Below are 143,468 nucleotides of genomic sequence, written 5' to 3'. Positions count from 1 at the left end.
CCAGAGAAATACTCTGTCTATCACCATAGCTACATATTTCCAATCATCTTCCACCTGCAAGAAAAAGAAAGAAAGAAGGATAAACTACATGTAACACGCAGTTGTGGGTTGATGCTGTGTGGTAGAGATGTCCCTTGTGCTTTTGAACATGATGAAGAAGGCAATACATACAGATCAGAATGTGGTGCTTGTATTTGCTGTCACTTTCAAGACTTTGGAGGGGGCTGATTTTCAAAGAGTAGATATGATCATAACATAAGATCTGGGCCCATTTCTGTGCCTCTCTCTGAACTATCTTCACGTTTTGCTCCTCTGGCCTCATCTGCCACTGTGTCACTCCAGTCAGACTTGGCTCATTTCAACAAATGGGGCAACTGGACTGAGGCAAAGCAAGGGCCTGGACTGTGTGAAGTGCGGTGTCACGTGTGCTCAGCACACTCTGGCTGCAGGCCATGGAGATCTCCTTACCTCTGCACCTAGATATGCACCTAGAAACATGTTCAATGCAGTTACTGCCTTCTAAACTGTACTGATGTATGTGGACCATTGCATCAACGGATGAACATTCACTCATATAATCAATTTAGTAAACACTCATAGTATTTACTAAATAATCTCTGTTAAGCATTTTCTCACCTTGTTTTCTTTTCCCAGTTTCTGGAAGTTTTCCTCCAAGAAGCTGCCACTATGCTTCTTGGGAAAGAAAATACAGCAAAAACTCCAGCTGCTGTAAATGTTTCCACCATTTTAAAGGGCTGTTATTCACACACTGCTTGTACATGGTATCACCCAGATGGATTTGACTGGCTGGCTGATGAAGCAGGAAGCAGCTTGCAGAAGAGTTTCCTCAGTGTCTGACTGAGAACAAACCCCATTTTTTCCTTTGCCCTAAAGAGAGGGACTGTTCTCAGATGAAAAAAAATCTGCTTTCAACCTCTAATACGTCTTGAAAAGTAAAAGACAGAGCTGATGATACACATGCCAGACTGAGAATGCAATTTCATGTCAAGGAGAGTTCTGCAAAATCCACGTCAGCAAAACTGGCAATGGAAGAGTTATGAGCTGTATAATCAAAGTGGCATGTTGCTGTGACTGCTTCATGCAAAACTTCTGCTTATCTGGTGTGCATCCAAGAAACTGGATGGACATGGTACATGGCCATGTTTTATGCAGCTGGAGTGACAGTGAGAGCTGGACAGAAATGTTGGGGTCAAGCAAGACATCAGGGCACAGGCTCAGCTCCCTTCTCATCTCTGTACTGAAAGACGTCTGCCTTTTGTTTGGGGTCTGACACATAATGCCAGATCATCCTATGCACTTCAGTCACCAGTCTTAACAGTAGCTCTGCGTTCAAAGTTAGATACATGTTTTATCATGAAAAATTGTCCACTACATTTTTTTTAAAAAAAGGGAGATGTAATTTTTGGATGGCAGAAAAGCTACCTGAATTTGTGCTGATCTCAGCAAATTATTCTGATAGAAAGAGGAATACCAATGCTTTCCTCACAAAATATTTGCATTTTTCAAGATAAAAACAGCAGCCTTTCATATCGAAATGGATTTTGCCATCATATAGCATCTAACAACTCAAATCTAAAAGGAAACATTTCATGACTGGTTAAGGTAAATCATAGAATCATAAAGGTTGGAAGGAACTTCCGGAGATCATCTAGTCCAACCCCTCTGCTCAAGCAGGGTCACCTAGAGCATGTTAACGTTTCATTAGGTTTGGAATTCTTTTTTAAAACATCCTGGTGTGTCTTAAAATTTTTATTTTTTGCAAGACATAGGTGTCCAACAACCTTTGTTGGAGCTGTTTTTAGTTGCATGTGTTTACACCTGAGGACCTCACCCCTGAGTTCTTAAAATACCAACATGCATCATTTTCTATAACAGTAATCCTTGTTAGGATGAAATATTTATAACTTCAGACAAGCAAGTCCGTAAGTCCAAATGCCATTTTTCATTTTTAAAACTCCTTCTGTCTGTCTTCAATCTGTCTTTATTAATCTATTTTCTGGTTTTATTCAGCTGTCTTTCCCCAAACTCAGTTTTTCTTTCAAAATATGGTTGCCGCGGCTACCTGAATCACTGCTGATCAATGTTCATTTACCTCATACCTCATGGCCTCCACAAGCAGATCCTCCTCTCCTCCCCCAAGAAAGGTCATCCTCATGTCTAATCTAAAACTCTCTTGCTGCTTAAATTATCCACTGGGAATAGATGAAGAACAGACAAGCTTACTTTTCTTGTTCTACCCCCAAATGGATGATTTATCTCCTCCCTTCCTGCAGGAAACTTTGACCCATCTGCAGGTCTCACAATTCTCTTCTCCAGCAATTCCAGTTCCTTTGGGCTGCTCTCCTAAGCCTTGTTTTTCAGCCCTCACTTGCTGTCCTCTTGTGTGTGGCCCTGTGCCCAGCTGGCTTTGTGTGGCCCAGTCAGGTGTACACCTCCTTACCTCTTTGGTTTCATTTTGAGACTTCATGTTCTCTGCAATGAACTGAATGCTGCTAATGACATCTTTCACTTCTGGGGAGTAGTCCACATGCTCTGCTGTCCATTTCAGTGACTGGTGGCTTAGTTGCTTGCTTTTGATGGTATTGAGTTCTGCTGCTCTATCACAGTGACCGCATCGCTGCTCCTTCTGTGATTTGGCATCTCTGTGTTTGCTGTGCTTTGACTTGCCTGACTTATTGGTTGATCCTTTCTTGCTCTTTGTAGATGTGTGTTTTTTCTGCTGTTCTAGAGGCCTCTGCATGAGTAGGACTTTTGGGAGCAGGCTAAGAAAGACAGTTTTTACCCATTTGGGCATTGTGTGTGTGGTTGGGGTTCTGTAATGTATATTCAGGACAAACACTGTGATGACAATTGACAGAGTCACAAATATCATGGTGAACAGCAAATATTCACCTACGAGAGGAATTACTAAAGAGGTAGATGGGATTGTTTCTGTGATCACCAGTAAAAACACAGTCAAAGAAAGTAGCACAGAGATACAAAGAGTCACTTTCTCACCACAGTCAGATGGCAGGTAAAAAACTAACACAGTTAGGAATGAGATGAAGAGACAGGGAATGATTAGATTTATGGTGTAAAACATTGGCAGCCTTCGGATATAAAAGGAGTATGTTATATCTGTGTAGATCTCTTCACAGCAGTTATATTTGATGTCATGTTTGTAGCCAGAAGCATCAACTATTTCCCATTCACTATTTTCCCAAAAGTCATTCATATCAACTTTGGAGCCAATGATCAGAAGATCAATTTTGGCTTTGTCATAGGTCCATGAACCAAATTTCAATGAACAGTTCTGATGATCAAATGGGAAAAAGGTGATATCCATAGGACAGGAGCTTTTAAAAATAGCTGGTGGGGTCCAGGTGATCATTCCATCATAGCGAAGGAGGGCTTTGGTCTTGCCTTCAACTTGAAAATCTCCCACAGCACTGGAAAGAAAAAGGAGGTAAAGAAATGAAAATTACCATGAAAGTAAAACAGTATCTTCCAGGGACACTGCATCTCTTTTCTAAGAGAAAGTGTAAAATGGAAAAGTATTCATCATACTTGTTGTACAAGACAATATCTGGCTTCCAAATTTTATCTGCTGGTACCCGAACGAATTCAATGCCGTCATATTCTTTGGGATCCCATTGCAATTTGTAGTCATTCCAAATCTGAAAATAGAATGAATAAGGATTATAAACCTATTGTAATCAGCAAATATCTGCCTCTCAGATCTGCCTGGATAATGACAAGGTATAACAGAGACTGAAATCAAAGCATGTAGAAGAAGGGGAAAATAGCCCAAAGGACAACAGGCATTGGAGAAAAACAGGGGATGCACGAGTTTTGCTCACATTGGTTTGCTACCTCCTCTTTTGTAGGATCAATATCTAGGATATTGATTGCTGAGATGATGAGACTTCTCCTTGTCTTGCTGCAGCAGTGCAGACCCTAACCTGTGCAAGGTTACTTCCCCAGTTAAAACAGTAAACATGGGCCTCACTGCTGTTGGTATCAGAGTGGATCTTGAAGGCTAAGGGAGACCAGCGTCTGAATCAAAAAGGGACTATATATGCACATTGTAACAAGCAGTGTCTGCCAGGGGACATTAATACCTCATACTACTAGTATAGGCACAGTGAATTGCCAAGTTAGGGAAGCCAGGGATGTCCCACAGATCTCTTGCATTGCTGTCTAGTGCCCTATCTGCAGTGGCCTATCACACAGCCCACGCTGAGGATCCTGTGAGCATAGCAGCTTTTGCAGAAAGCTTTGTGTGGACCACAAACAGGGCCTGAAGCAAGCTGATTTTGGTGGAAGATGGCTTTTTTCTCTCAGCAATTTAGATTCTCTAAGGCTCTTTGTCTATGCATGACTACTAAAACCGTCAGGAGAAAAGGAGGTATGTTTCTTTTGCTAATAAATATTTTAACTGGAAACATAAATTGGAGATGATATGGGACTGCAGAGCTGTATATTTAATCATTCCTTAACAGGTACATTCAGCTAAGTGAAATTTATTGGATAAACAGATGATAATGGAGTTGGAAGAGAATGCACTGCACAGGAGAGATGAGTTGCACTTTCTTACTTCTCAGAAATAAGATCACATAATGAAAAAGACTTTTTCAAACCGAGCTTTGGTTAATGGAGATTCTTCTCCTTATATGTATTTTTAAAACCCTTGCTACTAAACAAGCACTTATTCTGTAGATTTAACTTTCAAGGTAGCATACATTTCCCTGTATCTATGCAAAATGCATAAGAAATGCAAGTCACTTACATGTCTCAGCCACAAATTGGTTTCCATAATCTGATTAACTTCATCCTAGAAGCAAACACAAACATAGAATCGTAGAATCATTACAGAACTGGTAAGGTGGGAAGGGACCTCTGGAGATCATCTAGTCCAACCCTCAAACGAGAGGCCCACACCGGGATCGAATCTGCAACCTTGGCATTATTAGCACCACACACATCTTCACTCCATAAATCTGTTATAGTATCCTGAGATAGACACAGATTTATTCTGATAGAAGTAGAAACCAATATTCCATATTAGCATACATGAGCTTTTTCTGGTCTGTGAATCTCAGGTGATTATAGGCTATTTTTAGGGTGCTTGTAAAATATTACTAGGCAAAACAAAGCTATTTCCAGAAGGCTTATATTTTCTGCATGGTAGTTTGCAGCTCTACAGATATTTTTGAGCGGCCATGACCCGCAGATATCTGACATACCAAGAGTATGCCAGAGGCCTGAACAGATGAAGACAAAGCATATGATTAGTCTGACAAGTGTGAGTGGAACAAGGTTCTTCTTGCAGCTATGTTTTGTGGGATCCTGTTTCCAAAATGTCCTGCTTACTTAGCACAGTATTGGCTGAACTTAAGGAAAATGGCATCCATAGGGCAGTATTCTTTCTTTTATATGCAAGCCCCTGGAGCTTATATGCATTGAACCAGCAATAAAGTAGATAGCTGTAGAACTGGCACCTTCTTTTTACAGTCAGTGATGAATCAGAAAGGTGCTACATGATGCACAAAAATAAATGATCAGTCCTGTTCTAATGTGCCTTCAGCCTAGAATAATTTGCAAAGAATCAGATTACATACATTCATGAATGCAGGCTTACATTCACAGTATCTGTGAGAACTTTCCTTCAGAAAATCAAGCTAGTTTATTTATCATTTTCCTTTTCATCCCAAGGCAGTTCCACAGGCCATTATGTAAGATTGAAGTAAATTCTAGAAATCTGCCAAGTTAGCTCTAGAAACAAAATACTTTAATAAACTCATTCTAACAGCTGAGAGGTCAAAGCCCTATCTCTACCATGAGGACCTACAATGCTTTTGTTTAAACTTTCAAATAATTCAACTCCCCAGCTGCTCTTGAATCTTGCTCCATTCTTTTTGTCTGTTGCTTTATTATGGTCCCAGGAAGATCCCTGGGAACTGAAATTCAGGTTCTGTTCTGCCGATAATTCAACTTCATTGAGCAAACTGTAACCTGGTGCATTCAGACCAGATTTTGCTTCTTCCACAGTCCCTCTACACTATCCCAGTAAGTTTCCCACCTTACACAAACTCACCCTTCTATATATACATCCCACAACACATAATAGCTATTCCCAGTTCAGCGTCTAAAAACACCACCTCACAGGTTGCAACATAGCTCTTACCTTACTCTGAACCAAATAACTGAACTAAACATGCAAAGAAATAATTTTATGTCTCAGGGTCACTCGGGAAATTACACTAGCCCCAAGGGAGAACTAGGCTACATGCTTCGTAATGTGGACACAAGCAGACGGCTCTGGAGTGGGCTAACTCTGTGGAGAATGGGCATGAGTGTTTGGCATTGCTGCTGTGGGGGCTGGAGGTTGCTCTCTGAAATAGAGAGATTTGACACTAGAGAGAGAAAATGAATCAGTACAGTTTGAACTACTTATTTGAACACCGAAGGGACTTGGCTTACAGACAAAATTGCAAAGGACTCAACACATACAAATGGACACACATGATGATGTGAGCTACCAGATTTGCAGGTGCAATCACCGCAGTCTGCTGTTTTAGCAGTTTATATGTGTATGCATGCTTGAAATCTCTTCCCACTCCCATATCTCAACAGCCTTTTGTAATGAGTCTTACCACATTTGTAAGCTGGGTAATGGCCACTTCAAAATGCACTGTGACAGGATCAGATACATTTTCCACTGGCCTGATGAACTGGTTGTAGTGGGAGAAGAGTTTATGAAATAGTCGTTCTTCTGATTCACAGGCTGTGACAGCTGTGTTGATAAAAATAAATGAGAAGAGCTACTTCAAAGTAAGGAAGAGGGAAATAAGATGCTGCATAATGTGCTATTCCATGATATATTTCTTGTCCTGCACTTTTGACTGAATACCAAGACCCAGCAGCAGAAAGAGAAGAAGACTGATAGTATATTGCCTGTCAAAAGCATTCTCCTGAAGGACTTTGTGCACTGCTCCCTGACTCCTCAAAGTTGAAGGTAATGGCCTGAACATAAATGTCCCCTGAGCTGGACAGAAGCCACCATTTGGCATACTTCGGTGTCAGACCAAAGCAGAACAAGGTCTGGTGACTGGAAGATGAGGCTAGGCAAATTCTGAGCAGAAGCAAGGTAAGCATTTTCAGCCAAAACAGTAGAAGGACAACCTATCTGGAAATGAACTCACTTTTGGGTGCATTTACTTTAAAAGTCAGAGTTTATGAAAAACATAAATTCTTACTCAGAAATTAAAATCTTAAGGCTGCAATTACTGCATTGAAATCTATGGCAGAAAGTGTGATTTGGTAGTCATAATGATTTCTCCTAGCCTTAAAAACTATAGGTGCATTTTATCCTCAGGTTTGCTATTTTAACTCTTGAGAGCAGTTTCTGCTCAGAAGAATGTTTTTTTTTGTTAAGGTCTACGAGAAAAAGGAGTGGAAATGTTACAATTTCTCACAAAATAGCATGGATTTCTGACATTGCAAGCTGTTCTTAGGGAATAAGCAGGTCATAGCTGTAACTCTCAGTGCAGGACAGGCTGTGTGGCTCAGTAAGGGTAAGCTGTACAACAGGCACTGAGCTGCCTTGCAGCAGTCTCAAGAAGAATGCTCTGAATCCATTATATACAACCCACATCTGAAATAGTTATTTCACAGTGCTAAAGGCTAAAAACTTTGATTTTAAAAGGAAAAGTTAGATTGTATGGTCTCTGGTGACATCAGCTTAGAAAAATATCTTTCTTAGCGACTTTGCTATTTCAACCCACTACCATAATTCAGCACTTGAGAGTCAAAATACTTCATAAGGCAAAGATTTAGAACTTGCTTCTCATATTGAGCACAGCTATCTTGTCAAGGATGCATGATGCAACCAAGGATATTATTGACGTGAGTGATAAAAAATTACTGTTTCAGATATGTTGTCATGATGTTTTGCATTAGTCCCAAGCTATACTAGAATACTTTAGGAAAGCAATCACAGTCGGCCTTGATGACAGCAAATACATCAAGCACAGATGGGGCTTGGGTTAGATAGTTTCTGGTATGGCACAAGACATACATTTGTATTTGGCATTTCCTCCAGCGATCACTGTGGCCTGAGATTGAACAGATGTCCTATATGGAGATGCTCTGTTTCAGCATACAGCACTGATTTCATGCATAGGCCACACTTTCTCTATCTTTAAAAATGACATTACTGCCTTTAAGATGATACAGGTCATGCTCAGATTCCAGGGATTTTCACAATTAAAAGCTGAAATGTTGGTAATTGGTGACTTTCATTTATGGAATGAAAATGCCAGTAGTCTTTCCCTTACTTGATGTTTTATTTCATCCCTTTAACAACACCTAGAGAAGATACATTACTGTTACTGCCTGTAGAGTTTGGACACTTGTACATTGTGTATTGCGCCATTCAAAAAGGAAATGTAGCTTCCTTTTCAGACCTCTCTATCACAGCCGTAGCACTGTGACTAGAAGAACCCTACTGTGGGGACAGGAGGAAAGCCAGTGAATCTAAAATCATGTTTCATTTGAAATATTCCTATTGGCTTCTTAATGGACACATTCTAAAATAAAGCAATCTTTGGAAATAGGCACATTTTCAGGCCTTTCATTTTTATACTTCATTTACATTTTCTCATTTTATTTGTGCTGCTCTAAGACAATGCCTAATACCCTGCTAACAAAAGCACAATAATTCATGAATGTGAGTCTTGGGCATCAGCAGAGGTGTAGTGACTTATAGCAGAAATGCTATTGAAACTCAGTGAGTCTTGTACTTCGAAATTACTCTGGAGCATTTTATAATAAATCACAAACAACAATGAATAAAATATATTGAATTCTCACTTCTGAAAGTGTGAGTACATAACATGCACATCCTTAGCCTGCATTATTCAAGCAATGTCAAAATTCAAGCATCTAGCAATATTAGCAGAGCTCCATTTTGTTTTCCATTCTGCAGTAAAAGCAGTTCCTCAAATAGTTAAGTCACTGAAATAAACAGTTTTATTATGTGTGAAAATAAGCGTTGCTTTAACTCCCTTAAAATACTGCTAAAATATTACAGGTTTCAAGACATAAATGGCTGGTAGAAAGTTTACACTGAATTCATTCCAGCAAAACAGAAGCACAGAGAGTGACTAGAAGGTATTTTAGAGATGAGTATCAAAGACAGCCTACCTTTAATCAAGGGTGTGAACACAAATGCCCACACATAGAAAGCAGGGTAACGCCAACACTGCCACCTCTCAGGATGCATTGCCAGAAGCAGAACAAACCTTCGTTTTGAGGAAAGAGGTTTGGAAAAGCCCAGAAACAGAAGGCAAGAAGACACAGACGCCCCTTGGATTGTAAGTGGGTGGTACAAAGATTTCAGTTTTGCATTTGCAGCAAACTCTGCAGTCTGCTGAGCACAGCAAAGCCTTGCAGAGTTGCTCCTGCTATCACCAGGCAAGCAGAGCTTACGATGTGAAGAGAGAAAGGAGTTGAGCAGCATCCGATCAGGTGACTTTTCACATTTCCAGTCACCCGCACCTTTGCCTCTGGGGGAATGTATGAGCATGCAGGAGAGATGGAAGGCGAGCCACAGGCAGCTGCATTCGTGGAGTGGGGAGGCATCCCTCCACCCACTGTCTAAAGAATAGTCACTCAAAAGCAGCTGCTTTAGCTATTGCTCGGTGTGATTTCTTCACAGATCCCACCTGAGTGAGTCTGTCAGAATATACAAGGATGAAACAACCTCAGTTTCTTGGCTGAGGACCAGTTCTGCCGCAGGAGAAATGGATGCTATGTGGCTTTAACACCTCTACCAGAAACTCTTTGAAATAGAAAGAGTATCATGTGCTAGAATTGCTTGACAATTTTCTAGGTGGATAACTCTAAGGTAAATAGACTTATTATTGCCATCTGACAGGAATACCTAAGTGTGCTAAGTTCCTTCCTGACAGACAAGTCAGCTCAAAACATCAGTTTTCCTGTGATTTTTTTTCTGTGGTATCATCCATGTGCTGGTATGTTACTGGTGTGGAAATAGAGCAGTAAATTGAAGGAAAAACATTAAGTGCTGTCAGAGAAGTAGCTAATAGACCAGATTCACTGGGATATAACACTGCTCTTTATCATAGAAGTTAAAAAAAAGGGAGGGGGTTCAAATCCTGTAAAGATTAATTTGTTTGTTCCTTAAATATTCAGTACAGGTTTCTTTGCAACAGGAATGCCTGAAGAGAATCTGCAGGCAAAAGGTTTGAGAAAGTGAGTGGTCTGTTTAACTGGGGAGGGGTAGATGGGGCCAGAGATGACTTGGTGCCCTCCAGCCCCTCTGAAAGCTCCAGCAGGGAATCTCCTTTATGTGTGCTCAACCCAGCATGAATATGTCAGAGTGACTGGATGGATGATTCGATCAAAACAGAAATACTGCTGATTTCCAGGCAATTACATTGTAAAAGTGTAGAGAGAAAAGAAAAGCTATAAAAAAAGAGGATGCTATTCACACTGCAGAGTGCAAAAGCAAGGACTTTCAAGATGAGAAAGTTGTTTCTCTTCTACACAGGTTGCTAAAATAGGAGTAGGAGGGAAGGGCTCCGAATAGAAGAAAGAGACTGAGGAATGAGTTATCTGCAAAGAGATGATATCTGAAGTGGATGAAGTCACCAAGGGCAAGACTGAGGGAAGAAAAGGCAGTCTTGGATGGGCACTACTCTAGAGCTCACTGGAGCTGGCACAGCTATTGCTGCTGACTGAGGGGACCTTAGGCTGAGCCACACTTCTGCAAGGAGCTGAGAAAACAAAAATCAAATCCACAGGAGTGTGCACTGGCCAAAGCAACAAAATAGTGTGGATGTGAGTAAATGAGAGGCCACAGGACACAGCTAGGAGGTTTTTCCAAGATGAAGTTGGATACAAACTCTCCTTCCAAATGGTTTTGTTTTAAGATGAAAATGTGAATGTTTCCATGATGATCTTTTCCTCCAAATTTCATTTTGCTAACATTCTCCAAGAAAATAAAAAGTAAAAAAAAAAAAAAAAAAAAAAAAAAAGTTTTGCTTTGCTTTGCTTTGAGTTTCTCTGGTTTTCCCAAATTGAAATGGTTGTTAGAATGAAGTTACCATTCTACATCCATAACCTGGCACTTCCTTTATCTTACTCATTGAAGCCAATATTTCCTCCCTAAATTTATGCTACCTAAGGTGCAACAGAAGTATGCAGCCACAAAGCATTACAGGATGCCTGTGACTTGCTGTAGTGCATCATGGCATACATGCTGCTATGAGAGACCAGTGCACGTACCAGGACTAGGTACAGTAACACAGGCAAATATAGTCTGAAAAAAAAAATTGACCCCAAATTAAAATGCTTTGAAGTGTTCCAGACTTTTTGTTCCGGTGAACAAACTGACAGGCCAGGGAATCTGGTCTGAGTGTGTTTCCTCTCTCAAAAGATAGAGGAAAGTAATGGCAGACCAGCTGACAAGGTGATCCTTACTGCCATACTTGAGGAAAGTAGCTGTGTTTGGTGGTGGAGGGAAGAGACCAGGGAAGCAGGCTGAGCTAGGAGGCAGTATTCATCCTTCAGTGAGCAGATGAGAGGAGGCAAAGTGCCTGTCCTGCCTCTGGGACCCTGTGGGAGCTGGCGCTGCCTGTGGAGAAGGCTTGAGAGGAAGGAGTTCAAACTGGGCCATGGTAAGCAGCTGGTGAGGCATCCAGATGGAGAGGCCAGGGAGACCAGCTCAGCTCCTGCCTTCCCTGCCAGGGAAGCCAGCTGGGAGCAGAGAAGGAAGTGTGTGAATTACTGCTGCCAGGGAAAGTATTTAACTGAATCTAACATAAACCAGCCAAAAGTGGGTGTCAATACGCCAGGCCCCAACAGCAAAAGCAGACAGTCTTTTACACTGCCTTTGCCTTCCCTGTGTGGAAGCAGAGTTTGAGTTAGTCCCTTTATACGTGCTTCAAGAACATATTGACTCAGAGCAAAATATCTAGTCTCTTTTCTTCAGGTGGGATGGCTTAGCTAACAGAGGACATGCAACTTGTAGGGGTGCACGCTATCCGCCTGCTGTAAAGGTTTCTAGCACAAAAGTACTGTGGGGGACGAGCCACCTCTCACTGTATTCTTGTTCACAGCAACCCATATGCTCACTCACTTGCTGTGGTGATGCTGAGATAGCTGTGAAGAAGATGGCAGGGACTTCAGCTGCACTGCTTGGCACACTGTTGCTTATCACTATTGCAAGCAGACAGCTTCTGAGAAAGCAGTATTGCTCCTGGGAACTATCACACTGGTTAGAGATCACTTCTATGCAGGTGTTCACATATAGCACTGCTCTGGGCCTAGGACACATTGCTAATGAAAACACTGCTAGCAAAAGGAAAACATAACTATTTTTCCTTTGTGTTGAAAGTGTCTTTCTAATTATACTGTTTTACAGATGGTTTGGTAGTCCAGTATGGACTATCTGTTCATTAGCTGAAATTAGAGAAGGGGAAAAGATAAAGAGGTAAATGTCACAGACAGGGAAGAAATTTCTCAGGCTGGGAGACATTGTGACTTTAACACTCCAGCACTGTCCCAGACCCATGTCATTCCTCAGTGCTGTAGGCTCTGCCAGCTCCCTTGCACACACTTTTTCCCCCTCCCTCTTTTTTTAATCTTGCATCTGTTTGTGTTCAAAACACTCTCCAGCTTCCAAAGAACCCTCCCTTTCCAACCCACTGCTCTCCTCCCAACATTTTGACTTTTGCCTTTCTTTTATATTCTTTCACTTTTACCTTTTCTTCCTTTTGTTTTTTTTTTCCTCCTATTTTTTCTATCTGCCCATATTCATGCCTCTTCTCCTCTGGTGGAGAAAACATCAAGGCAGAAAGAGACAATGTGAAAGAGAGGGGAGGGAGAGGAGAGTGGTACATTTTCTACACCTACTGTTATTCCATTTTGTTCCTGTTCCTTGTTCTTATTCTTTTCTTCCCCTTTTCATGCCTCCTACAACATTTTTCTTTCCAGTCATCCCTGCTTTTCCTTTTTTCCCGATACCTGACATTGCTCTGTCACTCTCAGTCACCTCTTCTTTTCTTCCTCCATTAATCCAATATGATGTTATTCTGCTTCATACCCTGAGACCAACTCCACCTCTACTTGCCGCAGCTCTGTGTCCCATCACTGAAAAGTACAGCAGAGAGCACAAATATACATCTGTTCTCCCAGAGGCCTAGGCAGCCTCTGCAATGTATACACAGAGATACACATACATATACCCTCACTCTCTCATGGCTCTGGGTGTATTGACCTCTTCCCTATATGTGTGCACATGTGCAGAGCCTCGCACCACCACCAATTTGTAATCTGGCATACCTTCACTGTGAATGCTTAACAGAAACCCTGCAGGAGGTATCAGCCTGCTAAATCCTGTATTCTTCAGAGAGCCTGTGTAATTTCCTACAGCTGCACAGAGAGACTGCTGACAGCAGTATTTCTCCACTCCTCTTTGTATTCTTCCTCTGTGGAGTGACAGGCATGGGGCTGGAGAGGAACACAGCTTTTTCCAGGACTTTGGAGAACAAAGTATAACATAGGTGCCCGCTCTGGGCTTTTCCATGCTCTGCTTGCCTTGTCTGTGCAGATTACAGTCTCAGTAAGGCAGAAGGTTTCTATCATTCTGTGTTAATACAGTGCCAAGCACAACCAGGATCCTCTGTTTTGTGCAACTCTTGAGCATCACTACAACAAACGAGGCTAATAAAGCATTTGTCAAACAAGAACAGTAAGAGTTCAGTTTTCATTGTCTCATTGTCAGACATCCAACCATCATGCAAGCACTTCCAGGTCATCGTCTCTTGCTCATACGTAACCATGGTCCAACTTGTCAAATCTCACACTCTCAGCTGCGCATTTACACAGCCAGTTCTACTCCTGCACTCCCCTGCAGTGAAGCCTGGATCTCACCCATGTATAACCCCTCGGCTGTGTTCTCTGTCCTCATATGTCAGCAGCATTTGCTCTCTAATATGTTAGCCATCGGTCAGTGACTTCTAGTGTGCAGGAGGTATGGAGCACGAATGAGGTTACTGTGTGAGGACAAAGCTTATGGGGGGTACTGTATGTTTCAAGATCACACATATTGGAGCACTGGAGATTTTAAATGGTGAGTGGGAGGTGGAAAGCGGCCATGTAGCTAACATTGATCAGGGCATTTTCTCATATTGAGCATGTAATTTTTTCACTTCACCAATTTGCTCTGTGATACAGTCCTTCCTTCCTGCTTCATGTGTTTTAAAGGGGCTGAATGATAGTGCTTCTCTCAGCTTCCCCGTTTTCCTGACTTTAATGCAAAATAAACCAGGCAGTCATGACACTAAATAGAAGAGTACATCATTAATGAGGATGCTTACTTCCGTGGTGCTGCCTGCTAAGTGTGTAGTACCCAGAACTATCTTTTTTAAGCCAAAGTATCACTGACGGCAACATCCACAGAACACCTTCCACTGCACATGTGGAATCTAATAGCATCACTCTTTTTAGTTTCACTGACCCCCAACTTGGATTTACACTACTTGTTGACTGATGGAGGTTTATATAAACTGGTGAAACTTAATCCATTTCATGGAAATAAAACCAAAAACCTCCATCTTTGTTTGGCTTTCATAGCATTCTCAAAGAAAAAAGATCCTAGGAATGTGTTTTTGAAAAATAATTTTTCTTTTCAGCAATATAAATATTTTCCTCTAGTGTAAATACACTTTTACATGAGAGTTTTGGATGTTTCTGTACCTTCTTTTGACCTCTTTGCCATATGACCATTTTTCTTTAATCCCATAATGAAAATCAAGACATATTTTTAAGCAGTGCTGAAGACACATGATGGAAATAAATCACCTGACAATCACAATAGAAAGCTGTGCGTTATTTATACACCTAGTTGTGAAAACACCAATAACGTAAAGGCCATGCAGTCTTGGGGAGCTCTCTGAACCCACCTAATTTTACACTGACATTTGCAATGTCTGCACGGATGCTAATACCGACAACATTTAAGACATATAGCATTTCATACGTAGGAAAAAAAGCAAGTAGGAGTTTAAGTGGAGTCTCTGAAAGGGGTGCTATGATGTGCAGACATAGCAGATTGCTGGATTCAGAGAGTTTAATGGGCTTTCCTAATACCTTATTCCTGTACTGAAGATAGCAGGTTTAAAAGCAATAATGTTAGAGAAAATATGATAGCAATGAGCATGATGAGTGGAAAGGGTAGGTGTCCTGGAATGAATGGCAAAGGGAGATACTGTGCAGGAGATGGGAATATGACTGCAGTGAATACTCCCAGTTTGGAGGTCTGAACTTTCCCAGCCTGGAGAGATAAACGGAAAGGAAAATATTAAAGGGGAATGAAGCTTAGAAACAGGGAAGATTATGATAGCCCTAAAAAGGAATTAACAGGGGATAAATTGGCTATGCTTGTGTCTGGACATAAACCAGATTACTGGAGCACAGGCTGCTCAAAATTACAGTATAGCTGCCCAGCTTTGGACCACTGCATGGAGCAGGTAGCTCATATACCATGTGCATGGAGCCACTCAGAGCAAGCACACCAAACGTTTGCTGATCTGACAAGTCATGAATACAATCACACCCTGACTAAGATTGAAAACCTACCAAAAGTTTTTGCAAATTTATGTCTATATTCCAAAGGAAATACTAAGATCTATGGGAAACTTTGTGGCTGGAACATAACCACCCCCCGCCCCGAGAGTCTACTAAAAATGACTTACTAGTAAAAATTGCAAAATGATCACAATTATTACCAGGGAAATGAGCTGCTCAGCAAGCTGGAGGACAGGATGACTGAAGAAACACCTTTTCTTGTGCACTTGCGACTTGCTTCCAAACCTCTCATACCTCAACAGTTTAACCACGCCTCATGTCCCCTTTGAGACCTGTAGCGGGTATAAAGCAGCATGTGTGGAAGCTAGGCAGGAGCTATGTGTATGTTGATTAGCGGACCAACATATTTGTGCTGACTGGCCATCTGATTGCTTTCCAATGAGAAATAAAAAGATGATATGCCTGCTCTTCCTTTCAGTGGAAAATGTGAAAATCTTATTTGTATTCTCCCTTTTCTGTAGCTTCCAATTCACTTCAAATTTCCAGAAACCTAATTATCTGTAAAAATTATTATAAACTGGCCTTTGGAGGAGTCAGCAATCAGTCTGAAAAAGTGTGTGGCATCACAAATGTTGTTTCAGTAGGAACCTGGACTGAACTAATGAACAAATTTTCTAACCCTGCTTTAACAACATAGATAAAAAAATCAAAATTTAAAACAGGAAAGAAGTAAAATGCAGTATCTTTTCCCCAAATATGGAGTAAGAAGACAATCAAAGGCTTGAGCAAGCAGGAGAGAGAGAAGGAGGGAGAGAGAGAGATGAAGGACAAATCCTCTCAATATCGAAGAATCTCCAGGAAACTTCCTGCCCACCACAAAACCCAGGTGCAATAGAGATAAGAAAGACTTGCCTACAAGGTGAGAAACATTGTATCCATTCATGTCTCATTAAACATCAGAGTACATCTGGGATAGAAACCTCAAAAATGCACAGCATCTAGGCGAAGCAGTGTGACATTCTTCTGAGACTAATCTTCTGTCAGAGGACAAAAACTGAACAGATGATAACTGAGGAAAAGCTTTGTCAGGCTTGACACATAGGGAACAACCTTAAATCTCACTGATGTTGAAGGAAAGGCTCAACAATCTAACATTAAAAAGTTCTATTTCTATCTGAATTACTGTTTTAACTATATTGCCTTAACAAATAAGGCAATTTCCATGGCAAAAATCCAAGGCAAAAATCCATGGAAGAGCATTGAAATCACTAACTGTCTACATGTTCATAAAAAATCATAGAATAATGGAAGGGACTTTCTGAACATCATCTAGTTCAACCTGTTCTTCAAAACAGGTCCAATAGGTCATCTCTACTTGATTACAGTATTTTTTTGGTGTGTTATAGCAAGCAGAGGGTGGTCAGGCTTCCTCAAGTCCCAGCCCTGCAAAGGATCTAGAACAACCAGTCTGAAGAGACGCATGGTTAGGCACTTTGTCAGATTCCCCAAATGCTTGTGTGTTATGTTTTTCTCAGAGGAGCTAGAGACCAAAAACTTTTCTGTAGAGTGAATTTGTCAATTTAAGCCACAAAGGCAGAAGGTCTTAATAGAAGGAACACCGACACATTGAAGGTAGCCCTTGTAAGTTGACTGATGGATTGTTGTTGGGATAAAGCATTAATTGCTCACCTTATTTAAAAGGGAGCTTAGTGAAATAGCCAAAACTAAATTCTGCATGTGACGTTAAAGACTGACGTTAAAAATGTAGTCTGAAAAACATGCCAATGAAGCTACCTTACATAGATAATGCAGCAGTTTGTGTAACATTTTTGTAGCTGGAGCATGCATTTCCAAAGGTGCAATTGCTGTTTTCCTGGGTCATCTCCATGTGGAATTGCTGTAAAGAGAAAGGAGACCTGTTCAGCTGTAACTCCATGTCAGAGCTGTGAAGGACACTTCCCAGCTCTTTCAGACATATAGTCAAATTACGCCATCATCTTACCACCCAAGTCAGGTTATCCAGGCGAACAGCATTGGCAGATTGCTTAATAGCATGAGGCCTTTGTGCCTGTCTGGAGCTCTTTCAGTGCCTTGTGCCTTTCTGGTGACTTGTGCTGGCACAAGATCATGCCCGTACTGTATGTGTGCATGTGCAGGTATGCCTTCAAATGGGAACACTAATTTAAACAACTTTATTAGTTGAAATATTTGCAGTTTGATTTTGAATAACCTGCAGATCCGTGCAATTCTATATAAGGAATTTCTAAGTATAGCTAGGGGATTCTCAAAAGACCAGAACTACACTACACTAGGTTTTTTTACTTTTTTGATTTGGAAAATTATTCTCTTACTTGTGTCCTCTCTCCACATCCAGCTGATGGCTTTCTGATTGGTGGGAAAAAGCTATTTAACATCATTTTCCTGTTTTGCAATGGGTTATTATTTTAAATTTTTCCTCGTATCAGACAGATGACACTTAGATTGCTTACACTTGGAAAAGGGACAGGAACACACAGATACTCTTAGCGTGACTGCCCTAATGCTCAGCCTGTGTGGTGCAGCTAGGCCAAGAAAGATTTTACTGGGGCTGAACATGGGTTTTGCTCTGATTAGAGCTTGTCTCCTGCCTTGCTGGAGACCCATAATATCCTCACCATGGAATAACAAAAGTTGTAATGAAAATCTTTTGGTCTGAGAGAACCTATTATTTCTGTTTCCACTCATTTTCCCAACCTTGCAAAGCCAGTGGGCAGTGAAAACACAGTCCTGTAATTGCAGGGACTGACAAAGATTTCAAGGAAAAAAGATTAACTTTGCATGAGATTTGTGCAAACATACTGAGAGATGACCCATCTTCAAAGGGACAAGGTGTAGGAGAACAAATATCTCATTGGCTGTGCTAAACAGCTGGAGAGTCAAAACACAGAGCAGCAGAGGAGTCAGCAAAATCAATCAAGAAAATGTGGACTCCAGAGAACTAAACAAAAGAGAATACCTTCTTTGCAATCAGGTAGATTCAAAATCATCATTTCCCCTGAAACTAAGCTCCTATTTCTGTTTTGCCTCAGATTTCACTGGGAACTGGTCACTAGGAAAATCAGTCTCACAACTCTATGTCAAAAGGTAAAGACACAATACTGTCAGATATTTTGCAGTAAAATGAATGAGCAGAAATATATTCCAACAGGTCTAAATAGTCTAGGGATGTTAGAAACCCATGTGGACAAAAATGCTGGGTAGATATTCTTCTTTGGACTGTATATTACTCTATCAAAGGTTTGCAGATACGGAATAGCACTGAGGACAGACTCTTGGCACACAATGAAATTCATTAAATGTGCTTAGATTTCCCCTCAGCTGAGCATTTTGAATTCTTCTCATGGAACAATTTTCTCCTCCAGACACAACTGAGGCAAGCTTCTGGCAAGTTTCTTCCTGTTTGAAGGAGAAAATGTCTATCACAGTGCTTAAACAATTTGCCCTGAGTTAGTGCCACAGAGCTTAAACTTGGATTGTGCCTCTATTACTTAGCAGTGTTTGATTTAAATAGCATACAGCTAGTTTTCAAAGTCACTTCCACAGTTTATCAGAAAACTATGTACATTTTTACAAGATATTTCAACCTTTTTTTGCTAAAAACTCAAAATACAAAAAGGAGGTGTTCACCCAAACCTAAGCTCCCTGGAAAGGTGAAAAGGGACATCCTATGACTCTACTGACACACAGCAGCATGAAGGGAGTAAGAAGTTAAGCAACATTTTTGAAGAAGTCTCATTGTGATACACTACAGACAAAATATTTTTATTTTCACCTGATTTATATGAATGGGTGGACAGAACACTCATTTGTCCCCAGAAAACAGTGCTACCCTTTTGCAAACTGTTATCACTTATCCCAAAATCTAGACTTGATCTGAAAAATTCACTCTAGTAATTAAAAATTACTGTCCCTCAAACAAAGTACACTGAGACAGGCAATTATGGGACTAAAAGAATATAAATCAATCACCAGCTGAAGAGGGGCAAAGAATCAAGACACTTCTATCATAAGAGTGACCAGAGCTCCTAACAATAGCCTTGAAACATGTTGTGACTTTGCGATGTCTAAGTTATGATTTTTTAACCTTTGAGGCTTGTTTAAGTTTGCACCCTCAAGGAGAGCACTTCAAAGCTGCCAGAGGAAAACAGCTGCCCATTCTCATTTAAATGGATGACAAATTAAGATCTGGCTGTTTCAGTAATTCAGAAACAAAACTCCCCTCTGCTCTGTGAAGAGTAATCCTAGTAAGAAAAGAGTAATTTTGCAACTGGAAGCACAGATTGGTGCATTCTCATGAAAAAAAAAATGTGGCAGGACCTTGCCTTTGGTAGGTTAGTGGACTTGCCCGTATCTCTTATAGACATCTTCTTGCAAGGGAGGCACATGGGCTGTCAGAGATGGACAGACTTTCTCATCTTTATGTGGAAGTGCTTTACTTTTGTTAAATAACTGTCTGACAGTTACAGAGACATGAAAGATAATTCTGTACACTTCATTTAATACATGATTTTGTGAATGTTACGAATTCAGACATTTCTAGGACAGGCTGAGCAGTCAATACCTCTTGCGCCTCTGGTCAAAAAGTGTAAGGAGAAAGCCTGATATCATTATGGTCAAAACCCATTTTGTCTGTTGTTTTTGGAAGAACATCTAGAAGGCAGAGACGAGAGCAGCAACCTCATAGTAAGCATTTTGAACAAGAGAGAGAGGAAGTGGAAAAAATAATTACAAAACATCATCTGCTTTAGTAATACAAGTATCACCACTGTCTATTAAGTGAGCAAGGCAATGTCTGAAGGGGACAAGATTCAAGTCTTGTGCATAGGCTTGGGATTAGACAAGAGTGTTTGGCAATCAGTTTCCATGCCACAGTATTTGTGACTTGATCTTTAAGCAGACTGAATATATTCCTATCTTTGCTTCAGGCAAAAGCGAACAAACTGCTTAACAAGACATTAATTCCACTTAGCTTTAGCTATCAAAAAACAAGGTTTCTTTTTTAAGACTTTCTCTGTCATCAGTGGAGAATGATGGGCAGTCCCAGAGCATGACTTAGAATGGGGACCTCTCAGAGCCTGATGCTGCAGGGACTGGCTTAGAAACCTACTTTCTGACCAGTTTAAATTAAATTAAATCCTTTGCCTCCCCTTGTCTCATCCAGTACACCAGGATAACAATGCTTTGTCTCTTGGATATTCTTAGACTCTGAGATTGGCATAGGACTGTCTGTTTCTGTATGTCTGTATTACCAGATGCCCCCTAAAGTTTGCAGTGTAGGCAGTAACAAGGAAAACACCTGAACAATAATTAGGGTAGACTGTTTCATAAGTGATGGAAAGAATTTTCTTCTGTTTAAGGAGGTAACATTGGGTGACAGAAGTGACGAAAAGTATGACAGTTCCTTAGCAGACCTCTTGAGGGAGCAGAGCACGCCCTACATTAGTTTTCTGTGCCATATACCTTAAGGCATTGTAATACTGTGTATATACACTGTTTGAACTCATGGCTCATCCACATGAAGATGCAATGAAGCAGAAAATGGTGCAAAGCATTTAACATGTTTACATGTTAAACATTTAATAGTAATAGCGCAAAAACTCTTGGAGTTGCTTTCTGGCAAACTAGGAGCATATTACTAGGAGTGTTTAAATCATCCTGCATTACCATCCGCATGGACAGAAAGGAAGACATGTAGATCTGCAGTCAAATTCCAGACCAATACATGTGTTGAACAGGAATTTGCAGAGCAGGCCAGGTAGAGTGTGACTGTCATTCATATATGCTACAGAAGATGTAACACAAAAGTGATTAAGTTTATTTATTTATTTATTTATTTTTTGCAAAGACACCTCATTTTCCTCAGCCACCTCCACAGCAATTTAAAAATTCTCAAGTATCTCAAAGTGTGATTTTCAAAATGACTTCTCTTAAAAATAAAATTATTAACTTTGGGATGAGAAAATTTTAAAATTTAAAACCAGCCTGATACACATCCCTGGATTTTACTCCCACGATGGACTGTACTCACCAAATACTTGGTTACCTGTTACAAAAAAAGCTGTTGAAGAGATTGATCAATTCCCTTGCACCATTTTTTTGTAACCCTTTCGCCTTTAATCCATTAATTTCAATGACACTGAAGAAATTATCATCAGCATGGATGAAGTTTGCAAAACTTCAGAGAAACCAGAACACGTGGTTTAGAAAGTATAGATTCTAGTGCCATTCTCCTGGACATGTCTCTCCCCTGACCTCAATCATTCTTTAACAAACATTAGTCAAATAGTAGCTGTGAAGAAGAAAAGGAAATTTGGAAGCAGCAAATATGCCTCACTTAAAAACACCTAATCAAAGAAAAAATATCAACTGTCATCTCTTTAAGGAGATCTGTTTGCACACAGTAACCTCTGAATGACAAATATTGGTAAGTGCCTCCCTTGAGAAGGGGAGTAGTTATCTGTGTGTTTGACCATATGCATGCCTACAGACTTCTAGTAATCATGGTAATAGGTTGTTAAGACTGTAAGAGTGCAAGCCGTATACGAAACTGATGTTCTGTGCTGATCTGAATCCGCTCATGATCCCGTCCTGTGCAGATTAGGTTGCAACCCAGAGTGTAAAGGTGCATAAATATGCCCATACTTCTGCGTATCATTAATGTCTGTTTAGCGCCTAAGGCAGTTTTAAACCTTGGAGGAAAGTAGTTGTGCTCCAGTTTGAGCAGGTAAGTTGAACTGGGCAAAAGAATTCACATGGTCTATTCAGGAAACATCTGCAAGCTCCTGAAGCTCGAGGACCTTGGGTTCAGTTTTAATATAACCTTAGATCTAAAAAATCAGAAGTTTTAACCTGTATCATTGAACAGAAGTATTCTGTTCTTTGAAGAGAAGTACTCAATTTGAACACACCCATTCCACCACCGTACAATTGGGAAAACCTTGCTTGATAATCTTCCCAATCAATTATCTACCCACAAGTATTACATGCATACTCTCCATTGAGCAGATAACCCATGAGAATGGGCCATGACAAATTTTCCAGGAACACAACAACATGGTCCTCAAGTCCCTCCTGCCTCAGCCTAAGTATCACTATGCATACATATGCACATGCACTATCCTTTGAAACAGCAATGGAATGGAAAGGTTATTGCAAATCATTGCCTTTAATTTATTGCCTGATTTGGAAACGGCTGGTGTACAACAATGAATACAGGTAAATTTAGGAAGATTCAAGGTCTATTGACTGGAGAAGTTGGAGCTGCAGAAGAAGGGAAGTGCCTGAAAATTGCATGAGAATTCAAGAGAGACCTTTGGGGAGCAGACTGGAGGAAAAAAAGCAAGTAGGAGTTTAAGTGGAGTCTCTGAAAGGGGTGCTATGATGTGCAGACATAGCAGATTGCTGGATTCAGAGAGTTTAATGGGCTTTCCTAATACCTTATTCCTGTACTGAAGATAGCAGGTTTAAAAGCAATAATGTTAGAGAAAATATGATAGCAATGAGCATGATGAGTGGAAAGGGTAGGTGTCCTGGAATGAATGGCAAAGGGAGATACTGTGCAGGAGATGGGAATATGACTGCAGTGAATACTCCCAGTTTGGAGGTCTGAACTTTCCCAGCCTGGAGAGATAAACGGAAAGGAAAATATTAAAGGGGAATGAAGCTTAGAAACAGGGAAGATTATGATAGCCCTAAAAAGGAATTAACAGGGGATAAATTGGCTATGCTTGTGTCTGGACATAAACCAGATTACTGGAGCACAGGCTGCTCAAAATTACAGTATAGCTGCCCAGCTTTGGACCACTGCATGGAGCAGGTAGCTCATATACCATGTGCATGGAGCCACTCAGAGCAAGCACACCAAACGTTTGCTGATCTGACAAGTCATGAATACAATCACACCCTGACTAAGATTGAAAACCTACCAAAAGTTTTTGCAAATTTATGTCTATATTCCAAAGGAAATACTAAGATCTATGGGAAACTTTGTGGCTGGAACATAACCACCCCCCGCCCCGAGAGTCTACTAAAAATGACTTACTAGTAAAAATTGCAAAATGATCACAATTATTACCAGGGAAATGAGCTGCTCAGCAAGCTGGAGGACAGGATGACTGAAGAAACACCTTTTCTTGTGCACTTGCGACTTGCTTCCAAACCTCTCATACCTCAACAGTTTAACCACGCCTCATGTCCCCTTTGAGACCTGTAGCGGGTATAAAGCAGCATGTGTGGAAGCTAGGCAGGAGCTATGTGTATGTTGATTAGCGGACCAACATATTTGTGCTGACTGGCCATCTGATTATTAGCTTTGGGATGAGAAAATTTTAAAATTTAAAACCAGCCTGATACACATCCCTGGATTTTACTCCCACGATGGACTGTACTCACCAAATACTTGGTTACCTGTTACAAAAAAAGCTGTTGAAGAGATTGATCAATTCCCTTGCACCATTTTTTTTGTAACCCTTTCGCCTTTAATCCATTAATTTCAATGACACTGAAGAAATTATCATCAGCATGGGTGAAGTTTGCAAAACTTCGGAGAAACCAGAACACGTGGTTTAGAAAGTATAGATTCTAGTGCCATTCTCCTGGACATGTCTCTCCCCTGACCTCAATCATTCTTTAACAAACATTAGTCAAATAGTAGCTGTGAAGAAGAAAAGGAAATTTGGAAGCAGCAAATATGCCTCACTTAAAAACACCTAATCAAAGAAAAAATATCAACTGTCATCTCTTTAAGGAGATCTGTTTGCACACAGTAACCTCTGAATGACTGGAGGGGCACAGGAGTTTCAAAAATGATTAGAGATTATCATCTGTAACAGTCCTGGATGGGGGACAGCACAGGCTTGTTTCCATTTTGCAAAGCAGTGCATCTGCAGAGTGGCCTAGCAGTTAAAGTTGGTGACAGCTCTTCCTTCCTCATCTGCTCTTGTAGTATCAGATAATGCCCAAACACTTAAGAGTGTAGAAAGGCTTCTTACAACTTTCTTTGGTGCACTGTTAAGTCCACATTATGACAGCACAAGTATTTGTTATCCACTAGTCCACTTCAGAGGGTAAGCAACAGCTACTGCTACTACATGATGGGACAACAGTGTAAATACAACTATGAAAATACTGCAAGTCCTGCACCGCTGAGGAGATGCCTCTGAAGTACAGCTGCTCTTCTAATCCGCTAGCATTAAGCCTTGCAAAGCAAAGTAATACAAAGTAAAACAAATTAATAAACCATTAGGAGAAGCATTTCCAGTTGCTCTTCTGAACTTAATCCCTTCAGCTTCTAAATAGCACTTAAGGGTCTGTTACTGTGCTCTGTTGTGCAGTCGTAACTAAAATAGAAAGGCTGCAAAGCTGCTGGGAAGATACTGATAGACAGCTCTGCAAATTGTTCCAGCTGAACCATAAAACTGTCAAATAAATGATACATGTTAGTTGTGATGGCCCTATGCCTCCCAGAAATAAAGTGGATCCTTAATGGAAGACTTTGGTAAGTTATTAAGTATTAATCAGGCCTTACACAATATGTATATAAAAAGGATTAGGTTTGTTGTAGCAAGGGTAGAAGGAAAGCCAGCACATTTATTTTTGAACTTTGGTTTCTTGACTGATTATCAGCGATACAGACCTGCAGCTGAGAGAATATTTGACAGCAGAAAATATCTTTGTTTTGAAAGGAGTAATGGCACAACATCCTCAAGTTTCCTTCAGCAGTCTTCACAAGCACAGTACTGGGAAAGTATTTTTGTTCTCGATTATTTATATGGTTTTACCTGGAAGAACTTTTGAGGGGTTCCATCGTGAGCTCATGCAATGGTTGCAGGAGTTCTAATACGGAAATTAAGGCTCCACTTGGTGCCAAATGGCAAACTGCTTTGTAATGTGTATATAGTTTTGATTGCACACAGTCAGGTTGACCTATTTAGATACACTGAGCCAAGGAAAACTTTTCTAAGGACTCAGACATCAGTCATTCTGATTTTTCTGGAGGACTTTATGATTTATTACTCTTATTGCCTTTACCTTTCTGCAGCCCATGCAAAACAGCGAGTACAGTCCATGCCATGTGGAATAAGAAAGTGTAACTCTTGTATCTTTTCATTTTTTAGGTAGGCTTCCATATTTGTATTAACTAATACTTTGATCGGCATCCAGCCAAAACTGAGAGTTTAAAGAAACATCACTGATACTAATTCAACCATCATTACAGGTTTCTGAAACTTGTTGACAGACTGAATGCAGACAATATTCCTTCTGATTCACAACAAATCACATTTGTTGGCTTCTGTTTAACAAACGGAATGATTAACAAAGGGTTAAGTGACCCATGAATAACAGATATACAAATAAACAAATATTTCCTCCAGGAACAGTTCCAAAACTGAAGCAAGTCTTACAGTGACTGGGAGCAACTGAGAACTGTAACCATTGAGGAAGAATATGCTGTTGCCCAACTACAAGTGATGGATGGAGGGCAATTCAGTGCTGTGAAAGGTCTACTGAGTCAAGTTTTTTAGATAGCAGTATGCAGGAGATCAGATCACAGGATTAGGTTCATTCCTACTAGCTTCATTCTTTTTGTCTTAAGGTATTCTGACTCATGGAGAAGAAAGGTAGGATTTGCTAGCCCAGTTGTAATAGATCTGCCATCCTTTTCTGTACAGATCAACTGCACTTAAAGCACCAGTGAGCCGTAGGCAGTATGGCTCCTTCCTACAACTGGACCAAAGACTTCCGAGGGAGCACAGGCCATGCAGCTTCTCTGTCTGCTGCATTGTAATCAGAATTACTCTGTTTTCTAGCCCAAGGCCTTCAGCGGTGGGCATCTTGTCAGGGCTCCTCCTAGCCCTTACACTGGCATGCTTCCTTTCTCTTCCAGCTTGGTAGGGATGTTTTCTTCCCAGTATTCAGAAGAAGGTACATACCTCCTGACAGTGACATCCTCCTAAAGTCAGACAGCTCTGTGTCTTCTTTGGGATCTTCAAATTTTTTTATTTCCAAAACTATAGGAGATGGAGAGCTGCATTTTCTCTTTTCCAGCTCTAAAGCTACTCAGAGTGGCCATTAAAGAGGCTTTCTGAATGACTACAGAGCAAGTTTCACTAAGCATGAGCTGAACAGAAAGTGGAAAAAAAGAAAAGACTAGCACCCATCCCACTTACAGCTCCATCTCTGTGACACTCATCAGAGACAGTTTCTGAAAATACCATGTTGGCAAGAAGGCTTTCCAGAAAACAGTCATGTCTGATATGGGAGAGAGCCATCTACACATGTTTACAAGCTATCCGAGATGTACTACACCATCACGGATTTGGAAAAGCACCTTGTAGCTGCTTCTAGTAAAGGAGAGCAAGGGTACAATATAGGAGCTGACACTGAGTGTGCTCTCTCTCCCAAGAAAGCCCTGTTAATGCTGTTAAGTTTGCAATGAAGGGGAAAAATTTTTCCTTCTGCACCACACACACAGAAGTGTATTAATTACACTTCCAATGTGGCAGCTCCTTTTGCATGTCCCTGTCACACACAGTTGTGCCTGCCCACTGTGCTGACATCTATTCTAGGCACAATGGCAGTAGAAATGACCTTCCTGACTTTCCCTCAGAGAGCTGAAGGATAAACCTGCCCTTGCCCTTTCCTCCACGCTGTGTCGCCCTTTCTCCGGGCAAGAGGGGGAACATGCTCTACCCACAGGTAAATGCATGCAAACAGCCTTCACCACAAGGCCTAAAAGCCATGGAAGAGAACTGATTGGTGTGAGGTACCGCACAAATAGAAGGCAAGTTTTGCCCTGAAGAGCTGATGTGGCCCAAGGGGAAACTGAGGTGATAAGGTGGTGGTACAAAGGATGCAAGGTACCATACTATCCTCAGGTAGTTCAGCACAGTGCTATAACCAAAGTATTAACAGATGTATGGAAAGTGACTGCTACGCAGCATTAGTGCCACTCTTTCCTGTATCTGCACAATACTCTGTTATAAACCATATATTACTATGGACAAGAGGAAACAGCTTGTAAATAAAACTCAGAATTTATTATTACTCTAGTTAAAGTCTTCACTGTCTAATTAGAATACAATTAGCTACTATTAGTTCAGTCGTAGTAACACCAACATCCAGAAAATAAGGTTAAGACTGATACCTAATACCTACCTCTTTTCTCCAGCCTTATGTTTAGCATTAGCATGCCTGTTTCATTCTGAGTCCTAAGTCTAATGCATAAGTCCTCCCTAAACTGAAAGTAGATATCATACTGAGTCTTTGGTATGCTAATTTCTTTGCCGAGGGGAGGTCAGTGATGGTTGTAGTGTGGTTGCCTGTGCTTTGCTTGAGGCTATTTTGTATGTTTTCTTAAGAAAATTTGCTTTGTTTTCCCAGCTAAACTTTAAAACTTGGACACATGGTAGCTCTTCCCTTGAAGAAAATAGTCTCAATCCAGAACTTTACAACCACCAGTAAAATCTTTCTAATTTATCTCCCTTCAGAGTTAAATGGAGGAGTATATGCTAACATCAAACCCAACACCACAATTCCCCTGAAAAGGTAGGTTATAGTGGAAAAGGAGGAACATCACACATACACAGTGATTCTCCCCAATTACAAAGCTTCAGTGCTGCCAGTTTGCCCAGTGATAAGGAGGTATGCAACAACTGTCTGCACTGGCAGACCTTTTTCCAGTGCCCAGAGTGCACTAATAGGCCTTAATAGGACTGTTCCAACAGAACTATCCTCACCTGCCCACAGGCCCAGCAGCTCCATTTCAGCTCAGTGCTAGGGTCATCAGTCCCTGCCCATACTATGCCACAAACTACCAGTCTCTAGCTCAGCCACAGCCATGCCTGTGCCTGATCATGGACCCTGTTCATCTGGACCTTGACCTGCAGAGTGACTTCCTGGCTTGTCCTTGGACCTACCTTGTCCTTGAACTTGTCTGATGATCTAGGCTCTGGGCTGACCCTGGCTGCCACCCTCTTGGACTGTCTGGCTTGCATCACTCAGGGTGGTGGGATGGTGAGGGCTCTGCCCGGTCATCTGTTACCCAACCCAGGGAGCAGCTGGTCCTTGCTGTGCCCTGACACATTTCTTCATGGATGGTATTCAAAATGATAAGCTGAAACAGTTTAGGCAATAGTTACCCGACACCAAACACTCTTTCCCACTGCTAAGGGAAGCTAAAACTAGCTCAGGCCAAGAAAAGCCCAAGTAAGCCCTTAGACAATGCACCATCAGGTTAATATAAAGTCTTTGGCCTTAGGAAGACAGGAATAATATGTACTGCTAAGTCACAGCAAAGCAACCCTCTGTTCAAGTTGAACTAAGACCAGAAGTGCTGCATTTCAGTGCATATGCATAGGAAGGTGGGCTGGAAGATTTTATCTGGATGGTAAAATCGATGTCCTTGGAAAAAAAGTCTAGGTGTTTATTGAGCAGCTCTGGCTAGACATGCTTGGGGGAAAGCCAGGAGTGAATGAGACATATCATTAATGCACAGAGATACCACCTTCTATCCTTCAATGTATACAGCTTGAGGATGTTACAAATATGTGTGCGCATGGTCTCTAGCATTGCAAGCAGCCCCATGATACTGATTAAATCTGTTGTATTCTGCAGAGGTGATAATGAGACTGCCTACTCACAGCTTATTTACTTAAGCTGTGTTTTGAATTCAACAGGTAAACTTAAGAATCAAGGAAACGCATTATGAAGAGCAAAGAAGTATTTTTATTACTCTGACTCAGGCTGTTCAGATCCACTCAAACTAATGCCATCTCACATCAACTGATCTCACCACTGTGTAGTGGCTGTGCCTTAGTTATGAAGTCCAGAAAGTCTGCTGCAGCTCCACAGAGATGCCGTGGAGATACAAGAGTCAGAGTGCAATTTCATGCTGGGTCTCCTCCAACCTAATCAAGGAAGGTTGACCCAAGGTTGGTCTTGTTCTCCTCTCCCATCTTTGTCCCGTGGCTTTCTCCACACCAGACTACCGGGTGCCAGAACCATGTGCTACCATGTCACTGTGGCTTGGCAGCCCAAAAGAAAACTAACCTTTCCCCCAAAAGAGTTGTCCCACAACTGACCAAGCCATTTGAACTATCTCCTCCTTCAGCTGTATTGCTGCCAAGACCAGCACGTGGGAAGAAGAGTTGGACTAGCCCTTTTGGCAGGAACCCCTATTAGACTGGATCAGTGTGACATGAAACTCCAGACTCTTCAGCTCAGTCCACATACCCAAAGACCAGCTGCTACCATGCGGGAATGTGAAGTAATCCAAGAAGCAGAGGCTGTCATAAACCCTGGGAAGCTAGAGGCTTAGTTTCTCACGATAAAATAGAACTTATTCCTTATGAAAAATCTCCACAGACATCTGCGCTATTTCCTGTGCATTTCCTCCCAGGACAGTATGCTTCATCCTCTGCATGATTTCCACGTGTGAGGTTCAATATTTTGTAGGAAAACACTGTTGTTCCTGCCATCTGGTATGATTAGATGGTTATGTGACAAAGCAGTTCAGGTGTTTGCAGGGATTCACTTTTAAGCCAAGTTTATATTTTGATTAAGGGCTCAAGAAAGCCAAAGGTACTTGGACTGCAGCGACCAAAAAATTTGCTGTGTCCTAGTTTCCTCCGTGGTGCTCAGGTGCCTCCTGCTGGAGAAAGAAAATGCAGCATGAAGAATTACTCGTCCCTTGCAAAGGAACCTGATCCGAATCCGTTCCCAAAATCCATCCACAGGAACACTGCATGGAGAGCAGCCGGAGCCCAGTAGTTTGCACACGAAATGGCCTCAACAGTCAGTGTTGCTGCATACGCCTAACTGCGCTTCCTAGGCAGCCTCCTTTTGGCTTTCCTAGAAAAGCAGCGCCTTCTTGGGTCCTACAAACATAACTAGGATCCATGAAAGGTGATTCACGCAGGCACACAAGCTTCTCAGTCTGAGCTCAGAGAGTGGCTTCCTAACGACTGTTTCACTGGAAAGGGTAGACAAAAACTGAGGAAAAGCTCAGGCAGCTCAGCTTCTGTTTCATGGGCTTATTGGAGAAGAAAAAAATGAAATCCAGCTAAAAGTTGTACTGCCTACCTCTCCACTCTGAAGTGCTCTCCACTCTGAAGTAATACAAAACCTCAGATGCAAAAGTTAGGACCTAACTTGCTACAGACTCTGGAAGGCTGTCAGTCACAGGCTTAGGAGATTAACTGGAGAAGAAAGAAGCTTAGTTTCCTGGGGAGGGAGGAAAATACAAGAGAAACTCCAACTCATCCCTGCCAGAGGAGAAAATTTTGCCTGAGTGCTCAAAAGCAAAGAGGGTTTCCCAGGGTAGGTAGTGAATGCTGTATGTGCTCCAGGTGTGTGTGTGCATACATGACATGGTCAGCCTGTGGGACTTGAAGTCCAAGTGGTGTGCCTAAGGCCAAGGACAAATTCCCTAGCAGTGCTGGCCTGAACCCATTCCAGCAGATGTGCCTTCTGGGCAAGCAGATCTGTGGCTGTAGAAAAGAGGCTAGTGAGACCAAGAAGGTTCCTGCGGAGGAATAGAGGCAGTGAAGAGATGCACTAGTTTGTGCAGCAGTTCACACAGAAAGGGAACGAAGAAGGTGTCTTCTCCACTCATAGTAGAAGTACACACACTTCCTCAGATATGGTTGAGCTGAGCGCATTCCCCAGTAGCTGCTGGAGTTGTTGTGTCAGCTGTATCAAAAGCTTCTACCCAAACAGACTTGTGAACAGTGGATGCAGCTCTGCATATCTCAGGTTTCAGGGAGTGCCTGGGTCTTCTCTGTGAGCCTGGGGCTTACAGTCAACTTTTCTGCGGAAGGTGTGTTGGTGTTGATGAGCTGTGTTGCCAGGTAAAGGAGTTACAGGAGAAAGTAAGCAGGTAGCACAGCATCCGAGAAGACGAGTGGGAAATAGGTAGGATATTCTCAGCGACTCTACAATTTCAAGAAGCTCAACTCCCCAATTCTCAGCGACTCTACAATTTCAAGAAGCTCAACCCCCCACAGCTGTGGAGATGCGGATGGGCTCTGTGCCATTACAGTATGACAGTAAGTCATAACTGTAGATGATGAAGGCTGGAAACTGGTCACTTCTTGTATGAAGAGAAAGGCTCTTGCTCCTCCCGAAAATTTGCACTTGATGAACAGGTTCAGTGCCCTCCAAACTGAGGATGAGCTGGGCATCACTTCAAGAGAAGCAACTGGGCTGACGGACCCTATGCCACACAGGAACACCTGGAAGAACTGGGGAGCAATTGTGGGTGACTCCCTCCTGCAGGAGACAGTAGTACCTATCTGCTGACCTGACTTCTTGTCTAGAAATTGAATCTGAGATGTCATGGAAAGACTGCCAAGGCTTGCCCACTCGTCCAACTATTACCCCTTGCTGCTCTTCTACATGGGCATCAGCAATACACAGGCCAACTAGGAAAGTATTAAACAGGATTTCAGAGCTCTAGGGATGGTCACCTGGGCCCAAGTAGTTTTCTCCTCAATCTTGTCAGTGAGGGGGAAGGATGGGAAGAAGAGGAGACAGATACTCCAAGTAGGTAACTGTGTTGCTGGTGTCAGCACAGGGTTTTGGTTTCTATGACCATGGGACCCTGTTCGAAGATTGACAAATAATTAGGAGAGATAGGATCCACCTAACCAAACAACGCACAAGTGTCTTTGCCAACGGGCTGGCCTACCTGTTAAGGAGGGCTTTAAATTAGGAAAGACAGGGGAAGGGTGAGTTATAGAGACCATGCAGTTAGGAAAACAGGGCTCAAATGGGGATACCTAGAGCAGTTGCGTGCATCTAAGGATGTACCTACAAGACAAGATGGGAATCCTCTTACACCCCTCCTGGGAAATCAGTATGCTAAAGTAAATCTCTGATGTGCCTGAAGTGCCTGTACAAAATGCATGCAGCATGAAGAATAAGCAGGAAGAATTAAGAGATCTGGGCAAGGCTATGATCTCATTGCAATTATAGAGACATGGTGGGATAGGTCACATGACTGCTACTGTGGATGGCTACAGTCTCTTTAGGACAGATAAGCCAGGAAGGTGAAGTGGGGGAGTCACCCTTTAAGTGAGAGAGCAACTGAAATATATGGAGCTCTGCCTGGACTGGATGATGATTGGCTCAAGAACTTACGATCAAGGATTAAAGGGCAGGCTAACATGGGTGACACTGTTGTGAGTGTCCACTACAGGCCACCTGATCAGGAAGTCAGTGAGGCCTTCTACAGTCAGCTGAATGTAGTCTCACAATCCCAGGCCCTGGTTCTCATGGGGCACTTTAACCATCCTGAATGTTAAAAGGCAAAAATTTTCCATGTGCAGCTGAGAAAGTCAGGTGAAAGAAAGACACTGTGCTCCATCAGGATGCCCAGCACCTTCTGGCATTTCATAAACTTCTTCAAGCGCAAGATGTATGAGGAACTGGCCTGCTTTAGTGGAAGAGACAGATCTCCTCAGGCAGGCCTGCCGCCGACCCTGACGACAGACCCGGCCGCCGCGGCCACTCCCTGCTCCACGCCCGCCGCGCCGCGAAACTCTCGCTGGGCACCGGGGACCGCGGCCCGCCGTTAGCCCAGCGCGAGGCGGCGACGCGGCAGGGCCGCGAGGCCGGGTGCTCCTCAGCCGTTAGGGGCGGGCAGCCGTTACGGAGCCGTTGGGAGCGGGAGCCACTGGCAGTGGGCAGCCGCTGGGCGCGGGCAGCCGCTGGGAGCGGGCAGCCGTTAGGGGCGGGCAGCCGCTGGGCGCCGGCAGCCGCTGGGGGCGGGCAGCCGTTAGGGGCGGGCAGCCGCTGGGGGCGGGCAGCCGCTAGGGGCGGGCAGCCGCTGGGCGCGGGCAGCCGCTGGGGGCGGGCAGCCGTTAGGGGCGGGCAGCCGCTGGGGGCGGGCAGCCGTTAGGGGCGGGCAGCCGTTAGGGGCGGGCAGCCGCTGGGGCCGGGCAGCCGCTGGGGGCGGGCAGCCGTTAGGGGCGGGCAGCCGCTAGGGGCGGGTAGCCGTTAGGGGCGGGTAGCCGTTAGGGCCGGGCAGCCGCTGGGGCCGGGCACCCGCTGGGGGCGGGCAGCCGCTGGGGGCGGGCAGCCGTTAGGGGCGGGCAACCGCTGGGCGCGGGCAGCCGCTGGGCGCGGGCAGCCGCTGGGGGCGGGCAGCCGTTAGGGGCGGGCAGCCGCTGGGGCCGGGCAGCCGTTACGGGCGGGCAGCCGCTGGGTGCGGGCAGCCGTTAGGGGCGGGCAGCCGCTGGGGGCGGGCAGCCGCTGGGGGCGGGCAGCCGTTAGGGGCGGGCAGCCGCTGGGGCCGGGCAGCCGCTGGGGCCGGGCAGCCGTTAGGGGCGGGCAGCCGCTAGGGGCGGGCAGCCGTTAGGGGCGGGCAGCCGTTAGGGGCGGGCAGCCGCTGGGGCCGGGCAGCCGCTGGGGGCGGGCAGCCGCTGGGGGCGGGCAGCCGTTGGGGGCGGGCAACCGCTGGGGGCGGGCAGCCGCTGGGGGCGGGCAGCCGCTAGGGGCGGGCAGCCGTTAGGGGCGGGCAGGCGCTAGGGGCGGGCAGCCGTTAGGGGCGGGCAGGCGTTGGGGCCGGGCAGCCGCTGGGTGCAGGCAGGCGTTGGGGCCGGGCAGCCGTTAGGGGCGGGCAGCCGCTGGGGCCGGGCAGCCGCTGGGGGCCGGGCAGCCGTTAGGGGCGGGCAGCCGTTAGGGGCGGGCAGCCGCTGGGGGCGGGCAGTCGCTCTGGGTGAGGAGCGGCCTAGGGCGCACGTCGTTTGCTGCGGCCCGTAGGGCGGGCGCCTCCTGTCGCGCGTGTGCCACGTTAGTAGCGGGCGCTGGCGGCGGTGGCCGCGGTTTCCCTTCCCCCTTCCGCTGCGCTACCCGTTCCGGCATGGGGCCGCTGGTCTGGCTCTGCCTGCAGGTTGGCGCCGGCTCCGCAGCATTTGTGGTGAACGTGGATATCCGGCGAGCCGAGCGGCCCCTGCGGCACTTTTGGAGGAGCACTGGCTTTTGGTAAGCGTGCACAGCCTTCGCAGGGAAGGGGCACTGGCTTGCGCCCGGCTGTAGGCCCTGTAACGTTGATGAGAAGCAGTCAGGACTAGGGTGACTTACTCCAGGCCTTTTGAGTCAGAGGAACCCAAGTGTATTACCTCCCTCACTTTCTGGAGGAGCCCGGGCTTTGCTGGGCCTGTTGCTGTGGGAGCAGAGGATATGGCTGCTTGCCATTTGCTGTTCAGCCTGCTGTTGTGTGTTGCATAGCTGCAGCTGCAAGTGGAATGTGAGCAGTGAAGTAAGTTAAGCAAAATGGGTCATAAGACAGGTGCTACTTGACATCCACTCTCTACCTTGTTCCTTTCTTTGAACATACAAAGTTTTTTCTCCCTTCTCAGAATGGCACATAGATACTCAAATCGTACTCCTCTTCATTATCAGTGTTTCCATTATCACAGTCCCTAAATAGTTCCAAGGAGAATCTGTCTTAGTTCTAGGAGTTTATTCTTCTTCCAAGACCACTGTATTTTCCTTCTTTTCATGCACCATCTTCCTTATCAGGCTGTTGAGTCCAATTGATCGAGGTTAGGGTAGCAGGAGTCATGAGTGACCCCCAGCTCTAACGTACCTTCCCTGGTAGAGCCTTACTTCCTGGAGAGAGCTCTGTCTAACCCAGTTGAGCTGAGTGAGGTTGAATAGTCCTCTAGTTCTTTGAGCTATTTCAAGGTTTCTAGCAAGCTCAGGAGCAAGAGACTTACATTTCTCAGATGTACTGTCTTAAACTAAGTTAAACCTAATGACCTTCACTTAGGTTAACTTTATGTAAACCAAGTATCAGTTGTAGGATAAGGGGTGGAAGTAGCAGCATGTGCTCTGGACATTGTGCTTTTTTTGTGTAATACATAAAGGAAATGTGAGACAAAACTTGATTTTTTTTTCCATTGGTGATTCTCAAGCTCTAGAGTCACAGCTCCCTTGAAGGATCATAGTGGAACAGAACTGGTTTAACAAGCAGTTAGTTGTTAAACCTTTCTGCCTCACAGTGTCAGACAGCTGGACAGATGTGCAGTTCAGAGTTATACAACAGAGAGTTAGTTTAGTGGGGTCCTTTTTGGAGGTGGAATGAACACAGAAAGGAGAAGAAGATGACGATACGACTTTTCTCTAGGATAGTTACAGTGTCAGCACAGAGCTCCAGAAGATCTGCCATTAGCAGCACCAATGTCTACTACCAGTGGCAGTAGCTGACCAGCCAAGTTTGGGAATCCCTCTTGCAGAGCATACTTTCAGCTCTAGTAGAAAGTAAAGAATAAAGGTTATTGCTGAAAAGCTAAAACTTGAACTCATATGACCTATCTGTTAGCATGGAGGCAGTAGCAAATTTGGATCTTTATCTGATCCAAGCATCAGAGTAGACAGATCACAGTAGGCAAAGCATAAGCTATACCAGTTGTTCACTTAGACAGTTAATATACTGTGTGCTTGTAGTTCAGAGCACAGAAGCTTTTCTTGAACTGTAAAGTACATATAGCAGCTTTTTTCTGGATATTATTTTATTGTTACAATGTTGTTTTAACTTTCTTTTCATGAAAAAGCTTGACTGCTTAGAATTTGCACATGGTCAACAGGCTTAACGAGAGTCCCTAAGAGTACCCAAGCCCAGTGAACTGAGAACAGTTCTAAGTTTTTAACATGTGGGATGGGGAGGAGATATACCTTCATGTGGCACCTATTTCTTTTGGAGGATAAAAGCATCAGGAATTTGCTCTAACGTTACGTTAATTTTGATGGAATAAGTAGACACCAAAGTCATGTTAACATGACTGTTGCCATACAGCTTTGGGAAGCATCAAGCATAGAAACCTCAAACTACTTACTAATATGCTCCCTCATGCTTAGGGGAGAAAAATGTATGGCAGAAGAGTGTGCAAGCGCTGAGAATCTAATATTACCTCCAACAGCTTCCACAGCAGAGGAAGCTGTGGTTGATGTTATTATCAAAATCCATATTTTGATGGGTTGTCTTACTACAGTCCTGGGAAAATCTGACTTTCACTGCAAAGCCCAAAAGGCGCTGAGGTTTGTTTATCATTAGTACCTCAGAGACAAGATGACTGTTATTGTCTAATGTCCTCAAGCTACCTCTACCTGAGCTTGCTGTCTAAGGAACTGTGATCACTTACTGTACTTTCCTTTGAGTGTAGTAAAGAGATGTGCCCAAGTCATGTTGCACTTTGCCAAAACCATGTGAATAAGCACTTAGCTTCAAATAACCCACAGCTCCATTGTGCTTTCATCACATGTTAGACAGTGCTCCTCGTGCCAGGGAGGATCTTGCCATACCCTAACCACAGACTTAGCACAGAGAGTGCTGGATACCAAATGGAGCTGATAACTGCTCTTGCAGCTAATGTTTTCTTTATGTCCCTCTTTCCCAAAGCCCTCCTTTACCTCATAGCCGAGCGGATTTGTTTGACCTGAGCAAAGACCAAGAGATGAATCTTGCCTACATTTCTTCTGTTCCACATGGTGGCATTGAACAAGTTCGAATTCACTGGTTACTGGAACTAGTTGGTGTCAGGTAAGCAAACACTTCAAGTGAAAATCTCCTAGAAAAATAGTTGTGACCCGTTGAAAAAATCATCAGGTGGTCACTTTGATAGTTCTGTCAGCATAATTGCAAGCTGAGCATATGTGTTTTTCCCTGGAAGTGAGGTAAGTACCTCTAGGACTGCAGGAAGGAAGTCAATTTGAGGCACGTATGAGGTTAAGACAGAGAAGGCTAAATTTGAGAAAGACAGGGCTAACTTGCTTACATTACATTGTAACTGCAGCCTAAAGGGCAGTTTAGGGTTTAATTTGATCTGCAAAAACCTGTGGGTAGACTGGTCAAGTTTTGCCGAGACTATTTTAGATTGTACTCCGTAGTATTTCCACCTCTCCCCTGCTTCCATGCCCAGCCCTCTTGAGTCACAGTTGTAACATCATCTCCAGAAAGGCCTCAGGCTAGCAGAACTGAATCTCATTGACCAATACATGTTTTAGATGCTAATTCAGGTTTTTCAACTTGGTACCTTTTTTTCTAAATTACTCCTTGGCACAACATTGGAAAGCGAAACCTAGAGGCGTCTCCACCCCTTAAGCAAAAAAGGTGTTCTGTTTTGCTAACAGTGCATCTACGACAACTGCTGTAGAGAGCTGTCAGCTGGGCTACAAGCAGCAGTCACTGAGGCTGTTTTCAGAACTGAAACCAGAATTATCACTGCCATTCCTTCAAGTCTAGCAGAGTGAGAGAGTAACCCCAGCAGCTACTCGGTACTGAAAAGTACTGCTGAGATGATCTCAGGAAAAGCCAGACTTTGAGAGATCAGTTTCTCATTTGGGTGTCCACAGCCTGACTACCTCCATGTGTGCCTAGAGCTCTGTCCAGTGGTAAGTCTGGTTCAGTATTCAGGCAAATGTGTCATGCCCTCTTTTGATGGCTAGTGGATGAATCTCTGGAGAAAGCTAAGAACAGGGGAGAATAGAGTACTACACATAACTTCAACAAAGTTTTTACCAAACTATTTAAGATGGCAATGTTGCCCCAAACAAAACTTCTCATCAGTCATGTTAAGAGGTGTGTGCTCTGCTAACCAGTGCCATTCTAAGAGCAGGGCTAAAGAATCAAAAATGTGTCTTACTTTTCTGTCTCTTAATTTAGGAAATAATGTATATCAAAATAAATTAAAAAATAAAACAATCAAAGATTCAAACTGACTGTCCTTACTGAGAGGTCCAAGTGAAATTATTACCTCTAACTTCCTTCCACTTAACTTTGGAGTTTCTTTTTATATCCTGATCCTACCTGTGCCTTCCCTCAACGTGGCAGGTAATGACAACTAAAACTAGGTGACTTTAGTTAACACCAGCCTGTTACCATTACCAGACTAGGATTTACATAGTTAATAGCATTTTTAGTTCCAGGGAAAAACATGGCAGACATTAGGCGAACAAGGTTGAAATTCCGTGGCTTTCAAGCCCTTTTTAATCCAGTTGGAATACAGTCATGCCAAGGTGGCCAATTGAGGGCAGATGGAAGGTATGGGAAACACAAAAGATACCTAGAACAGGAGTGATTAGTTCGTGAGGAAAGACAAACTGAAAAAAAAAGAAAGTTATAATATCTCTTAAGATCAGCCTGCCTCAGACTGTAGCTGAGGTTATATTTTTTCCTTCTTCCATATTTACAGCCACATGTTATTGCTGCCTCTGCTGTCCCAGGCACAGTAAGATGTGAATTTACTAGTTGTGAATTTGGGGTACCGATGAGGTGAAGGAGGGTTCAAACCACAGAAAAGGAATGTAAGCAGAGGAGTAGTAGATCTCAGGGTATGCTTTAGGAGTAGGAGAGGTTTTCTTCCTGACCGTAGGATTATATGGGTGGGTTGGGAAGGAGATGCTGCACACTGCCACTTTTCCCTTTTGCATACCCTCTCACTACTGAGTGTGTCTTCATATTTTAACTTCTTTCTAGGGCAGCAAGCCCATCTCCTCTCTTCTTCTCTGCTCTAAATATTCCTATTATTTTACCCAACCATGAAAGGACACCGCAGGACAGGACATTTTCAAAGAATTGCTAATTTTATTTTTCAACCAAAAGCTCACATTTGTGTCCAGCTCCTATAACACAAGAACATTCACATTTATGAAGGGAATCAAAGAAGTCTTTCCTGGTTTGGAAAGTTGCCAAGTTGTTATTTACCAGTACCAAAAAGTATAGATACTTTGGCAGCTCTGGGCAACACATTCTGGCCATCCTGCATTAGCCAAGGGGGGAGCTAGAGTTACAGATACCAGCTCTCTGCAGAGCTCCATGGGACCCACGCTTCCCCCAGATTGTGAGCCTTCCTCTATTCCTATGTTGCAATACTAAAAGTTGCTGAATATGCAATCTGTGTGAGGCACTACTATGGACAAGTCCATGGACCATCTACATGATGGTGATAATGCTTCCTATCAGATAATTTAACAGATAATTTAAATCCAACATTAGTATCAACTCAGTTGGAATTACAGTCCATCTCTAGCTTCTCTCCAGGTCATGGTACCTAATTCCTGCTGGTACAACAGGAGAGAAGAGAATCAACAGTTTCCAACATTTTCAGTCTGCATACTGAATCTTGGTATAATGTAGTGTAGCAAGCAAAAACCTACCAGTAAAAGATTACTTAGTTACCTTTTCCAGACTCCTTAGAAATCATTTACAGCTTCCCAGCATCCCTACATTATAGCACTGAAAGCCATTTCCCTGCTGTGTTTAACATTGTCCAACATAACTTCTTTGTGAGCTATCTCTGTCAATGAAACTGGAATATAGTTCACATGGTCTCATCTGGTCTTCCACCAGAAGTTTTAAAGCTCATTCCCCCTATTATGCATACCAGAATTTCTTCGCTTAGCTGTCCTTTGGCCATTTTTTTTGCAATAAATGGGATGAAAAAGAGCCTTCTGACTTTATTCCTCAGCATGCTGAATCAGAGAAGCAGAAAGCTGCAAGGGACGCTTTTCTTTTCTTTTTCTTCAGAGACTGCTGACCAGTGTTGGAACTCTAACTTCCTCTTTCTAAGTAAGGATACACCTTCCATTGGGACCTCTTTTCCTCTTCTGCTGTGAGATTCATCTTGTAGTTATGAGTGGTTTTTTGCACTTTTCCTTTATGATCTAGATTAGAACCTTGGCCAATAAAGATAAAGGAAGTTTAGATTGGCAGGAGGTGTGTTCTTTTCTATTGAAAGTGTGTTATGGCTTGCTGTGCCACAACAGCCAAAGCATGACTGTACTGATAGCTTGTCTGGCAATAACTCCTGTAGCCCCTGCCAGGGCCTAGCATGAGGAAGTGGTTTATCAGAGGGATTCCCTGATCTAAGAAAGGTTGCAAACAAAGACAGACAGAAATCAACACTGGGTCCCTTGGGCTCTGCACATTTGCTTGTGTGACAGAAATAAGCTAATCATAACAAGGCAGCAGTTTAAAGGATAATGTAATTAAATTGTTTTATGGCAAGAAAACGCTGCTACTAGTCAATCCTGTAATCTCTTGACAGATGTTTCTGTCAGGTTTTACTGTTCTGGCAGTAGTGACTGTGGAGCTGACATGCTTTTGCATAATGAAAGTATGAGAAACTCAGGATCGAATTGTTTGACTAAAACTGTGCTACTCTCCATCCCCGTCAAGAGATTTTTTTTTGTCTTATGAGAATGCACTGTTCTTTTAATGAAGTATTCGTTCCTGAGAAACAGACAAGCTTTGGAGCACCTGGAGAACCTCAGTTACAGTGTTCTTCACTGAGTGACCTGAGAAGTTGAAATAAGCAAGTCTCGTGAGGCCTTGCTTGGCCCAATGTTTTATTCAAACAGCACAGGAGAGAAATGGCTTCAGCGTACGTGGAACCCAGTTATAGAGTCTGCTAAGTATAATGAAGACAGCTGTGACAGGTCTTCCATCCCCCTTACTGTGTGTGAACCAGCCATAAAGAAGGAGGGAAGGGTAGCAGCTGTACTGACTTTGATGGAGATAATTATTGGGTATGAGAAGGGATATTCTACTAAAGCCAGGTGCCAGAATATAGAGTACCAGATGTGTTTTAATCAAAGTTTAGGCCCATACTTTTTTTATAAAGAGAGTATATAATGACACATTGTGATTTGGAGGTATCATTTGACACAATACAACATGAACACCTATTAAATTAGAATAAAAAATAATCTAGCCCTGGAAAACACAAGTTAGTGGCTATCAAATCAAAGAATAACATAAGGGGGTGTTGGCAGGGGAAACCTGTAGTACAAGGAATAGTGGGATGTTTTCAGCATATGGGGATCCATGGCTTACAAAGCATTGCCCCATTCATCAGCCCAGATATGCTACTGTAAAACTTCATTAGCATTACACCAGAATAGGTCAGCCTGGCAGTCCTGCTCTGTCACTCCTCTTCCACTCAGTTCACAGGTTTGCTTTCCCACCTTCTCTTCTCCTGTTTTCTTTTGCTAACCCAGTGCCCAGGCAAGCAATTATAGAACAAACATGCTGTGCGTCATCACAATTCTAGGGTCTTTGGCTGATCATCCTTATGTGTCCTTGAATTAGGTTTGTATCTGCTCAATAAGGGCAACTCATTTTGACAGGACTGTGTAGCAGTCAGAGTGAAAGTGTGACTGCCAGTCAAAGCATTTATGAATAGTTTAGGCTGCCTCAATAATCACGACAAAATTGTGTGTTAGGGTCATGTTTCTTCCTGCGTTAGTAAGGGTATCAAAACCTTCAGCCATAACAACACAGGTGACTTCAGGGGTATTTTTGGACACAATGTTTTTGAGAGGAATGTGTGGTGGATCATAGTTTCTTCTCCAATGGCAGGTTGTGTCATTAAGCTATTGCAATTAAGGTGAAGAGGAAAGACATGTTACATCCCACAATATTTTATACACACCTGTGTGCAAATTTTGAGTTGTTTTCAGGAGCCTATCTGGGAGAACGGAAGGGCAAGGGCCTTGCAAACCGGAGCTTAAAGCATAATGAGGCCAAGATGCTAAACACATTGCCTTTTCTTGAAGAGGGCTCATGCCTCTTAACAGCTAATAAACCCCTGGGGGAAGCAGCTGGTATTGGGCAGACTTGCTAGCACAACAGTCTCATGATGTGTATGTTTGGTCACATATGACTGTGGTCCAAAGAGGAAGTCAGTCCCAAACTGCCCTATACTATATCACATGCATTTTAAGCTGGAAGTGCAGATAATATTCCAACCTGTTCCAGGCTGGTACTGGACTGCACCTGGCTGTTCTGTGTGGCACCTGGCAAACTGCAGAACTCTTCAGGAAGAATAACTTGTAGGCCCTTTGCTGTACTAAGCCAACAGTGTGTGATAATTTTAATTATTGCAAACTGCCACTTCTCATCTGTCACTTGTGTAGCATAGTAGCAGGAACAAACACAAGACTAAACACCAGAGCAGTCTGCTGGAAGGTTTAGGTCTCTTGCAAACTGCACAGCATTGTGTATGCTGTAGAACAGCAATTCCTGCATGCTTCCAAAATCTTTTCCAAAGTAACCACCTCTTTGCAAAGAGTCTATTACTGAGGGGTTGCAGCAAGCCAGGAGAACAGAAATGTTTAGCTCCTTGTAGTCTTTCAGGATTTCCTTCAGGGTATTAACTCCAGTGGTGTCCAAAAATGAGATGGAAGAACAATCTATAACAATGGCTTGGAAATCAATTTGCTTAGGTACTAGTTGCACAGTGGTTTCTCTCATGCCCAGTCCATTAGCAGTTGTGTGATCTCCCTTTTTCACTTGCTGCTGTTCCTTCTCATATTTCTTTCTTTTAGCAGCTTCTAGGTTAGGATCTAAGTCAGTCAATCTGTACAGAGACTTCAGGAAATAGTTTCTATTTGCATAGTAAAGTGGTGCTTCAAAACGGAATATTTTGACCTTTGGAACAGAAGAAAGATTTTTGTATTCGAAGTCATCCTCATAAAAGCTGGTATTCTGAATCTGACCAAGCAGGGTTGACCGTGGCCGCTGTGTCCGAACAATGATACATAGCATAGAGAAAATAATACCAACCAAAAGCCCTATTTCTGTGCTAATCAAGGCAGATGCAGACATAGTAACGACCCAAACCAGTGTATCCACCTTGCTTACATAGTATCGCACTGGCACATCTCGGAACTTCCTCAGGGCTCCTCGGAGGCTAACAATAATGATACAGGCCAGGACACACTTCTGCAAGGAATAGAAGAGAGGTGCCAGGAAGAGCAGCACCAGCAAAACCACCATTGCGCTAATCACTCCAGAGACTTGAGTCTGGCAGCCTGTAGATGTTTTGACAAGTGTTTTTGCCAGAGCTGCACTGGTTGCAAAAGAATGGAAGAAAGAAGGAATGATGTTGCAGAATCCCACAGCAAACATTTCCTGATTGGCTCGAATGGTGTAAGCGTATTTCTTTGCACACATTTCAGAAAGGGATACAGTGAAGGCAAAGCTTATTATGGCAAGTGGCAAAGCATCTACAGCGACTCTGAGCATTAAGTCAAAGCGCGGTACCTTGGGGGGAATAAATCCTGTTGGAATAGCTCCGGAAACACTGGACGCATACACTTCATTCAGGTTCCCGTAATGTGACACCAGTGTTGCCACAACAATAACTACCAGCTCTGTGGGAAGGGGAAATTTCAGCTTATGCTTATACCGATCTCCCACTTCCTTGGCAGTGACGAGCACCACAATACAAATGGCACTCGTGATGACGTCACAAAGGTTAGCCTGGGAAACGTTCTGGAGGATATTAATCCACGTAGTTACAAGCATTCCGTGCCCTTGGCTACGTGGGATTTTTATTCCAATCAGATATTTCACTTGAGCTGTTAAAATAGTTAAAGAAGCACCAGTTGCAAAGCCATCTAGCATAGACTCAGACAGGTACATAGATACAAAACCTAGGCGAAAGATTCCCATCAGAACCTGGGGAGAGAGAGAAAAAAAAGATGAGCTTTAAATTTGTGCTGCCATAATTGAGTACAGATGGGAGAGAACTAGCTGTAGGCAGGTAGCCTGCCTATTTGAATCTTAAAACAGCAAGTATCTTACGATGTTTCTGGTCCGCTTTTTTAAAAAAGCGCATTCCTTTTACTGTTGTGGGATACTGCAAACAAAAAAGATGTAAATGAGTTTAAAATGGGGTCAGATCAAGTGCTGTAACTCCAGCATTGGTGCAAAGTAATTCCACTGAAGTGACTTGTGTGAGTTTTACTGCTTGGATGAAGAGCCAGTAGAAGCCAAAAGTGCTTCTGCTGTATCAAAACAAAATTCACTTTTTCCTGTCTCTGAATGATTAAAAGTTACAATTATGGCCATTACTTTGTAAACAGAACTTCTGTAAGGACAGCTAAGATCTCTACTGTAGTGGCATTGCTATATTAAATTGTTTTTACTTTTAACTTTGTGAGTGGAAGGAAGAGTGGAACACAGGCAGCTTTTATGGCATGCCTAAGATCAGAAGTGGCAAACTTTCCCCATATCTTGACAAATTGATCCTTTTTCCTTTGATGACTTTGGGAAATTTAGCTTCATGTTGATATTTTGTTGCTTATACACATGACCTGAAATTTCTTCTTATTTAAATCAAGATATGCAGTGCCTTCTTAATTCATAAATATACAATTAAAGGGTGAATATGTTCATAGTATTTCTTACGTGTGTGTTTGACATCCTTGTGAAAGGCAGCAAGTTGATAAGTTTCAAAGAGTTTTGTACAGCCACTGTCTGAAAGGTAGCTTAGTCATCTTCCTATCTTGTCCTTTTTGCTTCTGATTTACCTCTGTCTAGCAATTTGATGGAATACAGTACCCAGTAACAGAACACTGAGCAGCATATTCTGAACCGATATAGAGAAAGGTGAACAGACCTGCATCTTTTTCAAAGTGTTTAGGGAAACAGAATTATTTCTTCAGTCTTAAAGTACACAAGTACCTGGGAATTTCTGCCATGGTGAAATCTGAATCAGACCCATTATCCCATGAAGGCAGCAAGGCCAAGAGGTAATGCAGAATCAAAACAATATTATCAGTGTTGCAGAAAACTCTTGGTTTGCCTGTGCTTGCTAATAAAACTATCAGGCTCATGCTTTTTCTGAGTTGTCTACAGAATTAGGATTCCTGAAGAAAACAGTACAGTGACATAAGTGAAATAACAGTGCTTTAACAATAAGCATTGTTATTCCTGTATGAAGGGGGAATCTTAGCAATGCAGGGAAGCTTTATGGATTTCATACCTTTCCTCTGGATGTCAGCAACCACTTACCTGATATACTCCAGCTACAAATGTCAAGGCTGTAGCAATACTGATAGCGTAGCATTCTTTCCCACACTCAACAGTTGTTCCACCAATAGTGAGATTGAAGGTGGTTGTGTTAGATTGGCTGTCGTTCCAAAGGGAGCTGTCACCCAAGGCTGGTGGGGCATCATCATTCAAGTCAAACCCAGCCAAGAGAAGCTCTCGGTCCACAACTTGTCCTACCATTAAGCTTATCAAGCTGAAAATGCCAACTGAGACATGACGGGATGTACCCATTAAGAAATAAATGATGTTGGCAAAGAATGATGTGTAGAGACTGTAAATGGGCTTTAGACCTGCCAACAATGAGTATGCGATTGCTTGGGGCACCAGAATGATCCCAATCACTAGCCCAGACATGATGTCCCCCCAGATATACTCTTTGCACTGGTACTTGGGAAGCCATCGTAAAACAGGAAAGAAGTCAATGACAAAATTCTTCACTTTCCTTGGGGTGCAGGAACAGCTCTTCCTTAGGTTGGCTAACATGATCTGTTTCCTGTTAATCTTGATGCGAGTCTTTCTCTCCATAAGAAAGCAGGAAGAAGCGCTGCTTTCCAGCGTGGTAGCCTCCAGTGGTCTTTCCATTGTGCCAGTGTTTACTTCATGCATCGGTTCCTGCAGTGTGAAGGAAATGCTATTAGGTTGCAATTTGTCAAGTTTTTCTTAGAATGGATATTTAATGCTAGAAGTTTGTCACCTGACTGTGTTTTTACTGAGGTATCATCCCAATGGGAACAACAGCACAGGCCTCTGGTGATGAACCACATAACACTAAGAAATAAATCTGTATGCTGAGCTCTTTCCTGCAGACATTTAAGAATGCATTCAACTGAATACAATTTGTTCTTCAAAGGAAAAGTGGAGCTAGACTGGTCATAGCTACAAACAGGTAATTCCATCAGCAGTTCTGAATGCTGCAACATCGAGATCTCTGTCATCAAAGGCAGTACTTGACAGTGTGAAATAAACATACAGTGAAGGGTAGGTTGTGGTCTTCCTGTTAGCGCATTTGTGGAAGTCTTCAGTGTGGAAGACACATGTGGTATAGTGATCTGTCACTGCACATTTCCTCAGCGTACAAGAGAGGGCTTCTGATAGAAGTTCTTGGAGACCAGTGATTTGGTATCTTGCAAAAGTTTGTGCACAAACCATTGATGGACCTTCAGAAATTGTCTGATGTTATTAATTGCTGCATAACATGAACCCATTGCACTGTAGATCATTTGATGTGGAACTCTATTAATTACTAAGCATTTCTTCACAAACATCAGTTGAGCAAACTAAGGACAATGTTACCATCTCTGAAGAGTGGCACATGATAGTAAATTAAGGAAAAACAGTAGTTTCCTTAGCTTAGCCCTCCAAGCAGTAAAATACAAGTAATTTTGTGAACAGCAGAACTAACAAAGCCTTGTTTTCTATGGGTCTTCTCCATATCAATTTTCTGATACCTAAAGGATGGGAAAGTTTGTTGTCTCTTAATATAAGTACTCTATCAACCTAACTGTCTTTACCAAGTTCAGATCTCTACATTTTTTTTGCATTACAAATTAAGTTGAAATTAGCTTAGTGCATTCATCAGTAATTTGGGTGTAGGAAGGTACATGACTGAGAGGCAAAACAGTATCACATAAAGGTGCCCTACCTTAAAAGGACAGTTTAAAAATAAAAATTGGAGCAGCAAAGTAGAAAATGTCAAAGAATATGCCAGCTTCAGGTTTGTCTTCAGGTTTGCAATGGAAGGAAATAGAAGAGACTGCCAAAAATGAATGCCGAAGTGTGAATACTGAGAAATAAGAAATGCCTCATACTGACTTCATATTTCAGTAAGGGTCACTGCAATCCTAGAGATGACATGCTAATGCCAGTGCTAAAGGCCATGACCTGTAATTAAGAAAGCTACAAATACCAAAACTTTTTTAATATTTAAAACTCTGTTAAACAAATAAATATTTGTCTGCGGTTAGTTGAATGAAAAGCTTTTTCTGATCTTCCTGAGTCTGATTTCAGAATTATCTGAGCACCTCAAGGTGTGGATTGGTGCTGAGTGAGTTTTTAAAAACACCTACTCAGGTTAGTGTCTGAATCTTGCAAGAATCAGGTATTTTCCAGTATTATTCCTGACAAAGAGACTTCCCGCCCAAGTGCACCTCTGTTTTTTTCAACTCATTCAACCAATCTGCTAAAAAAATATTCTCTCTCCCTACAAATCTTGCTTCTCTTATGCCTCTAGACTTCTAGGTACAACATCATTACTAAAAATATATCAATTAACTTGTCCAGGTACAGAGCAGACACGTCTTTATTATAATAAAGTGGAAACCAACTAGGTTCTGCAGAGATGAAAACAGAAATACATTTGTAATAATACAGATCTCTGTATTGTGAAGACTGAAACTAACATATTTCCAGATTTGGTCCGTATTCAGAATCTTTGCTGGCACAGCTATGAAGCAAATGTAAAACTAATAGCCAATATACCCAATAACCAGTAGAGCTACTACCAGCAAAATTGTAACTTTGGTTCTTGGTGTGTTCTTTTGTGGTACAAGATACATCTGTATTAACACAGCAGAACAGTTTACCTGAATAGCTATTGCAACCAAGTGTTTCGATGCCAGGTGTAGCACTATAATATAATAGCAAAGCTTGTGCTAGGTCCCCAATTGAAGGTGTTTTTTTTTTTTTTTTTTTACTGATTCTTTGTCTCGAGAAAGAAGCCATACCCTTCATTTCCTTCAAACTTGAATTCACTCACTGGCACAGCATTTTCTGATGTATTTAATAATTCAACAATTAACAGCAAGTTTACTCTCTAGTGCCAGAATCATCATTCCCTGTGTAATTTCATACTTTTTTTGTTGTTGAAAGTAGTTTGATTTGTTAGTGTTTGGTAACATCTGAGTAAAGTATAGAAGTCTGAGCTGAGGAAGTACAGTGGGTTTTTACATCTGATTGAAAGTATATCAATAACTAAAAGAATACATTACCAGTTGCCTGTAAGCTGTTGCTCTGTAACAATCCTAATAAAGAGTAGCTCATTTTAAAGTCTTTTCTATCTGTCCTGCTTATCAAGGGAAAATTTACAAAGATTTTACAAATACCTGTAGACAGCAGGATTGAAAACAATAACAAGACGATACACAGCTATAGCTAGTATAAAAGTCAGCAACAAATTCTCAGGTATTGTTGTAAGTAATAACCTTAAGTGTTACAGGTAGCTAGTTCATAACTTGGTAAAAGGCAGAAAAGAGATCGTTTTGGAGATGTATAGACCATTTTTCCATTCTGAAAATGATCTGAGTAGTAGTCAGAATATGTTTTAAAAAATCAGTAGATTTCTATCCATCCTGTTTACATTATGTAGTTTTTAACTCACCCTGTATATTTTTTTTTATGTTTTAGAGTAAAGCTTAGGTCAGTCATAAAAGACAATGAATCACAATTTTAATGTAATTATCTAGAAATATTGATGACTTTTTTATCTGAATTGTCAAACTTAAATTTGGACTGAGTGTTTATACTAGGCAAGATTTGCTGAGACTGCAAATAGGTTGGGACTAATATTTGTTAGAAGGCAAAGATGAGAGAAAAGACAGAAGAAATTACAGAAACAGGAGGAATACTTAAAAGCGTATGATTAAAGTTTACCGAATACTGAATACTAGGAACTACAATGAAAACACTTACTTTTGAGATACATAAAGTAGTATTTTCCATCTTACCTACATTAGTTTGGAAAATGAGAATTTTGTACTCGAAGACAGCAAGTCTTATTCAAATGCCACCTACTTCTTGCAGCCAAGTGAATTCAGGCAGCCAAGAAATAAATACAGTGGCCTTATTTTACATACTTACAAACTAGTGGGCAGTTCAATATCCAATGGGTGCTTTTGATAGGCTACATAGAAAAGATTGTATTCACATCTGCATATTTGACTTAGATATTTGATTGCATAGTTGCTGTCTTCCTCTTTCTAAGCTCACACTATTTACTTATAAATGCTGTATTTACAAAAAAGAAAAAAAATCATTAGAATCAGTAATAAATGGATATATAAAGCCTATACAACTACCTGACAGATGTTAATAGGTTTTGGTACTCACAGTTAATGTAATGTTTTTTTTCTGGGACTCTGCTAAGAGATTTGTGTACAGATGATAATTTAGTAATATATCCAGGCTGTCTGCCTTGCTGGATAGTCATAAGGGTAGCTGTTTTTAAAAGGCAACAAAAGCTTTTAACTTACAGAAAAGCTAGTTTGCTACAGCAAAAATCTGTTAAGCATTTTTGAGGCATGTTAGCAAAAGTTCAAGAAACAGGTACTAATGGAAATGTGCTTAAGCCAAAACACAGCCGAGTGCTGGCTTGAAGTCATTACTTTCAAATTTCTTTTCTCCTGAAAAGATTCCTTCCTGCATATAATTTTAAGAATGCTATATAAAATGAACATACTACCTGTAAAATACCCAGCTCTAAAAGTAGATATTTTTGGTTTCCATTTGTGGCAGGCACTGTTAACGTTTAGAGCTTAATTGTGGCTTTCAGAATATAATAAAGCCTCACCAAATAATAGAAGGGGGTGTTATTTGCAACAAAACAACTATATAACCCAGGAATTCTCAGACTGTGTTGCCTGTAGCTTAGTAATAACTTAGCTGCCTCACCAGCAGTACAAAAAAGAAAATAGGATGCCACTTTATCTGCATGATATTTGTACTACCCAGCAAAGACCTCTTGCTGCCTCCAAAGATAGGAGCATGAGGGGCGAGTCTATCTGTTCATATATACGTGAGCATACTTAGGCCTGCTGATTCTGACACTGAGACACATTACTGTCCTTCTATGGTGATAATACTCAAGCGATATTAGGGAACCTCAGATGTCAATAAATAGGTTTCTCTTCTCCTCCAAACTGGTACATTTTCACCTGTGCACGTACTAAGTAGTGTATGGGAACAGGAACAACCCACAAGCCAGCAGGCTCCTGCTCCATTCTCCTGAACTTCACAGAGCACAGTATTTGTTTTTTATTCTAGTGAAGATTTTCTATTACTTACTGAAGAAGCTGTTCCTTACATGGCTGTGCAACTAAAGTGGTATATAGTATAGAATACATCTATTTATTGTATTTGACTTTGGTGTTAGATCATTATACACTGTTTAATATCAATGAAAGTTATTTAAATACATGCATATACATATACAGATATATTGTCCATATCATTACAATGAGAAGCAGTCTGTGTTATTTGTAATTGTATTTTGATGTTTGCGGTCTGTAAGGTTAAGCTTTTTCAAATTGTCCATGACCATATAGGCAAAAAGCTGTGTTTTGTTTTATCTTTTAAACACAAATTTTACTGCAGCCAGTGAATTCTCAAATCTGCCACTTTAAAGAAGGCTCTGAAATATCATGAGACTTAGCGATACTGTTTTTGCCTGAGCTTTTAATCACTTGTTATTTCAGGTTAATGCAGGGACTCAGTTTATCTTGTGGAACAGAGAAACAAAGCAGAGAAGAACCATTCAGGCCAAACAGCCTGTCTACTTTCCAGCTGGCCTCAGTCCTGCCTTTCTTCCTGTCTTTTCATCCCAGCAGTAAATTAACAAAAAAAGTCTCCACATGGGAGCAAACATTCATCACACCATATTCAGCAGGATTTCTCTTGGCAGATTTCTTGACAGGCAGTCCCTGCTGGGACACATACAACATTCTGGCTGGCTGCAAAGTTGAGGGACATCCCTAGACTGTTCTGGTGCATCTTCTTGTCTCTGTCTTCTGATCTTCTACCTCACAAAATAATCCCTGAAATTCTGGAAAGCCTAACAAGGTGAAAGGAGGGTGAAACTGATTCTCTGTCATAAGATCACTGAACAGCAATTCAGGAGAGAAATCAGTGTATCATGGCTCTATACCAGCATCTTTCCTGCTGATACAGTGATTGCAAGTAGAAGGTAGGAAAGAAACCTTTTACACAGTCTGAGTTTTCTCTGGGTTGGAGACAACAAGAAATCAGTCATCAAGTAATGTGGGTGGAGCAGGCACTGTATTTATGATCTGAAATTTCATTGTATTTTTGTTGCATAAAGCACAAAAAACAGTAACATCAGTTTAGCTAAGCACTTTATTTAAAATATTTCATGTGTTTATCTAACTGTTCATGATAATCATTTTTCATAACAGTCATTTTTACATAACATAACATTTTTCCTAACATTTTCTACCTGTAAGAACCCACACCATGGTTCCTAATGGTTAGGACTACATTAATGTTCTGGTTTTGAGCAGTGACACAATTTTGAAAAAAAAAAATCCCTAGTTAGCCTCATTTACTCTGTAGACGTTCAGTGTACAGAAGAGTGCTATGCATGCAAACTAGACTTTTTTTCAGAGGAAAATACCGAGAAGCACTGGGTATTGCTGGGTATCTGTTCCAGTGCACTTTGACCCTTAATTGGGCTTAAAAGCCTGAACTAGGAATTGGTTCTGTGAACAGATTTGAACAGATGTGGTGAGGACATTTAGTCCAGTGGACCAGACTAAGTTTAATCTGAAATAAAATCGCCTGACTTGCATATAGTACAGATGTCTGGGCTTCAGGACCTACAGCTTTGATTTATTTATCTGCTTGTATTGTGAAGAATTACTTGGAAGTGTAGGCATAGCCCATGAGGTTGAGAAAGGATCAGATAACAGAATAAGTTAAATGAATCCTTCAGTCTTGCATCAGCTATTGTGTTTTCAGCTTCAGAGTACCAGAATCTAAATGTCCTTAGGACCAGATTGAAGCAAGGTACCAGCAACCAAAAACATTTATCTAAATATTGACCTAGCAAACATTCAGGCTATAGGCAGAGAATAGAATATTATTGACATTACAATGTTTTTTAGGAAAGTCATGTGAAATTTGATGGGCTTGGTTTATTTTTTATTATATCTGGGCAAAATCTCGTGGGTTCAAAGCATTTTTCTTTGGAATTTCAAGATTATTTTAATCTGAAAGTCAAGAGTGGAAAAAAAATTACAAATTATATGTCCATATAAAGCAGTAAAAACAAGTTAATGTAAGTACTCTACAAACTTAACACTGTTCATGCTACGGAGTTATTCTGAGAGTTGAACAATCCTTTATAGTTCTGAGTTTCTGATTAAAGCCTCCCATTGACAACTTTAATTGCCAGCTATTAATGTAATTTAGGATTTCCAAGACATGATGGGCTCTTTTTCAATGCATTCACCAGTAACTGTGATTAAACTCATATTTACTCAAAGAATTCTCAGTCCAGGGTCCCTCTGAGTAAGACTGCTTCTGCCATGAGGCAAACCCAGAGATGGTGAGCAGCCCAGAAGAGAACTCAGAGTCCACCAGCAGCTGTTGTTACAGTTGGTGCATCAGATTATCCTTGGAAATGATCAAGCGTCTGCTTATATTTACACTAGTTCTCTAGGAATTACTTTGTTCAGGGTTTCCAGAACATACTGATCAAAATTTTGTCTTGCATTTGAAGACAAGACTGTCTTATTCTTCTGGTCAGTCCTACGGCATGACCACCAAAAGGATTTTTTCTGTGGGATCAGAGAATGTTCTTTAAGATCAGACTCTTGGCCTTTGGAGAAGTAGCTGGTTGTCCAAAATGAAAGTTTATTTTCAAAAAAATCTTTCAAGACAGCATTTCAAGAACTCAGCTATCAATCACAAAGCTAAACAGTAAGATCTGTTTTCTGTGCTTTTGCTACAGGTTTGTTAACGTGGCTGTTTAGCCAGCTTAAGTTGTACAGAAAAACAAGTTGTATTTCATTCTTACGCCTTTTCTTAATGTTTTCCCTGCTCGCTTGTTTTTATCATAAGCAATCAGGATGATATCTTTGGAAACTCTCTTTCATATTTAACCACTAAGAAAGTACTCATTTTTAATTTTAATGCAATACTTTGAGATCCAGATAAGCTTCATATATGCCATTTTTATAAGTACAGAGGACAAGAAGCCAGATGCCTGATCTTGAACTTTATATTGTATTTGGCAGGGAAGATTACTTACATACCGGCTGCAGCTCACTATATTTTACAAAACTCTGACCAGTATCTGCATTATCAACAATATTTATGAAGCAGAGACTAGTAGTGCAACATAACAAGCAACAGCAGTCTGTAAGGTAATAGAAAAGAGACAGTTTTGCAACTTCAAAAACAGACAAAAAACAAATAAAGCTTGAGTTTGAATATGGGGAGGAGTAATTCTCTTACCTGTACAGCTTTTTGACAGAATGTTCAGCTCTGTGACTGCAGTTCTTGCACACTGGTATGAATGAAAGTCTTCGGTAAGGCTTTGCTCTATTTGCATAAAGGATAATTATTAACTATGTAATCTTCAGTGGAAGAATAGGAAGTAAAGGGATCTTGAGCTTGCTGCTTGGTATGTTGTTGTCACTTGTACTTCTCTGAAAATTTAGATATATATATATATGGCACTTACTAAGAAATTGAGTATAAATAATAGGTAAGATTATTAATTAACTAGCACTCACCCAAAAAATATGCTGAGTTCAGGCTAGTGCATCTCTGACCTTTGAAGTTACTTCTCATTTCAGATTTTTTCTGCTGTATGCATCCTCATATAGCATTAGCTTTTAATTTTGCATATTCAATGTACAAGAACAGAACCCGAATCTTTCCTGAGATTAGTGCATTTTGCAAGCTGGAATAAGTGCTCTTTTCTGTTCTACACAAAGGATGGGACTGCTAGAGGTCATAGTTCATGCCGATTCGTTCAGATCACAAGATCTCGGTCTCTTCCTTGTAAATTGGAGACTGTAAAATGTAGGCAGGAGATCAGTGGGACAAAGACTATCTTTCTGTTCAGTGTTTGCAAAGTGTGTAAATGACCAAGTACCCTGTCTATTACCTTGGCTTCTGGGTGATGCAGGCTTATCCAAATGACAAATAATCACCAACTGCTAAGATGATAAATAATATTTAATGTTACTACACAGTGTAGTTGAACAAATTGGACAAATCCTGTGGGCCAGGACCCACAGGAACTACAATCATTTTCTAATTTTGCAATGGCTTTGTTAAATATTGTGGGGCCACTGACTTTTCAGTATTCTTACCAGTAAAATTTTGTTGGCCTACAAAATAAAGGATTTGGAAGTGTGTATGTTTTTCAGCCATGGAAGAACGTGAGTATTTCATGCAGTGAGAATCTCAGATGAGAAATGCAAGGCCCAAAAGGGTTATGTTGCCAGACAACAGAAGGAGCCTCTTTCCATGCCAGGAGAGGGAGTGTTTGTAGGGGTAAAATGCACAGGCACATCTGTAGAGGGCAAAGTCCAACATCATCTTTTCACAGATTTACATGATGATTGAGGTCAGAAGGGACCCTGAGAGATCACCTAGTCCGCTCCCCTCCTCATGCAAGGTCACCTAGAGCTTCTTGCCCTAGGCTGTATCCAGATGGCTTTTGAATATCTCCAAGGATGAAAGCTCCACAACCTCTCTGGGCAACCTGTGCCAGTGCTCAGTCACCCTCACGGTAAAACAGTGTTTTCTTATATTCTGACGGAAGTTCCTGGTTTTAGTTTGTACCCACTGCCTTTTGTCCTGTCACTGAAAAGCTCCTTTTCCACAGAACTGCTTCCCGACCATACTAGTGCATGGGATTATTCCTCTCCAGGAGCAGGATTCTGCGCTTCCCCTTATTGAACTTCATGAGGTTCCTCTTGGCCCGTTCCTTTAACCTCTTGAGGTCCTTCTGCTGAGGGTATACTCTATCGCGTCATCCAGATCATCAATAAGTTGAACAGTATTGGATCCGCTATTGACACCTAGGGTACAAGGCTAGTAACTGGCCTCCTACTGGACTTTGTACCACTGATCACAATCCTCTGAGCTCTGCCATTCAGCCAGACTGAAAACAGTCCACCTCACTGTTTGCTCCTCTAGCCTGTCATTGGCTTATCTAGAAGGATGTGAGACAATGTCAAAAACCTTACTGAAGTTAGGGCAGATGACATCCACTGCTCTCCCCTCATCTACTCAGCCAGTTGTTCCATCAGATAAGGGTATCAGGTTGGTAAAGCAGGATTTCCCCTTTGTGAGTTGATGCTGACTACTTACATTCACCTTTTTGTCCTTTGTGTGCCTGGAAATGGTACCCAGGATTAGCTGCCCCATCAAATTATCATTTATGTAACTTTATTATTCCTGCTCGGGAAGAAAAAAATCTTAAAAAAGAAAGGAAAAAAAACCCATGAAAATAACACAAAGGAAAAATAAACCCCAAAGATAAAGGTTAAACAGAAAGTGAAGCACATTTTATCTTTTATGGCATTCTCATCGCAAAAGTTTCCTTTAGGTTTGAATAAGCCTTCTCTTTTCACTTTGCTGTAGAAAGTCCTGCGAAGAATGACTTGGACAAGCAACAGTCAAGATCTGTCCCTTTACTGTTACCCAAGTAGCTCTTAAAAAGAATTGTACACATAATAGGGACACACTAGTGCATCTACATGATGAATTTTGTATGCCTAAGACTGGAAGAGGAGTATGTCTCTTTGGAGCTGTGCATCGTGAAAAAGAAAGTGTCTTTTTTACTTCTATTCATTTTTCTTCAGGTGTTGTTTTCTCTCTTGAAGATAAAGCCATGTAAAGCAAAGTGTCTGTCAGCTTTATCCTTCCATCCATCTTATTACCTACTCCTCAAAACCAAAAGCCATCGTCTCTAATGACCTCTAAAATGTTGCATGCTATCTGCTTCAGGAGTAAAGTGAATTTGCCTGGTTCTCCTTTACAGTCTGTTTCTGTTAGGATTGTATTTGCAATCGTAGTTGCAAAGTATTTGGGTTCTGCCCCTCACTTAACATTTTTTTTGAGAGAGACATCTCTGCATTTCTCTCCAACACTACTTTTCCAAATCTCTGTCTCTAATGAGTACTAAAGAATGTTCAGCTTATCATTTGACCCTGATCATACAGAATCAGTTGTAATTTTATAACTGTTTTACTTCAAGCCATCATAAAAAATTACATTCTGAAAATTTAAAAGAAAAAAATTTGAAATTTTGAAATATTTAGGCATTATTTACAATGACACTACCTAGTCATGGAATAGAAGAAATGGAAATCAGGTATCTCTGGACAGGATAATTCCAAATGAGAAGAAAAGGACGAAATAAAGCAGTTTTTAATTCTGTCTCTGGGATTTGCAAAAGTAATCCAATTTTGAAGTAACTACATTTTATGATAAACAAGATTTACTTAACATACAGAAGTACTAACAACAGAAGATTCAGCAGAGCTTTAATAGTATAGATACTGGTTCACCTCCATAGTTGAAGGTATTGATCAAAGCTTCAGTCCAACAATAATTTTTGAATGGGCAGATCCTAGCATTCTGAATTCCACTGACACTAAGAAAACAAGATTGAGTTCTGAAAAGCCTTTCCGTTTCAAATGCTTTATTTTGTATTTGAGAAACAATTGTAATGAGCTGAAATGACTGAAAGATGTGCTACAAACACATTAGTAATTCTGACCATTAATCACTACTTGAGTGTTCACAGATTGTTTTCTTTTGTATGGCTTCCTGTTTATACTTATTTTCAGATGCCTTATATTAATTGGGTTAAGAACCATAAAAGGTTAAAATCCAAATCTACCTGAGGGCACTTGTAAAGTCAATGTTGTAAAGAGAAAATGTATTTGGTTTTGTTTTCAAATTAATTTGAGGATTTCAAGAGCTTTCAGAACGATTCACAGTATTAATATATACAATTCATATAAGGTAACACATTTACGTACTTAAAAATCATAGTGCACTGTAAAATTAGTCATACGGGGAAGGTTAAAAGTGCTTGTTTGTTGGGCTACAATCAATAACATCAAATCTTAAAAAGCACATAGTGCAAATGAAATAGGCTTGTTCTTCATTGCTCATAATTTTTGAAGTCCGTAAATGCAGTAATTTATAGAAAACACCTAAGTTTAACACCGGCGTCAATTAAAATCCCCTTAAACCTCAAACTTGTGGCAGTGTACCTTTATACCACAGTCACCGTGTGCTACACCTCATAAAACAAAGTCATTTGATTTGCAGAGGATAATTTATGTAAATGTAATACTAAATATTCCAGTTTGTCCTTCTAATTGTATTATGGAGCAGTTTTATTTTTTCTTTCATAAGGATTGCAAAGCAGCTCCCATCTTACTTTAGCTTAGTTTTTATAAAAGCTGAAATGGCTACCTCAGACAGAAAATGCCTGGTGGTACTACATTTTTTCTCTATGGAACAGAGACCAGAGAATTCTATTTCTGCCATTCTTTGTGGTTCTTCAGGTAGTTTCCTACTTGGCCAGTTTATCTACTGATTGCGTGGTCAGTCAGGACAGTGTTAGGGCAGCAGAACTCATTCAGTTCCCTCATCTTTGAATTGATTTCCTCATGTGGATGTCTTGTGCAGCTGAGTGAGTACAGCCAGAACCACCTTCTAGCTTTGTCTGTTTGCTGACCTGCAGAATAGTTTATACTTGTCAGGCAAAACTGTTCACCAAACTCACTAATGCTTCAAGGACAGCTGCTGAGAAGGAGGACTCGGTATACTGCATGGTCACATCACTCCAGGATGAATGAGGAAACTGTAAACAGCAGCTGTCACCTATACACCAACAGGACCATCACAGGAATGAATACTGTGAAATGCTTAAGGAAGCTACTTAAAACCAGAAAGGCAGAGAGGAAGACTTCCCACTGCACTATGATGAATTAGTGTTATTTTTCTGATTTTTTACCACTTTTACTAACTTAGAATTGTTGATTTGGAAGGAAATGAAATGTTTAGACTGATGTCTAGACTGAATGGGTGATTCTCAGAGAATGGGGACTATTTCTCTAAAGAAAATTGGGCTTTGTAAGTCACAGCATAAAATAACTATTCTAGTATTTCGTAAAACAAGAGCATGTTCAAATGTCAATCCAGAACAGACTGTGTTTTGCACACAGGTGCAAACAAAGTAACTTATATGTTAGTCTATACATAGAATCTGAAGTATCACTAATTCTGTCGATTTTTATGTCTAAAGAGAACAAGTAGCTAGCGTCAGCACTGAGTGGTAGAATTATGAACACTTGCAAAGTGGCTGGAACTGTAGGCACTATGTAAAGAACTCCAGTGGTGATCTAACACCAGAATCAAAGCTAAGAACAAGGATGCATTAAATGCAGCACTGAACCATCCAAAGCCAGGACAGATTTGACTCCATCATCATTCAAGTATAAAACCATTAGGCATTATCTTCAGACTGTGATTAATGTGAAAAATGTTCTCTTCACAGTTTCAGGGCAAAGTATCTAGTACAACATATTCAAACTTGGCCTAGACATCATTGAGAATGGCTGCTGAAGTTTGGAGAATGTGTCACAAGAAATATGGGAGCACAAAAAATACGCATCAACTGTAGTTCTTTTGTCAATGTTCTCTAGTGCTTTCATAGCCAAAGTTTTGTTATACCAGTGCACTACCAATGCAGAACTGGAGATAAAAAGGTAAAGGGAACAGTATCTTTTAAAAATAGGTGGCTATTTCAAGTGCTTTACTGAACCATCTTAGTTATAGAAAGCAATGGCCACCCACAATTATATAATAGAAGTTCAGTCCAAAACAACCTATAGGAAGGCCTTCTACAACTCCTAGCTTCTGCTCCCTCCTTCCACTCATAAGCAGCTCTTTCCCCCCAATATTTCAGGATGTTTTTTAGCTCTTGCAACAGCAGAAGAAAAGCCACAAAGTCTATAGTATGACCAAAGAAGAGAAAGTAAAACCAATACTTAAAATTCTTCCAATAGTACTGAATTTGTTAAGTGAAGATCCATAACCTTTCCTCCATGGCCTTGCCAGCATCACCAGGGAAAGCACTCTGATGTGTTTTTCCAGCATTTTTAAAATCACTTATATGTTCACTTAGTATCCCTTCTCTAGGTGTGGCAGATTTCCAGTGCAGCTGAAAATGGTGTACGTGTGGGAGGAGAAAGATTTGCGATTGACACTTTTTTAAAACATATCTTCTGCAGTCCCTGCTGACAGAAGAAACCGAAATCTGGCAAGTTCAGTGCAAACATACATATTCAAAACTGAGTAAGACCAACTTTTACTAGTCATTCCTCCTTTTCTCACTACAAATATAAAACCAGTTTAGTAGCATTTGCAAAGGCACACAGTAGCTGCAATAGTCTCACAACAGTAGCACAGTTCCTCAGGAGCACAGCTTTCTACAGAGTAGATTACAAATTCTGTTGTAATGTAGATTGGGTCTATCCAATTATATTACTCCATTGGTATTTACAGTCAGATAACATAAAAAATTGTAATACTGGAGAAGATCTTTGTCCTACACAGTGTAATTACAGGTAAGAGATAAGGTTAAAATCATTAAAGTACAGATTCTGTTTTCTGACTTGTGCAAGTTGCTCCAGGGACCAGTAATCTCTGCCTTTTTACTCATCCTTACTTTAGTTTCAATAGAGCCTGTTTTATGTGGAGATCAAATAGAAGTGCAGTCCCTGCACTTGGCAATTCCATGAATTTTGTATATTTGCTTCATTTAGACAAATGTCACTGAGTTTAATCAGGATTAGGATAGGCAATATGTGGAACTGTCCTACATAGTGTTGAGCTGTCTACAGTAGTTAATGTAGCCATGCCCTTTGGAAAAGGATTTTTGTGAAAATACAGTATGGATGGGGCTTGGCTGATAAATTTTATGACTAAGAATTTACATAACTTCACATGTTGTGGAACGTAAAATGGCAGAGCTTGTCTTCCTGTCGGCTTTCCTCTCTAAAACAAATGATCTGTAGTCTTGATGGCACTCTGTTCCATTCCCAGAATTGATGTCCTAAGTAACAACTGTCAAGAGTCGATCTTAATGACTGAAAATTCCTTACAGTGATTTTCATCCCATGAAAATCAGCCTACAAACTTTCCCAACACTCAGCTCCTTTGGAAGAATGAAATCTCACCTAAGTGAAAAATGTTTCGCAGAGCGGAGCATCTACAATTTACTTGTAGAGTGTGTAGGGATGAGAGGGCTCATAGTAGTCAGTTAGTGGCTTTGTCACATGGTCACCTTTCCTTTTGTCATTTTCAACACTAAACAGACAAAACTGTGGAGCCAAAGTGTGCTTATTGAATAGGTTACGAAGAACATTACTACTAATGCTCTTAAATCTTAGAGTTAAATTTGCTATAGTAAGGACAGTTTCTCAGGAATGTTTCCTCCACCTATTCCTTGCATTAATGGACACTCCTGACTGAAAACTCAGAGCCTATTACTGCGTGCAGAAAAATTAAAGCACTGTTTACTGACCATAAGTTGAATTTCCATGTTTCCTAAGTACAGAACATAATTAATTTTTATAATGAAAAGGAAGATATTTTCCATACCAGGAGATGTTGTTTGGGAGAGAGGAAGAAAAAAGAAAAAAAGGCTAAACATTAACCAAGGTAAAGCATGGAGTGGAAGAGTTTTCATTATCAAATTTAATAATATATTGGTAGCCTCCTTTGTAATGCCAAGAACAGGTTTAGAATGAAATTATCAGTTAGTCTGTGGAGAGCTACAGGTTCATAACTCATTCAAAACTGTCCATAAATGCAGTAGATTACTTTTATCTCCTTCATCTTAATAGATCTTGCCATTTTTATGTTGAAAAGCCAAGCGGTAACATTGGACTGCCATTTAAAGACTTGCTTTTTCTGGATTGGGTTATAGCATGCATTCATCAGTTCTGAAGTATTCAGAAACCATTCATCACAAAAATTTTGAAGGATTAAGAGCTGGCAGTGCTTGACATATTCTCTGTGCATTTTTGTCATCGTAAGTCATCAAACATGAGTATATTAGGGAATAAACTCACTATCAGCTAGTGAAGACTTGTTCTCTTTTTCATTTTGCATATCAGGAGTATATTCAAAAAAGACATACTATTGAGATGACTGCCTTTGGGCAGACAAGAATTGTCATAGAAAAACATTGCTGAAAGCATAGCTATTGTGCAAATAGATGAGGAAGCAGCTGGACTTAATCATTGTGAGCTATCGCCACTTCAACTAGACATTAGAGAATGCACAAACTGAGAAAGCTAGCTGTAAATTTTCACACCTTCATTATTTAGCTTCATGTTCTTGGTTTTCATAGACTGTTTTTTAATTGTCGAATTAGAGGCTCCTCACTACACATCTCATCAAGTGGAAATAGGTTATAAGAACATTATGGTGGAAAAGTTGAAAAATTTCACAATATTTCAGACCTAGTTATAGCATATGAGTGAAACCTATGAGCAACCTGGGTGCTTGTGAGATACGCAGAGCATACTTAGTAGAACACTGTTGAATTCAGCTCTTGACAACAACACTTTCCAAGGGGGAGCAACCATTCAAACTCCTAGAGGTATGACAGTAAATAAGATATGTCCTACACTATACTGTGATTCATATACTTTTGGACCATATTGTCACATAAAGCTAACAGGCAAAATAATAAAAGAAGCCTAAGCAGAAAATAAAGCTGTGAAACTGAGGAAGTAACAGTAGCAGTTGTGAAATGAGACCAGAAGATAATGTCAGTTGAGTACATGGGAGACTCCTTACAATAAAGAGGAAATATTAGGCTGAGTGCTTGAGTTAGGATTCTGGATGCATACAGAAAACAGTTCAACTGCCATTTTGAAGGAAAAGTTTGGTGACAGCTTTCCTTGGCAGTGCCAAAAGGAGTTTGACTCAAACTAGTTTTAGCGTTTGGTCATCGTTCTTTGTGCATCTACTCACCTTTTAATCTTCATTATGGATTTAGTCTCCCCACCCTCTCTCTTGAGAATGTTTCCTTGCTGATGACATTATTTTTAAATGTCATCAGCAAGGACCACATAAAACCACAGTTAACATTATACTTGCAGTCATGTGTTGCGCAGGTACAAATCACCTCCATAAACCAAACCCAATCAGAAAGAAAGGTCAGATATAGCAACCAAGCTTTCATACAGTAACTGAACCTAGTTTTTAAAGTACCTTTAAATTTGTATTGAAGAACCGGTCAAAAAACATTTCCTGCTGCTGGATTCTAATTATTGTTATTTGATTACATCCTTTCATAAATGAATGTAGACAAAACAGATCTCATTATCAGTATTTAAAACATCCATGCTTAGATGGTCTGACTGGATAAATTCACATGTCTGGAGATGACAGATTATAAAATGCCTTACACTGTTGCCTGTATTGTTATACTTTCATAGCCTGTTCCCCTTTCACATCTTGAATTTGTTTAAATTTTGGGAAAGAGATGGGGGAAAGAGACACAGGAGTCTTACAGTATTTTCCTGGCAAGCTAACTCACCTCTGCACAGGGAGCTGCTGATGCTTTGTCTGCCTCTCTCTCTTCCCCTCACACACAGCACGCACATTGCTGAAGGAAGGACTGAGACTGTGCTCACAGAAGCAGGCTGAGTAAGAAGTGGTAAATCATAGGCCACGATTTCTAGCAGCTTGAGAACGTTCATTGCTCGCGTTTGTGTGCATGTCAGATTTAGCCATATTGCAACAATGATACTGTGAATTGGTTTGCAAGGTAAAAGTTAAATAATGCTGATTTTAAAGAGGAAAGAAGCTAGCTAAAATGCTATATAAATCAAAATCAGTTCTGTTCTTTATGTATTCAAAAGAAAAAAAAGATTCAGCTGAATGCACAGCCTTCTGGAAACAGTGGAGGAAATACTGCTTTCCATTAAATAATAGAGGTTATGTTTTGCATGTACAAAAACAATTTGTTCCTAAACCACAAAGATTCATACCCCTCCTTTGTTATGTGCATGTATCATGCTGGTTGGTTGTGTGGATGTATTAACTATGACAAGCTGTGACATCAGCAAGGGCTGGATGCTGCCTGGCTGTGCAGTTTTGTACTGTATCCTCCCCTTATTGCTGAGCTGACTCACTCACTCTACAGGGAAGCCTAATTATGCATAGCACAGGCCTCACTCTGCTCCCAGAGAGCTGCATAGCATGGGCTAAACCTTTGGCATTTTGCCTGTACGGGAGCTGTACTAGTCTGCGTGTGAAACAGGCAGACTTTTGATCCCTGCTTAGATAAATGATACAGTTGGGAAGCAAATGCAGATAAGCATTATTGCTAATAAAAGTGGAAGTGATGAAATAACTTTTTGCAGTGGTGGATGCAGTACTCTTTGGCTTTGCAGCTGTGAAAAAAAAACTCAGAGTGAGGAGCTAATTTGGTCTGCAGAGTCTACCTGAAAATCATAGGCTATGTTTTTCCTGTAAAGCATGAAGAGATAAAATTTAACAACCTACAGAAAGCTCCATCTGTCTCTTCAGGTTATCATGGGCATTTTGGGACATAGAAATTTCAGAGAAGAAGACAGATTTACTGTAGCTAAAATGATCATAAGATGCAGAAGCAAGTAGAGCAAGAACATAGTACAAGCAGATCTCATATGAATGAATGCCATGCTGTCAGCTTCCACTGAGTTCAGAAGGCAGAGAGGTGTTTATTAATAAACCACAAGGTTGGTGATTTCATAGTTATTCATTAATCATCTTATGCTTGAACCTTCAGTACCAGTTTAGTAGTTTTTTTGGTTGATGTTGAGGAAACTTGAAGGAATAACTGCTGAGAAAGCAGCCTCTGGAAAGGTGAATGCTAATGATACATTCTGCCCTTCATATACTGTGAGAAATAAGTTTTAGAACCTGCTTTTAAGGTCAGGAGTTTTTTTCTAAATACTCAGCAGAATAAGGTGCTCATGTAGACAACTGGTGGTTTTGGAGCAAAGTCTTTGCAACAGCCTGAACTTTAAACTGGCTTCAGTTCATTCCTCATACCTACCAAAAGTCAAGTAAAAAAACAAGTAGGATCCTTCTGTGTGGTAAGAGGGACTTGGAAAGCAATGTGTTGCTATCTTGGAAAAGATAAACCTGCTAACATATCCTATCCAGAGCTCTTGACTTTCACCTTGAAGATATTGAACCCCAAAGCTCACGTGCCACATGCCCACTTCCACAACTTGGTCCTGTGGCCGAAGAAAAAAAGACAGTTACTTCTGAAAAGTTATTTCTGGAGAATATGGTGACAGTAGATCAAACTGGCATAGCTTATCAGTGCTTACATCTTTCCAAAGAACAACCTCCGGAAACAGTTTTCTGTTCAACTGCAAAGAGAGAGAGTCAGCTTTGAACACTGAGTCCTCTCCAGGTTAGAAGGACACCTTTTTCAGCTTGGCTCATAATAAATGTCTCACCTGTTCTGGAGTCTCTAAAATAGCATCAGGGACACTAGTAAAGCAGTGAGCAGTTCCCTGGGACACTGTATCTAAGGATGGTCCACACAGTGATGACCTCCAGCAACAACTGTTTGCCCTTGAGAGGGAGCATTTACTTACACATATTTATAGTCATTAAAACAACAGTGACTGTGCTACCCAGGCAAAGACTATCAGTATATGTGCTGGCAGGATGGCCAAGGGAGTGGATGCTTACATGAACTAGATTATCAGGCAGGACAAAGATGGTCTGGTACACAGCTACACATCCCCATCAAACTAACACTGGCATGTAATATGGTCATTATCTCAGCTGACAACACAGCAGAGTGCCTGCTATTCCAGACTGTACTGCAGCTAACCCTTCTACTTATCTCTGAGTAAAACTGTAACAGAAAGCATCCTATGGGGTAAAGATTTTTTTGGAGTAGCTCCCTTATGGAGTTTGCCTTTCAATTCTTAGGTCAGCCACTACCCCGCTGAAAAGTTTTGCTTACTGCAAAGGTGTTATTTGCACCTCACCATTGCCAACACCTTGTGCAAGTTTTCTATCTCTATTTTTTGGCTGCATTTGCCACTGGTCCTGCAGTATTTCCTAGCAGAAGCTCCTCACAGAGATATAAGCAGGCTCTGCTTTTTTAGGACTGGTTGCAGCAAGTCACTACCACCCATCTACCAGAAGAGAGGTTGCAGGCAGGCAATAGACAGATCTGGCCCAGTTGCTACTGCTGTTCTTAGACGCTGGTGACAGTGAGCTGAATTATCGGTCATCAATCAGCTTCAGAGAGACTTGGACAGGCTGGAGAGATGGGCAGAGAGAAACCTAATGAGGTTCAATGGGGCAAGTGCAGAGTTCTGCACTTCGGGTGGAATAACTCTGCACCAGTACAGGCTGGGGTCTGACCTGCTAGAAAACAGCTCTGCAGAGAAGGACCTGGGAGTGGGGATGGACAGCAAGTTGACTAGGAGCCAGCAATGTGCCCTTGTGGCCAGGAAGGCCAGTGGTATCCTGGGGTGCATTGGGAAGAGTATTGCCAGCAGGTCAAGGGAGATGATTTCTACTCAGCTCTGATCCCTCTACTCAGCTCTGGTGAGACCACACCTCAAGTACTGCATCCAGTTGTGGGCTCCTCAGTACAAGAGAGACATGGAGCTACTGGAAAGAGTCCAGCGTAGGGCTACGAAGATGATCAGGAGGCTGGAGCACCTGCCCCATGTGGAATGGCTGCGAGAGCTGGGCCTGTTCAGCCTGGGGAGGAGAGGACTGAGGGGGGATCTTATCAATGTGTACAAGTACCTGAAGGGAGGGTGTCAAGGGGATGGGGCTGAACTCTTTTCAGTAGTGCCATGCGAAAGGACAAGAGGCAATGGGCAAAAACTGAACCACAGGAAGTTCTACCTGAATGTGAGGGGGAATTTCTTCCCTGTGAGAGTGACAGACCCCTGGACCAGGTTGCCCAAAGAGGTTGTGGAGTCTCCTTCTCTGGAGATATTCAAAACTCACTTGGATGCAACCCTGTCTAACATGCTCTAGGTGACACAGCTTTAGCGTGGAGTCTGGACAAGATGATCTCCAGAGGTCCCTTCCAACCTTACCCTTTCTGTGATTGTGTGATTCTGATGTGTGTGGTAATTGCATCCAACAGCAAAGCAAAGAGGGGTAATACCAGCTGAGTGAGAATGAAAGGATAAGAAAGGCACTGTTCTCATATACATACATACATACGTGTGCATGTATGTGTGAATGTGTGTGTGTGTTTATTTGCTGGTGATATCAATAGTAGGCCAGATAAAACTTGCTTTAACAAAATTCCTCTAGTGATAGTCATGCCACATAGCACCTTTGGATTCCTAAAGAGGGACTGACCTACCCACATGGGATCAGCCTCAAGGTTTCCTATTCCCGGGAATATTGTTCAAATTATGACAAGAAAAGTTGATAAAGTTTGCTTGAAGCGTTATCAGAGATTCAATACTTGACTGAAGATTACTGGGAAAGGAACATTCCCTACCTATGTTTTCTTGCTTTCTTATTTATAGATAAGATACTTGGTCCAATGTCTGTGAGTGTATTTGCTTTCCTGAACTTACCATTATATCCCTGGACCGGATCAACTCAGGTCAGAAAAGAAGCAGCAAATGCAACCTGTTGAGCATGGTAGGAGCTATAACTACCATCTGGGAGCAGAATCCAGTTATGCTAAATCGAGCATATCTGGCTGTGATGTAGGGTGTTGACAACCAAAGCTAACTCACACCTTCCATCCCAAGGGACTTAGGTTAGTGAATGAGTTTAAACTGAAGGTGTCATAAAAATGTAATCCAGTCTGGTGATCTCACTGCATGTTGTCTCAGAGGCTACTCTCCTTCCCTATGGTGTTCACCACACAACTCTCTCCCCTCAGAAGATAGCATGTGCAAAATGTGTTTGGACCTGGGACTATGGCAGACTAAGGCTGGAAGGACACTTCACCAGCACACAGCTGTCCCTGGAGTATACCAGCTTTCAGGCCTGGGGCTTGCTAGGGCATTGTTACTCGAATGCCTGTAAGTATGGTTCAGCATATTTGCTTGTTATGACTAAAGAAGAAGAAGGCCTTATCTGGCAAGTCTTGCAGACTGAGGAACTTTTCAAAGGCAGGCACAGAAGGAGTTATCAGAACAGTAGTTGCTGCTCCATGTCAGAAAGACTCAACAGAAAACAATGAACAACCAGAGCTTAGCAAGCATTGAACTGAAATGACATGGACTCAGATTCTGCCTGCTCATGGCAGGCAGTGGCAGCCCGTGGCCACAATTTAAGAGCAAAGATACCAGAAATGAATCAGGCAAAAAAAAGAAGGTAAAAGACTATAAAAGTCTGTGAGCTTGCTACCAAGGACCTAGTCACAGGTAGATGATACTGCACAAACAGGTTGTAGGTCAGATGTACAAAGCTGTTTTGAACAACTTTGACTGTGTCAAGTCAGTTTGTCCTGGGTCACTGATTTACCATGTTACACAGCTGTAACAATTTTGATTTCATTATCAGTCCATTTGGTCATCAGTTTGGTCAAATGTTTAATATTACTCCTTAAGGCAGCCTGACAGCTGAGCCAAGTTTTCACCATGGAGAATATTTGGAAATAATAGCAGCCGATAATGTTATTGCTATGTCTCACACATGGCAGTCAGTTTCCAACACCTCATATCTAGTAGTCATATACAGGTCTTATAAAACGCAAAAACTAAGCATCAATTTTACACACGTAGAGTAGCATGAGTAAGAATAAGGTCAAGATGTTAAAGCAGACAGTCATATCATTCAAATAGTCAGCTTGTTAAGTCAGGAGCTTACTGCCTAATCCATTTGCAAGCAAGAAAAGGTTCTCATAAAATGGCAGATCAGCCAAAAGACGTAAGAAGTGCCTCTATTTTTGCATACATAACACAGCACCTAGAATCCCATTACTTCTGTCATGGTTAGCAATGGTGTTTTGTTTTAGGTGTTTTACTTAAAAGGACACTGGAAGAAAAATGGAGATACGCTGGAATCCTAAGTATACATGCATAGGATAGAGCTTTATTTAGTTATATTTTTACATAATACTGTATAGACCTTAAACTAGAGTCAGGAAGACACTTGTTGCTTTGCTATTATTTGAACAGCATTATTAAGTTTTTACAAGACAGTAAAGTTAATGATTCTTATGCTCACTGACTGTAAGTGCTTATGTAAGCAAATATTTCAATAGAACACAGGGTATAACTCAAAATAGAGTTAATGGATCTCAGGGAGCAGAACTACATTTTGCAGCAAAATATCTTTGAACTTTGGAATGGGACTGTCAAACTTTTTAAATCTCTAAGTGAGAAAAAAAAATTCCAAATAGCCATTCTTTAATTCAGGAGTAATTTGTAAAATGTTGTTATGGCCATGAAAGTAAATGAATATCTTTCTGCTATCTGCTTCTTTCACAGCTCCATAATTTGTTTTTGGCAGGAACAGTAAGCCAATCAGTGGATGCAGACACGACAATTTCTACTGTGGTGATAGAATGTATTTTAAAAGAGAAAAGACAACTTTAGATTTTTGGTGAAAGACCGTGGCCACATTGGGACTGTTGTATGCTTGGTTACATCACAGATGGAGTTAGTACGGTAGATACGGCTTAGCTTATTTTTGTTTTGCCTGTCCTGTTTTCCTCTGAGTTTGCTAGTTAGTAATGTGCATCAGTAGACAGCAGTCAGAGATGCTGACAGCAGTTTGTCCTCTTCAGATGGCATAGTTTTCTCTATTCTTTTTCACTAGGCAATTCTATCAACTCAGCTTATTTCTCTTCAGGATTATTATTAGAAATTCTTAACTGAAACACTCACCTGGCAAGAAAGCACAGAGGAAGAGCCTCTTCCTTCAGTCTAAAAGGGTTGGAGTCCTCCTCCCCTACTCAGAGCAGACAGAGAAACAAGTTGTGAATCTCAGTACAGAACCAGGCCATGATTTAAGAGATCCTCTGTTTGCTACTCTACTCCCACTCCTACCTAAGTGCCCAGTTTGTCTTACTAACACTGATAACAGTCCCTATACTTAACTGTCTCTCCCACTTCCATCACACGTAGGTCATTACATCTGCAGCTGATTTATACAGCTTTCCACAGAAGCAGAGCAGGCAAGACAGAAGTGGCAGAGCCCGGGCTGAACTGTACAAGAGTTATTAAATTCGGCACTGTGGCAAGGCTGGAGAGAGCAGCTTTGACATGCACTGGCAAGACCAGGAACCCTCCTAAATGACAAGGGCTGGGCCTGACCTCAAAGGTGCTTACAAAGCCTTTTGCTCAGGGCATACTGAGGACAGAAACTGGATACCAGGCTAAGGCTTATGCTAAATGGCAGTCGATTACACTACCAGAATATTGTCAATAAAAGTTTATTTTTAATTCCTATTTGGCACTTCATACTGATCAGACATCTCCCACCCTGTCAGCCTACAGGTTCAAAAGTTAAGGGAAAAACACATTGATCAACACATAACATTTTATATGTTTCATTTGGATAACAGCAAGAAAGTCTTTCAGGAATTTAAAATATTGCTTCAAGTGTAGCATACATAGATTGCAAATCCCAGTTTTTGGCCCCTGCACAGAAGAACTCTACTGTTCACCTGTTGGTGCGTTCCCAGAATTTTACTATGGTCTTGCAAAATTCACTGACATGAAGGAAATACTTCATGGAACTACTCTTAAGTTTTTAATCCCAAGAGTTCAAACCTGGCAGAAATGGTGCAGGCTTTAAATACAGATACAAATTGGAAATACAAGTTATTGCAGCCTGAGATCTAGAGAGCCACAGAAGAGATAGTCAGCAAATGCTAACACTGAAGTAAAAATTACAGTCAATTCAACATACGAATAAATTCAGTGCTTCCTGAGAAAGAGAGGTATTTCTCAGTTGGTACTAAACCTGTAAGTAGTACTGCTAAGAAAACTATATTGTGTTACAAACTAAAGATTATTAAGAAGGACTGCATATGAGCTAAGGTGGAGGCCAGCTGACCTAGCAGTAGCTTATCAAATGGAACCCAAAATAGCAAGATAGCAAATGAAAATATGGGTGAATTTCACTTCAAAAAAGTTAGTGATCTTCACACCCTGCTGAGAACTTCACTGTTCAGCTTCGTTATAATGCTTCTGTTCCTGTTTCTGGGAGAGGAATACAGCATGGGCTGGGCAAGAGAAGAAACCTGCACTGTGAACAAAGAAAGGAAATTTGTATCCAGTCTCAAGAATCCTACATGTAAATTTTGAGAGCCAAGAAATTGCAATCATCTGACCCATTATCTACAACCAAGTGCTGCCTTTGCTACAATATTTATGTTTGTATTTTCTATTACCTTTGTACTTCAGAGTGACAAATGGAAAACTTCACTACAATTTTACTGCCTTGGATAACCTTATGGATCACCTCTGGGAGAATAAACTAATTCCAGGTAGGGGCAGCTACCTGTCTCCACAGCTTGGTTTGTATCTGTTTGCCCATATTGTGCGATTATCAGCCAATTCTTAGTGAGCATTGCCAACGATAACTGATCAAAATTCAGGGTTTTTTTTTTTTTACTTGCATTTACCTTCTGTAAATGTAAATACTAACTCTGCAAAAAACACCGTTGGAACAATTAAGGCAACATCCTCCTATTGCTTTTATATCACTTTAAAAACTAGTCTGAGATACATGAATTGTGAAATGAGTTCTCCTGAAGAGGAGAAAACTGTGTACCGAGGAAGGGGCTAGAGAAGCGGATCTTTGAGGTGTAGCTTCCCTTTCTGCAAACATGCAAAATCTGAAGTTCCACTTCAACCTTGAAGTTATGATTTAAGTTTTACTTTGGATAATGTCATTGATAAGAACCAAGAGTAAGCAACCTCAGATCTGAAGTATGCCTGTGGAAAACATGTAGGAACAGGAAAGAAACCCTATTTAAGGGATGCTACGTCATTATCTGTTCCTCTTTATTGACCAGTTAGTGTTAGATAATAGAATAAACTCTGAGTTAATCAAAAGGAAATACCATTCACAAAAAAAAAAAAAAGAAAAGAAAAAGAAACTAATCTTTTGTATCTATTTTAGGATTTGAGTTGATGGGAAGTCCATCAGGGTATTTTATAGATTTTGAAGATAAAGACCAGGTGGTAAGGTGGAGGAACTTGATTAGACTGCTGGCCAGGAGATATATAGGTAAGTTCCCCTCAAAAATAAAAAACAAAAATGAACTACCTGACAGTTTAGGGTATTATAATCCCAACTTCTGACTATCTCCTAAAGTTCTTTGGATTGCAATCAATAACAAAACACTGGATTTCAGAACAGAAGACTCATGTCAGAACAACCAGCTGGTGGAGCAGTAGCCCCCTTTCTGGTGACCCAAGAGCAGCACCCTGAACAAGTAATGTGTTCTGGACACCACACTTGGCCTGCTTCTGAGGACTGAGTTCCAGCTTCTTCATGTGGTTGTGGCCATAAGCTGCTGGTTCGCCCTAGGGCATGGTAAATTGAATCCTGCTCTCATGACAGATTCAACTATCTCCCAACCACAGAGAAGCCTGAACCTGAGTATCCCACAAGTTAGATGAGTGCTCTGACCACAAGTCTATAATCCACATCATCCTAATCTCTAATTTTTTGGGTAGATCCTTTCATCTTTTTCAAATATTGCTGTATTTGATCCAAAATGAAAAATCATTTCAAAATTAACAAAATCATATTTCCCTGATTATTAAAAATAAACAGTATTTACACCCCATTGTAGCTCTGGCTGCTAAACCTCACATGGAATACAAGACTGATAGAAATTGTTTGTGCATAAACTGAAGCTCATTACTAAATGAAGCCTCTTATATAGATAGATACGGATTGGAACATGTTTCTAAATGGAATTTTGAAACTTGGAATGAACCAGATCACCATGACTTTGATAACGTGTCTATGACAGTGAAAGGTAAGTCTGTTTTGTAGCACTTACTACTCTAATAATATGAGAGCTGGGGTGAAACAGGGAGGGAGTAAAGATACTAGCAAAGAAATGAGATAGATAAGAAATGTTAAGGTGTATTTAGTATGCTTTACTCAGGTCATGCTACTGACTGTAATAGGCACATTTTCCCTGCTTGGGGAGATTAGTATAAATACGGGGATAGCAGAAAAGGGAAAACAGAACAGAAGTTATGTTAATAAGACCTTGTTCATTATTTGGATATAAAATTGTGTTATGGCGTAGGAGGGCAATGGTGGAGTTGGAGGAAAACTGTTTATTGGTTGATGCATCCTTTAGGAACCTATTCTCACAAGGTCTTTGGAGGAACAACCTGAATGAAGCTGAGATTTTGACATTTCGTGTCATCAGTGCATGGAAAAGAGTAGTTCCAGCTTCTGAGGTTCATTGAGTATGTTTCCTAACAATGAATGCATAATAGAAAGAATTATAACATCTCCCCTTAGTTTTATATCAAGATTCTGTTTTGAGTAATCATCTTTGATACATGCATCTGCTTGCACTTCAGGATTTCTCAACTATTATGATGCTTGCTCAGAAGGATTAAGAGCAGCCAGTCCTCTGCTGAAATTTGGCGGGCCAGGAGACTCCTTCCACCCCTTCCCCAAGTCACCCATATGCTGGAGTCTTCTATATCACTGCTACAATGGAACCAACTTCTTCACAGGAGAGACTGGCATAAGGCTGGACTACATCTCTCTACATAAAAAAGTCAGTCCAAGAATTCAGTTTGAAGGAAGTTATTTCGTAATCAGTTCAGTGTCAAATTTGACTTTATTCTAATTTCTGAAGGTGACTGTCAGATGAGTGTCTTGCTTGTAGCAGGAAGAATAGCTACCTATTCTAAAGAATGTTTGAAAATGTTCAATTGAAAATTTTCAACTCGAAGCAAATTTGCTTGTGCCTTATTCCCAGGTGGAAACAACTCCTCTATTTCTTTTGCATTTTATCTTCTAGAATGAGCTCTTCCAAACAGCACACACCATAGTGGATTAGGTAAATTCTGTCTCATCCTCTGTTCTTCAGAAATACCAAGGACATGTTTTCAGAGAATACTGTACATTTGCCACTATTTTCTCACTTTCACTAAGCAGATATAAAATATTGTTGCAGGGCAGTGGGAATTCTCTCTACATATTGCAACAAGAAGTGGAAGCAGTTGAGCAAATTCAGAAGTTGTTTCCAAATTTTGCTTCTGTTCCCATATACAATGATGAAGCAGATCCAATGGTTGGATGGTCAATTCCACAGTTGTGGCGAGCTGATGTGACCTATGCAGCTATGGTGGTAAAGGTAACTCAGTTCACTGACAGTCTTGTCACCGTATGGTCTCCTGAAGCACTAGTGCAGTTGCAAAAGTAGACTTACAGTCAGTTTTTAAATGGCTAGTCAGAAAAATAGAGTCAGAAAGAACCTATACAAACTACTGTTTTCCCTGAATACTCTGTTCTCAGTAGCTTTATTTAGTTTGCCTTAATTTTTCTCACCTTCCCTTTAAAAAACCCCGAGAACTAGCCTTCCACGTGTTGCAGAATGTATGAGAAATTGTGTACAGTCTTCTAGTTAGATCCAACTGATAAGACTATACACACAATCTTCCCACCATACATACTCCTATTACCTCGTTTCTGTTGGACATTAGATCCTCTCACCTCACTAAGAGACATAGGAAATAATTAGTCTACTGAGCTGTCAGCACAGGGTTATTCTTTGGCTTTGAATAACGACTCTGTACCTGATCTTGTTATTACTGCCAATGGTCTTACTACTGTCAGTGATCTTAATCAGAAAAGCAGAAGGAAAGGAGAATGCACAGCATTGCCACCCTTACAGGAATTGTAGCCTGGCCTCAGAGCAAGCTAAGTGTTTGTGCCCACATAGGGGCAGCCCCACTGCATTCCTGTTGGCTTGTGATCCACTATACAGCATCTTGAGTCCAATCTCTCCTATAGAAAGCACGAATGCCCAACCTTGGAAGCATCACCCAGAAACAGGATACAACTCCAGTGGCTCCAGTAGAGACAGAGGCTCCCAGCTCCTATAGCCTTCATAGAGAAGGAGGCTCCTCCTAAGCAGCAAGTCGCTGACTACATTGCGGGTGGTTTGCTGAGAACAAATAGCAGTGAGTAGATAGTGTATAATGAGGTGGTGATATGAAGGGAGAAAAAAAACGACATCCAATAGAAAATTAACATTTGGGTAGGTAACAAGTGGAGCCCTGTGTTGTCAAGTACACGTACTTCAGGACCATAATTGTGAGATCTCTTCTGCTGTCAGATTTCTGATGATCTGTTTCACTCTGATACTTAGGCACAGTTTGGAAAGCAGAGAGCTTAGGAGTGCTAAAATTTTGCCAGCAAACAGCACTGTTGTCACTGAAATATTGAGAAAAAGCTAGTTCCACATTAGCACCAAGTGGGTAAAATTACTTGTTGAGGAACAGAATTCTCTCTAACGAACAGAATCCAAGACCAGCTGCCAGAGGGAAGATAATGTAATGAGTACAAAGTAACTGCAGAACTGGAGAGCCACTCAAATTTAAGTTATTATGATTACCTAGTAAATCCAGATTACTAACCTTATATTCAAGCCAGAGGAATATTACTTGTAGGGCAGTAGCTAAGGAAATATATTAATAATTTATAATTATTAGTTATAAATTATAATTTATAACTAGTCATGAAATAGTCATTTCAGAGGCTTTTGGGGGGCTAAATTGTGTGTGGATTTAAAAATTTTCAGTGACTTATTTACAAACCATCATTAAATAATTAGTTTCTGTAAAAGCTATGAGAAACAGTGTTCTTTCTTCAGACTTTTCTAAATGACAGTATGACAGCTTTTTTCAATATGATACAAAGTTTTGAAAAGAAGACATCATGCATTTGTTGACTTTCCTCCAGTGTAGAGTTCCGTCTTTTCTATGATTTTGCAGGTAATCATCCAGCATCAAAACCTGCTCATTTCCAAACTTAACAACACCATCAATTATACTTTACTGAGTAATGACAATGCCTTCCTGAGCTACTACCCCCATTACTTCACACAGCGGACTCTTACAGCACGGTTTCAGATGAACAATACGAAGCCAGCACATGTCCAGATGGTGCGGAAACCAGTACTGACTGTCATGGGCTTGCTGGCACTGCTAGGTATGGTAACCACTGATTAAAAAGCACATCAATAATCTCACCTATCTGCAAGCTTCATGTCTGAGAGATATTATTTCATCTGTATCACCCAATAAAAGCTAAATTTCCCCTACCCTCTGTTTACTTGGTGTGAATGTTAAGGAAATGAACTTTCCATTTCCTCTGAGAAATTAATAGCTCAGGAGATCTTCCTGACAGTCTGTCATCCCCTTAATTAACCCTACTACCTTGTTCATACTCCCTCTATGCCAACCATTCATTTTTTGTGGATTGTTACTTGCTGCAGTTGTCTTTAAGGCTGCAGATGTCTTAAGAGACCCTCATACCTGGAAGACCTATCCAGCGTATTAAAGCCTTATTTCACTGTTGCATGCTTAGAATCTGCTTAATGAACAGTTAAGCAAAAGAATTGCAGTAGTATGTGGGTGCTCTGCAGCTGTAAAAACCACCACCAAGCCTGACTGATGCTATCCCTGGTAAAATAATCTAAAGCACAGTTCAGCCTACAACTCACCCCTTGTTTTTTGCTCTTTCCTATATCAAAAATGCAGTGGTGCTTACAGAGTTATTGGGTTTCTTAAAGGAGAAAAACAGATTTTTGCGGAAGTAAACAGCAGTGAAGGCGAAAGCACAGAGAACAGCGCAATTGGTGTCCTGGCATCTCTGCACATGCCAGCTGAGCTGCAGCCCTCTGACAGTTGGCAAGCTACTCTACTAATATATTTAAGTGAAGATAACAGGACTTCACCCAACATCAGTACTGTCATTGTGAATGCCACCCACTTCCCCAAACTTGAAGGTAAGAAAGCACCATGTAGGCAGCTCATATCATTGATCCTTAGGAGATACCATGCTGAAGCATTTCTACAGATCTGCATTTCATGGCAAGAGTGGGACTTGCATTTGCTAACTATAACTCTCAGTCCTTTGAGCTCCCCTGAGATGATTACACAGTTGTCAAAGAGATATATGCAACACCTATGAATATATAAGGTAGTTTCTATTCTGGATATGGAAGTAATATGAGCTGAAAAATATGAGTTACAGACATTTTTAAGAGTGCTAGCCCTGGGCTTGTGACTAGAAGCCAGGTTCTGAAGTCCTGAAATCATTTTTGAGAAGGTAGACTTCAACATTTTCTGCTAAATTTATTCTAGTTAGTCTTTAGATCTAAGTGAAGGGTTTACTCTCTTTTGTTTGTGTTCCCAAAGAGCTGGTCTATGTGACATACTGTCTGGACAACAACCAAACCAATCCCTACCTGATATGGAAAAAACTAGGAAGCCCTGACTTTCCTTCCCCAGAACAGTTCCAGAAAATAAGGGATGCTGAGGTATGACCATGTGTTTCATTGAGATATTGTAATGGGTAAACTACCTGTGAATTGGTAGCTACAGCTAAGCAGATAAGATATCAGGTATTCAGGATTTACTTAATCTACAATCATGCACATTTTAGATATATGTGTGAAAATGGACTTGCAGCCACTCAGAGAAATGAAGCTTACAGTCAACTGGTACCTTTACATTTGTGTTATATAAATGTAGAGCATCAGCTTCTTCACTATTTGCTACCCTTGGCAAAGTGACTGGCCTACCCTCAGCTAAGGAGGCAGAGTTGCTCTGGAGCAAGGTCTACTTATGCTGTGAAATTTCCAAGAGCTTTGACACTGTTTCTGCTCATCACCCCTAACAAGACACCTGACCCTGTGTGAGTTAAGGCCCGGTCAGATTGACTCAGCAGAGAGTGAAAAGAAACTCCTTCTATAACGGAGCACTAATAGCTCCTCAAGATAGAAACTACTTAGAGCAAGTTCAGGGTCTTGGCTTCTCTTCCTGGCCTCTTTCAGGGTCTCTTAGGGAGGCTTGCTGTTTTGCCTCATCCTTACCAATTCTGAGTATACATGAGCAGGGACAGAACAGTAAGTTCTCAGATTTCTGCTCTTACTGAGAAAACTTATGACCAGACTGCTTCCTAACAGGATATATGTGCAGCCTGTCACTTCTGCTCCTTCTCCCATAGTTTCCCTATGCATTGAGGCCCACAGGTTAAAGTAAAGGAGACCACATTTACCCCTTCTGGGCCCACAGATCATAATTGCCTTCTGACTTGGGTGTGTAGTACTATATTTTCTCTTCCCAGTTACCTTAACCGACTATTTGCAAAGGCCTGTGGGATCCTATAGGATCTTACTTCTACGATGCAGCAGCAAGTTTTTAGAACCTCTTAGCCATCTTGTGATACCTTATTTTCTTAGACCAGCTGAGTATCTGTTCTTGTAATTAGGAATAACATTCACTGTATGTTGTAAATCCACAGCGAAGATATAGGAGAGGGGTTTGTAAAAAACACTAGTTGAAAACTATGCCTGGGAGGCTACTAGAAGTGGTAGTCTGATTATTTAAAAACATGATTCCCCTATGGCAATCCCACATAGTATCTGTGGTCTACCCAATCTGTAGGATAGAAAAACTGCATGTTCCCTGAAAGGCTGGAAGACAGGCTAGATAGATAGAAAACAGTCTCCCTGACTAGAGTATGTTTGTAATTTTTAGCCACTTATCAGCATGTGTTTACAGCAGTAATAGAAATTTACAACCCAAAGTAAATATGTAGTTACTTTACGTTGATCTAGCAGTTAGGCATTAATAGCTGTAATGATAGTGAAAGATTATTCATAAGGCTTCTGTTTGGCTCCACAGGATCCAGTGGCAACAGGTCCATTTCCATTTCCTGAAGGCGGCATCCTGACCCTGAAACAGGATTTCCCGGTTCCTTCAGTCTTTCTTATCCACATCTGTGCAAGACCTCATTCTGTTCCTGATCAAGTATGTACTGTGTTTTACCATGAGAGATACCAAATTAGAAATTGCATCCACAGTACTTCTTTAAATCTTACTAAGAAGTAGACTAGCATTTGGGCCTACAATCTGTTAAAGTACAATGACTTAGTAACTAAACAGTCTTCTCTCCTTAGAAAAGAAGGCACTCCAAGGCATAATTCAAGATAAAACATTTCACAGAAAGTGGTTGGAATTATCACTGAAATAAATCTAAGCTTACCAATAACAGTAAAATAATAATAACGTAGTTATGAAAATGCAGTATCTTTCTTTTCCCCTAAATCATGTCACAGAATCAGAATCATAGAATCAGTAAGGTTGGAAGGGACCTCTGGAGATCATCTAGTCCAACCCCCCTGCTCAAGCAGAGTCACCCAGAGCATGTTAGACAGGTTTGCATCCCGGCAGGCTTTGAATGTCATGTACTATCAGGCTTCACAACAATTCTCATTGGAAATTTGTAGCTAAAATCATGACTGTCATGGATTAGACATCTGATCTATATTTATTGTTTAATCTTGGCTGAGAAGTGGGTTCATAATGGCACCCAGAGCCCTGAAGTTCCTCAGCAAGTGATCAGGTGGTTGAGAGTACTGGACACCTTGAAGACTTGGGCTACAAAGCCACAGGGCTAGGAATCTTGTTTTTTTCCCCTCCTCTCAAAGGAATGAATCAAAAAAAAAAGTTAAAGGCAGGATGAGCGTAGAACATCTGACCTGGCTGGTTTGTACAGCTTTCTTACAGGGGCAATTGTCTTTGGGCAGGTGACTGGTGTTCGTTTGATCCCGCTCACCAAGGGGCAGATTATTGTGTTCTGGGACGATGGCTGTGTGAATTCAAGGTAAGAATGTTTCAAAGTAAAATGGATATAACCAATTCACCAGCACATGATTCTCTATGTTGCCATCAGTTCTATAAAGTGAAATGATCATTAATTAATAATTACTAATTCCCTGAGAGATGCTACACTGCTTTTGTTTGGCAAGGTGAACTGTAGGATCCACATGCAATACCCGTGGAGAACAATCCTAACTAATTTGCTGTCTGAACAAGAGAATCAGCCAGTGGCTGATAAGCACCCAATGGCATTTGGAGGGCCTTGTTTCCTGCAGAGCAGACAGGAAAATCCACAATAAAAGTGTAGGCCAATCTTCTGTGGAGTTGTGGGCTGGAAGAGAAAACTACCAATTCCTTGTTTCCACAATCTATACTAGACTAGAAACCTTCTATGGACAGTGAGTGGCTGTCCATTATACATCCAGACTGCACTCCAGAAAGCACTGGCTTCATTCTTTTTTCAAGCCAAACTCCCTTAAGTCTGGTCAGCTTTGATAACCCTTGATATGAGAATAAAATATGTTTATCAGTTTCAAATGTGCCATATACACAGCATTAGCAAGTCAGTCTGGGTGCTCTTCTGTGGGCTATTGGAGCTGTGGAATCTGCTCATACTGATAATATATACTAACCCATAATTAGCAGGAGCAAGACAACACCAACTCGTATTTGGTGGAAATGAGTCTTCTAAAAATTTCCCTACTTCTGTCCTTCTTCGTTAAAATGGCCTTGAGATAAGGATCTGATCCTTCAGTGCGTTATCAGCTGTAATTACTAGCCTGTCTGGTTTCTCTTCTAGATGTATAAAGACATTTGAAGTGGAATTCTCACCAGATGGAAAAGCATACCAGCGAATTAATGCCAAAGACACAATATTCACTCTCTGGGTCTACAGCCCAGGTAAGGCCACAGCGCATGTATTTGGTGATCTGTGATGTTACTACTTGCAGTCATGATAGTATGAAGCTTCATTTAATGACGACTGAAAATACATACCTTGCTGAGTGGTATACATTCCCATTACAAATGATAGTGTGACCCTTCCTTTAGGATCCTATCTTTTAGGACCAGATTCTCAGTGAAAGCCTTTTCTCAAGTATGGGCATTTATTGACAGTAGTCATGAGGGCTTTGTTAGGAGTATACTGTGAGTAAATTGCTTACTAGAAACCAAAATTACCCAGCCATGGGTCTGGTAAGCTCCCTGAGAGGCCAAGAATTTTCTCTATCTCTGTCTTTAGCCTCACATTTCTTACATAGATTCGTGCAAAAATTAGAACAAAAAAATTGTTCCACCTTTTACTATACTAAGTCAGACACACAGTAAACAGCACTTGTTCTGTCAGCAAGTGCTGCTTATGTTTTGTAGACTTACTTGGAAGATACAAACCTGACCCGCAGATGCTTTCTGATAGGGCTTGTACCATACCCATTCCACTCAAACAAAGCAGAGACTGTCTCGGATACAAGGACTGCTTAGTTCACTCAGTTTCTACTGGGGCAACTTAAGAGAGAAGGTTTATCAGGACAGTTGTTACCAGCTGTACTTCATAATAGATAGTAAGAAGCTATTCTTTATTTATGTGTGAGGGGCCTGCTTTCTCTTCCTTACTCTAGATTTGATCATTGCAGCAGAGGAGGCCAGAAGTCAGTATGACGCATTCCTGCCTCTTTCACAATAGCTGTGTCCCTCAGCAGGACAGTTCTGCCAGCTAACTTCATGGAGAGTCAGACTGGTCCTTGCTTGCAACTTTTACTTCTGCAGCAGTAGAACAAGTCTGGACAGTCCACATAGCCTAGTGTATGCCCTCTGCTGCCATCTCCATTGGTGGGAGTGACACAGAGGTCCCAGACCAACAGCTGTGGGAATGACTTAGTCTGGCATCCTGGGACAGAAGGGACTGCAAAATGGACAACATGGACAAAAATATCTGACACTGCTGCTACAGATGACTGACGGAGCTTGCAAAACTGGCATTGTGCTAATTTTCCTGCTCTTAGTTCTAGACTCACAGCAGCGAAGACTGAAGTTTAGACTCAGTCCTACAGATACTGGTCATGACTTAGCCTAAATGTGAGACAAATACTTTTCTTACTCTCCTTTTGGGGTAGGGAGAGAGGAGTAAGCTACCTTGTAACGCTTATTTTTGCATAACTGTCCTGTTAACTGCCCAAGGACATGCAGTCGACCTACAGTAAGTGTGATGTCACATCCCTTTCATAGAGGAGTTGGCTGTTTTTCACTTACTGTGTTCTGAGCTGCTCAGTAAGCCCACACTTCTGCTCTCCTCTTGGTCATCCATCCCCATTTCCATACCTTTTGACTGGATTGCAGCTTGCCAAATTCAAGCTACTAAGGCTCTCTCCTATAAGAACAGGAGAACAGTTTGTCCTGGCTGTCTGAATACCTAACCAAGGATGGATCCATATCTTTGGTACAAATCAGCTTTCTAACTAGCTTTGACTAGCTGCCTAGGTTTTAGGTGTTTCACTTTAAAGGAATGTGAGTTTCATCTTTGTCACCAGGCAAAGCTTCCCTTAAAGTCTGTGGCTGTATCTCTTCAAGTATAGCCTCAGTGCAATAGAAACACATATTGATGAATAAGGATGAAAGAAGCTGAGGATGTTTTCTTTTTTGTTTTGTTTTGTTTTGTGATGTAAGTGGTCTAATTCACGCTATCGCTCAGTCCAAGAAGTGTTACTGAATCAGGCACTGATCAGAGCTGTATGAAACAGAGTATATGAACCTTGCCTCAAAGTGATACTTACTAATGAGCAATTCAGAGACAATTTTGCCAGAAATGCAACTCACCTTAACCTGAATAAAGCTTAGGATTTAGTAGTGGGCACACGATAATGTTCAGAGTCATTATTGCAATGTAAAGGCTGCGCAGAAAAGCAAAGACTGTAAGTCATGGCTAAGGCAGGTCCCTGAGTTTAGAACTCGTTATCCTACAGTATTTCAAATTTGCAGAATGTACCAGATTTAATTGTTTGTTTCAATGAGAAAGGAGAAAAGAAAGCTTAAAAAAATCCCATATCTCAACAGCCTTTATTGCTAGGTGCTTTTGCCTTACTCATTATTTCTAGCCTTATTTTTTAAGAAGAAAACCATGAAATATGCAAACACATACAAAAAACAAAGCAGTAGATAAGAAAACTCATATTTGTATTGTTTGTGAGGTGTAGGTCTATGATAGTGAAGACTGCCTTCTTGGACCAGGAGCAAGCATGAAAACCAGTAAAGCTGTAGAACAGCAACTTACATACCTTTGGATAGGGTTGTCTCTTGAGTTGAGCAGAGAGTTTTCAGTCAGCATGCTCCTTGTTCTGTTCTTTTGTTGTCCTGTCCACACATAACCTGTTCCAAATACATAATAAAAGCCAGATATTCAAGTGAGTCAGAAAAAAGGGAAGCAGTTGTTATTGGTCAGAGAAGTTGCGATAGCCCTGTTCCAAAGGGACTGCTGGGAAAGCAGTCATGTAACTGAACTCCAAAATCGTAATAAGGAGAGAGGAGGTCCTTGATGCAAAAAGAGAAGGGCTAGCACTTGGTTCTGAGAAAGTTATAACCATTTATAGATAGACAGGTAGGACACACTTACTTAGGGTGCAGAACTGATTTCACCACTTCCTCAGTCTGTTCCTCAAACCTTTGTTTTTTAAGACCAGCGCCTGCTCCACATCCTCCAAGCACCACTGATGTCAGCCTTTTGAAATGACCATGTCTAACCTTCTCATTTGCAGGATGCTCAGTCTCCGGCTTTTACAGAGTGCGTGCCATTGACTACTGGGGGAAGGCAGGCCTGCCCTCTCTTCCTGTGGAATATGTTGAAACTTTCAAGTGAATCTGAAAAGTGGTGCCTGGCTTGGTGGCTGGGTGGTGTATGCTCCCTGCAGATGACAACTCCCCAGAAAAATAAACTCCTCCCAAGCTGAGGAGGGAGTACAGAAGGGACCTGATGAAGCAAGTAGGAATACAAGTTAGAAGCAACTACACTATTAACTCTTCAGAACTCAAAGGCAACATTATAAACCAGCCATATCCAACAATGCAACTGGTAATATCGTAAAAGGCTGCTAAAGGACTAGGATTTGGTTTGGTATTTAGGAATTATGGGAATAAATAGTTATTATTTCCTATATCACACTTAGCTAATGCCAGGAACAGCCAAATATGTATGAAAGCAACAAAATGCAATTGGATGGCAGCAAAGGAACCAGGAGGACATGTAAGAGACAGCATTGCCTGCCCTCAGCATCCAGGCTGACTGTCATAATGGGGTGATGGAAAACTGCATGACCACAGGACAGACACATCCAGAGCTTGAAGAGTCCCCACACATCCCCAGCTACACCACAGGTTATTCACATGTGCTCTACTGGGTTATTTGAGAGCACTTGTCCTGTCTCCAGAGATAAGAGGTTCTTTGCTTACTTATACAGAGATTTCTACACAGCCACTTTTGCATATGAGGCTGTTACTTGCATGCCAGAACTATTCCCATCACACAAGCAAAGGAAGGAGTAGCAGCTCATCCTCAAAGGGAGAAGTTCACACAGAAAGCTCTGGCTTTAAGATTCACTTGCCTGTCCTGCTCTCTGCTTTAGCCTAAGTCTTCTGCTTGCAGCGTTGTGATTTTTGTGTTGGTACAGGTCCCTTAACTGCTTCTTCATTGTGGTGAAGCCACTAGCCTTAAAAGCCCCTCTTTCTCTCCACTGTGCTCACCTAGCCTGGCTTTCTGCAGTCTTTAGAGCTGGCATCTCCCTCCCCAGCAGACCTTTTTTCTGGAGTCTCACACTGAAACAGTAAGTGAGATGAGACAGGGCTTTGGGTGGCCAGGAGAAAGTTAAAATGGTAGTTGGAGCCTTTTATGTTTTCATGCTATAGCAGGGCATGCTTTTGTATGCCGTGTATGTAACAGAGGGCTGCTACTGATTGTCAGTTAGGAAACTAACCAAGAACAGTTTGACCTTCTGTGTTTTGCAAAGCATGTTCACAAGCGTGTTATTGCCTGCGATAATGGGGTACCTCACTGGATGTCCATGCAAATGCCAATCACTTTATGTAACAAAAAGTGCCCTGAAGTTGCAGGGACGTTTTTTTTACTCTCCCTTTTTCACAACTAGAGCACTTTGAACTCTGCCTTTAAAATGCTTGTACAGGGAAGGATAATGCCAGTGAAAACAGCTGGAATGTTTTCTGTTAGAGGAACAGCTTTGTCACACAAACAACTCCCCTACTGCTCTCCTTGCTGACATCGACTGCTTCACCAGCATAACAACAAAGCTTGTACATTTGGTGAAACATTCAGATCTCAGACAGAAAATCAAGTTTGCACAGCAGAAGAGATCTAAACCACCTCAAATGGCCTCACTTTTACAGCATGGAAAAGACACATATGTAAAAAGTCAGTATATATCAGAAAAGGCTTGTTATCTCCTTACCTTCTTTTTCATGTGCTTATGTTGAAAGTTGACTGTGAAAGATCCATGTTGTCTCAGAATTCAGATAAAACATTTTATCTCTTACTAATTTTTGAGTAAGAAGCCTGTGCAGCATCCTAATCTATCAGTTTCTCACCCATAGAAGCTTGTGGTGGTGCAGAACAGAAAAGGGAGATTTGAGGTAACTCAATTCATTAGTTTCCCAGGTACAAAAAAAGAGTTAATGAAAATTTCCACTTGGAAGGAGAGAGCAGTAAATTAGACTAAAATACATCTCAAAGCTGTTATAATTATCTCTAAGTGAGGAATCAGAAAATGCAGTTAAACAAATCTAGCAGTTAAGGCATATTAATTAACCAGTATAAAGTGATGCCACAGAGCTGATGAGTCCTGCTGGATTACTTGGCTTTTGCAGAAGTGTAGTACATTAATGACGATTCACTCATCTCATTCTTTCACTGTTTTTAAAACTGTCACTATGGCAAGTAATTTCCATTAGAGGATGTTACCATCTTTTAGAAGGTTTTACGCTGGAAGTTCTCCTGGCCCAGGATTTCTACTCCCCAGCAGAGGTAGACAGAAGGCTTGTAGCTGCCTCTTTGCTCTGACTTCTAATTCTCATGCTTACTTTTTTTGTCTTATTAGAAGGCGAAGTGAGGATGGTATTTCTCCAAAGTTTCAAGGTAAAATTTCAGTCATTGTCAGATTGCCTGTTAAAACTTCCCCAAAAGCAGGAATTTTCTTTGCAAGGTCATAGCAGAGCATGTGATAGCTGCAAATAAAATCAAATCTCTTAGAATGATTAGGTCCAACCACTTTGAAGATCTGTCACTAGGTCCCTCCTTCAGGGCTTCTACCCTTAACATTATCCAGAGTGTGGAAGCATGTTCTGGAATATTTCTGCTGGCACAACGCTTTTTCAGGCTTTTTCTTGGCACTGGCAAATGTGTGTGGAAACAAAAGATGAACAAAAATGGTGGGCTGGGTGTGCAGATTTTGAATATTCAGCATTTGCAGCTTTGCTGAACTTCATGTAAACATACTCCTTTAGTCAATGAGGAAGTCTAAAAAAGGCAGCAGAGAAGATGGTTTGATATTTCCAGGCTGCATTTTATTTTCCACCAAGTACATAAGTTTGGGCTGCTCTGTTCTTTTTTATAATTAAACTTCTAGAAACAAATTACTATTTAATATATGAAACTTGACTTTTCTGTAATGATCTGTCACTGAGTCCATGTTGTAGGGCTTCTAACATTTCATCCTTAATCCTTCAACTCTAGCATCTCCTTCTTCACCACAGCAATTGTGAGCTTCACCTCATGCTTTAGTTTTTGTAAGTTCCAGCATAATGCTAAGTGGAGTTGCATGAACTTAGCAGAACCAGAATGAGAACCAAAGCAAGACTGATGAGCACTCTAATATATCTCTTGCTGGCAAACAATACAAAGAAGGAAATCTTAACTGCAAGAGGAGATTGTTTGACTGCCCTTTAAGCAAAACCTTCTAAGGTTATGTAACAGTTTTGCAGCTGATTATTAAAAGCTGTACAGGGAGAAAACTTTCACAGGAATATTTTATATTATCTAACAGCGTATGTATGTGTTGCATTTGTTACCATCTTTCTAATAACACAGTAAAATCAGTTTTTAATCTTTCCATTCATTTTTACATGAATCCAGTAAAAAAAGATCATTGTGTTTTGGAAACAGCTGAAAACTCAGATAGACGAATAATCACGTGAAGTAAAGTCTGTTCTCAAGATATAGAAGACACCTTGATTTATGGAATTTACACCAAGTTCCAACATTATGTATACATGAAGCATGTAGGGAGTGTGAGCATAAGAAATTTCAAAATTCGAGTATGTAGTCTTGTGCGTAGTTACTACAGTCCTAGGCACTCTTGTGTGAGCCCAAGGGGAAAACTGGTCTAATACGACATGATACTATAGCATCAGATCTCAGAACTTGCAGTGTCCTTGTGGTAGGAGGTTTACTGATATGTGAAGGTCAAAATCGTTGCAGGGTTCTTTCTGTTGTTGCACAGTCATAGCCACTCTGTTGTACCAAAGGACTTTCTGAGGACAAAACAACAGTCTTCTTCATTTGTAAACAGCTTTTTCTTTTCTCTTGCTAGCAGAAAGTTTATTCAGGAGAAGGACCTACGTACACGCTTATAGTCAGGAAAAACAGCCTGGTTTATTAAAGGTAAGATAGCAAGTGTTGTTTGTAACGCATCCAGCCAGCTCCAAGGCCAGGCCAAAGTGTGTCTGCCTCTAGACATATTCTTTTATATGTCTTACTCAATGGCATGAAAATTCTAAATCAAAGCAGAATGTACACCTACCTGCCTGCCCATGCTGCCTAGTCTTTGTAGTCTGTGGAGAGAAACAGAAATGAGCTAATTACTCTGTTCACTAACTAACCAGATCGTATGATAAGGGCCTGTTTGCAAGCCTGATGGGAAATAGATGTGTTCTCCCAGTTCCTCCAAATTCAAGCCAGGCTCATGGGTCATGTACAACTAAGCAGCATGTTCTCCCAGAATAACTGCTATCCTCCAGTATCCCTGGAGGCTCAACACAGCGTGGCAGAGAAGGAATTTTAGTTCTTAGCCCTTGTAGGTAGACTATACCAAGCACAATAAGGAGTCTAGCATCTAGTTCCTGCTTGCTTGAACTCTCAGCTAATCTGATCATACAGATAATGTAAATGCAGGCATTTAAAAATCTCACTGCTTTAGAATTTGTAGTATTGATCTGTATATCTTGGCCAAAGGATAGGCTCCTTCAGGTAGGGGTTAATGTTGTCTAATTGATTGTGATACAAGTCCTAAGTTCACAGAACTCCACCCTAATACTTCCTTGTGTGAGAGGGGAGCAATTGGTGAATATTCAATCAATGCATTGACCTTGCACTTAGTCCAGAACAAAAGGCTAATATTTTTTTCAACATTTTATATTCTCTATCTGTATTTTTTTTTCTCTTGTATTGTCTACTGCTCTTCCATTTCTGTCTTCAGCTTTAGGTGGTAGTTCACGATCTTGCTTCCCTTCAAGGTACCTTTTCTAGACCAGCAGAGCAAAAAACAGTTTTCAGTTTTCACTCTTAGTCTCTGCTAGCTGAGAAGCTTAGGAGTCCTAGCTGGAAATTTTGGGAAAAGCAAGCTTGAAAGAGCTCCATGCTTCCCTGGAATATTGTCTCTGGCATTGGAGAAGAGTCTTTAGTCAGCATTTCACATGTTCCTTCCAACAGATGCAATAGATAATCATTGGCATTGTATAATAGACTGTGCAAGCATCTTGCAGAAGCTGTTTTACGGTGTAGTGTTCTGAAGCTCTTCACCTGATACCAACCTTGTGCTATATACCATGTAAGTACACAGAGGCAGAGGCTATCCAACTTGGTTTTCAATGTTTCTTCAGTAATGATGACCCGGAAGATACGGATTGCTGACAAACTGCAGGGTTCAGTTGCTTGGGGCATTCTGGACTGGTAGTTTTATTCAAAGGAAACATTCAAAGTGAATGTGACTCTCTCAAGAGTAATGGGAAATACATGTTTGAGAAAAATAATGCAGGTTCCACTTTTCCTACGTGGGATTGTCTGGATATTGTGCTTTTGGTTCCACGTATCTTTGAACTCCTTGGCCAAAAAGTCTATCAATCAGCTGTGTCTCTCTCAAATACTGAGGCTGGATTATGAAGTTATGGAGTTAAATTATCACATATGCCATATGAAATGCAACTAACTGCTCAATTGAAGAAACAGCCTAGTGTTATTTACAGGAACAGCTGCTTTGTTGCATTCTTGATGCAGCATGTTATTAGAAATCCTCTGCAGACTTTTGATAATTTGGACATACCAGAAGTAATGATATTTTTTTATATACAGGCAGCAAGGATCACATTATCAACCTCATCAGAGCTGTTGTTCAAGAGGATTTTATAGCTTCAGAATTTAAATGGATAACATTGGTAAGAGAGGAGCCGTTTTGTAGGTATGCCTGTGCCCAGCCCTGTGTCCTGCTGTCCTGACTAACTGCCTGGACTCCCTGGGTGGACCCTGGACCTGCCTTGTCACCATGCATTTGCCTGTTGATCATAGTGCTCTTGGTGAGACCTGTCCCTGTCACTACCCCTGCCCTGTGTCCCCTGGTTGGTACTGCACTGCTCTGGTTGGGGGACACTGCCCAGTTGCATGAGGGCTGCTTTGACTACCAGCTCACCTTACCACAGAGAGCAGCCCTACTCTCCCTGCTCCCCAACAGTGTGTAACAAAAAGCAGTGGCAGTTTTTTTTTTTTTAAAAAAAGCATTTATTGACAAATCCTGTCATAAGTGTTCCCTTGAAAATTTAAATATCAATACTGTATTGCACACAATTTACAAAAAACAAGCATTTTTCATGTGTTTTTCAGGAAAAACATGCTAGTCCAAACTATGATTTTCTTTTTTTAATTAGCTGAATGACAACTTCAAGAGGTCTGGTTTCTGTGTTTAAGGTTAGAATCAGAAGTATATTTTTAGCAGGCCCCTGGAAAGAAAGAAAAGCAAACTTTAGTCCATGCAAGTAAATCTGTGAAATACTTTAACAGCATTTTTAGTTTTCAGTGAAAGGGTAGCTACAGTTTTCCCAGAGTACTTCTGAATCACAGTACGAGATTAGGTGAGAGGGGCGAAAGTTTCTGTTTGCGCTATCTGTGACTATTGGCATAGCATTTGGGCAGCTTTCACCAGTCCCGATGACCCATGAGTCCTGTCCAGCTGGGCCTAGCATACGTACTACTGAGCTAATTCCCCAGTCTAGGTCCTCAGACCTAATGTAGTTAAGGGCCTCTCTCTGGGGAAGGCAATGGGATTGGTTTAGCTCAGTTGGTTAGAACATGGTGCTAATAATGCTAAGGTCACGGATTCAATTCCTCATATGGGCCACTCGCCTAAGGGTTGGACTAGATGATCTCCAGAGGTCCCTTCCAACCTTACCAATTCTAGGATTCTATGCCCATGTGAAGGGTGTGGGAGCTAAGCTGCTGACAAAAAGTGGAGTTCTTGCTTTGTGCATAGCACTAGAAACTTATCATCAGCCCACCACAGAGGCAACAGTTGAGCTGGAAGATGAGCTTCAATGGCTCCAGAAAAAAAAGCCCCTCAAAACAGCTGTTAGACCTGCAAAATAATCTGTTGCTCTATCCATATGTGGAGCAACCACTCACTCGTACTGTCAGCAGAGTCATGACTGCTGCTCAAAGCCCTTCATCTTTGCTGTTCAGAAAGCCCGACACAAATCATGCTGGCAGCTAAGGAGAGGGAGGATGTTTCCTCCTGGAAGGAGCTTTACCTGTAGGGCACAGTGCACAGACCTAAGGTAGGTTGCTGTTATGCAGGTGTGCAAGCCACTCATTTTGAAGTTCAGAAACAATACATTGTTACAATGCCCAAGCCCCTGCATTTGTGTATCTTTTGGGAAAGAGAAGAGCTGATCTTCTTCCTGCAGTGTGCCAGCTTCAACACACACATTATTATAAGGGGAAAATTAAGGCTGCAGAATCATGCTTTAATCATGCTCTTTCTCTCTTCCATGGATTTTGCTTTTACAGCCACTTTCTTAGTAGATGTTACTTTAAAAACCCATTGCGGAAAAAATGCAACTCAGTTTGCTATGGCTTTGCCACATCTAGAGCAAGTGCAGCAACATACTCTACAAGCTGCCAGTGCAGTCATTTCTGTGAGTTTGTTAATTAACTCAGAGTACCTGACTGAAGTACAGGCTGAAACTGGCCAGACATGCAGATTTCTTCCTGCTTCTGACGCACAATGCGCTGAATGGCTGGGGGGAGTCCACGAGGGTTGCGTGAGAAGATCAAGGAATAGCCATCATCACAGGACCCATCTTCTTTCAGGCTGCGGCAGGCATAGGTAATGGCATAGTTATCATAATCGGTGTCAATCACCCAGTAGTTGTCCCCTGAAACATCAGAGTATATGTATTTGTCATGATGGACAAAACAGATCAAAAGTGGATGTGCTCATCCGTGTGAGAGAGGTTTTACTGCAACACATGGCAGGCTGGCTTCCCAAAGGATGTAAAATCACCTCCCACATTTAGCTTATATCCACACTGTGAGATGAATACTGGGGACAAACAAGGTGTATCCTGAATTCACCTTGCTCCCCCTCATGTCACTGCAGTACATGTCAGTTAAGATGATAAGAAGCCAATGCTAAATGTCTCTGATTCAGCTGAGCATTGTCCCATCACTGCCTGATCTCCACTCTGCAGCTGAAGGCACAGGCAAGCACCAGTGGTACCTCTCAACAAGACAAATTTTGCTCAGACAGAATTTGAGGTTAGTGCATTTTAACTTACAGTTTCTTAGTCTAGTAGGGGTCATAGGATTATGTTTTGATAACAAAAATCTCTCTATATTTCTTGCCCAGATGTGTCTTGGGGGAAGGAGAGGGGCCTAAAGGCCAGACAGATCACATTTCCTGTGCGAAAAGCCTCAGTAAAACATGGCTCCTGTTTTCCAGCTTTTTTGATCAACAAAGTACATTATGTCAGGTCTGAATATGTGTATTTCTTTGTTATGCATTAGCAAGCCAAATCATGCCCACTTTCCGAAGGAGTTATGGGAGACTCTGGCTGGAAATATGAGGTGTGTAGGGTGCATTAATGAGATTCAACTCAAGGAGTTTCTGCAAGGGGAACTTCAGTTAACAGCTCAGAGTTGTTGATTCCAGCAGTATCTGTCTGACAGAATATGTGCCTTGCTGTTAGGGTGCAGATTCAGGTCTACATGTCATGTCCCATTAGCTATAAGGTGTGCAAGGATGAGCCTGATTTCAGGCACCTTTGTAATGCCCACACTGGAGCCCAGGAAGTATAGGGCAGCAGTGCTCAGCTATATGAAGTTTATCTACACTGTCCATTCTCTCTAATCTGCATCTTCCCTGTTAATTAAACCAGCGAATAGGTGGGGTTCCTGGGGAGGCTCTGGATCTTGTCCCTTGTGTGGAGATAAAAATCACTGCTTGGAAAAAATATCTCCCTCTATGGATGCTTTATCTCCTTTTAGAGCAATATGAGCTCAGCTGTTTTTCCTGCTCATGTACTGAAATACACAAATCTGGGCAGCTATAAGCCATAGACCAACATTTTGAGGGATATAAAGGAGGGCTGAAGAAATTCACTCACCACCACTGGACAGGTAGCTGGCCAAGCCCTGGTAGGTCATGTACATTTTTGCTGGAGTGGTTGGGTCCGGTACTGTGTACTGAGCAGCCATGTCAGCACAGATCACCCAGAATCTGTAACGAGATCCATGGGGCTGAAGGTAAAACCCTGCTGAGACTATCCCACAACAGCCTCATGCAGGACTCAAGGAAGCAGCAGGCTAGGGTGCAGTGCCATTGCTTCAAGCACAGGCATAGTCTTTCTTAATACAGACTCACTCTTAGTCATCAAGGAAAGCAAGTCTGTGATATCCCATGAATGACAGTGCATGGTAACCTATGCACTCTATAGTGAGGGCACTATTCTGTCCCCCCTCTGGCTCAGCCTGCTTTTTAGCACTTGTTTGGGTACAACTAGACAACTGCCATGCAAAACAGTGAATGTTTCTTGCCTCCCGGCCAGAACTGACCTGTGTTTGTACTGAGATAGGAAAAATTTACTGTATTCCCCAGCAGAAGCTGGGGGTTGATATAAGAGATGCCTTTTACATACAAGGAAATAATTACAGCCACTCCCCTCTCCAAACTGATGAAAGGCCTTCACACAGGCTACAAGAGAGCCTTGTAATCACGTGAACAGTCCATCTTCTTTATTCATTTCACTTAATGGTGCTCCATCTGATTTACTTTGAATACTGCCTATGTCTTACTGCATTGTGAATGCCTGGACATGGTGAGTTGCCTGGTTTTGTGTACCAGTGTTAGGGTCTTCATTCCTCTTCTAACAAATGATGAGCGTTGTTTTGATTCTGCTTTTACAGAAATAAATTTAGGTCAACCTTGAGGTCCCAGCTGGTTTCTGAAGAGGCCTTTCAGAAGTCTTCCTACCCATAATGTGTGGAATATCTGCAAAGCTTCATTTAGCTGTATCACTTAGCCTGCAGTGCTGTGCTGTTAAGTCTAAGGTTCACAGTCACCTGCTCTGGTCTTTTGTTTATGCCATTGGGCAGCTTTGGGCAGTTAATACAGAACAGCACTGGTATTAGCCTGCTGGAAGCTCCAGTTTTTCTTTTGTATACCCAGAAACCTATTTAATCCCTTCACATGTTGTAATCCCTTATAGTAACCATTACTGACAAGAAAATCTTAAGCTTCCCTTCCATCTATCTTTTCAGGCATCACAGTGATATCCAATTGCTAACTGAGTATTTTCCTGAGAAGTCTGTCCAATACCATGTTGAAAGATCTATTAAAGTAATGCTCATTTACACTCATTTTCTTCCTTTCAAATAAATCTAAGATGTTGTGCTACTTATGGGCCTGCAGGCTATGCTAGCTCCTCTCTCTTTGTTCCAGTTTAGTTACTTTACTGCTCTATCATTAAAGATTAGACTTTGTGATTGAACTGGCAGTTACCCAGTAGTTTTGTGATGGGCCTAGGCTAGAGGCAGCCTAAGAACTCACCCAGGACTCAAATGGGTTTAACTTTGGCTTGCAGTGCGTTAGCTTGATCAAGCTTCCTTTCATGATAGAGACAAGTTCTGTGCTCAGGATATATCACTGTCCATCCCAACTTCACTACCTCATGTCGCCACCTACAATTGAGAGCCAGGCATACACTTACCCAAAAAGCTTTACCCGGCCTTTGGAAGACGCTGTCATTGTGCCATCCTCCTCAACGGTGTATTCAGCAGAGATATTGTCCTGAAGGAAAAGACCTTCTGGATCCTTCTTGGCCAGGGCATACCACTTCCCGGCATACTAAAATGAAAGATTATTAATATCTGAATTAATGGTTGTGTCACATTGGCACAGAAGCATTTTTGTAAACACAGTTCCCCTCCAGCTAGCCACTGCCAGGCCAAAGAAGAAGATCTGCACTTAGGTGGGTAGGCACCACATAGGTCCTGACAAATCATTTGATAAACCTTCGCCTCTGTGCTTCATGAGGCTCCATGAGGAATGGCTCTAGCACCTACACCTTTCTATACACATTTACTTTTTCCCACTTCGTCATTCCTGTAGCAACTGCCCAGCTTGAACATGTCTCTGTGATCCCTCCCTGAAATGCCTGCTTTGAATCAAGCCATCTCTTCTCTGTTCCTATTTAGGTCCAAACTTTTCCATGGGAGATGCCAATGAGGACACCAAATCACAGCTGTAAAACCTTCAGCAATTTGGCTGGAACCACTTTTTTTGGCTGCCTGGGGCCAAAGCTGATCTCTGATGGTATCCCAGGTCTACCTGGAGAAGCAGAAAGCAATGACTACGTGCATTAGGAAGAGGAAAAAATGTGCTAGGGAGACTAGCAGCAGGGGAAAATGAAATGAGATTAAGAAGAAGAAAATAACTAAACAAAGGGGACCCTGGAAATTCAAAAGCAGTTCCTACTAAAACAAAAGTAAGATCTAAACAAGTTACTGCAAGACAGAAAGACCCTCAAAAGTTACCATTATTGGTAAAATCAATGAGGAGAGTAGAACTTAGTGGAATTTAACTCTGCTCAGTTTGACTCTTCAGTTAAAGGTATGAAATTTGTCTGGAAAGTTACATACTTAAGCATGAAATAGAGTGCATTAGCTCCCAAGTACATGAGGCCGAGCATAAATCTGATATAGCAAGATATTGATGTTCCTGAAACTCTTCCCAGACATGAGTTTCTTTCCAGCAAGGCAAACTTTGTAAAGAAGAATGGCTGGCAAGCAACAAATTCTGTTTGTGGCTGGAGGTGATATTTGCAGGTGGACAGTCAAAACAGGAACTGGCACAACAGCCAGGGCCTTTACTAACGCAGTTAGCCCTACTTTACTTTTTAGAGGAAGGCAGGCAAATTAAATGCTGCATTTAGAACCAAAAGCCAGGCTGTGTCCAACACACCCAGCTAGATAAACTCTCATTTTGCTGTGACTCCCAAGCATGGTCAGCTGTGAATACAAGTCCACAGGATACCTTATTTGCACCTTCTCTCTATGTTTAGGGATCTAAAGTGTTTCATTCATAGGACTGCCCAAAACTGAAAGCCATACTGAACTTGAACTAGTAGAAGATCATATTTGGTAGAAAAACATCCCTGCCCTTTGTGGCCAGTGTTTCCATAATATTCAGCAAGTCAAACACTGTCAAAAAGAGCAAACTACAGAAACAGTGTTTGCGAGACAGCATATGAACCAAGTTAATTTCTTGGCAGTGAACTCCTTTATACAGCCTATATAACCTGGTAAAACATTTTATATAGTAAAGCTTCTTCATATGTATTGTATTTAGCAGATGAATTAACCATAATTACCCTTTTTGGATCAAAATTGTCTTTCACAGAGAAAGACTCCACTGCACAGGTCTGAGCTAGGCTGTCTTCAATAGTGGAGAAAATTGATGCCAGGAAAACAAATTGTGAGTATTTCATTCTGCAAGACAAAAGCAGACATGCCGAGTCTTATTTCACAGCAGATATGAATACCCAGTGCTGTTTCCATAAATATATTCCATTTATTTTAAAAACTAGTTTCATCCCACGCTGCATTTAGTACTACTTTACTGAGAAACCTAGGTCATCATGGTGTCTGAATCCAGCTGTCTCTATACCTCTGAGCACCTATGGCAATTACTTTGCAAGAATATTTTGGTTGCTGCTAGTACTATTTCAGTTCATGCCATTTTTATGTTATAAATCAAGACAGACTCTAGATAAAGTTGGTAAGAATTGATAGAATTTGAAATTTTTTTTTTGTTGTTTGTTTTGACAAAAAATAATGTTCTAGTGAGCTCTGGTAAAGCAGTGTAGGTTGGAAGTCTGTTGTTTATAATTATCCTGTGGTGTTCATTCACTCTGCTTTAAAACCAGCAAAGCTGTGTTCGTTATGGCCAGTTCTCATCACCTAATCAGGGATGAGAACTGCCTACTCTAATGGCAAATTACATTTTAGTATTTTCTTCTCTCAGTTTCCATCCCCCCTATAAACATAACAGATAACAAAGAGTCTCTGGAGGGTTGATCTCCCATTCCAGTGCAGCCACAAGATGGCCATGACTGTATTTATCTGCCAGTGTAACCCTGCTCATCTGCATCCCAGCAGGTTTGGTCCTCATCTTTGGAAAAAGAGAGCACCTACATGCACATTTGTTGGTGTATTTGACCCTGCATACCTGTTCTGATGACAAGTTAAAACACAGATAACTGAAACCTGACATTGACATCGGAGCTGAGCTGCCAACCTAAGACTACCAGGCACCTGAGCAGTTACTCTTTTCCTAGCTGCTGTCACACAAGTTGCAGGCTCCTGCTGCAAGAGGTGTTAACCTGATTCATCTCTGCTGCAAGAAAGACCTACCTGTTGGGGTAGAGGTGTTGGAGATTGAGTCTACTCTGCTTCAGTCTTTGGGCTGCAGTCGGCAGGAGAGATTTCTGTGAATTGCCCTCCAGCTGCCTTTAAATAATGAATCTGCAAAGTCACTAATTGGTTATTTTTGCTCGTGTGCCTGAATAAAACGCTTAATCTTGGATAATCCATTATGTAAAAACCAACTGTAATCCTCACACTAGTGGGTCTGACTGCTATACTAATACAAACACAGCTTTTACATAATGGAAAAAGCAGCCCAGAAAGCTAGTAAGTCTGCTGAAGTGATTGTACCGCACTTTTGTCTCACTGAAGTCTTTCTGCTCCTTCCACGTGTTAAGAAAATAAGCACAGAGTATTAATCAGAAACTCATGTACTGTGCATATGCATCTGCTTAGGCATGTGTTTATACTTGCCCACTTGCCCGCTTGCATGGGGTAGATATATTATGAGCACTTCCAATACCTGCATTATCAAATGAAGGTGATCTCTGCAAAAGTAGACAGATGAAGCCAAAAATCTGCAAAACTAAAAAATTTACCTTCAGGACCACAACAAAACCTTGGAGTCCCTCATTCATCTATGTACTGGAAACATCTCTATGCACATTCTTCCCGGTTTGTCTTGTGGACATTTCCAGTCGCACAAACACTATAGCTCTCTTTTTCCCAAGATATTTTTCATAGAAGCCTTCCATGAGGATGCAATGAAGCACAAATAAATAGAATGCCAGAAATGACTACAAAAGCATTTTTGGCAGCAGCCTGTGCCCATCATGCAAATAATCTTCCCAGCTGTCTCTTCTCTTCCTAGAAGAGAATTTCTCTTCTCCATAGTCTGTCTATTTATTTTTCTCTACCCTTCTTCACCTAGGTAATAGTCAAAGACTTCAGATACTCATCCAGGACTGGATGAGTAATGACAGTTATGTATCCCACTGGGCTGTGGAGTGTCCAGGGGTTGTGGATGTACACATCAGGAATGACTCTACAGTTCCTACAGAAGAGCCCACAGAGTCCTCCATCTCTTGGTGCTGCTTCAGTGGTCTGGATATTCACATTACACATAAAGACTTGCTGCAGAGATCTCCTGCAATCACTTGCCCAAGAATTCCTGAACAGAAAAGTGCAACTTCCCCTCCACCCCTGGTGTCTACATTGCTGCTTTGCAAGCAACTTGTTTAGAGTTGCCCATTATGTGGGAAAGACAATGCTTGTTGTCAGGGGGAATATGGCCTCTGTGCAGTTTCCTCTGACATTTTAAAGGGAGACCTTGATATGTGTGTGCATGTCTCAGGGAGGAACTGACTGTAATTGGTTTCTCTAAGACTACAGAGTGAAACTGTCTTTTGGTGGCTGCTTGCATGCAGATCCTTCACATGTAGCACCATAGGTAAAAAGGCAGAACCTTTTGAACCGAGACTTAAAAATGAGACGTGGATTAAACTACAAAAAGTTCTGGTGATTTTGGAGCCAAAAGCTCCCCTTGGACACACTGCATTTCTTCATTCAGCATTTTGACTTGGTTTATCCAGGGATACCAGAGCCTGGAAGTGCAGGGAGATGGCACATACTCAATTGCCACTACAAGCTCCTGGGTGCTGCATGCCTTGGGCAACATGGACCTACCCTGTCCTGCCTGAACCTCTGGCCTGTTTTTCTAGAAAGATACCAAATGGTTATTTGCTGAACTAATCCTTCAGCTGCAGCTGTCTGCTTACCGTATGTGCTGTGTCCCAGGGATCAGCAGGCTCCTGCAGGGTTTGCACAGGGCTGAAGCCATCCACATGGAGTGTGACAATAACCAGCTCAATTAATTTAGACAAAACTAGTTATGTAAGGCCTCAGGCATATACTGTCATTTGGTAGTTGCTTTGCATGCAGACCCTTCACAAGCAGCACCATAACTGCAAAAGAGGAGGGGAGGATTGCTGAGCACGGACCTTAAAACAAAAAACTATGGATTAAACCAAAAAGTCCTGGCAATTTTGAAGCCAAGTACGCCCCAGTGACACTCTCCTTTTCTTCAGCAGCAGCATTTAATTCATTGTGGAGTGAAAGGAAAATCAGCAGAGGACCACTTAATTTCTTTAAAATGCTTGGTCATTTAAAGGACATAAAAAACAACTTTTTAAACTGCTTTTGAGGGCTGGATACCCACTAACTTTTCAAAGGACCTCGCCTGAAACAGAATCTAAGTGCAGAACTGCTATTTTCCACCACAAAGCTGTGATTTAAGACAGAATGAAACACAGGTTTTCTGTAAATTAGAAGAGCTTCAAATCACTTATCTCTTCATCTGTTTTCAAAAAACAGATTACTTTATGTCCTTTGAGACATAGGTGACACTTGAAGCTATGCTTAGGTGACCACTTAATCCCTTGGGGATTATAGACATGCTAATAATAGCTAATCACAGCACAAGATTTTGGTTGGTTACCATAACATCTGTCACTGCTTTATTTGTTCTTTGGAGCGAGAAGAAAAGAATATCACAATAACCTTCAGTTTCCCAGTATTGTGGTAGTTCATACTGGGCTTATATATAAAAAAAGAGGAGCCTAGAAAAGAGATAAAGCATATTCTTGAATTAGTTAAACTTGATTTAACATGAAATGAATCCTACAAAAACAAAGGAGTACTGGAGGAACTAGTTTTCAAAGAGGACATCCAAGGCTGTGTTGTAGGCTTAACAACATCCAAGGCTGTTAAGACTGCTTGCTTTTTTTTCTGGAAGAGGTGGTCTGACCAGACAAAATATATGTTCAGCCTGCTGTATTCAGCACAGGAGTAACTGGTAGATTTAATGTAGTTTTAAAATAGGCAGCAAAGATGATTTAATGATATCTGTTGCCCTATCCTATAAAATCTAGCAGCAGCAGTTTTGGTCTTCCTGTTCCTAACAGAACCCCTCCTTATAACTGTACTTTTGGAAAACGCAGTGGGTAAATTGTTCTGGGAATTACTGTAATTGCACTGCTAGCTCAGATTTAGCCAAATGTACTAGCTCAGCAGCTGATAGTATGGTGAGATCTCTAAATAAATAGTGTCTTGCATCAGGTATTGGGTTCCTTGATGTCCAGCTAGCAATCAAGCTATGTGCTTGTTTACCAGGGTGCGGGAGAACAGGTGCATTGTAGGTGCATTTTGAGTAACCTTTGAGAAATACCATAGTGGTTATCGAACAGTAAGCAGAGAGGATTTCCTGCTCTAGCTTTAGCTCCAATTCACATTCTTAAACATGCAGGACTTCCTTCTGCAGTATCATATATGTGTGTCTGGGGAAGCCAGGCTCTAGTTCCATCTCTGCCAAGGACCACAACATTGGCAATCTTTTCTACTCCCTCAGCAAGCGAGTGAGCAGAAGAAATGAGGCTTTTCTATGGTGGCAGACCACACAAAGGCCATCAGTTAAGGAGTTCTCAGTTTCTGTGACTTCCACTCAAAACTGCTGATCTTTCCCAAATGAAGAGATGACACAAATCAGATGAAGAGGAAATCATTTGAAGTTTGTTACTATGTGATTCAGAGGTTAAGGTCCTTGGGTGTGTTACATCAATAGATAAAAAAGGAGCATAAGTCACTGTACTATGACTTTGAAAGAGCTATTTAAATATTTCAGAGCTTTAAATGACATAACCAGAAGTTCACCTTTCCTTTCTAAAGTGTGATAGTGACATTTTTTCTAAATGCATTGCATGGCAGTTTAAAGACCAGAGGCTCATGCTCCCCTCTGCACTCGATGCAGCACAGAGGAGCGGAAAGGCATGTCCCTGTATTTGCACGCAAAAGCAAGAAGTAGCCCAAAGCATGGAGGCATCCAACAGCCACAGCTCCTCAGCCAGCGAGGGCTGGCCAGGAGCAATTCCCTCCACCCCATGACTTCCATTAGCACCAGCAGAGGTGAACCACTTGCTCACTGTCCCTGGCCTGCTAGGTCTGCAGAAAAGACTTTTGGCCCTTCTGCCATTTCTCCTACGCCACTTGCCTCAAGCAAAGTTACAACTTTCATTGCAAAATGAAGTTACAGCAAAAACCCATTCCAGTGGCCAGCTCAACAGTAAATGATGTTTTCTGTGCCACAACTGGAAAATAAGTGTGCTCAGACAAATTATGTTCTACATACCTAAGCCTCAGATGATAGATTTTTGCTCTAAGTGGGCAAAGCTCTGAATATTCCTTTCCTGTTACATTCAGTAACAGAGCATTCATCTGGGATTTAACATGCTTACATGGATTTATTCCTGATGGTGCAGAGATATTTACTTTTTGCCTGTAGTTATTGCAAACTTATGTGGTCACAGACTGGCTCTTTCTTGCAATCTCCCTGCCCAGCAGATAGATGAGACCAGAACACTTGCATTTCAGATGTTGCACAAAAGTTTTTACTCTATTTAATGTGATTGTTATTTTTTCTTCCCTCTAACCACACTACCTTGCCACAAAAGGCCTGTGAAACATACGTGGTTGCAGATCAATAGAATACATCAAGATTTCTCTCACTTCGCTTGTTCTTATGCTTTAAGAGCAGACTCTTGACTGCAGTTTTCTCAGGGCTATTGTCATTAGCAAAACTAAGTTATAGCTTCAGTCCCAAGCTCATCAGCATCCTGCTGCCTTGGCAGCACATAACGACTGCAGAGCTGACTAAAATCTGTGCTGAAGTGGAATTTTAATGTGTAGAGGTCTGCTAGCCAGAGGAGCGGATCCGCTTCTATACCACTGCCTGATTTCTGCACAGCTGTGTGGAAGATGGTTGCAGCTTGAACAAGCTGCTGCATTTCACTATACAAGTTTTGGCAATTTCCTTGTCGGCCTCTTGCTATTCTGCACAAAGAGACTATGCCAGACTAAGGAAGCTTGTTGAAATACAGATTTTTTTTTGACCATTGAGCGAAGAGGGGGATGTTTTGGTTTTGTTTTTCTAGTGTTAATTATAAGAGATATTATTTACTATTACGTGTCTAGTGCTTACTACTGTATTAGGCCATTTCACTGTTGACAGATTTATTTATTTTAATTACACGTCTTGTGACATTTTTTTAAACATAATATTTGCATTTATGTATCAGTCCTCCAGCCTGGGGAGTGCAGAGATCGCCTCTTCAGCGCAGGAAGTATTTTTGGTGCCCATGTTTTTGGTTAGAAAGGGCAACACCTGCAAATATGAGGGGAAATAAGCTGTTTGGGCCTCAAATCTTTACGCCTGAAGACAATCTTAGGGTATTTTAATATCCTGATTCTATTCTTTTTCGCCGAGGGACAACAGGAGGAAAGGTGGTGTTTGCTTGTGGCAGGCAGTACCCCTACCACATTTCACAGTGGGGTAACAGATCAGAGCCTGTTTAATCCCTGGTGTTATTCTCACGATGCCACCTAAATTTGAGTAGCGTAGAAAGTATGCAAATATTCCTGATGATTTATGTATAAAAAGTTTTAGATCTGTTCATAGATCATAGTTTTAGATATGTTTTCTGTTCATAAAATGAAAGAAGCTTAAGAGCAAAAATGCGGGAATAAATCTATAGGCTCTAAGTTATTATAAAGCGTGAGGTAACAATAGAACATATGTCTTCCATCACACATGCAGACAGTTAAGTGATGCCTCCAGGTTATCCTGAAGGGGTAGTTACTGTTTCTTGCATGGCAGTCCTCTCAAGGTGCTTTACCAAAATGATACTGTTAGCAAGGAGCTTGAGCAGTTCTGGATAAGCCAGGATGTACACGCCAGTGGATTTAAAAGCTAAAATCAGAAACACAACTTGCCAAAGCCAGAGGAAGTTTTAGGTCTATATGTGCGTGCAGCCAAAGGCCATTAGCCAGGCACCTGGCCTTAGCAAGCATTAGAGGACGCAGTTTCAATCTGCAACAGAAGGCGGAAACAGACTAAGGCAGGAAGGTTTAGTCCAGAGCATCCCTGTGCTCGAAGGAGAGGGCAGCTGTGATCGGGAGCCTGACTAGAGAGTCACAGAGCTAGGGAATAAGCCAAAGGCTTTCCTGTACATCTGTATTTCAGTTTGCTATCTATGCTTTCTCTGTTGGAGAAAAGAATGACTTATGCTTTAGAAGAGAGAAAATAATTGCTTTTTTTTTCTTGTTTAAGCTACCAAGGATGATCTAATTAGGTTCATTTTTTTTCACAAAGAATATTCTTTGCTTTCAACTTTAAATAGCTGATTTTCTTTGAAGCTGCAAGACCTGAGACATAGAATCATATACTCAGTAAGGTTGGATGGGACCTCTGGAGATCATCTAGTCCAACCCACCTGCTCAAGCAGGGTCACCTACAGCATGTTAGACAGGGTTGCAACCAGGCGGGCCTTGAAGATCTCCAGAGAAGGAGACTCCACAACCTCTCTGGGCAACCTGGTCTAGTGCTCTGTCACTCTCACAGGGAAGAAATTCCCCCTCACGGTCAGGCGGAACTTCCTGTGCATCAGTTTCTGCCCATTGCCTCTTGACATGGCTAGGAAACTTCAACATTTTTACCACAAGATATTTTTCTTCTACTGGGGTCATTTAGGTAGAAAATTCATTGATGTTAGAGGGGCCGAGAAGCTCCAGTCAACTCTCAGGGTCCCAGCTCCAGGTACCAAACTGGTACCTGGAATACCCTTGGCCCAAAGGCCAAGTTTACATCCACTTTAGACTGGGTAACAAACTGAATGCATTGAAAATTGCAGTATTGCTGCAAAGAGTTAGTTGCAAATGCCAGCTAATAATACCATCACTACACTAAACTCTTCTTCCCCAGTATTTCATCTCTTCTGTTCTTTATTTTTGAACTTAAAGTCAATTCTTTTTCTCCATTTCTTCTCTGCTAAGCAATCTTGTTCTCTGTTTTGTTTTGTTTTGTTTTATTTTATTTTATTTTTCTTAGTATGGCCATATTTCCCACAAATTTCTCTGCTTGTCTGGTATCCCTTGTTCTGTGGATATCTGCAAACCTTAGATTGTTTTTACAGCTCCTTCTCTACTCTTCTTTTCCTAATGGACACTGCATGAGCAGTGGAGAGCAAAGGATTACCGATCGCTATTGCCTAATTTTGGAAAGGTATGACAGAATGGAATTATTTTCTGCCCAAAAAGTAAACAAAATTCTCCAAGGGCATCCAGGTACTTATTTTGACTCAAAAACACATTCCTCACCCTTGCAATTGAATTGCCAGCAATACACGCTGATGTTTCCGTTGTGGCGGTTGTACTTCAGTACACTATCTTTAACAATCCTGCAATGCTTTCAGTGTTACCTACCTAAGGAAACAAGGCTTTAAGCATAAACAACCAACACTCAAGCTGTGCTTTCTGTAGGCCCAGGACTGGTCATTAAGTCACACTCTTGTACCTCTGGGGCTGTATTTACACAAAACAGCCAGAGTAAGCTAAAAACAGGTAAGCTGGCTCTGGTTGCAGGCATGTTCAGCCCCTACCTGGAGCAGAGCCCAGGAGACAGAGCTGGAAGATCTCAACTGGGCTTGCCCCATCCAACGAGAGCCCATGTGCCTGGTCCACACGCAGCTCCCTTGCTGCCACTGGGCCCCATGCTGCTCCCCAGTCGCGGCGCTCAGTCGGTGCCTCTGCACCTGCCTGGCAGGGACTCTGGGAGGTGCTGTCAGCCCGTCCCTCTGCTCGTGTCCACCATCCCCACCCGATGTGCCTGTCTGGAGATTCACATTGAAGCCCGTGAGTCTGTGCTATAGTGCCATCTAAAGGCCCCAGGCAAGAAACGGAGGAGGAAGAGACATTTCTGAAAAAAGAAAAAAAGAAAAAAAAAGAAAAAAAAAAGAAAAGAGAGAGAGAAACCTGAATTTTTAAATGCTAACTGTTTGGCCGATGAGAAAACCAGTGGGTGCCTGGGAAAAGATTCCAGGTGAACAAGGAGATCCCGACAGAGGAGGGGGAGACACGTGGGTGCGATCCTCACTGGGCTCCAGGGGCTTGAAGCAGGAGGTTTATTTTTGGATACAAGCAGGTGGCATGAGAATATTACTTGGTAAATCAGATAAGCTGCAATCTTGTTATGCTCACAGATGAGTGAGCCAGGAAGGTTTGAGTGTAGCTGTCAATACAGTATCCTCTGAGGATAATAGTTAATCGAATTAGTCACTTGCAGCCCCTTGCCTTCAGCCTCTTGGTTTGGAGGAAAGCTTTGTTCCCATGGAGGAGGGGCAAAAGCAGCTGCACTCCCAAGAGCCCCAATTTTTGCCATCATCTTTTCTTATTTATCAGTAGTATCTGCAACATCTGCTTTAGACACAGTCCCACAAGAGGACCTAACAGTGCTGCTTCCCTCAGAGCAGTGTGTTTTGCATCATGCCAGCTGCATAGTCTTGCTTCAGAATTGGAGCTTTCAGTAGTGCCAGCCCTAGGAGTGGGGAGAGACTGTGATATGGGCTATTAGATGAGGATGAAGTTTATTGCAAGATGGTCCAGCTCATTTTCCCAGCTACCAGCTGAGCCTTCATAACAGCTTAAGTGTTTGGGGTTTCCATTTGAAACAGTACTTAAAGAAGAATATCCATCCACAACCAATAAGGTACAGGTCCTGTGCTGACTCTACAAATCAGTTTTAAAGCTATTAAAAACAAATGTATGCAGTCACACGTGCTCGGATATTATGATGCTCTGTGAGAGCCTGGTGCAAGTTTCCTAAAATACCAGCCTCATCCTACAAAATCCTCCGTTGTTTGCTTAAGGCAAAGAAACAACATTATCCTGATGAAGGCTTAGATTGTATCCTCCTCAATTATCATTGGTGTATCAGCAATCGCTTAAGAGCTCCACAAAAGTTTCCCTGAAGACATTGGGAACACCTATAACCTTTGCACTATGCTTTAAATCTTGGATACCTCAGTCTTACCCTCCACAAAGGAGGTTTCTCTGGCAGTTGCTTGCTCCCTTTGCACACATAATTTAAATTTTCACCTACCATTGTGATATGTGATTTTGATTACACTGCAGTTCTACAGTGCTAATTTGGCTTAATCCATACTGCCTCAATATCCCCCCTTCTGTAAAATACTTTAGGACCTTTATTCTTTCTGCAGCAAAAAGTTAGTTTCTTAAGTTTCAAATCCTGCATGGGAAGGAGCTCAGCCTGGATCTTCCATAATCTGAGCCTGGAGTGTCATTGTTGGCACTGTGTGCTTTTTTTTTTTTTTTTTTTTTTTTTTTAATAAACATTTCAAAATCAAAACATTTATCTTGAATTGAATAGAATATTTCATACTTAACAAACTGCAGATGTCTGGAAGGTTTGCATCCAAAAGAGTTTCAATTTGACTCATAGTTTGATATGAATAGTTTCCCAACCTACATTGGAGAGATTTTTGATCTCTCCCTAAAACCACACACAACTGTTATACCCCTCAGTACAATCACCAAAACTGCTTATGTCAGTTTACACATGAAAAGTGAAGCCACATAGCCTAAAAAAATACCGTATGGTACTAAGCCCAACAGACCTTCTGTTCAGAGACAGGGCACCCTGAATAACCTCAGCTGTCCAACTCTATGCTGTGATCTCTGCTTGGTACACAGCCTGATTCAAAGCCATTCTTTGGGACACAGGCAGAATTCAGGGAAATGGCTATGACCTCTTGAGAAACCTATGACCTGTCGAGAAACCTGTCCTTCCACGGATCTGACCTTTTGGGACAAAGAAAGTCCCAAAGGAGAGGAAGACTGTCAGGCCACAATATGCCAGGTTGTAAGAGGAGCTACACTTCACCACAGACCTCCTCAAAGTCCAGGTGATATGAGGCTTCATTGTTTTGTCAGGTAAGAACCCACAACTCAAGTTCAAGTCCCTTGACAATTCTTTTAATATTCTGATACTATGCAGTCCTTCCCTCGCCTTGCCTCCATCAATATAAGTGGAATAGGCCAATATTTTACAATCATCTGGAAGGCTCAGGTTGATTCTGGGACAGAGGCTGTGGAAGGCAGCAGGATGTCTCATATTTCCATCATGCACTAATCGTTAAGAAAATGGTTAATCCATCAGGTACACACTGTCATGAGGGAAAGTTTTTTTCTGATGTCCAAGCAATGATTTCCTCACATCTAATTGGCTTGGGAGGCTGTGGGCCATGCAAAGCAGGCCACAGAAAAATGAGCTTCTCTACAGCTATAAGAAGTTGCTTATCTAGACCACTTCCATTGGACAACTGTCATTACACATACATCACTTCAGACAGATGTTTGTTTGGAAAAAGATGACACCTCTTTTTTTAGGGGTATCTGTGATCAGGTGAGACTATATATTCCAGTGCTTCAGTATTGCCATTAGTGGGGAAACCTTTTTAATGATGATCTGAAATCTTCTCCTATCTGATATAACCATGGAAAATGGACTATTCCCTTTTTCTCTACAGTAGCCTTCTGTATATTTGGAGACTACTCATTTAACAAAGAAAAGAGATATGAAAAACTTAAATCTTTTTTCAGAGGTCATGTTTTCCCACTGTTGTCCACGTTTCACATCTGTTCAGTACAACCTTGTACAAGCTGTTATGTAATAGAAGTACATCCTAGTAGATACACCCTTTTCCACATGGTGTCATTGACATCTGTTCAGCCTGTGATAAGCCCAGCTCCCAACCCATCAGTCTGAACTCAACGGGAGTTTCGTCTTCCCAGGCTCAAGGCCTTCTACTTGCCTTTGGTGAGTTGTAGTCTACTCCTCTTCTATACCCCTGTCTGCAATTTAGTTTTAAGATTGCTCTCAAACATGTCTATAGACAAGTGACTATGGCTCCTATGGTGATATGTGTTTTCTCCACCCATCAATGGAAATACTGACATATTCTACATCTAGGACAGCCTTCACAGAAAACCTTACTCAACAAATGTCAACTATTTCATCTAAGCCACGGTTCCCTCATCTTAAGAGACAGTATCTCACAAGTCAAGTCATTCTCTGAAGTCAAGAGCTGTGACAGCTCTTATTTTCCTTCTCTCCATAGACTTCTTACTTGCGCATAGAAGAAATAATGTTGGTTTGACACAATTTTTTTCTTGTCAAAAGCATATGGGCTGTTACATATCTCCATGTTGCCATGTAGATATTTACAGTAATGTATTTGTTCCTGTATTTTCTCAGAAGCTAGCTTTAAAGCAGTCTGTGTGAAATTATCTAATTCCTCATTTGTCCTGTTTTTCTAAAAGATTCATTACATCTATCTTTCCCTACATTTGAGAACCTTGGAAGATGACCAAGGTCACCTTCTGATTTCTGTCAGAAATAATCACTAACAACTCAGAGGTTATTTTACTTATCTTTTTAAGTACCTGACTGGGTAATTGCATTAGGCTTACCTGACAGAAAACAGTAATTTAGGTAAGAATTTATTAACCCATTTCTTCCCTATTTCAGCTGAGTATCCACTTCTTTGTTGTGATGTTAAATAGCCACCGGGTTGCTTCAATTATTAATGCAGAGTTCAAAAAATAATATTTAATAATCCAACCTCTTGGTGTCAGTTTTTGATAGCTTTTCCTTTGTTCCAAGTAGCAACCAGTGCTTTCCTTGATCTTCCTGCTTTTCCCAGTATAATGATTGAACATTTTCTTAATACTCTTCTTATTCCTGATTTTACCTCATTTTGGATCTTCAATTTTTAACTATCCATTTTTACTTGTTTTTGGTATTTTTATATTCATCTTCATTAACCTGCTCATGCTTATATTCTCTCTGTTTTTTTTTCTCTTGCTTAAGATTAACAAAGAGCTCACAATTTACACAATGTTCTCTTACTACACTTCCTATCCTTCCACTAGATTGTGGTCCTGCTTGTAATCACATTTCCTTAAAGAACTGTTTGCTCTTTATAACTCAAGCTTTCCTATAATTCTTGCCTCCCTTCTGTATCAGTGCCACTTTTAATCTTTCATTTCATGGTCATGCTCACCTAAATGCTTCTCACCTTCAAATTCTTAACAAGTTTTTCCCCTTGCCTCTGGTCAAAACTTAAGAAAACTTCCTCTTGCTCTTTCTGCCACTTTCTATACCCCCAAAATTATTTCAGTGTGCAAGACATGCTGGATGGCCTGTGACCTGAAGTGTTCCCTTGCCTACAGATATCAGGCAACTGAAGTTCCCATCAGCCACCAAGTCTTGTGCTTCAAACAATTCTGCTTACAGCTCACCAAAAAGCTTCATCTCTCCTCATTTTGGTGATGCAGAGCAAACCTCTGCCATGCTAGTGGTGAGCAAGCCCATGTGCCTCCATAAGAACATGGACCTTCGAGCCACACTCACACTGACCTGTTTTGCATCCCTCCTGGCAAAGGCACCAGCATTCACAGGAGTAGGCAGCCTGGGACATTACTCTATAAGCTGATTGAGCCTCAGTTATCTTCCAGTAATGTGGTGAGTTTGGACAGATGGTCCCCCCAGTCCCTGCAGGAGAGAGTCACTGTGCCTCTTTTGCTTCCCCTAAAAAGTGATGGCTGCTGTGGGATTTTGCCTTGCACCATGATATTGACCCTCGTCTGCTGTGTGCACAGCATTGTTGTTGCTGCAACAACAAGGTGCTTGCAAGGTGGCTTCATTGACATGAAAAATCTTCTGCTCTCCTGATCCCTCACAGCCATAATTCCCATCTTTTCTTTACAAATAGTGATGAGGAAAAGTTTTTTACCTTCCTGGGTGTTTTTTATCTGTGGGGCTTCTCATGATTCCTACAGTGTTTCAGCCCAGCCACCATAGTCCAAAGGTCTCCAATTTTTTTCCTAAGGGGGTTCCACCAAGAGATACCTCCCATAATGGATGTTTTCCACCCCTGGTGTTTACTGGCAAGAAAAATATTGCAAAAATATTCCTAACTCTGTTCAAAGTCTGGATTGAAGCATTCAGAACTGGTGTCCTCATTTGAAAATAACCCTCACAGCAGCAGGTAAAGCAATATGTAATAACAGAACAACAGCATGTCCTTACTATTTTTGTTCTGATTATTGTGCTCCTTGTTATTCTCCACTCAGTGTCCCTTCCCTGTATCCTCTTCCTCTCTATTCATTACTGTTTCCTGTGAAGGTCTTTAAGGAAAGACTAAATCAACATAAGTAGATCCTGCCTTGGAGCAAAGGGTAAAGCAGGTCACCTTCTAAATGAAGCCTCATTTTGCAATCCTTGCAAAGATTAATTAAAATAAAAAGGTAGAAACGCAGTTAATTTTACTTCACATGCAATATTATTGTATAGTTTCACAAAGGTCTCTCATGCATTGGAAAGCTAACATCTATATGATGTCTCCTGTCATTGAGAAAGACACTTGCAAAATAGCGTTGGTGGGTTTCAGTTACTTCTCTGATTTAAAAGTCATGCACTGTAGGACTTACTTCGTACTACTACTAGCAGACTTAGTGTGATTGGGAAAGTTCCTACTGCCAGGTGAAACCTGGACCAAGTCCATCAACATGCAGCCCTAGAATTCTTTCAACACAGCTGCTCCTGTTTGGACAACATCAGCTTGAGGTGATGTATGGCCGACCACGGCCAAGACAATAAGGCCACCTGACAGCAGCAGGCATAGGAAAACCTCTGATTCAGGCAATGTGGTGTGGCCTCTGCAGCTCACCTCAGAGGCCCAAACCTCAAAAGAAAAGTCATCATGAGCTTTCTACTCTACATGAGATGCACAACTTTCATGGAGATTTAGAGCAAGGAAAGTGATAACGTGCACGGCTAACCAGACAGATCCCTACTGAAGTGAGAAACACAGAACTGCAGCCAGCTTTTCCCTTTGGTATTAGACTGCTTTTCCCTTTTGCTGTTGGTTGTTAGTCACATCATTCACGGCAGTGTTCTGCTAGCAGAACCTTAAGATCCTGGACTGCTTCCATTGCTAATCTGCTACAAGAGGATCTATAGATGATATCTGTGCAGCTATTGCATGGTATCACTCAATTCAAAGCCTCAGTACCAGGATAAAAACAGGCCTAGAAACTTCTGAATCATCCTGAATGCTTTGTAGTTATTTTGTCCAACACGGAAGTAAAGAGCTATCCTATTTACCCAGTTAGCTATTATTGAAAATTCCATCTACCTTGGTAAGCAGATAAAAGATGTGCATCTATTCCTTTCAAGACACTGCCTTATAATTTTGGAGCATCCATGTGATTTTTTTTCCCCAAAAGTCATGTAAATACAACTGGGGACAAGAATTTGGCAGCATGCATAGTACAGCTCATGTGGTGGAGGCTGGGTAGCAAATTAACAACACAAACAAATGGTCTGGATAAAATTAAGCCTGTGAACATCACCATGCCAAACCACAACTGGATTTTGAGAGTGTCCAAGAGAACTAAATTGTTTACAGTTGGGTCTTGCTTGGACACTTGCAGTTGGGAATTCCTGTGCCAATTGCAAAACAGTGTATGGAAGACCATTTAGAGCCCTTTCCATCTTAGCCAATGACAAGATAATTTGCATTTCTTTCATAAAGCAGGGAACACAACTGATACTCATTTATTGCAGTAAAAGGCTCACAGAGCTGATCTGCAGTCAGCTTGGACAATCAAACTGTTTGTGTACTTACCTTACCAGAATCAAACTCCCATCCTTTTTAGCTCATTAGTTACTTTAACAAAGAAATCTAGAGTGGCTAGTAAATATAATGTATAGTTGACGCAGTCTGCCAATCATTCCATTAAGCTAAAAAGATTGATATGTTTAACATTCAATGAGGGCTATTTCTTAGATGAACAGGGAGAGCAGAAATAATAAGATGCTCACCTTGTTAGCCAAGGATTAGATCCAAGCAGTATATATTTAATTAGACTTTAAAGAGCTTATTTCAATATTAGGAGATGCAGTTCTTCTCTGTTCTTGCTGCCTCAATATAATTGTTTCAGTAAGTGTTCTGCTTATCAAGAGAAGGGTGTTTTATGATATTGTGAATATTTGCTTTTGTTTATATTTAGATTAAGAAGAAAAAGTTGACTCAAAGCTTTTGTAGAGGTCATCTAATCTGTTTGTTTGAGAAGATCTATCCTCCCACGACTCTATTCAGCACTATAAGGGAATACTTTGCTGATGACAGTCTTCCTTTGCAGTGTTATTTTATCCCTGACCACTCTGGAAGCAACATCTTCTGTTATGAAAATTTAAGAATTACACCAGAAATAAGTGTGCTGTTTGCATAGACAGCCTCCTTGGACTACTACATATCACAAGACCTAGGATTCAAGACATTTACAATGAGCATCAGTGAGGACGACGTGGAGAAATTTCTGGATGGCAACCCTGCTTTTGCAAAGCAGTACTTTGAAAAGAAGGTGAAGACAGAGTCCTGGGATGGCAATGAAAGTGACATCCTTTTTGAGTTGATCCAAGATATGCAAGAAAGCATCAACATGGAGAAAGTTGTTTTCAAGACCTTGAGAAGAATCAGGTCTCTTATTCATGCCGACCGCTGCAGCCTTTTCATGTACAGGCAGAGAAATGGCACACCTGAACTGGCTACAAGGCTTTTCAACATCCAGGAGGGAAGCACTCTTGAGGAATGCCTCGTCTCCCCTGACTGTGAGATTGTCTATCCGCTGGACATAGGCATTGTGGGCTACGTTGCTCAGACGAAGAAAACCGTGAACATCAAGGATGTCAGTGAGGTAGGTTTACCATTTATCCACTTCGTAGAGGAAAGGCTCACATGCTTATTCCTACAGAGAGGGTCAGGAGAACACAGGGCATCTTGATGCTTGTTCCAATATCTTGCAGTGCATGAGCTCCCTGATAGGAAACTGACTCACCACTAGTCGATCTGTTAGCTGTTTCCGGTTTTCATTTATACAGTGCAGGGAAGATAAACATGTTGAATGATACTAGATATTAATGCCTAACGAACATGTGCAGTGTCACACCTTAACTGAGTCAGTATAAAAAGAAAGTCTTCTCCAGTGTGGCAGAGAAGAGACAACCAGGTACTTACTGTAGATAGATATGTTCTGGATGTGCATTGAATTTTCCACACACATTTATATTCCATGCGAATGTAAAGAGAGAGAAAGCCAGAAAGCGTCTATAAAGAGTTCTCCACTACGAAAATCACATTTGAAAATGTTTACTATCTGATGCAACCTAGGCCAAGGACCTTCAGTGGCATTTTCATTAACAAAAGAGAGAAGACTTTAGAGCAGGTGGGTTGACTGCAACCTGTGTATGGGTAATCTTTGTCAGAAGCAGCAAGAGATAAACCTTGGCCAAAAAAATCCCTCTCAGCTAACACTGCAACTGCAATGAGGAGGGATCCAAGGAGTTTTAATGTTATATTCTTATGTCTTTATGAGAATATTTTAGTCAGGTTTAATCATATAAATCTGAATGGCAGCAATCACAGTCCACTTTTTCTAATCACAGTTATAAAACTAAAATCCATGTGACCCAAATATGGTATTTGGGATTACTTGATCTATTGTTTGCTTGCTACAAAGATACCATCTGTTTATGCATCCACTCGATGCTCAGCATCAGCATATTCAAATGCTTCAGCAAGACCATTCTTGTCCTACAGGCAGCGTTCTAGGACTTTGGTTTGATTTTGCGACAATTCTTTTTGCAAAGAATGCATCAAAAGATAGTTTAAAAAATTTAGAATTTTTGTTCAAATATTTCACCCAAGATACTGAAGAATTTCAGAGCTGTGAGCCTAGTTCTGTACCCTAGCTCTAGTGCTTTCAGACTTTGCTACAAATACGGCAATTCCTTTGAAAGCCTCCACATCTAAAGGTTGGTTTTCCCCAGGTAGCAGGAAGAGCAGTAGTGGGGCTGAGGTACGGGAAGAAGGTACATTAGAGAGTGATTATTCAAATGTCTGTGCTCAGGGCTTAGTATTTTTCACCTCAAAAAGAAGGAATTGTACCTAAGAAGTTATTTGGCTAAGCAGGGAGAAGATCTGGGATCAGCAAGACCATCTCTGTTCTCAGTGGGTGAAGGGGTGTCAAGAAGAACCTGCCCAGCTGAGGTGATTGGGATGTCTGCTCTCCCCATGCTATCCTTCCCTGCCTCATTTTCCTCTATTGTGGAGGGACAGTGACATTCATACAAGGAAAAAACACCTTTGTGTTGCTGCTGCAGCACAACCAAGTGTTTTCCTGGTAGTTTGGATGGAGATTCCCCATAAGCAGGGCTCCCTGCAGAGCAGCCCAAAGCTGTAATGACGCTATCTGCGCATTGCAACCCTGGCCAACACACTCTAGAGATGTAAGCACATGGATCACTTGCAGGGGCTGGGAGAGACTGCCACCAGCCCCATGCTGCCTGGGTCAACCTTTGAAATATGCAGCCTGCTATCCCACTCATAAAGACCCAGTGTGGCCAAAGTTTGGGCTAAGATCACCACCACTTTTCTCTCCCTAAGAATAGCCATAACCTACTGGCATGCCCAGCAGCAAAGGTGAGTTTCCCCCTCTTTAGGCTTGATTTTTTTTCAGCAGGACTCTGAGAGCAAGGCCATTGCTCCTCTTTGCATGAAGGAGAAGGGGAGAAAACCCTCTAGCACTTTTCCTGTAAGACAAAGGTTCATGCTGCTCCTACCAACTTGGGGAGGAATCCTCAGGAGGATATATTTTAAGAGAACTGAGGAATAGACAACTCTGTGGAGCCTGCAGGCTGGCAGCAGCTTCAGCATCTGGGCAGAAGCATGAGAGGATTAAGGTGAGGGAACAGTACAGTGATTGTACCAAAATGCATAGGTTTATAAACTGCGGCCACAGAACGTACCATGGTAACTGACTGTACCCACTTCAGAATGTTAATTTGAAGCTGGATAAAGGGATGCTGGAGGAATGTGGAGAATGGCAGTGATCCGTTACTCAGAAATTCTGGAAATGATTTGTGGAGAGACTATTCGTTCTGACAGGGTTTGATATATTAAAGCTTAGGATTTGCAAGGTCTTCCCAATAATTGAGAAAGCTCCCATATATTGCAGTCATAAGAAATCACAGATAGTTCTCCCAATACTATGTTTATTGCTTCTACTTTGTCTAATTTTCTGCTAATTCACCTCTCTTCCCCAGTCATATTTTTAAGACAATTTTTTTTTTAAGCAGCTTGTACTCAGAGGTCTGTGGCTCATTTTTAAAACTGCAGATACTGTGGACAGTGCTTAATTTGGAATTTCTTTTTTAAACAGTGTGCCCAATTCAGTCCATTTGTTGATAAGCTCACGGACTACACCACGAAAAGCATCCTTGCAACACCCATCTTGAATGGCAAAGATCTAGTTGCTGTCATTTTGGCTGTTAATAAGCTGAATGGTCCATTCTTCACTAACTCTGATGAAACAGTAAGTGGTCAGTAGTTCAGTTTCTATCATGCAGTTGTCCCTTTTGCCATGTAACACAGACTCTTCTACACTAGAGATGTTTGTATTAGTGAGGCTCTGTTGGTGCTAATTTCCCTACAGGGGACTCACCCTGCAAAAGAAGATGCTTGTAATGAGGATGTTTATCTCTGAAATCTACTTTGCAGTGGGATAAACCTTACCTTAGACCACTGCAAAGCAAATCTTTCTTTCAGGGAATTACCATGATATTGCTAATGTTGTGAAATCCAGTACACAGGAGACTGCTGCTGCACTTGACTCAACCTCATTGTTTGCCTTTTCAGCTTTTCCTGAAGTACCTGAATTTTGCTTCCTTAAACTTGAAAATTTATCACTTGAGTTATCTTCACAATTGCGAGACTCGAAGAGGCCAGGTAAGACTACAAATGCAGATTGAGCTATATGTCAAAATCAAAAGAGTACATGCTTCTGATTTCAAAGATGCAGCTTATCTGCTTCTATATGCCTGAAGAGCAGAAAGAAACTGGTATCCCTCTGCTACCTTGGGATACAGCTCCAGCCTCTCTTAGTGCTACTATTGGCATAGTAGCTTCTGCTCAGGACTTGGATTATGAAATTATGGTTTCCATTCATCTCCATGCACTGGGGTGAAAGGAAACCATGCAATTACTTTCTGGCAGCAGATAACTTGGCTGTCATTTAAGTAAGATATGTAACCTAATCTATGCTTTATGGCAGCCGTGCTCTTGTCTCCAGTGAGGGTTCATGTAGGGGAAAAATGTTTCAGGAAAATGGATGCAGGCCAAAAGTTTACCTGATGAAATTTATTTAGACAAGCACTTACTGATTGGTTATGTTATGCTCTTTGTTTCTTTGTTTTAGTAACCATGAAAATGTGAATAATAAACAGTTAAATGGGTGGAAGGTCTAATGGTTTCTGCAGGGTGCTCTGATCTGGGATCTGCAGAGTCTTGTGTTCATATATTGTTGCTGTGCCAGCAAGTCCCACAGAAAGGAAGGAAAAGCAAAAATCAAATGCAAAACACACTGCCAGCTCTTTCAATAACTCAAGTGGCAGAGATCTGGCCACGCAGATCTATTTGAGAGTTAATGAAGTTCATTGTGTTAGACTTAAAAGTACCTAAATATGGAGTGAGGAAATTACATCCTCTAAGATGGTCTAGCATTTTAATGTTGCAAAGTCAGCTGCAAAGCCTGGAGGATCCTGTAAGTAATGTGACTTGTGCAAAGACGATTGAGTTTGCTCTAAGAATCCTTTTAGACTTTTAACATGCTTCACCCAACTTTACATCATTCTGTGAATGGGCTGTTCTTGCAGTCTCTCTTTCAGTCCTTCTTGCTGAAATTCTGGCTTCTGGCCTTACTTACAGCACACTACAGAACTCTGAAAGTAAACTATTGTTCATTTTTGCAAGTTTGTGTGGCTGATGCCTGCACAAGACAGCTGTGCTAAGACTTTGAGGGAGGTTATAATTCAGACATTTTCAAGTCCAACCTCAGTACTTTGCAACCCTAGTGTTAGCTATTTTTGGATGCATTTTTTTTACTTATACGTATAAAATATGAATGAGGCAATCTCTTTATTGGGACTAATATATTTTGTACTGCGTTTATAAGGTATATTTTTACACAGCACTTACCTATGACCTCTCTTTTTTGAAGTATTTCCTTCCATAGTATTAAAGCAGGAATAAGTAATGCTTTGAGGTTCTCTAGCATGGAGTACTTTTGCACTTTTCAGGAACTGTAGTATAGAAGAACAACTACCTCTTTGTTATTCCAAATATGCTTAGGAAGTCCAGCTTCCCCAGAGAGGCTGTTCTCACATTACATTCTCATCCTGCAGGTGCTGTTGTGGTCTGCTAATAAGGTTTTTGAGGAACTGACAGATATAGAGAGGCAGTTCCACAAGGCTTTTTACACAGTGAGAGCATATCTGAACTGTGACAGATACTCAGTAGGTCTTCTGGACATGACTAAGCAGAAGGTAAGCATGTTATAGCATGTATCCCATACTAACACAGCACATATTTCTACATGGTTGCTTGCTACCGAGGGGCAATTTCAGGAGACAGGTTTTATTTTGCAGCCAAAGAGCAAGTCAGTTTTAAGTCATTATCCCTGTTTCTGTTTGCCATTTTTTTCTTCCGTTGTACAAAATGAAGAACCTGGGAATGAAGAGAAGAGGGGGAGAGGAAGGAAATTATCTCCAAATGGCACTGCCTATGGAGCCAGGGGTGGGAAGATGAAGGAGGAACAGCTGCATCTGACTGTTAAACAATTGTGGTCAAAGCCTGGAAGGCAAACCTAGCCTCTGGAAGTCTGCAGATGGCACAATTATAGTGAGGTATCTAAAACTCCCAGCAGCAAAGCAGCCACCTTCCTCAAGGAATATGCATTCCTTGAGGAATATTGCATTCATATGCATATTATCCAGATTTTTAAGTGAAGTTTGGGAACATGAAGAAGCAAACAGAGAGAAATTAAGTTATTTTGGTGACCCTGATTTGGACCCCACCATATGTGTTATTTCCATAGGAGCTCTGCTTTATTCTATGGTCAGGTTGGAGTGTGACTATCATTTTATTTAATCTCTACTGCATCTCCAGAACTCTTACAGCCCCATCTCGTTAAGAGATATATTAAAAGAAGATCATCTGTACTCTGAAGCTTGTGAAGCTGATCTGTGTTGATCAGCATGATAGTGTGGCCTAAGAAAAAAAAATCTTTCTCTTTAGCAAACTAGCATGTCCTATAGTCATGTTCTGGAAAACTGGGAACATACAAAATGTTGAAACAGACACTTGTTATGTGAATACAGTCCATACTGTTCACTGAATGAAATGGAAGTCCTTTGGATAAAGAAGTATATGATCAACTGCAGCCTTATAATGCAGCTGATGCTTGATAATAATGATCTAACTATATTGTTTAGTGCCTTGTGTATAGAATATAAAATGCAGCATGATAGAGCAGACATTACTTTGAGTTTTGAGACAGAATGCACTTTTTGACACCAAAAATACTGCTTTTATTTTAAAAACAGGAGTTTTTTGATCTGTGGCCAGTCCTGCTGGGAGAAGTTCCCCCCTACTCAGGGCCTCGCACTCCTGATGGCAGAGTAAGCAGCAACCAAATTTCTTACACTCCCTCCTGTCCATCTGCATTCTCTCACCACTGATTCTAACATCACTCCTCTTCTTCTTTTTCTTCTTTTTCTTTTTTTTTTTCTTTTTCTTTTTTTTTTTTTTTTTTTGTAGGAAATAGTCTTTTACAAAGTTATTGATTACATATTGCATGGAAAAGAAGACATTAAAGTCATTCCGTAAGTACCTAGCCTGCTGCTATTGTTTCTGAGTAATATGTAACGATAGAGTGTAGTCAGAGCAAAGGTCCTGCATGATTTAAAAGACATTCATGAAGAAATTTTCAACAGTGCAATAGAAGACTGAACAAGAAAGCCATAATATAGTTGGTACTTTGAATTAAAATTCCTGTAGGATGAATATTATTGCTAGTACAGTGGGATCCTGGCTTAGTCATGCTCCAAGACTCATTGCAACAAGCCCTTCTATATGCAGAAATGAGCTGCTTTGATTACCTGCAAATTCATTTTTCTTCTTGATGCCCTGGTGCATTGCCCCTCACAGGTGCCTTCACTGCTTCAGCAGGTTCCACCCTGGGTCCCCATGCATTCAGGCACCATTCTCACTGCCCAGCCCCTTACTTCTCATGAAAAGTCATTTCAAGGTCATTTCTGCCTCTCTGATCATCTGCAAGCTTCCTCACTCCTCTCTTTGCCTCTGGTCACAAACCTAGTCTCAAGGATGTTTTTGATCTTTCCTCCTCTCTTGATCCTATATTGAGACTCCTTCTTTCTGAAAACCATCCCCTTTTCTTACCACTGAATTTTTCCAAGAAGCCTTGGGCACTATTGGGACCTGATCTTTGTGTCAACTTCCTCTGCAACCTACCATCTTCTCTGATGGTTTACCTCTCCAAGCTATGGCCTTGATAAGATGTCTCTCTCTGCTCTCTCTTCACTGCCTCCTTCACAAAAGGGAGAAAGGAAAAGCAGCTGGCTGCAGTTGCAATGACTACTCTTCATTTCCTCTTCTCCCCTCTCACAGCTCCCATCTGTGTGCACCTGCACCATGAGCACCCTCCCTCCGCACTTGCACTTCCCACTGTGCATTCACTTACATGAATGAAAAATCTGACATAGCAAAAGTTCTGCTCAGCTCTGGTCACAACACTTTGCATCTTGGATATCCAGCTTCATCTCTCCAGAAGTCCCTCACTATTTTGGTAAAGCAATATTCAAAAGTTCAGCAGACACTTCTGGCCAGTCACTTTCCTTTGCCTTTCTGTGCATTGAAGGCTGGAAATATGACCTGCACTTCCAGCGACATCTTTTTCTTCGAGTGATATACCTGCTAGACTATGACATTTTATGAGTTATACTTTATTGAATCCTCAAAGGAAAAGTATTTACTTACGTGAATAATTTTTGCTTTCATACTTAAGTCCTTTGAAAATAACAAGACTGCTTGATAACTGAAAATGAAACATGTAAATGTGGGTTGTGCAATGGGTCAGATACATTTCAGCTCCATGATCAACATTGTTCTTACAATAAATGTACATTTACATGTATTGTTCTTACAATAAATGCATTTGCTTTCATTCAGAAATCCTACCTCAGATCACTGGGCACTTGTTACTGGACTACCAACATATGTGGCTGAAAGTGGCTTTGTAAGTACTTAACTTAGGCTTCATTAGGGGTTTCTGAAAAAAGGAGCTATGTTGATGCTATTTTTCATCATTTCTGTTTTTTATTTTGTTATTTAAACTTCTCAATGCTCACCTTGTAAAACACAATTTGTTTGTGATTTCCTAGATCTGCAACATTATGAATGCTGCTGCAGATGAGATGTTTAACTTTCAGGTACTGTAAAAACTTCCAGTGCCCTCAGGGATTCTACTTAGCTTATAAAAGTGTAGTTTAGAGCTGGTGTTAGCCACAGAATATGTCTTTAACTTGTAGTGGTGAGATAAAACAATGTGGATATGTTTAGAAAACATATTAAGTACATGGTGTCTTTCTGCTTGCTGTTGCTTCAAGGAAGGTCCTCTAGATGAATCAGGATGGACTGTCAAAAATGTTCTTTCCATGCCCATAGTCAACAAAAAGGAAGAAATTGTTGGTGTTGTCACATTTTATAACAGAAAAGACGGCAAACCTTTTGATGAACAAGACGAGACTCTCATGGAGGTATAGTTCCCTGCTGGGGCTGGGAGCAGTTCTTATAGTTGAGAGGGATCACTTTTGCTCATTTTACACCTACAAAGCACACTCCAGTGTTTTGCAGCTAGCTACATTTCTTTGTTCCTTATGTAGGTATTATGCAGCAGCCTGAAAGCTACTAAGTAAGTGAAATTGTTGGTTCTTTCAGCTTTGAAAACCTGTGTTTACATCTTTTAGTTTCGGCATTCTTCACTCAGATACCTAACCATAAGCAGCTGCGATGTACTAATATGACCGTTTTGACTTATGAATAGATACATTACAGCTGACTCGCAGAGACTGGACAAATCACTCAAAAAATTAGACAAAACCAATGTACATAGCTAAGATAAACCCTATTGAATCTACCAGCAACAGCTGTAATTAAAGCCCTTGTTACTGAGAAATCTGTGCTAGTTTCAATCCAATATAGACTTTCAGTTCTTGGCATCTCTTATCAACCTGAGCATTTCCTGAAATAAACCTTTGTTAGCAAACAAAGTTTAAATTGCCTATTGAACAACAAACAAGTCGTGAGCAAACACCAAGTGTCAATAAATATATGTGAAAGGTGACCAGACCATATTGCTCTCCCTTGGAGATGCGTAGGGTTCTCAACCAGCTTTCACAGTTCTGACACCAGGCTCTCCACAGGCACAGAATATTACACTAAACACTTGTAACAACACCAAAACAGCTTTCCACATGCTGTACTAGACCCAGGGTCCTTGGAATGCCTGAGTACTGATACTCTTGAGACCTATGCAGATTCATCATCTGAAGAGCTGGTGAGAGCACACACGTGATTGCATATTACTAGAGCTGTGGCCAGAGTAGAGTTTGTTTCTCTAAAAATATATCATGTAGTGTTATCTTTCTGTGTCTTTAAGACATACATGCTTTGGCTATTTCACTGCTTTCTTCTTGTTCCTTCTACTAGTCCTTGACACAGTTTCTGGGCTGGTCTGTACTCAACACTGATACCTATGATAAGATGAACAAGCTGGAGAACCGGAAGGACATTGCTCAGGATATGGTGCTCTACCATGTGAAATGTGACAAAGATGAAATCCAGGAAATTCTGGTACTCTCTCATAGCTTGTAGCATACTTCTGCAGTGTACTTAAGTATGGACTGGTGAACACTGAACTGCAGTTATGCCTGGGGACATAGTACATCTCATCCCACAGAAATGCTTCAGTCCCACTGGAGCACTTCAAATTTTTGTAGGAGGGACCCTATTCTTCCCTGTCTCACTTGGTGCCCAATCTTGAAGCTTTGTTTCACCTTGGAGCTGCTCAGGCTCAGACAGGTGTCTGATAAGAACAAATTCCACTGCACAGGTCCCTTACTGACAGAATTTCTTTTTTGTATCCCTCATTCTGCTTTCCTTCTCCCCTTCGTTACTTACTGGCTGCAGCCACCTTGGTCTTCTCTGACTTCAGAAATGTAGCCACCTCTAAGATATGAAGGCAGCATCCAGGGAGGCAATTACTCTTTACTGCAGCTACATGATGGCAGAACAAGTCTGAAGGCTGATTGTGGTGTCCCCTCCATCTTGGCACACTGCACTGTCCCCTTTCTATTTTCCTTAGCAAAGCCTGCTCTGGAGGTGAGCTCAGACAGATGTTGCCTAAGGCTACACTGTAAGGGGTAACAGGGAACTCATTTACCCTCCAAAAACTCTTCAATACAGGAGATGTGGAGTTACAGAACCCTTCTGAGAACTGTGTCTAGGGGAATTTTTCCAAGTGGAAGAAAAAATTGACCTAAATCAATAAGAACAATCAAATATGGCATGCTCCTAAAACCATCCTGAGGGAGAACACTTTTACAAGGTAGAAGTAGTTGAATGATCAGAAACAGAAGGTCTGGAAAGAAAGCACATGACAGAATATGAGAACTTCCTCAGATGTGTTCATCCTAGAATGCCCCAAAGCTGCAGTTCAGAATCATACGGGATTTGGTAATTAGTTTAACATGGCCATGCTCTTTGTAGCCAACAAGAGAAAAGCTGGGGAAGGAGCCAGATGAGTGCGAGGAAGAGGAGCTTGCAAGAATACTGGTAAGAGAAATACACTGCTGGAACTATTAACCATGGTAGAGAAATACCTGGCTAGAGATGAGAGGGAAGAGTTATGCTGGTACACCGGTACACATCAACGGAGCATCTCAGGATCTGTGAGTAATAAAGGCAAAGCCTGTCCTCCCCTCTTCCGCTGGGTAGGTGTGAGATTATTACCAATAGGTATTAGAAAATGCCTTCCCAAGCTTCTGGGAAGCACCTGCTTGTACCTCTGTACCACAAGGGAATGAATCAGGCAACTGGACTTGCCGTGCATTTTATTCTTTAGAACAAAAAGGAGCATTGTAAGGTTTCCCCAGTAAGACTTGTCAGGTTTGGATATATGATATATGATTTCAGTACATTTCTACTCTAGCATTAGACTCTTTTTGATAATATACAATCAAATATCAAATAATATATCAAAAATATACATATCAAAATAAATCAACAAGAAAACTGCTTACCAAAAAGCAAGAAATTTCTTTTTCAAAAGACTCCCTCCCTGTTCCCCCATTGACAAAGTGGAAGAAAGCTGCATTTCAGTTTATTTAAGTATTATATTCTAGAAGGGAAGGTTTCTAGCAACATCAGACTGGTATAATTTTATTAAGCAAAACCTATTCCTGGGGGGTGGCATAAATAGCACAGCAACAACTTATTCTACTCCTTTTACAGAAAGAAGAACTCCCAGGACCCACCAAATTCGAAATCTATGAATTCAGGTTCTCTGATTTTGACTGCACTGAGCTTGAGCTGGTGAAGTGTGGCATTCAGATGTATTATGAACTTGGCGTAGTGAAAAAGTTCCAGATCCCACAGGAGGTAAGAGCTGGCAATACCCGGGGACTCACACCTTGTCATGTCAGCGATGTGTGTGCCACACATCTTGCTGAGTGGCAGAGGTCCAGGTTCATTCGGGCTGGGTGGAGGAGAGGACTGCATGTCCTCAGCCCCACTACAGCCCCATGGGATGAGCTTGGTTAGGTGTGCTGCAGGACACTTTGGCAAAACAGTGCTGTCCCATCAGTCTGCTCAATTCCTCCTATAAACAAGGATTTTCTAGAAAACCCTTAACAGAACAGCCCTGAGTGTGGGGAACTCCTGCCAGTCCTCGGCTGCTCAGGAGAATGCAGCTGGCCTGTACTCCTCCGTACTGTGGTGGAAAGCACAATGCATCTATACGGTTACAGGCACAGGTTTGTCATCTGCCCTATACGCGAAGGACTGCACCACGCAAAATTTGCTTACTTTTGCTCTAGTACCATTAACAGCAGCAGTGTAGCAGCATGGTTTTCATGCGGACCACTGAGCAGCACGTAGGGCATATGTTTCATTTTCTGTGGTAGATACCCTGCAGCACAAATGGACCATGCCTTCATCTGGTGCAGGTTGTATATAAATCCTGACTGCTAGTGGCATCACCCTTGGGAATAAACATCCCAAAGGAAAAGGTTGAAGGTCCCTGATTCACAAGTTCAAGGCCTTTTGCCACAGTTCATGCCTCTGCAGGATGTGGGAAACTCACATTTTGGCAGCTGTGCTGCTCAGCAAAGGATTTTTCAGTACATGTGAAGTCTATTTCCATCTAGTGGGATCTGCAGGCAACTGCATGAAGAGCTTTAGCCAGATATGCTTCCCTGTGGAAAGGTAGGCAGGAAAGGCAGAAGGAAGTTAAGAGCATTGAACAGAAAGTATTTTTGCACTTTGTATTTACAACATGAGTCACTGTAAAAAGCTTTCAAACAATCTATTCTGAAATAATTAATTCATGATCACACTCCAGATGTAAAAACAGGACATTCTTTGCTACCACTGAAATAAAAAAGATCTAAAAAAATGCATACTCATCCATGATTTATTTGCTCTCTAATGAAGAAAACCTCAGTAGTTACAGAAGCAAATGCATCTGAGGAAATACAATGCAGAGAAAAAAACTGTTTTGTTCAATGCTGCTTGTTACTATCAATTAGGTGTTAAAATATATTCCATCTCTCTAGATCTATGGAGCCAGTTCTTTTTTGAAATAAGAATCTGTATTATTAAATCACAATATATAGGAAAGACAAGCCTCACTAACGACAACATAGTGAAACACAAAAATGTAATTCTGTGATTCTGTGAATAAGTTCACAAACACTACAATGAAATCCCTTTCCCTCTAGACCTTGCTATTTCTCAGCATTTTCCAGTAAACATCTCTGATTTTCTTTTTCTTAAAAACAGACACAGAAAGATATAAGAAAGCAGAGAGGTATATTTTAAAACATTCTGCTTTACCAACCCATTATGTTTTACTATAGCAGAATTGTGAAGGAATCCTCTTTTCTAAAAAGCTAGTATGAAGTAAGAGACAAAAGTAGGAGAGGCTGTTTTTTTTCCCTTCTGCAGCTTTAGGCTCTTTCCTGATTACCAGTGACAGCTAGTTATTGACATAGTACAAACAAAACAAAAAGCAAAATAAACCCCCCAAAACAAACAAAAAACCCCCCACAAAACCCCATCAAAAAGAAAACCCCGAACATTAGGTTAGCTAACATGTTTTTTCTCGATTTGCAGGTGCTGGTAAGGTTTGTGTACTCTGTCAGCAAAGGTTACCGGAAGATAACTTACCACAACTGGCGCCATGGTTTCAATGTTGCGCAGACCATGTTCACACTCCTGATGGTAAGGTACCACCACCCTGCTAACTGTGGCACAGCTCTGTTTACAGAGGGTTTTGCAGCATGCCATGTAGGTCAGCAAGGCTCCCTTCAAATCCTGCTATGAGATAAAACTTTGCCACTGCTAGCACAGTTCCTTCCAAATGAGAAGGTCTCAGTCTGCCTTAAGTGATGGTCACACTCAAAACTGACCGGAATTAACTGATGGATGAAGTCCTTTAATTATCATGGGCACAGGTGTGTGTGGTGTTGAACAGCCTTTTGCAGCTCAGGGTACAAAAAGTGAAAGTCATCCCTTTCTCCAGTACTTTCAGAGAGCAAAAGTGAGAATGACATTAGCTTAGATAAAGACAGCCTCACACTTTCCATTTCCAGGCGGGACCGCCACCACTGTCTGTCTATTGCTAACACAAATGTGCAAGTCCCATTTCTCATGGCCTGTCAGGGCAGTAGATGCCCCAAGATGAAAGCCAGGGCTCAAGCTTGCTCTCCACAGCTGCTTCAGCTCAGCACCATGGCCCAGGGCAGTAAGTAGGACCCAGCTGGTGGTGAGGTTACACATGATGCCCAGCAGACCTTGAGGAATTCAGCATGGACTGCTCATTGCTCTGTGCCCAGAAATACTGACTCTTTACAAGGTGCTTTGTGTCCTGGGGCTTGTTATTAGGATGCAAACATCTTGAGGCTGCTGGTGTGGTGGAGTGGCACCATATCATGCAGGCATTGAGCCTACGTGCATGACACATGTGCCCACATACACCCTGACTTGCTCCTGAAACCTTTTGTTTCCCGTTTTTTCCCCATTTTAATCTAAATGTACCATGTGTTGTAATTAGCTTCAGAAACATTTTCAGTTCTCCTGGACTGTTTTAGTGTGGAGATCCCTGGCAGAGCAGTCATAGCCCATACTTTTTCCTATATGAGATACTAACAGATAACATGCACATTCTCACCTTCTAGACTGGCAAATTGAAGCGTTACTACACAGACCTCGAAGCCCTTGCTATGGTAACTGCTGCTCTGTGCCACGACATTGACCACAGAGGAACCAACAACCTTTACCAGATGAAGTAAGCACTTTCCTATCACTTCAGACCATTTACTGTTGCTTTTGCATGGAGTGGAGGCCAGACAGCAATCACACCAAACCCCTATGCAATATGTTTCATACACAGAGAACAACAATCTCTTTTCTGCAAATAACTTTTCAGCTTGCCATAGGGTTTGGCTTATGTTTTGACCATTGGGGAAGCTGTGATTTTGAGGTGCTCTCTGAGGCTCTCTTTATCGCTAAGCAAACTGGCATTAGCTATTTGACTAAAACAACACTCCACATTACTGCTACAGGGTGGACCGAGGGCAGCACAGGCATTTAGTAGCCTGAGCATCATAGGAGACTCAGGATGCTGCAAGGAGCATCCTGGACATGAGAAGTCTACTTTTTGATGGAAGGTATCTATACCAAAAAAAAAAAAAAATCATTCATGGCACTGCCTTTATCACCTACAGAAACACAGCACTCATGAGCATGAGAGAGTTGCTTTAAATAGGCAGTCACTAGCTAAAAAAAAAAAAAAAAAAAATCACTTTCGTAATTTCAGTGACCACTCTAGCCTCTGTTGCAGGCCTAAAGTAATGTCAGATTACAGTTCTTTTGGAATGCTTGTTGGCTGTGCTAACTTACTGTTTGTGGGAGTCCTTAGGGAAAATGGTGTTTTGGATATAACTGGGCCTTGCGGAGATTTAGCTAGGGAAGTGTGTAACAACTGTTTTTCCTGTTCCTATCGCCATACCTCAATATATGGTTATTCAGAAATGAAAAACAAAACACAAACCCAACAACTATGCAGAGTAATAAAAGTCCAGTCATAAACAATATTTTATGTGAAATTCACAGTTGAAGAATGTTTTATACAGTACCCAAATAGTTATAAGTAATGTCATAGAAAGTCTTTTTGGTGTAAGGCTGAAGTCATTAGCTATTTAAAACATTACTCTTAAGCCTTTTATAAAATGAGCTGAACTTAGGTAAAAAGTTTGACGAAATTAAATATCAAATTGGTCATTTACTTTTAAGTACTGTACTAACATCTTTTATTTTTCATTTACAAAACCAGATCTCAAAATCCTTTAGCAAAACTTCATGGATCTTCAATTTTAGAGAGACATCACTTGGAGTTTGGAAAATTCTTGCTCTCTGAAGAGGTTTGTAATGCATGGTAACATAAGAATTTTTTTTAAAAAATGCTTTCACAGAAGTTCTTAGCAATAAACAGTAATGTTGTCAACTTCCATGGTTCCTGTGCCCAGAGGTTTAGGACAAGATCTTTCTCTGGTTTGGATTTCTGAGAAACTGCAGCTATATCAGCCCTTCTCCACATTCCCCCTCCCCAAGTACATTTTGCTCACCAAGGACCAAAACTCATCAGCTTCCTGAACACATGATTTTGTCATGAACCATACCGCTGGCCCCCAAGACTAGCTTAAATACAGGCTCATCCTCGTATAGCCTCTCTGATAATGCCAAGGCTGGCAGACCCCTGCCAGCTAAACTGTTCACTTGCATTGGGGTCAGGGAAGTTTGGAGACCTGCCACAGGACAGCCCCTGGGCACAGACCTTGTCTAGTGACTGCGAGGGAGACTTGACACTGACGGAGAACTAACTGGACTCGTAACCCCACCCCTGACAGCTGCAGATGAAGCTATTAAATACAGGTGTGTTTGAGGAAGGAAGAAGCCCTGCAGCTCCTAGCAAAGCAGTGCTTGGATTTTTACAGCTTCTTTCATTTGCTTTTCAGTCGCTGAATATATGTCAGAACCTCAACCGGAGACAGCACGAGCATGTGATTCACCTGATGGAAATCGCCATTATAGCTACAGATTTGGCTCTGTACTTCAAGTAAGTCAGTCACACATACTGCATCTGCAGGATAGAAAGCAGCTGATATTCTACTAATATATAAGAAGTGCTACTTTTACTCTGTGCGTAGGGACACTCTCCAGGGACACCGCCTCCAGAAGGCTCTCTTTAATGCTCATTTGAAAGTAAGGAGAAAAATCATTCAAAAAAATTGAAACATTTACTAAATACATCTGTGACCCTTCAGCTCCTAGTTTCCAAACAAGGCAGTGCAGTATGATCCCCTAGCAGAAAGAAATGTCTATTTTATTATTTTTACTCAGTCATTTAACACTAAAAATACACATTAATGTCACTGACCTGCTAGGGCTTCCTTAACCTCTCTGTGAGAGCAGCATAGCCTAAATAATAATGGGTCCCTTGTCAATGAATACGTAGTCCACCATCTGTCTCACTCCCAAAAGCCAAAAACCACAAACAATTCAGAGCAGAATATATTGACTCCCTAGGGCATAAGGCTGGCAGTCAGCAACCCATGGCTCCAAATTAGCAAGGAGCTTTCCAGATCAACTGTTCTCAAGTGTCAGCGTCAGAGATTACTTCTGTACTTTGCATAGAAGAAAGATTAGGCAGAAGACAAGCAGCCTGGGAAACAACAGTTTGTCAACAGCTCTCTCACTCACCAAGGGAGCAGATACCATTGCTCCGTTACCAGAGCAGAACAAGCCCATCTTTGCCATCTTTGGTCTGCAGCTTGTGACTGAAGATCAGATCCAGGCAAAAGCGGATGGACAGCACATGTCCTTGAATCTCTTTTGGACCTGGCCTAAGTGTTGAAACGCAAGATTTTTCAGGATTTCATACCACTCAAAATATGGGCGTGTTGTGTCTTACCACCTCCGCAGCACTTGCTACCTATTTTTAGGCGTATAAATAGTGCTAACAAAGTCTGACTGAGTATATAAAGACAGGCAGCCTTAAAAGTATTCCCATACTAAAACTATCTCTAGGTTTTATCTGTTGCAGTTTGCTTAATATGCAGGTAAAAAGCCTGCTGGTGGTGTTAGTGAATATAGAATCATTCCTCATTTAGCTTCTGTCATTTGATAAATATTGTCACATTAACAGATGTTATCAGGTTAACTACTAAAGTCCCACCTCACTATGCTTATTTTTTAATTATCCAGATTAAGAAATTTGCAGTAGTGTCCCCTTCTTAAAATAAGCAAATGATAGTAACTGCTTTTCGTTGCAGTCTTGCTTGAGGAACAAAATGCCAGGACAGCAATTACTGGAAACATTGTTGGAAGGGTTATCAAGCTATGATCAGCCATCTGTTTTTAACACATTGGTTTCCCATTTTTGAGCTTTCTCTCTCTCCCCCCCCCCCCCCACCTCAAAGAAAAAGAACAATGTTTCAAAAGATTGTTGATGAGTCTAAGACCTATGATAGCTCAACTGCCTGGACTGAATACCTGTCTCTGGAGACGACAAAGAAAGAAGTTGTCATGTGAGTACACCAGTTCTGGGAATATTCGTGGTGCAGTAATGCCTCTCTTCCTAGGCTGACTGGTGAGAGCTTCCAAACATGGCTAAGACCATTAGTATTGTTCAGTTATTTAAAGGAATTTCTCTTTTTCAGCAGTAATGATCCCTGGCTAGTATACCCCATTATACTGAGGGAAAAAACGCTCTGGCTTTGTGCAGTTTGGGCTTGCCTGAACCAGCCTTAGCATGAAATCAACATGTGTTGAACAGCCATCTGCTCAGAGCTGATCTTCTGGAGAAGCCTAGACACAGGTCGTAGGGAAGAAACCTGAAATGGTTCTTGCCAGATAAGTGACTGAGGTGTCCCTTCCAGTACTATATTCCCAACAAGGAATGAGATCTGTCTCAAATGAATAAGCCATCCTAGATGCCACAAACTGGGGCAGTCTGCAATGGCAGAGCAAGGAGAGCCCAGTCCACCAGTTGCCCTTCCTGATGGCACCCAATGTTAAGCACTGCAGCAGTCTGTGCTATTCAGTGTCCATGAGGAGGTGACAGGAGTTTCCTCCCAAGTTGGAATTTCAGTCCAGCAGTGACCAAAGCAGTGAAAATCCCAGTGCCAGTTCCCTAATATAAATTCATTTTAATCAAGAGAGCAGTTCTTGATGCCTGTCCCCTCAAGGACAAGGCTGTTACACTACTTCATCTTTCTTTTTCAAACACTTCAGCAGGGACAGGGAATGCATGACACAATATTGGACCATAAAGTTCTTGAATCCACAAGAAGCAGGATGAAGGCTTTAGAGCAGAAACTAATTTCTCTTCTGTTCTTTAGGGCCATGATGATGACAGCATGTGATTTGTCAGCAATCACTAAACCTTGGGAAGTCCAGAGTAAGGTCAGGTGCTTGACACACAGATTTCTCTAGTTTGTACTTCAAAATAATGCAATTTTCTAAGCTACCTAAAGGCTGCATCAAGGTTTCCTGTCAAAACTAGCGAAAGAGCATTAGAATAATGATCTTTTTGATGGATGAATGAAGCTCTAAGATCTCAGTCGTGAATTCTGTAGGAAATTTGTGTTTGCCAGAAAGGAAAGAAACGCAAGCACTTGCTATGTTACAGTGAGAAAAGGTTTTATGCACATAATGCATGGAGGGGTTTTACAGCAATACCTGCTGGCTCAGCAACTGATTACTTTCCTTTAGAAGTTCCCTCTGGAACTGCATATATTTGATCAGTTTCTAAATAAGAAACATTATAATTTAAAGGAGGGTAAAAAAAATAAACCCACCTTTCTATTCAACATGGAGAAAGGGCAACTGAGAAGAACCTAATAGGTAGCTACAGCTGTGACCAGCACCTTGGTCCAAGAAGTAAATCCTTATAGGGGACATGTTGGGAGCTTACCTTAATAGATGAATAATGAATTAAAGAGCTCTGGTGCAAAGAAAGCATCTGAGCTGCCACTACACCAGTTCAATCCTATTGCCACAACGATCATTCCCAGGAGGGATTTTGGGAAGATCTGGAGGCTGGGGGATGGACAAGATTAAGGCATAAAGGAGCTAGAAGTAAGATTTGCTTCTTAGTGGAGACCTGAAGTGTTTGAAGTTAGAACAGCAAAGGCAATGATTTTTTTTTTCCTTCTTTCACAATGTAGGTAGCTCTTCTCGTAGCAGCTGAGTTCTGGGAACAAGGAGACTTAGAAATAAGCGTACTTCAACAACAGCCTATTGTAAGTTGCACATGAGAGCCAGGTGGTTTAAGTCATTACTCTCTATTGTTAGTCTCGGCAGAGAGCAATACAGACCACCACCACCCTCAGGGTGCTGTGAGTCTTCCTGACTACTATGGCAGTCCAAATCCATCTAAAAATGTGGAGATTCAAAGCAAGAAGACCCTCCGTGACAGAGCCTTTTGTCCAGCTCTCCACATGATTAGATGGACTCCATTGGTTGTGAACCAGCAAGGTTCCTCCTGGAGATTTTGGGCTGGTCTCTTACAGAGAAGAACAAAATGAAATATGTACATCTTAGAGGAAAGTATAGTTTCCGATAGTGAAAAAGAGCTAAAAACACAAAATTTCTAGAATCCAGAAATAATTTCTGGTAAATTAATGTGCTTTAGATCAGTGTGTCTTAATATATCAGAAAATGTGATGAACCATCAAGCTTTTGGGGTGTGGGAGGAAACTCACATGACCAGCTTACATATCCCCTAATGCATATCAGAGAAGTGTTGAAATACTTAGAATTTGGGTAAATTATATTTTGCAGTGCCATGCAGATTTGATTTTTCTACTCTAAGTACAAATACCTAAATTTGGCTTGTACAGAATTAAGAGGTGTTCCCTGACTTGGCCTCCATCTGTATGGCTTTGTTTTTCTCTACACAAACTTTCATATACACCCCCCATCCACAGATGCATCACAAATGATACCCTAGGCAATAAAATTTTAAAATAATACCATTGAATGTTCAGTTGAGTGTTTTAGAAACTTGAATACCTCTTTAGCACTTCATAACATGGCCCTTCTCTCAGACATCCTGTTGAGACACACAAGCTCTCTACCCTCCTCCCTATTCACTGGCACAGAAAAACCCATCTAAAATTTATTCTAAAATGAGACCGCTTCATTCCTCTGAGGAAAAGGAAGAGGGCTGTGATTGTTATAGCCTTTAAGGACAGCATGGAAGACCATCAAGGCAGATTTGGAAAAAAGTAGAAGTTTTACTTTTTTTTTTTTCTTTTATAAAGTGTTCTCATAAATCATGAAGGATTCTTGTCTTCCCCCCTAGCCCATGATGGACAGAAGAAAAGCTGCTGAGCTCCCAAAACTTCAAGTGGGTTTCATTGACTTTGTGTGCACCTTTGTCTATAAGGTAAGCCAAGCCCGTGCACACCCCATCCTACTTAATATGTGTTCAAATCCCAGCCTCGATGGGAAGTCCCAGGGTAGAAACAACACTTAGGAGAAGAGGGACAGGTGAAGAAGACAACAGTGAGAGGAATCTCATGTTGCTGCCTATTTCTCTTCTTCCTGTGTTCAAAGCAAAAGGGAAGATTTGGGAAAGGAAATCGCAGATGTCAGAGAGATCTATGACAGAGAAAGTCATGCGAGCATTTGTGTATCAGACAGGAAGAGAGCAGGAGCTCCTCACCCCAAGGTCTCCTAGGCACAAGGAGGGAGCAAGGTTCCCCTTCTCCTGTGGTCCTGAAGGCAGGTTTCCTCTAACTAGTCACTCCTTTCCGCAGCATTGCAGCTTGGTCCCTCTTCACGCCATTAATGCTTTATCTGCATAAGCCAGTTGGGTAGATGAGGGATAGGGACCCATGCTGCACAATCAGAGATGAATGACAAGTGCTGTATCTGCACAGCATTGCACTGATGGCTGTATTTTGGTCAGGAATTTTCACGTTTCCATGAGGAAATTCAGCCAATGCTTGATGGACTACTGAACAACAGGAATGAGTGGAAGACTCGGGCTGATGAGTATGATGCAAAAATGAAAGCTCTGGAGGAAGAGAAGAGAAAAGCGGAAGAAAAAATGGCTGCAATGAAAGGTCAGGAAAAAAGCTTAGCTTTTTATTCCTAACTCAAAATACGTTTATCCAATATCTTCCCATACCTGCAGCAAGCTTTCCCAAAGCAGAGGGCTTATCATATCAGTAGGCAGATCCAAAGAGTCACAAAAAAGACCTGGATGTGAAGAACAGTTTCTTAATCTTGTTCAATTGGCCATATTAAAAAACAAACAAACAAACAAAAACTCAGTAAAACACCTTGTTTATGAAGCTGACACAGATTGTCAAAAAGGTTACCTCCTCAAATGCCTGTGAGCATCTGAAAGACTAATAAGACTATGTTGAGCATGAGCTCCATGGCACCTGGAGTCAATAGGAGAATCTTTGCGAGCAGGTAGGTCACTGGAGAAGAGCAGGGGTAGATTGTTTTGTACATGTGCTGCCTGACAGGTCATAACACAGAAGGAGTTAAGAAAAACTGACACGCTCCCAGGGAGAAGACTTGAGGAATGACTGGTCTATCCCATTTCTAGCCTAAATTAGGTAGTATCTTGGCAATTTATTTTAGTTGAATCTATTCTTCTTTTATTTGGACCAAGTCTGGATGGAACTGAAGTCCACCAGCTGCAGTGAGCATTGGATGAAAGCCTGCATTAATGCTTGTGGTTGGTTGTTAGCCTGAGGATTTGTTTGACTCTCTGAAATGTGGAAGCAGCACGCTCTCTGACCATCTTTGCCAAGTGTCTGAATAACAGTCTGTCAGGACTTGGTGTATCTGCTCATTGGAGCCTGCATTTAAAGTTTACTTCTGCTTAAGCTGGACAAAACCACAATATCCACGGGGTGGACATTCCTCAGATAATATGGTTGACCAATTGTTAAGGTGACCTGAAAGTCTTATTTCATTTTCAATATTAGAAATTAATGTAAAATATCAAAATTAAGGCCTTCGGTGCAATTTGAAAAAGGTCTGAAGAATTATTTCCTGATTAAATAATTAATATGTAAGTGAGAAACCTGCTAACTCTAAAAAATTTTCAAAGTAGCTTCGTGTATCTTGCATAGTAGACTGCTCTAAATATGTGTACTTTAGGCACAATACACATGGATCACTTGATTATTTGCAAGCACTAAATAAGCCCTTTAGAGACTAAGGAGAGATTTTAGGACAGCTTTAACTTCTAATTCTTTTTATTTATTTATTTATTTATTTATTTTTATATGGCAGATGGAGTAACCTGTAATGGAGGAACAGCTCCTGCTTCTAAAACCTGCAGTATACTTTAGACCCAATTCCAACATAACATACCCCACACAAATGAGAATGTCCTTGCTTTAAAAAACAAAAACAAACAAACAAACAAAAAAATATGGCATACAAATACATTCCTGATCGGACTGTTCTGCTACCCAAATTAGGCTTATGACCAGCCAGGGAAGGACTAGATCTCGTTTGCCTTAATTGCATCTCTTCCTAATGGTAAGGGGCCAATTCTGTCCCATCTCTTACTACATTTAGTGCTCCAGAATGGCATATGGCGAGTCACAGCAATATTTGGTCCAATAAATCAGGTTGCATGACTATAGAAAAAGCATTTCTCCCACTCTCAAACACTTCTTATCCCAGTGCTGGTGGGGTCAGCTGAACTTGTGTCCCGCTCAGTACAACCCCATGTGATTGACCATACGTACAAACAGAGCTTACAGGGTAGGAAAATTGGAGAGCTGAATTCATCATAATTCTTTACATTTTAAAAAGATATCAGAAAGAAATTTGCAGGTAAGAATAAAATATGAAAATGGACCATAGTAAACTGATCTTTGAACTGGTCTAAAAAGTTATGATTCCCCATAAATCCAAGAAACAGTCACAGTGATAGTAATTCTGCAGTCACTTCAAGAATTTGGACAGGTTGCTGCTATAAAACTTGCTACTGTTCATTCACGATCCACCCTCTTCACTTCCCTCTTCACGCGGGGATCTGCATCGTGCACTAACCACGGCAGCTGTGCTGTAAAACGTGATCATAAGAAGACAGCGTTAGCATTACTTGTAACAGTTCCTGTTATGGTTACCTAAGCAATCTGAATTGTGGCACCTCCTAATTTCACTCAGTTTGACATTGTTATGCAATGTTCTTTAATGCAGTTCTCTTGTGAACAGTACAAGTCCTTTCTTTCTTCCTCCTGTTTTTGAGATGTCTGTCTTTTCATTCCCCTTCAGACTTTGAAAGACTGGTAACTTGTGGTCTTTACTTCAGATAAAAGGTAGTCTTCATGTTTATTCATGCAACCATGTTAGAATATTCAATTACACTCTGATAGTGGTAGAGAAGCCTTTCTCTGCTCCTTTCTTTTTTCTTTTCTTCTTTTTTTTTTTTTTCCCAAGTGTTTGGTATATAAGCTATTAAATGTTTTATTATATAAGCCATGTAACAAGAGTTCTGTTTTCTTGAGGGGATATTAATCATCTTTTGTTACTCCTGCTACCTTCAGTGCTTTTATCCTCCAGTAACTTGTTCTGCATTACTGAAGTACTGTAAGTAAAACTAGAGCTATAATAGTATCTGGTGATCATTTACCTGGTCCCAGAGCACTAAACATGGTACAACCAGCTATTGCTATGCAGCAGGTGTGTGAGCAGCATGCTGTATTTCAGAAATATATAGAAACCTGTAGACTTGCATGAGGGTTAAATATACTGCTAGTAGCCAAAATGTTTTGTACTGTATGTCTCAGTTTTGTTAGGAACTGTGTAGGAGGCTTTCATCATATAGCACTTTCAGGATACCAAGCCAAAGAAGTCATTTTTTTCAGCAGGCAGAATGCTACTAGTTTATACAGTTGTGGAGCTGTAAGAAAGATGTGTATTGTTATGAAAACTGTAAGCCACTGTACACTTAAATGTCTCATGCTGAGAAAGCTATTTATGACTTCAAATGTTTGTCTGGGAATAAATATGAGAATTTAACTCTCTGTTCCTTGTATTCACTGCAACATGCTCAAACTATGGCATAGCGCTCCAGAAAGTTTTCTTGTATAAAGAAAACTAGGGTGTTTGGACACCCCACTTCAGTGGTGGCTGGGGGTGAGAGGGGTCTCCAAGCCTCCTTTCTGCAATGGTGGGGCTGGGGAGGCAGTGGGGACAGGACCAGCCTACCAGTTTCCCAGTTAGCTCCTCTGTAAAGTTGAGAGGGTTTCATTCCCTTCTCTCTGTGCGTCCTACTCTGTGGTGGCCTGGCCTCTTGGGTGTCCCACACAGCAAACCAGTTGGTGGCTCGTCCTTGGGCTTTCCCCCTCTGGTACAGCTATGTGTAATACAGAGTCAATTCTCTGGAAGGGAAGGTATGTCCCTCTTGGCTGACTTCGGCTTGCAGCCATGGGCTAGGTAGAAACAAGATGTACTCCTTGATTAGGCAGGTGTGCTTCATATGTCGGACCCCTCCCTAAGAAAGGAGTCTCCAAGAAGACCCAGGCCTACAGTTGGGCAAAAATATGGAGAGAGAAACTGAGCTACTATGGGCAGTTCAACTGCTGCTCTTTCCCATGGCGCTATGTGGCTTATGGAGCTGCTGAAGGCAATATGGCACCTGCTTGCCCAGCGCTCTCTGTCCCCAGCAGTCACCTCCTGTCACAGCATGTACAGCCCCTTGCTTTGGGGCAGCTTGCTCTTCCTTCTTGCTGGTTATCATGGCTCTTGCATCTAATTTCTAAGACATATAGGGTGTTTTAGTGGAATACGGACTTCTTATTAGCCTATATGCGTAGGCAGGCATCAAGATTTTTTTGCAAAACAGCACTATCTAGTCACCTAGTCAACTCACCGAAAGATTGACTGCAGCCCTTTCTGGTAAGAAACACCTCACTAAGAAATGTTTCTACTTCTTGTTGCACTGTCACAACCACACTACTTGTAATTTGCTTCTCCCTTGCGGTATTAGCTGGTTGAACAAAGGTGAAACATGCCTGGGTTCTTGCCTGCCGTGTTCCTCTGCGGTAGCCGGCACCAGACTGCCTGGATTTCTCACCATCTACAGAGTCAATGGTGCATGCGCATGGAGATGGGAAGGGACAAGAAACAGTTCTCCAGTGTTTTCCCAGCCCTGGGAAGAAAGTGATGCATGATGCGTTAGATTAGGAGGCTCTAGGCCACTGCAATGCTATTCCAGAGGACCTTTCCACACAGCTCCTCCCTGTGGAAGGCTGAACAGGCTCTCAACACAGGGCCTCTTCCCAAACAGCGGGGATTATTTTGTCTCCATGTTTTCCTGCAACTCTACTAATAAAAAAAGACCACGTAGGTACTCCTCAGCTGCCCCCTCTGTCCCGTTGTGGCGGGTGGATCACAAGTGAACATGCCTGACCTGGCACTGATGGTGATGAGGGAGCCTGTAGATGGACTCTTCTGCTAGCAGAGCTGTGGAGGTGGGAGCTTCCTCCAGAGACAGAGAGAGAGGGAAACTGCTGGGAGGTGGGGACGGTGGTCGTCACAGCCACTCCACATGGATCTGGAAGAGGTGCTCACAGACTTTTCCCAGTTGGTCTAGATATGACCTTTTGTGGTAGCCAAAGACTCGCCTTTCTCTTCCAGCTGCTTTATCATTAGAAAAAACAAAAGTCGGAATGCACGCACCTGTATGAATCCTATTCACTGGATGTGTGTGTTAAATGGGATAACTAAGCAAATCACAGAATCAAAGAAAAAAATATTTTGGGGGCTCTTGTTAGAAGTCTGATTGCCCACGTTGACAAAATTAATTTGTATTTGTGGCATCCTTACTTTGTTCCATCCTTCTGCTGTGCACCTTTAAGAGTGCAAAGCTGTCTTTCCCAGGACCTCCCTTAGTTGAGGACAACAATCAGATCACTCCTTAGCTTCTTAAAAGAAGAAAAACTTTTATTCACTCATTTCAGTCCTTAAGCATGTTAATATTCCCCAGGTGTAATGGAACTTATTACAATATTCACAGGTATCTTAAACTTGCTGAAAATTGAAAAATAATCTTCCTACAGCTATTTGGTTCTGCCTTTTTTTTTTTTTTTTTGGCTTGAACACAATGGTTGCTTCTACAACCATATTTATGATAAATTTTGCATTGCCTGGAGGGAATGGGGTGATTTGATATCTGTGGGATGGCTGGAATAAAGCTCGTGGCATCTCTTCTGTTAACAGGGAAGAATTTGTCCCACTGCAAGAGTTTGTTTGCCTGGTCCTGCAGACCTTGTGCTTTGGGGGCTGTGTGGAAATGGTGGCCTCATCTGCTACAGGGAATTCCTAGACCCTCACCTCTATGGAACTGATGCACATCCCTGGCTGAAACAAAGAACTCATTCCATTGGAAACCTAGATGCTGGGTTGCCAGAAAAAGAAAAAAAAAAAAATAGGCCCAAAAATGCAGGACAATTCCCAGAAGGAAGCAAGAAGCTAATGATGCCACCAGATCCAAAAGGCAACAGGAGCAGGGCTGAGAAGAGTTCAGATCAGGTCAATTTTTAGTCCTAGAGCTAGGGTATGCAGTAAGACCTCAGGCAGCTTGTACTGCAGAAAACCCTGTGCTGTTGCCTCTGTGCTATGAGTTCTCCGTGCACAGGGACCCCTTATCCCACTGTATGGGTGAGAATCCTCCTGTCTTAAATACACCATATTCACTCGCCAGGAAGGATGACTAACACTGCTGGGAGCTACCAAGCTGCCCCTAAAAGCGAGGGAACCAGAGTGCAGGCACAAACAAAACAGTGGTGGTGGAGGTGGGGGGGAGGAGAAAAGGGGAGAAACGAATCTTTCTGTGGCATGCTCCACATTTTCACTTTAGTAGTTGCTAGTTGCTGTGGGGCAGTGAAAGCAGAGATCCCATCGGAGTAAGAGCAGGTGGGGCAGACCTCACGTATGCTCTGAAAGCAGCTGGTCACTGCTCTGCTAGCATCAGGGTTCAATTCCAGCAACTGAAACACAGCAGTAGTAGCTGCCACTGTGACTAACCCTCACCAGAAAGGCAATGGTGTACTTGAAATTGAAGCAAGAAGCCTGTTTCAGTTACAGATATTTCTATTCAGTCAGAGCTGAATCCCAAGTGTATGTTTCCATGGTTTTCCAATAGCACCATTTCCACATAATCACAACTGAGAGCCTTTAGTATGATAGCACGGGTTAAGCATGCTGCTTTACAAAAATAAAGTTTTTCAGTAATTCAGATCCAGTCTCCCGCTCCTGGAATAAGTCTTTTCAAACGCTTTAGCTGTGCAACATATCCTATATTATCCAGAAAGATGTGAAGTATTACCTTGATTTTACAGAAAATAATGTATTTTAAAGGAACTACCAGTCTAGATCTCTACTTTCATTATGATCACCCAATCCCTTCATTACTGTGAGGTATAAATTCAGGCTAGGAAGTAACTAAAGAACTACCTGGGACAAGATTCAGCTGACTTTTCTGTTCCCTCTTTCCTCTTGAAAATATGCCACTTACCACAATTTCTCTGCTGTCATTACACTCAGTTTACACTTTTAATTCAAATCTGATTTTATTTCCTTTCACTACATTCCATAGTGCTGCCTTCTTTTACTAGCTGAGAATATTCACTGATGGTTGAGAATGCATTTCTTACAAAGCATATCCTCGAAGAGACTATTTACTGAGAACAAGCATAGTTTACTGAAAAATGTGGCAATGTTTCACTTAAGATTCCCCCTTTAAAAAGATGGAGACCTGCAGTCAGTACTTCAGTTGTCTAATCCACAAAAAACTTGTCTCCACAAGAAAGCAGGCTCTCTTCAAGATAGATCTACTATTACCACTCACAGTTCAATGAGTAAAAGCACAATCACACACACTCAACAGCGAAGTAGCAGAGAAACTGTTTACCTGCTTCCAGGACCTCTGAGATCTCCACAGCTGAGCTCTTGCCTTAGCAATTTACAGGCCTAGTGCAGATAATCTCACACTGAAGGCCACTAGTTTTTCCAACTTTAATCACATGCATAGCCACTGACTTCTTACCAAAAAAAAAAAAAAAAAAAAAAAAAGGAGAGAGATAATTAGGTGATGTTCTTAATTTTAAGGAACCAACTGTGCTAACCAACTGTGAAATTTTGTAAGACAAATGTTTAAAAATAACATACTAGTGAGTTAGCGCTAATTCCTCAGTCCAAAATGGCCTGACAAATTATAATCAAATTTGACTGCACTGTCAAATGCAAGGATCATAAAATTATCCAAAGTGATGATAAAGCTGAATAAATGACCGTACATTCCTAATGAAGCTAGTTCATACAAAGGCATGCAAAGTCAGTGCAATGCCTGCTTCTCCCCCATTCCCTATACAGAGAATTTTGTGCATTACCTGATCACAAACATTCCCTGCAAGTAACAGATGCAGTGACTGGCTTTATATCTGGAGGAAGAGAGCAGAGAATGTCATCATCAGTAGCTGGAGTCAGCTTGTGACAAGTGCTTTCTTTCACATTCTGTAAATATTTTTGTTGCTGTTAAGTCATTCACTCAAAAAAAAGTCACCCAGAATGTTTTAAGTCCTTTATTGATAGAATAATGTGCAGAGTTAAACTGTTCAGCGCCTAGCCAGATATTTTCATGAATGAAAGTGTGATCCAATCTTCTGTTCATTTCAATATGGTATCTTCACTTGCTAGAAGGAAAGAAAAAACAAGTATGTTTAGGAGTACTGGCAATTCCTATGCATATTCCTACTGAAACACAGCAAGACACTAGTTGGATCTCAGAGGCTACCTCCAAGTCTACCAATTCTTTTTGTCCTGTTTTTATAATTCCCACTTCTGTTAATTCAACAGCAGTTGATTTCACTGTTAAGGGTAAAAGAATTTTGTGGGCTTACTCACAAGTGAGTAACAGCTTTCTGAAATGGCAATTCAAGCAAGCCAAAAATTGCTATCATTTTAGACACTTCCAGTGGCCCATCTTTCAACAACAGTCTTCAAAAACTGTACTGCAACACTGAGTGAAGTTTGAACAGTTCTTTGGCTCACTAGGGAACTTTTAACAAAACTATTCAGAAGGCAGACTGGTAATCTATATGACACTTAAGTAGATTACACATACTAAGGAAGTGATGACAATTCTACTACTATATGAAGTAGAAATTTGCAGTACAGGCTATCCTAAAAGGAACATCCCATTCGTGCACTCCAAGATCAAGGGAGGCTATGTATTTGAGATCTTAGAGCTTGGGATCTAAGTAAGCCAGAAAAAGTACTTTTATCTCCAGTAAGCAGTGTAATTTACTGTCTAGCATATTTGATGTTATAAATGCATTGCTCATTTTTAATTTCACAAGTTTGTCAATATTATTAATCTTTAGAACACTGCAAATATCTAATTCCTAAGGAAATAGTTATTAAATGTGTAGCTAGACGAAGGTAACTGTGCTTACTCATCATCAGTTTCCTTCAAGCTTTTCCTAAGTGAAAAATCCATGCAAAGAACCCAGGCAACTCAACCTAGAGAGCACACTGCTCTGCGACAGGATGAGAACAGGATGGGGGACTCAAGAAATATCTTAAGGACGAGAAGTATGTTGCAGCAAGGACACTGTATGCAGAAAGGAGAAAGCAGTACTAATCCCAACAGACCACCTTCAGCATACTCTCTTCACAGGGGACATGTAAAAGATGAAGGTGACCTCTAGCATTATGCTGGGGGTAGCATTTTAAAATTGCAGTCATAACCACTTTTGCCCAAGATTTGCTCTTTCTGACCACAATAATTCTGCACTGCAAAGGGGAAATGGACTGAAGTTCACTGCATTTAACTATTAAGGAAAAACAGAGTACAATTAATACACATTTCAGTTATTCTTTCCAGAATAACCAGCTGCTTTTTACAGAACAGGTACCTTCCGCGAGCTCCTTCGCGATTCGCTCCAGCTCCTCGCGCTTCTTCTTCTCTTCGGCCTCCACGCGCCTCTCCTCCTCGGCGATGGGCTTCAGGTAGTCTGCCGCGGACGGACACACGCGGCCGCCTCAGGCGCCAGCCCCGCGACAGGCCGCGCGGGCGGCTTCGCCCCGCAGCCGCGACATGGCGGCGCGGCCCGCACCGGCCGCCTCAAGGTGCCCTTGCGGGCCGGGGCCGGGCGCGGGGCCGGGCGCGGGGTGGCACTCACCGTATCGCTTCTTCCCGTAGATCATCCCCACCAGCAGGGCCGAGTACCGCGAGAACTGCGGGGAGGCACAGACAAGGGCGCGCCCCGCGCTCAGCGCCGCCGCGCCGCGCCGCGCCGCCCTGCCCGCCGCGCACCGCACCGCACCGCGCACCGCCGAAGAGCGGCCCCCCGCGGCCCCCGTCGCCCTCACCTTGATGAGCGGCGAGACCTGCACCGGCGGAATCATCCTGGCGGCGGGGCGGACACACCCGGAAGTGACGCGCGGAGGGCGGCAGCGCCGCGGCGGAAGGAGCGGCGGGGGGGAGTGCCCCGCCCCCCCCCGCCCCCACGGCCGTTGGGCGGTGCGCCCGCACGTGACCCCGAGGCGCGCGGCCGTTGGGCGGGCGGCCGCCATTATACGGGGCGCTGCCGTGGGCGGCTGGCGAGCTGGCCGTGCCGTGGGCGTTTCCAGGCTGACCTGGCAGCCTTTACCCCCGTGTTTCTGCAGCAACCGCGTGGCGCTACGCGAAGCAGCTCTGCGGGTTTCCCTGCACGCCGGGTTTGGGCGTTGATCCTGCCTGTTCTTGTACCTTACTCTTCCGTTGGTTAGGGTATTCTATCCAGGTCCTGGCACACAGGAAAAGTGTGCAAGATGCTTCCCACCAGTTTTCAAATTATTCCCTTGGAGGCCTTAACCTGCAAGGGGAAAGGGCTGCCCACGCCGCGAGTAGCTTGCACATGTGTCAGCAGGCAGCACGTGGGGCTCTGCATCTGCGGACAGGTGTGCCTGCATCTGGCCTACTGCCCCAGGGATAACGCTCGGCAGCGTGCCTGTTGTCTATTCGGACAAGAAGTACCACGTCCTTCGCTCAAAGTCGGCAGCTTAACGGATGAAAAGCCCTGAGGGGTCTAGCGGGCTGAGCTAGGACATTACTACCCGAGTATTGTAACCAGTAAAGGGCATTCTTCCCCCCCCCATGCTTTTTTCACTCCGTGTGAAAGTAAGTCTAGGTTATCTTTTAAGAAATATCTAGAAAAAAAAAAATCCTGCAGCGGCTCTCCTCGTTCGAACAGCAAGATAGAATTTGGTCACCCGTTTTTACTCATCTGGAAAATAAATGTTTTATTAATCCGTCTGTTGATACTATTATTTCAGTTGAGAACATTTTTCCATGTTGGATTTACTCTTGCATTGTAATCTGTCAGCATGGACCATGTGGTTTTAGGAGATCTCATTAATGCAACTGCAGCCTCTAAGAATTTGAGCTCATAGAGTTGCAGATACATGTAATTCAGGAGTAATTTACATACAATAATCCAACTATGTTACAGTGAAACACATGGCAAAGTTCGCAATGGCTACTGCATTGTGAGCTGAGGCCTAAATGTAGATAATGCTGTTAAAGTAATGATGCTATGTTAGAGAAAACATATTTTATTTCTTGTATCCTGGGATTCCACATTACCATGCAAGCCTTTTTTGTCTTTCCTTTGCTGTCAGCTGTGTCCCAGAAAGAGACAGTGCTTTCTCATTTTCTCTGCCAATAGCTGCCTCTGGTAGCAACATTTGCTGGTTATATTTTATTGTGATATTCTCCCTGGGCCCAAGTTCAGCTCTAGTGCATTTATCTTTAGATTCATCTATTCCACGGCTCCTGCTCATCCACGTCAAACCCAGTATTTTAAAATAAAGCCTTTTAAAAATTGCCTTGCCGTAAAGCCTTAGAATCGCTGTAGGGAAAGTTGAGTGTCTGTATAGTTACTTCTGCAGTTCCGTAATGTAGGTTATTTCAAAATGATAAAAGCTAGGAACTTCTCATTAGCATGCATTTTGGATTGTTTATTCTTAATCGTCCTTGAGCTAGTATGTATTCTGTCATCTTTAGCAAAATGTTTAGGTAGCTGTGCTAGCAAGACACAACAAAATTCTCAGTGACATTTTGCCTCTACAGATGAACTCCTCTATTTCAAAAGACTAATGCACGTTTTGCCTGTGTGATGGAATAT

The 143,468-nt window shown here is 41.5% G+C and overlaps 6 protein-coding genes across 12 annotated transcripts in view; 2 read left to right on the top strand and 4 right to left on the bottom strand.

The window, feature by feature from the left end:
• CHRNA6 (cholinergic receptor nicotinic alpha 6 subunit) overlaps window positions 1-9,523 on the bottom strand; it is a 10,044-nt gene extending 521 nt beyond the window's left edge. The window contains 8 exon segments of the mRNA XM_062600531.1: window positions 1-54; window positions 2,462-3,449; window positions 3,568-3,677; window positions 4,790-4,834; window positions 6,657-6,796; window positions 9,208-9,337; window positions 9,339-9,422; window positions 9,425-9,523. The exon segment at window positions 1-54 is cut by the window's left edge and continues 521 nt beyond it. Of these exon segments, the coding sequence (XP_062456515.1) occupies window positions 1-54; window positions 2,462-3,449; window positions 3,568-3,677; window positions 4,790-4,834; window positions 6,657-6,796; window positions 9,208-9,337; window positions 9,339-9,422; window positions 9,425-9,523 (1,650 nt within the window).
• Window positions 9,524-34,370: 24,847 nt separating this feature from the next.
• Window positions 34,371-99,307, top strand: IDUA (alpha-L-iduronidase). 7 transcript variants are annotated; one of them, XR_009961274.1, is made up of 18 exons: window positions 34,371-34,641; window positions 37,061-37,201; window positions 70,708-70,790; window positions 71,429-71,536; window positions 72,201-72,296; window positions 72,859-73,061; window positions 73,464-73,643; window positions 75,286-75,502; window positions 76,086-76,301; window positions 76,714-76,835; window positions 78,205-78,330; window positions 79,110-79,186; window positions 79,982-80,082; window positions 86,769-86,836; window positions 88,523-88,605; window positions 93,914-94,328; window positions 95,118-95,192; window positions 97,014-99,307. XR_009961274.1 is itself a non-coding variant. In XM_062600455.1 (16 exons), the coding sequence occupies exons 1-15, from the start codon at window positions 34,520-34,522 to the stop codon at window positions 88,577-88,579; spliced, it is 1,917 nt and encodes a 638-aa protein (XP_062456439.1). In that variant the 5' UTR covers window positions 34,371-34,519; the 3' UTR covers window positions 88,580-88,605; window positions 93,914-95,756. The 7 variants fall into 7 exon arrangements, 4 of the variants coding, with proteins under 4 accessions (XP_062456439.1, XP_062456440.1, XP_062456442.1 ...); XR_009961273.1 differs by having other exon boundaries at window positions 93,914-95,192; XR_009961275.1 differs by lacking the exons at window positions 93,914-94,328; window positions 95,118-95,192; window positions 97,014-99,307 and adding exons at window positions 90,870-90,976; window positions 91,068-93,057.
• SLC26A1 (solute carrier family 26 member 1) lies at window positions 42,602-51,183 on the bottom strand. The gene is made up of 3 exons (XM_062599553.1): window positions 51,162-51,183; window positions 45,461-46,107; window positions 42,602-44,122 (listed from the first exon to the last, which is right to left on the bottom strand). The coding sequence occupies exons 2-3, from the start codon at window positions 46,103-46,105 to the stop codon at window positions 42,602-42,604; spliced, it is 2,166 nt and encodes a 721-aa protein (XP_062455537.1). The 5' UTR covers window positions 46,106-46,107; window positions 51,162-51,183.
• PDE6B (phosphodiesterase 6B) lies at window positions 83,193-134,052 on the top strand. The gene is made up of 23 exons (XM_062600454.1): window positions 83,193-83,242; window positions 111,197-111,751; window positions 114,275-114,427; window positions 114,751-114,840; window positions 116,295-116,435; window positions 117,495-117,569; window positions 117,709-117,773; window positions 119,140-119,206; window positions 119,352-119,399; window positions 119,577-119,726; window positions 120,679-120,822; window positions 121,738-121,803; window positions 122,482-122,628; window positions 124,363-124,470; window positions 125,427-125,536; window positions 126,584-126,671; window positions 127,266-127,366; window positions 128,730-128,837; window positions 129,651-129,714; window positions 130,479-130,553; window positions 131,618-131,701; window positions 132,227-132,383; window positions 133,573-134,052. Exons 2-23 carry the CDS (start codon window positions 111,341-111,343, stop codon window positions 133,629-133,631), a joined length of 2,511 nt encoding a protein of 836 aa, XP_062456438.1. The 5' UTR covers window positions 83,193-83,242; window positions 111,197-111,340; the 3' UTR covers window positions 133,632-134,052.
• LOC134153900 (purpurin) lies at window positions 90,368-95,205 on the bottom strand. Its single transcript, XM_062600459.1, has 4 exons — window positions 95,089-95,205; window positions 93,427-93,563; window positions 91,825-91,937; window positions 90,368-90,594 (listed from the first exon to the last, which is right to left on the bottom strand). Exons 1-4 carry the CDS (start codon window positions 95,203-95,205, stop codon window positions 90,368-90,370), a joined length of 594 nt encoding a protein of 197 aa, XP_062456443.1.
• A 5,812-nt stretch (window positions 134,053-139,864) lies between the features above and the next one.
• Window positions 139,865-141,783, bottom strand: ATP5ME (ATP synthase membrane subunit e). Its single transcript, XM_062600461.1, has 4 exons — window positions 141,673-141,783; window positions 141,483-141,537; window positions 141,216-141,314; window positions 139,865-139,991 (listed from the first exon to the last, which is right to left on the bottom strand). Exons 1-4 carry the CDS (start codon window positions 141,706-141,708, stop codon window positions 139,966-139,968), a joined length of 216 nt encoding a protein of 71 aa, XP_062456445.1. The 5' UTR covers window positions 141,709-141,783; the 3' UTR covers window positions 139,865-139,965.
• Window positions 141,784-143,468: the final 1,685 nt, after the last annotated feature.

The sequence above is a fragment of the Rhea pennata genome, chromosome Z (genome assembly GCF_028389875.1).
Source record: "Rhea pennata isolate bPtePen1 chromosome Z, bPtePen1.pri, whole genome shotgun sequence".
Classification (NCBI taxonomy): domain Eukaryota; kingdom Metazoa; phylum Chordata; class Aves; order Rheiformes; family Rheidae; genus Rhea; species Rhea pennata.
Note: the sequence above shows the minus strand (reverse complement) of the source record. Positions and strands in the feature narration are given on the sequence as shown.

Bases quoted from the DNA above. Each gene is read 5' to 3' on its own strand.
- IDUA (XM_062600455.1), top strand. From the start codon at position 34,520: ATGGGGCCGCTGGTCTGGCTCTGCCTGCAGGTTGGCGCCGGCTCCGCA. The intron at 37,202-70,707 runs GTAAGCAAACAC...TTTGTACTTCAG, and splicing joins CTGGAACTAGTTGGTGTCAG to AGTGACAAATGGAAAACTTC. The intron at 76,836-78,204 runs GTATGACCATGT...TTGGCTCCACAG, and splicing joins AGAAAATAAGGGATGCTGAG to GATCCAGTGGCAACAGGTCC.
- SLC26A1 (XM_062599553.1), bottom strand. From the start codon at position 46,105: ATGCATGAAGTAAACACTGGCACAATGGAAAGACCACTGGAGGCTACC. The intron at 44,123-45,460 runs GTAAGTGGTTGC...CTCTCTCCCCAG, and splicing joins TTGTAGCTGGAGTATATCAG to GTTCTGATGGGAATCTTTCG.
- LOC134153900 (XM_062600459.1), bottom strand. From the start codon at position 95,205: ATGAAATACTCACAATTTGTTTTCCTGGCATCAATTTTCTCCACTATT. The intron at 93,564-95,088 runs GTAATTATGGTT...CTTTCATTTTAG, and splicing joins ACAATTTTGATCCAAAAAGG to TATGCCGGGAAGTGGTATGC. The intron at 91,938-93,426 runs GTAAGTGTATGC...ATCTCGTTACAG, and splicing joins GGCCGGGTAAAGCTTTTTGG to ATTCTGGGTGATCTGTGCTG.
- PDE6B (XM_062600454.1), top strand. From the start codon at position 111,341: ATGAGCATCAGTGAGGACGACGTGGAGAAATTTCTGGATGGCAACCCT. The intron at 117,570-117,708 runs GTAAGCAGCAAC...TTTTTTTTGTAG, and splicing joins CTCGCACTCCTGATGGCAGA to GAAATAGTCTTTTACAAAGT. The intron at 124,471-125,426 runs GTAAGGTACCAC...CTCACCTTCTAG, and splicing joins CCATGTTCACACTCCTGATG to ACTGGCAAATTGAAGCGTTA.
- ATP5ME (XM_062600461.1), bottom strand. From the start codon at position 141,708: ATGATTCCGCCGGTGCAGGTCTCGCCGCTCATCAAG. The intron at 141,315-141,482 runs GTGAGTGCCACC...CGTCCGCGGCAG, and splicing joins CTACGGGAAGAAGCGATACG to ACTACCTGAAGCCCATCGCC. The intron at 139,992-141,215 runs GTACCTGTTCTG...CTTTCCTTCTAG, and splicing joins CGCGAAGGAGCTCGCGGAAG to CAAGTGAAGATACCATATTG.